Source organism: Anomaloglossus baeobatrachus, unplaced genomic scaffold (genome assembly GCF_048569485.1).
Source record: "Anomaloglossus baeobatrachus isolate aAnoBae1 unplaced genomic scaffold, aAnoBae1.hap1 Scaffold_2599, whole genome shotgun sequence".
Taxonomy (NCBI): domain Eukaryota; kingdom Metazoa; phylum Chordata; class Amphibia; order Anura; family Aromobatidae; genus Anomaloglossus; species Anomaloglossus baeobatrachus.
Window position 1 is genome coordinate 1 of NW_027442145.1, and position 110642 is coordinate 110642.

General features: G+C 48.9%; 2 protein-coding genes across 2 annotated transcripts; one reads left to right on the forward strand and one right to left on the reverse strand.

The window, feature by feature from the left end:
* Positions 1–2058: 2058 nt before the first annotated feature.
* ZDHHC13 (zDHHC palmitoyltransferase 13) lies at positions 2059–71804 on the forward strand (the record flags this gene model as incomplete). Its single annotated transcript, XM_075332234.1, is given in 16 exon segments — positions 2059–2181; positions 2284–2361; positions 29920–30064; positions 36159–36223; positions 36896–36911; positions 36913–37059; positions 39043–39168; positions 41540–41673; positions 42032–42132; positions 43529–43653; positions 49669–49731; positions 51007–51100; positions 51232–51315; positions 51394–51551; positions 60018–60115; positions 67314–71804. Coding segments are annotated over 16 exon segments (1696 nt in total), but the record flags the coding sequence as incomplete, so codon positions are not given.
* Positions 71805–79461: 7657 nt separating this feature from the next.
* CSRP3 (cysteine and glycine rich protein 3) lies at positions 79462–102819 on the reverse strand. The gene is made up of 6 exons (XM_075332233.1): positions 102642–102819; positions 92801–92929; positions 83352–83520; positions 82994–83126; positions 82583–82676; positions 79462–79633 (listed from the first exon to the last, which is right to left on the reverse strand). Exons 2-6 carry the CDS (start codon positions 92910–92912, stop codon positions 79557–79559), a joined length of 585 nt encoding a protein of 194 aa, XP_075188348.1. The 5' UTR covers positions 92913–92929; positions 102642–102819; the 3' UTR covers positions 79462–79556.
* Positions 102820–110642: the final 7823 nt, after the last annotated feature.

Below are 110642 nucleotides of genomic sequence, written 5' to 3' on the forward strand. Positions count from 1 at the left end.
TCATTGCCACCATGAGACAGGCTAGAAAACCAACGTCCGCCAAGATCTACCACAGGACGTGGAAAAATATTCCTGTCATGGTGCTCTGCTCAGGGTGTTTCTCCCTGGCCGTTTACCTTGCCCACTTTTCTGTCCTTCCTTCATTCCGGATTAGAAAAGGGTTTGTCACTAGGCTCCCTTAAGGGACAAGTCTCTGCGCTCTCTGTCTTTTTTCAGAAGCGCATAGCCAGACTTCCACAGGTACGCACGTTCCTGCAGGGGGTTTGTCACATCGTACCTCCTTACAAGCGTCCGTTAGAACCCTGGGATCTGAACAGGGTACTGATGGTTCTTCAGAAATCACCGTTCGAGCCAATGAGGGATATTTCTCTCTCACGCCTTTCGCAGAAGGTGGTTTTCCTAGTAGGAGTCACTTCGCTTCGGAGAGTGTCTGAGCTAGCAGCGCTGTCATGCAAAGCCCCCTTCCTGGTGTTTCACCAGGACAAGGTGGTTCTGCGTCCGGTTCCGGACTTTCTCCCTAATGTGGTATCCCCCTTTCATCTCAATCAGGATATCTCCTTACCCTCTTTTTGTCCTCATCCAGTTCACCAATGTGAAAAGGATTTGCACTTGTTAGATCTGGTGAGAGCACTCAGATTCTACATTTCTCGTACGGCGCCCCTGCGCTGCTCGGATGCACTCTTTGTCCTTGTCGCTGGCCAGCGTAAAGGGACACAAGCTTCCAAATCAACCTTGGCTCGGTGGATCAAGGAACCAATTCTCGAGGCTTATCGTTCCTCCGGGCTTCCAGTTTCCCTCAGGGCTGAAGGCCCATTCTACCAGGGCCGTGGGAGCGTCCTGGGCTTTGCGGCACCAGGCTACGGCTCAGCAGGTGTGTCAGGCTGGCTACCTGGTGCGAGCCTGCACACTTTCAACGAAACACTATCAGGTGCATACCTATGCTTCGGCAGATGCCAGCCTAGGTAGGCGAGTCCTTCAGGCGGCGGTTGCCCACCTGTAGGACGGAGCCGGTTGCGGCTCTATTATGAGGTATTATTTACCCCACCCAGGGACTGCTTTTGGACGTCCCATTTGTCTGGGTCTCCCAATGGAGCGACAAAGAAGAAAGGGAATTTTGTTTACTTACCGTAAATTCCTTTTCTTCTAGCTCCAATTGGGAGACCCAGCGCCCGCCCCCTGTTTTTTGTGTACACATGTTGTTCATGTTGAATGGTTTCAGTTCTCCGATATTCCTTCGGATTGAATTTACTTTAAACCGATTATAATTTTTTCCTCCTTCTTGCTTTTGCACCAAAACTGAGGAGCCCGTGAGCACGGGGGGTGTATAGGCAGAAGGGGGAGGGGCTTTAACACTTTTAGTGTAATACTTTGTGCGGCCTCCGGAGGCATAGCTATACACCCATTTGTCTGGGTCTCCCAATTGGAGCTAGAAGAAAAGGAATTTACGGTAAGTAAACAAAATTCCCTTCTTTTAAATACATTATTTGTACCCTAAAAGGGTGTTTTAGGCGTAAAAGTGTCTTTTTTTTAAAGTTATTTTTCTTGCTCTTGTTCACTTCTTGCCCACTGGCTCTTTCTCACTCACCCACCCCGCCAGCCAGCTCCTTCTCACTCGCCCTCCCGCCGCCGGCCGGCTCCCTCTCGCGTGCCCTCCCTCGCACCGGCCGGCTCCCTCTCGTGCGCCCTCCCTCGCACCGGCCGGCTCCCTCTCGCGCGCCCTCTCGCGCGCCCCTCCCTCGCACCGGCCGGCTCCCTCCTCGCCGCGCCTCCCTCGCACCGGCCGGCTCCCTCTCGCGCGCCGGGCTCCCTCTCGCGTGCCCTCCCTCTTGCGTGCCCTCCCTCCCCGCCAGCCGGCCCTTTCTCACCCTCCTTTTCCGCTCTTTTCATGTATGAAGTGGGTAGGATAAATAGTTGTCTCTACTCACAGCTATTTCTTGGGCCACCGCAGTGTTATAGTACATTGTACTCCACCTGTATTGTGTAATAAAGGAAGCTGTCTACTACTCTTCTCAAATGTCCGTTTCTGTGTGAGCATATTATTATTTGGTTTCGTTTCAGGCACGGCTTGTTAGATCGATGCAGAGAGCTGGTAGAGGCGGGTTATGATGTTCGACAACCAGATAGTGAGAATGTGACTCTCCTGCACTGGGCGGCAATTAACAATCGAGTGGATCTTGTAAAGTATGTAATTGTGTATACACACCCTGCTAATACTCAGAACTCACCTATAGAACTCCAATGATTGCTGATATTTCCTTGACACTATGATTCTTCCAAACCCAGGTACTTCATTTCCAAAGGAGCAATTGTGGATCAGCTCGGAGGAACGTTAAATTCCACTCCACTTCATTGGGCCGTCAGGTACTGGAGTCTTAACTTGCCAATATTCTAGATGTGCCATGTGATAGCATTCAACTCAAAAAGACCGAATACTATCATAGCATTATCCTACTATCCATTGTCCATTGTTGTAGTAGTCCTATTTTGGCATGTTGGGGCAGTATTGTAGGTCTTATACTCTTGTAGGTAAGAGTAGGGATAATGACCCCACCCCCCCCTCTAAAATTTCATGTACTCATATCCTGGTCCCTGGAGGGCTGCACTACTGCCCAGTCTGTTTCTTCCTGAATGCGGGGGTCTTCCCCGGACGCTGCAATTACAAGTAAATACAAGCTTTTTTTTTATGATTTCTACGTGGACACTTCGGGTTAAAACAAAACAAAAAACACTTACAGGCCATACTTTTTACAGATTAATACAAAAGGAAATGAGGTAGTAGACCAGTAAAGCGAACCAGTAGAGCATGCATGTTCTGATTACTAAACCCATATCCTGTGTGGTAAATGGGAGCCTCACCCCTGTGTAGCTGTCGTTATACGATTACCAATGCTGGAATTGTGAAAATGCATGCATTTCCTCATTGAGTCACATTCCAGGTAAACCGGCCGGTCTGCCATGTGTTATCTGGATAACCATCTCTGCAGGGAGACGCTGGATCTCCCAAAGTGTGAGATAATGTGCACTGGTTATAATTGCTACCCGGATACTTAGCTTTTAAGGCCGGGGGTCAGGTGTCAGGGCTCCAACTATTTACATACATAAAGCTTATTTCCTGTGTTAATTAAATGTTCCTCAACTTTGTAATACATCTTCAATTCCTGATTGCAATCTAAATATCTGCTTGTTGTTATTGGCTTGAACCTCATTTGCTTGTATCTAAAGCTGGGATCCTTATTGTTGGCTGTTGGGTTCACCTAAAACTGGCCATTTTTGTGTGCTAAGTATCTCAATTTTTCCATGTTTTTCATAGCGGTAATGCATGTCTATAGTCTCATAATTCATTGTTACACATCTTGGCACTACAGAGCGCAGCTGTCTCCTTTTTGTTACTATGTGCCATGATCAGTTTGCATCTGTTCACATTAGAAAGGTAGAATGTGGCATCAGTCTTTTTCTTAAAACTGGGATCCAACGGAGCTGCTGCACTGGGGTGTATCTTGTAAACATATGCATCTATTCACCCCTTTAGGTGGGCATAGCATTCGGGGGCACTTGAGCCCATCTTTATCACGTCCATTTCTCATGTACAGCTCCATGGAATCAATGGTGCTCATAAATGCATAATAATCCAGTCGACACAGGAGCTTGATTCATTACGGCATATTAGAGCGCTATAAAACCGCACGTAACAATTAGATACATTCAGAGCAGGTTTTTGGTCTCTAGATGGAAGCAAAAAGGCTTTAACTTTAGACAGCAAGCAGAGATCTTGAAAATGGTAAAGAATTGAGTCGCAAAGTATGTTTGGAAGTTGCGGAACCTTTCGTTGAGCGCTGATAAAACTTTATTTTTGAGTTAAGCTATGTGCGCACTGAGTGTTTTTCGCAGCGTTTTTTGCACATTTTTGTCGGGTGCATTGTTGTGCGTTTTTGGGTTACCCCAGCAAAGTCTATAACTTTTCATTTATGTTCTCCGCACACAGCTTTTTTCTTTGTCGCTCCATTGGGAGACCCAGACAATTGGGTGTATAGCTTCTGCCTCCGGAGGCCACACAAAGTATTACACTTTAAAAGTGTAACCCCTCCCCTCTGCCTATACACCCTCCCGTGCATCACGGGCTCCTCAGTTTTATGCTTTGTGTGGAAGGAGGCACACATCCACTCATGCATTCTCAGATTAGTTATATCGGTTGGAAGAAAAGAGGACCCCCACGGGGTCCCCGGCATGTTCCCTTCTCACCCCACTATGTCGGCGGTGCTGTTAAGGTTGAGGTACCCATTGTGGGTACAAAGGCCGGAGCCTCATGCCGTTTTCCTTCACCATCCCTTAGTGGCTCTTGGAGAAGTGGGATCTTGACCCGGTCATCCATTCACTGGGACCGGGCTCCCTCCGCAGCCCCTGTGGGAATCTGCCGGACAGGAGTCTATTCATCCTCAGGGACCGGGCCCCTGCATCTATAAGGTACTCTGTGTCCCCATGGGGACTGTGCATGGAGCGCCTTCTTCCCGGACGCTGCAGTAGCTGCTGATTTGTGAAGACCGGCGGACTTCCGTGCCGACCGCGCCTGCTTGTCGGCCGCGGTCTTAAATTTAGTCCCCGGCTTCATCGCGGCCTAGTAGCAAAAATCCCGCCCCCGGGCCTGCCTGTCAGGGGTAAGGGCGGGACTGCCGACCTGACGTCGGATGTGAGGGCCGGAGCATCCTGTATGTTTCCTCCCCACTCACTGATCACTGTGGGGACCCCAGATTCTCGCACTTTTTCTAGCACCGCCCACGGCTCCACTCCTCCCCTGAGAGCTCCGGCAGCCATGTTTTTGGCATTCTGCCGGTGGAGGATTATCAGGGAAGAGCTCTGCAGCTCTGGGAGACCTAAGGCAGGGAATCTGGAGGACACACACTCCGCTTTTTAGCGGTCGGTAAGCCACACCGGTCACCCGGTGCTGGTCCCCCCCTAGGGTGCCGGAATAGATACGTATTTATATACATATTTCTGTTTCGGTCGGGCTGTATACCCCTTCCCATATACCCTCAGTGATCACTCTCCTAGGAGACAACAGCATGTCGTCCACAAGGAGCAAAGGTGCTAAGGCACAGGGTTTTTTTGCGACTTGTACCTCTTGTGGGGGCTATGTTACCTGCGGGTTCCACCTACCCTCAACTGTGAGCAATGCTCGACCCCTGTTTCGCTTGCTCAGCCGGAGCCTCAGTCACTAGTGGGCCCCTCGGCTCAGGTAGACCCCCCTGCTCCCCCTGTCCAGGCGGCAGGGACAGAGTTTGCTGCTTTTGCTGAGAAACTCTCTGAGTCACTTTCACAATCCATGGCTCAGTCTATGGACAAATGGTCTGCCAAGCTGCTAGAAGCTTTGCAGTCCAGACCGGTCCTTACACAGGCCCCGGTCCCTGTTGGATCGTCGCCTCCAGGCCCCTCTCGGTCCGCGCCGCAGCGCGCTCCCCAGGTTGGGCCCTAGGTCCCACGCGGAGGACTCCTGCCCGGACCACAGTCCCAGACCGGCTAAGCGGGCTCGCTGGGAATCTTCCCCGACTTCTTCACGCTGCTCGGGTTCCCAGCTTGATCACTCTCTGGAGGACGAGGCGGACGTCGCAGCTCAGGGCTCTGAACCTGACGTTGCCCTCAATCTTGATACACCTGAAGGGGACGCCTTAGTAAATGATCTTATCTCGTCCATCAACCAGGTGTTAGATCTGTCTCCCCCGCCTCCACCTGTAGAGGAGTCGGCTTCTCAGCAGGAGAAACACCAGTTTCGGTTCCCCAAACGTACACGGAGTGCGTTTTTCGATCACTCTAACTTCAGAGATGCTGTCCAGAAGCCCAGAGCGGTTCCGGACAAGCGCTTTACTAAGCACCTTACTGACACACGTTACCCCTTCCCCTCTGACGTAGTTAAGGGTTGGGCTCAGTGTCCCAAGGTGGATCCTCCAGTCTCTAGATTGGCGGCTAGATCTGTGGTATCGGTTGCAGATGGTTCATTGCTAAAAGATGCCACTGACAGGCAGATAGAGCTCCTGGTGAAATCCATCTATGAAGCCACGGGTGCGTCTTTTGCCCTGGCCTTTGCAGCCGTGTGGGCACTCCAAGCTATCTCAGCTTGTCTGGCTCAGATTAATGCAGTCACACGTAATTCTGCTCCGCAGGTTGCGTCTCTGACTTCTCAAGCGACAGCTTTTTCTTCCTACGCCATGAACGCAGTCCTAGACTCTGCTAGCCGTACAGCGGTGGCATCCGCTAATTCTGTGGCAGTCCGCAGGGCCATGTGGCTGCGCGAATGGAAGGCAGACTCGGCCTCCAAGAGGTTCTTAACCGGTTTGCCGTTTTCTGGCGACCGATTGTTTGGCGAACGATTGGATGAGATTATTAAGGAATCCAAGGGAAAGGACTCCTCCTTACCCCAGTCCAGACCTAAGAGACCTCAGCAACGGAAAATTCAATCGAGGTTTCGGTCCTTTCGTCCCTCCGCCAAGTCCCAATCCTCTTCGTCCAGCAGGCCGGAGAAAGGCCAGAGGAACTCCTATGCGTGGCGGTCTAAGTCACGCCCCCAAAAGGCCGCCGGAGGCACTGCTTCCAAGGCGGCCTCCTCATGACTCTCTGCATCCCCGAACCGCATCCTCGGTCGGTGGCAGGCTCTCCCGCTTTTGCGACGCCTGGTGGCCACATGTTCAAGACCGATGGGTGAGAGACATTCTGTCTCACGGTTACAGGATAGAGTTCAGCTCTCGTCCTCCGACTCGTTTCTTCAGAACCTCTCCGCCCCCCGCTCGGGCCGACGGACTTTTTCAGGCAGTGGACGCTCTGAAGACAGAAGGAGTTGTGATCCCTGTTCCCCCTCAGGAACATGGTTGCGGCTTTTACTCCAACTTGTTCGTGGTGCTAAAGAAGGACGGATCATTCCGTCCCGTTCTGGACCTCAAACTACTCAACAGACATGTGAGCACCAGACGGTTTCGGATGGAATCTCTCTGCTCGGTCATCGCCTCGATGTCACAAGGAGACTTCCTAGCATCGATCGACATCAAAGATGCTTATCTCCATGTGCCGATCGCACCCGAACATCAACGCTTCTTGCGTTTCACCATCGGGGACGAACACCTTCAGTTCGTGGCATTGCCTTTCGGCCTGGCGACAGCCCCACGGGTGTTCACCAAAGTCATGGCATCCGTTGTGGCGGTCCTACACTCTCAGGGCCACTCGGTGATTCCCTACTTAGACGATCTCCTAGTCAGGGCACCTTCTCGGGTGGCGTGGCAACACAGCCTTACCGTCGCTCTGGCGACTCTCCAGCAGTTCGGGTGGATAATCAACTTCCCAAAATCCAAGTTGACACCGACCCAATCACTGACTTACCTCGGGATGGAGTTTCATACACAGTCAGCGGTAGTCAAGCTACCGCTGGACAAACAGCTTTCTCTGCAGGCAGGGGTGCAATCTCTTCTTCGGGGTCAGTCACACCCCTTGAGGCGCCTCATGCACTTCCTGGGGAAGATGGTGGCAGCGATGGAGGCAGTGCCGTTCGCGCAATTCCATCTGCGGCCACTCCAATGGGACATTCTCCGCAAATGGGACAGGAGGTCGACTTCCCTCGACAGGAACGTCTCTCTGTCCCTTGCAACCAAGACATCTGTTCAGTGGTGGCTCCTTCCCAATTCTCTATCGCAAGGAAAATCCTTCCTACCCCCAACCTGGGCTGTGGTCACCACGGACGCGAGCCTGTCAGGGTGGGGAGCGGTTTTCCTCCACCACAGGGCTCAGGGAACCTGGACTCCGGTAGAGTCCTCCCTTCAGATCAATGTTCTGGAGATAAGGGCAGTGTATCTATCCCTATTGGCTTTCCATCGGTGGCTGGAGGGCAGACAGATCCGTATACAGTCGGACAACGCCACTGCCGTCGCATACATCAACCACCAGGGCGGCACGCGCAGTCGTCAGGCCTTCCAGGAAGTCAGGCGGATTCTGCAGTGGGTGGAAGCCACAGCCTCCACGATCTCCGCAGTTTACATCCCGGGCGTAGAAAACTAGGAAGCAGATTTTCTCAGTCGTCAGGGCATGGACGCGGGGGAATGGTCTCTGCACCCAGACGTGTTTCGAGAGATCTGTCGCCGCTGGGGAACGCCGGACGTCGATCTCATGGCGTCACGACACAACAACAAAGTCCCGGCATTCATGGCCCGGTCCCAAGATCACAGAGCTCTGGCAGCGGACACATTAGTTCAGGATTGGTCGCAGTTTCGACTGCCTTATGTATTTCCTCCTCTGGCGATGCTGCCCAGAGTGTTACGCAAGATCAGGTCCAACTGTCGTCGCGCCATTCTCGTCGCTCCAGATTGGCCGAGGCGATCGTGGTACCCGGATCTGTGGCATCTCACGGTGGGTCAACCGTGGGTGCTTCCAGACCGCCCAGACTTGCTGTCACAAGGGCCGTTTTTCCATCTGAATTCTGTGGCCCTCAACCTGACTGTGTGGCCATTGAGTCCTGGCTCCTAGCGTCTTCAGGATTATCTCAGGATGTCATTGCCACTATGAGACAGGCCAGGAAACCAACGTCCGCCAAGATCTATTACAGATCTTGGCAGATCTTCTTATCCTGGTGCTCTGATAATGGTTTTACTCCCTGGCCGTTTGCCTTACCCACTTTTCTTTCATTCCTTCAATCCGGAATGGACAAGGGTTTGTCACTCGGCTCTCTCAAGGGACAAGTATCGGCGCTCTCCGTATTTTTTCAAAAGCGCCTGGCCAGGCTTCCGCAGGTCCGCACGTTCCTGCAGGGAGTTTGCCACATAGTCCCACCTTACAAGCATCCGCTGGAACCCTGGGACCTTAACAGGGTGCTAACGGCTCTTCAGAAACCACCTTTCGAGCCGCTGCGGGATGTCTCTTTATCACGTCTTTCGCAGAAGGTGGCATTTCTAGTGGCAGTTACATCACTCCGAAGAGTCTCTGAGCTTGCAGCGCTGTCATGCAAAGCCCCCTTCCTGGTTTTTCACCAGGATAAGGTGGTTCTGCGTCCTGTCCCGGAATTTCTCCCTAAGGTGGTATCTCTTTTTCATCTCAATCAGGATATCCCCTTACCTTCATTTTGCCCTAATCCAATTCACCAATGCGAAAAGGATTTGCACTCATTAGATCTAGTGAGGGCACTCCGGTTCTACGTGTCTCGCACGGCGCCCCTGCACCGTTCAGATGCGCTCTTTGTCCTTGTCGCTGGCCAGCGTAAGGGTTCGCAGGCTTCCAAGTCAACCTTGGCTCGGTGGATCAAGGAACCGATTCTTGAAGCCTACCGTTCTTCTGGGCTTCCGCTTCCTTCAGGGCTGAAAGCCCATTCTACCAGAGCCGTGGGTGCGTCCTGGGCATTGCGGCACCGGGCTACGGCTCAGCAGGTGTGTCAGGCGGCTACCTGGTCTAGTCTGCACACTTTCACGAAACACTATCAGGTGCATACCTATGCTTCGGCAGACGCCAGTCTAGGTAGGCGAGTCCTTCAGGCGGCTGTTGCCCACCTGTAAGAGGGGGTCGTTTTTCGGCTCTTTTTATCGAGGTATTCTTTTACCCACCCAGGGACTGCTTTTGGACGTCCCAATTGTCTGGGTCTCCCAATGGAGCGACAAAGAAGAAGGGAATTTTGTTTACTTACCGTAAATTCCTTTTCTTCTAGCTCCTATTGGGAGACCCAGCACCCGCCCCTGTTCCCTTCGGGCTGTTGTTCTTTTGTGTACACATGTTGTTCATGTTGAATTGTTCTTTTGGTTCATGGTTTAGTTCTCCGAACATCCTTCTGATTGAATTAACCTTAGACCAATTTATAAGTTTCCTCCTTCCTGCTTTTGCACCAAAACTGAGGAGCCCGTGATGCACGGGAGGGTGTATAGGCAGAGGGGAGGGGTTACACTTTTTAAAGTGTAATACTTTGTGTGGCCTCCGGAGGCAGAAGCTATACACCCAATTGTCTGGGTCTCCCAATAGGAGCTAGAAGAAAAGGAATTTACGGTAAGTAAACAAAATTCCCTTCTTTTCTAGCTGCGTTTTTGAGCTTAAAAAAAAATAAAAAAATAAAAAATGGACATGTCAATTCTTTCCTGAGTTTTACTGCGTTTTTCACACATGTAATGCATTGGAAAAATGCAGCAAAATGCAGTGATCAAAAACGCACCGAAATGCTGTAAAAACGCATGCGTTTTTTACCGGTGCGTTTTTGCTGCAGGTGCCGTTTTTTTGCATTTTTGTACATTTTTTGCTGTCAAAAACGCACAAACGCAGCGTAAAAAAAAAACACCAAAAAATGCTGTGTACGCACATAGCCTAATTCCTTGTTCATCAGCTCATTTCTTACCATTATTGAGTGTAAAGCTGCGATCACACCTTGCGACCACTGCAGTAATTTTTTTTTAAGTAAAAAAATGCATTCCTATACAATGCCATTTTATTAACTCTTTTACTACTGTTTTTCAATGCCAATCTGCCCCCCCCCCCCCCCATACAGCAACAGTGGACGCACCATTAATATGGTTGCAATCATCCAACTAGAGAGCAAATGTCAATTGTCAGCTTTGTTGTGTGGCAAAAAAATGTATTGCTTGCACATCTTATCTAAATGGGGATGTGCCTCTGTCAGTATGGTGGGGGGGGTTCCTGATCTATTATATATCAAACGTTCACACCCCTTAAGGTCGCGTCAGCCTGTATACATTTACACTAACATATTGTGACTGTGATATGGTTTTTCAGTGCAGTTTTCCAAAATTGTTGCAAAAGATGCATTACAATAGTTAAAATTGCTTTAAAATCATATGATTTTTACTGTGAATTTTGATGAACATTTGAATAAGACCCGATGCAGCTGCAACATGTGATTGCAGGATTAAGGTCCTTTGAAGAAGCAGGAATTGACTAGTAATATCATTGATTGGTCTTTAGTGAGGAGCTTATGTTGTCTGCAATGATTTCTAATATTTCATCCGATTAACATTGCTTCATGTATAGGGTCATTCCGTGTCAAGTGGACCAGTGGTCCCCACTCGACGTTCTCCGATTTTGCTGAAAATTTATAAGGATGTACATGTATGTTTGAAAAGAGGTTCTGTAAATTTTTAGGGCCAGATCTCAAATATATTGGGCACTGTTGACCTTTCACTGGAGGCCCCCCCCAAGCCTGCGCTTCAGCTAAGAGGATTTTGCAAACTTTGGCACATAGCCATTAGAGTTCTATACTGGCTATGATGCTGAAATTTGGCATACTAGCTCAACTTTTGCTGCTAAACGCGATAAAATTATTACCGGCTATGACAAAACAATATTTCTTTGTCGCTCCATTGGGAGACCCAGACAATTGGGTGTATAGCTTCTGCCTCCGGAGGCCACACAAAGTATTACACTTTAAAAAGTGTAACCCCTCCCCTCTGCCTATACACCCTCCCGTGCATCACGGGCTCCCCAGTTTTTATGCTTTGTGTTGAAGGAGGCACACATTCACGCAAGCTCCACATTTTAGTCAGCAGCAGCTGCTGATTGTATCGGATGGAAGAAAAGAGGGCCCCAGGGCCCCCGGCATGCTCCCTTCTCACCCCACTAAGTCGGCGGTGCTGTTAAGGTTGAGGTACCCATTGTGGGTACAGAGGCTGGAGCCACATGCCGTTTTCCTTCCCCATCCCTTATAGGCTCTGGGAGAAGTGGGATCCTAACCGGTCATCCATGCACTGGGACCGGGCTCCCTGCGCAGCCCCTGTGGGAATCTGCCGGACAGGAGACTTGATATCATCAGGGACAGGCCCTGCATCCAAAAGGTACTCTGTGTCCCCTTGGGGACGGTGCATGGAGCGCTCGTGTCACAGACGCTGCAGCGGCTGCTGTATTTTTATGACGACCGGGACTACCGCGCCGACTGCGCCTGTTTGCCGGCCGCGGTATTAAATTTAGTCCCCGGCTTCATGCGGCCTAGTACCATAACTCCCGCCCCCGGGCCTGCCAGTCAGGGGTAAGGGCGGGACGGTCGACCTGACGTCGACAGTGAGGGCTGGAGCATACTTTAGGTGTCCTCCTCCCCCCTCACTGATCACTGTGGGGCACCAGATTCCCGCACTTTATTAGCGCCGCCCACGGCTCCCTCCTCCCCTGAGAGCTCCGGCAGCCATTTTTACAATCATTCTGCCGGTGGAGGATTTCAGGAACGAGCTCTGCAGCTCTGGGAGGCCCAAGGCAGGGAATCTGGTGGACACACAACTGCTTTGGGCGGTCGGTAAGCCACACCGGTCACCCGATGCTGGTCCCCCTAGGGTGCCGAAGTGTGTATATATATTTGTATACATTTTCTCTGTTCGGCCGCATTGTTTGGCTTTTGGCTATATACCCTCAGTGATCACGCTCCTAGGAGACAGCAGCATGTCGTTCACAAGGAGCAAGGGTGCCAAGGCACAGGGTTATTTTGCAACCTGTACCTCTTGTGCGGCTATGTTACCTGCAGGTTCCACCTACCCTCACTGTGAGCAATGCTCGGCCCCTGTAGCACTCGCTCAGCCGGAGCCTCGGGCGCTGGGGGGACCCTCAGCGCAGGCAGAACCGCCGGCTCCCCCTGTCCAGGTGGCAGGGACAGAGTTTGCAGTTTTGGCTGAGAAACTCTCTGAGTCGCTCTCACAATCCATGGCTCAGTCTATGGATAAATGGTCTGCTAAGATACTAGAAGCCTTGCAGTCCAGATCGGTCCTTACACAGGCCCCGGGCACTGTGGGATCATCGCCCCCAGGCCCCTCTCGGTCTGCGCCGCAGCGCGCTCCTGGGGTGGCACCTAGGTCCCACAGGGAGGACTCCGGCACGGACCGTAGTCCCAGACCGGCTAAGCGGGCTCGCTGGGAATCTTCCCCGACTTCATCACGCTGTTCGGGATCTCAGCTTGAGGACTCTCTGGAGGATGAAGCGGATGTCGCAGCTCAGGGCTCTGACCCTGACGTTGCTCTCAATCTTGATACACCTGAAGGGGACGCCATAGTAAATGACCTTATAGCGTCCATCAACCAGGTGCTAGATCTTTCTCCCCCAACTCCACCTATAGAGGAGTCGGATTCGCAGCAGGAGAAACACCAGTTTAGGTTTCCAAAACGTACACGGAGTGCGTTTTTCGATCACTCTAACTTCAGAGATGCTGTCCAGAAGCACAGAGCATTTCCGGACAAGCGCTTTACTAAGCGACTTATTGACACACGTTACCCCTTCCCCTCTGACGTTGTTAAGGGTTGGGCTCAATGTCCCAAGGTGGATCCACCAGTCTCTAGACTGGCGGCTAGATCTGTAGTATCAGTGGCAGATGGCTCATCGCTCAAGGATGCCACTGACAGGCAGATAGAGCTCCTGATGAATCCATCTATGAAGCCACAGGCGCGTCTTTTGCCCCGGCCTTTGCAGCAGTATGGGCTCTCCAAGCTATCTCAGCTTGTCTGTCTGAGATTAATGCGGTCACACGTACCTCTGCTCCGCAAGTTGCGTCCTTGACTTCTCAGGCGTCGGTATTTTCATCCTACGCCATGAATGCCGTCCTGGACTCTGCTAGCCGTACAGCGGTAGCGTCCGCCAATTCGGTTGCAGTCCACAGGGCCATGTGGCTACGCGAATGGAAGGCAGACTCTGCTTCCAAGAAGTTCTTAACCGGTTTGCCGTTTTCTGGCGACCGATTGTTTGGCGAGCGATTGGATGAAATTATTAAGCAATCCAAGGGAAAGGACTCGTCCTTACCCCAGTCCAAACCAAACAAACCTCAGCAACGGAAAATTCAATCGAGGTTTCGGTCCTTTCGGCCCGCAGCCAGAGCCCAATCCTCCTCGTCCAACAGGCCACAGAAGGGCCAGAGGAACTCTTATGCATGGCGGTCTAAGTCACGTCCGCCAAAGACCGCCGGAGGCACTGTCTCCAAGGCGGCCTCCTCATGACTTTCGGCCTCCCCAAACCGCATCCTCGGTCGGTGGCAGGCTCTCCCGCTTTTGCGACGCCTGGTGGCCACATGTCCAAGACCGATGGGTGAGAGACATTCTGTCTCACGGTTACAGGATAGAGTTCAGCTCTCGTCCTCCGACTCGTTTTTTCAGAACATCTCCGCCCCCCGGGCGAGCCGAGGCACTTTTTCAGGCGGTGAACACTCTGAAGATAGAAGGAGTCGTGATCCCCGTCCCCCTTCAGGAACGTGGTCGCGGGTTTTACTCCAATTTGTTCGTGGTGCCAAAAAAGGACGGATCATTCCGTCCCGTTCTGGACCTCAAACTGCTCAACAGACACGTGAGGACCAGACGGTTTCGGATGGAATCTCTCCGCTCAGTCATCGCTTCGATGTCCCAAGGAGACTTCCTAGCATCAATCGACATCAGGGATGCTTATCTCCATGTGCCGATCGCACCAGAGCATCAACGCTTCCTGCGTTTCGCCATCGGGGAAGAACACCTTCAGTTTGTGGAACTGCCTTTCGGCCTGGCGACAGCCCCACGGGTCTTCACCAAGGTCATGGTATCCGTTGTGGCGGTACTACACTCTCAGGGCCACTCGGTGATTCCTTACTTAGACGATCTCCTAGTCAAGGCACCCTCCCGGGTGGCATGTCAACACAGCCTGACCGTCGCTCTGGAGACTCTCCAGAGGTTCGGGTGGATCATCAATTTCTCAAAGTCAAAATTGACACCGACCCAATCACTGACTTACCTCGGGATGGAGTTTCATACTCTCTCAGCGATAGTCAAGCTACCGCTGGACAAACAGCGTTCGCTGCAGACAGGGGTGCACTCTCTTCTTCGGGGCCAGTCTCACCCCTTGAGGCGCCTCATGCACTTCCTGGGGAAGATGGTGGCAGCAATGGAAGCAGTCCCCTTTGCGCAGTTTCATCTGCGCCCACTCCAATGGGACATTCTCCGCAAATGGGACAGGAGGTCGACGTCCCTAGACAGGAACGTCTCTTTCCCTGGCAGCCAAAACCTCTCTTCAGTGGTGGCTTCTTCCCACTTCTCTGTCGAAGGGAAAATCCTTCCTGCCCCCATCCTGGGCTGTGGTCACGACGGACGCGAGTCTGTCAGGGTGGGGAGCGGATTTTCTCCACCACACGGCTCAGGGAACCTGGACTCCGATAGAGTCCTCCCTTCAGATCAATGTTCTGGAGATAAGGGCAGTGTATCTAGCCCTAAAGGCGTTCCATCGGTGGCTGGAGGGCAGGCAGATCCGCATACAGTCGGACAATGCCACGGCGGTCGCGTACATCAACCACCAGGGCGGCACGCGCAGCCGTCAAGCCTTCCAGGAAGTTTGGCGGATTCTGCTGTGGGCGGAGGCCACAGCCTCCACCATCTCCGCAGTTCACATCCCGGGCGTAGAAAACTGGGAAGCAGACTTCCTCAGTCGCCAGGGCATGGACGCAGGGGAATGGTCTCTTCACCCGTACGTGTTTCGAGAGATCTGTTGCCGCTGGGGAACGCCGGACGTCGATCTCATGGCGTCTTGGCACAACAACAAAGTCCCGGCATTCATGGCACGGTCTCAAGATCACAGAGCTCTGGCGGCGGACGCATTAGTTCAGGATTGGTCGCAGTTTCGACTTCCCTATGTGTTTCCTCCTCTGGCGATGCTGCCCAGAGTGTTACGCAAGATCAGGTCCAACTGCCGCCACGCCATCCTCGTCGCTCCAGACTGGCCAAGGAGGTCGTGGTACCCGGATCTGTGGCACCTCACGGTGGGTCAACCGTGGGCAATCCCAGACCGTCCAGACTTGCTGTCTCAAGGGCCATTTTTCCATCTGAATTCTGCGGCCCTCAACCTGACTGTGTGGCCATTGAGTCCTGGCTCCTAACGTCCTCAGGGTTATCTCAAGATGTCATTGCCACCATGAGACAGGCCAGGAAACCAACGTCCGCCAAGATCTATCACAGGGCTTGGAGGATCTTCTTATCCTGGTGCTCTGATAAGGGTTTTACTCCCTGGCCGTTTGCCTTACCCACGTTTCTTTCCTTCCTTCAATCCGGAATGGACAAGGGTTTGTCTCTCGGCTCTCTCAAGGGACAAGTATCGGCGCTTTCCGTGTTCTTTCAAAAGCGTCTAGCCAGGCTTCCGCAGGTCCGCACGTTCCTGCAGGGAGTTTGCCACATAGTCCCACCTTACAAGCGGCCGCTGGAACCCTGGGATCTTAACAGGGTCCTAAGGGCTCTTCAGAAACCACCTTTCAAACCGCTGCGGGATGTTTCTTTATCACGTCTTTCGCAGAAGGTGGCTTTTCTAGTGGCAGTTACATCGCTCCGTAGAGTGTCGGAGCTAGCAGCGTTGTCATGCAAAGCCCCCTTCCTGGTTTTTCACCAGGATAAGGTGGTTCTGCGTCCAGTCCCGGAATTTCTCCCTAAGGTGGTATCCCCTTTTCATCTCAATCAGGATATCTCCTTACCTTCATTTTGCCCTCATCCAGTTCACCAATGTGAAAAGGATTTGCACTTGTTAGATCTAGTGAGAGCACTCCGGCTCTACGTGTCTCGCACGGCGCCCCTGCGCCGTTCTGATGCGCTCTTTGTCCTTGTCGCTGGCCAGCGTAAGGGGTCGCAGGCGTCCAGGTCAACCTTGGCTCGGTGGATCAAGGAACCGATTCTGGAAGCCTACCGTTCTTCTGAGCTTCCGATTCCTTCAGGGCTGAAAGCCCATTCTACCAGAGCCGTGGGTGCGTCCTGGGCACTGCGGCACCGGGCTACGGCTCAGCAGGTGTGTCAGGCAGCTACCTGGTCTAGTCTGCACACTTTCACGAAACACTATCAGGTGCATACCTATGCTTCGGCAGACGCCAGTCTAGGTAGGCGAGTCCTTCAGGCGGCTGTTGCCCACCTGTAAGAGGGGGTCGTTTTTCGGCTCTTTTTATCGAGGTATTCTTTTACCCACCCAGGGACTGCTTTTGGACGTCCCAATTGTCTGGGTCTCCCAATGGAGCGACAAAGAAGAAGGGAATTTTGTTTACTTACCGTAAATTCCTTTTCTTCTAGCTCCTATTGGGAGACCCAGCACCCGCCCCTGTTCTTTTCGGGCTGTTGTTCTTTTGTGTACACATGTTGTTCATGTTGAATTGTTCTTTGGTTCATGGTTTAGTTCTCCGAACATCCTTCGGATTGAATTTACCTTAGACCAATTTATAAGTTTCCTCCTTCCTGCTTTTGCACCAAAACTGAGGAGCCCGTGATGCACGGGAGGGTGTATAGGCAGAGGGGAGGGGTTACACTTTTTAAAGTGTAATTCTTTGTGTGGCCTCCGGAGGCAGAAGCTATACACCCAATTGTCTGGGTCTCCCAATAGGAGCTAGAAGAAAAGGAATTTACGGTAAGTAAACAAAATTCCCTTCTTCGGCCGCAATTTTGTGTCAAAGTAGCTTGCAAAACGCCTCACATAAAATTTATGCCAAACTTTGCCCATATATAACTCAAGACCAAAAAGCAATAGGAACTGGTGCTTTACCCTGTACAACAAACATCTTCATGACTTTGCATTGCTGCAATATCACGGTCAAAGTATATGTATTTGTGGAAATATTCACACCCACATATGATGAAAAACTTAAAAAAAACGAATTTTACCTATTTTTAGGTCAAATTTCCCAAAAAGGGTACCCCTAAAATATATTAATTCTGTTATCATTTGAAAGAGCACATTTTTCTCTACAAGGATCATTGGGGTTTTTTTGGAGTCTCTCCATTTAAGAAAAGAAAAATGCCACTGAACATGGTGTTATGTATGCACGCAATGCATTGATTTTGTGTTTGATTTTCAGACTCTTATCACATGTTACAGAGTTGTATTGTTGCTAGCAATGTCTATTATAATCAAAAACCTATAAACCTATTGACTATTGTTACATTTTGTTTGTTTTAATGTTTTGTTTATTGAAGCAAAAAATAAAAGTACATATTCAACAGAAATCACAGTCTTAAACAATATTAATGCAACTGTATTCTAATCTTCCCACCACATTTTTAAAACTCAGATTCCTTGTGTATTATCTGAGCTCATCCAGATAATAAAATTAGCCGTCCGGCTTTTGGGAAAGACCACTCCAGATTGTCAGCCTGGATTCTGGATTAACCTGAAATAATTTTTAACAGTAAATACCATAAGAATTCGGTATAAGCAAGAATATAGAAGAACAAAGTTTTATCCCTTGGAATTCCATTAAGGGATTAGAGGTAATAGGTTCAAGAGACGAAAAGGAAGGGAAAGAGATAGGAAAGAAAGGAGAGAGGAGAAAATGTTGGTCCTAGGTCCACTCTTCTCGTGGTTGGTATAGTCTGACTTTTGTCCTTCATCTCAATGGGGGGGGAGGGTAGGTAGGGTGACTCACATGTCTCTATGTTGTCGTCTGTGATGTAACTACTAAAAATTGGGGCTTTGCCTTATAGGCCTGCCAAGCCTTCCAGATCTGGTGGAAAGAGAGCGCATTCTGACGTGAAAGGGCTGAAAGTTCTTCTACATGATATAATTGATCTAACTTCAGCAAGAGCTGCGTGAGGGTGGGAATTTTCGTTGTGCGCCACATTTGGGCAATAAGAAGCTTACAAGCTGAGCCTACAAATAGCGCTAGATTCGAGGTGGCTTTGTCTTTAGACCACATTGGGAAGTTCAGAAGCATTTGTCTAGGGTCCAATACCCCTTTTTTGCCTGTGAGGTCATATATTAACTGTGATGCCGTCCGCCAGAAGGTCTGGATAATCGGACATTCCCACCACACATGTAAATATGTTCCCTTGTCCCTCTCGCATCGCCAGCATTGGTCCGAGGTGGAAGAGCTCCACGTACTAGACGAGGTAGGGACAATGTACCATCTCGTAATCACTTTAAAAGAATTCTCTTGAACTCTCACACAACACGACGGGCCGTGTGAAGCATTATAAATTTGGTTCGTCTGAAGATCGGTGAATGTGGTTTTCAGGTCCCTTTCCCATCTTAGTAAATACGCTCTCTTCACCACCAGTTTTTTGGTAAGCAGGGTATGGTACAGATTAGAAAGAACTTTCCTGGGGGCCCGGGTTTGCATGCAGAAAGATTCAAACGTGGTTAAAGGTCTATCGAGATGGGCGTGGGGTAATAGAGGGTGAATCACATGTTTTAATTTCGTGTGATGTAGAAATGTGAGCCTAGCGAGGAGAGGGTTCTCACCCATCTCCTGTTTAGATATCAAAGAGCCATCCACCAAAAGATCAGCCAACGGAACCTTCACCTTGGTCAGGAATGTGGCCTTCGTGGACGCAGGTTGATTGACATCAGCGTCTAATATGTCTGCAACTTGGGTTAGAGGGGAAAGAGGTGGGGCCAATAGCTCTCTATTTTCCCTCCATTTATGCATAAGGGTTCTCGTTAGTTCATTCGTAATGGTTCTTTTATCTTTCTGATTAGTAGGGGAGAGTAACATAGCTCGAAGCGGGGCGGGGGCTAAGTATTCTTCCAATGATATCCATAATTTACTCGGTGGGCGTCTGATCCAGTCTACTGTTTTGGAGAGGACTGCGGCTTGGTAATATAACGACACATTAGGTAAGCCCATGCCCCCTTTGTCCTTTGGCAGGTTCAATGTTTGAAAATTGATTCTTGGTTTATGTTTATTCCAGACGTAATTGGAGATTAAAGAGTTGCATTGAAAAAGAAAAGCTGTGGGGATTGGTATGGGTAACATTTGAAAGAGGTAGATAAACTTTGGGAGTATAACGCTCTTAATTAAGTTTTTCCGGCCCATCCACGAAAGGAAAGGGGTCTTCCACGAGGCTAAGTGTGCGGTAAGATTAGGAAGAAGGGGTTTGTAGTTGAGCTCAAACAGGGACTTGAAGGTTTTCCCTAATTTAACGCCTAGGTATGTTATGTGGCTAGTTGGCCACCGAAAAGGAAACGCGTTTTGGAGAGACTTTATAACTTTACTGGCGATATTGATGCTTAATGCTTCTGATTTAGATAGGTTAATTTTGAAGTTAGACCAGTGGCCGTATTCCTCCAGTACTTTCATGAAGGCAGGGAAGCCCCTTTCCGGCCTGGACATTACCACCAACAAGTCGTCGGTAAAGGCGGCCGACTTGTGGTGAACACCCTGCAGGCTGAACCCCTCAATCTCTCTATCCTGCTGGATGGAAGCCAGCAATGGCTCCATGGCCATGACAAAGAGTAGGGGGGATAAGGGGCATCCCTGCCTTGTGCCATTTTTAATGTCTAGGGGGTCGGTGAGAGTATTATTTATCTTAATCCTGGCCGTGGGAAATGTGTACATCTGCAGGATTGCTCGCAGGATATCTGGGGGGAAATTGAAGGCCTCTAGTGTCCCCTGCAAAAAGGTCCAGTCCACCCTATCAAACGCTTTCTCAGCGTCCGTTCCCAGTAGCACCAGAGGCAGCTTATGGGTCCTGGCATATTGCATTAAGTTTATGACTCTTAACGCGTTATCCTTCCCCTCTCTACCCCTGATAAACCCCGTTTGCTCAGGGGAAATGAGTTCTGGAAGGACATCCGCCACCCGGTTAGCAATTAAGCTAGCATAAATCTTTAGGTCCACATTCAGGAGTGAGATGGGTCTATAATTTCCACAGCACTCCGGATCTTTCCCATCTTTGTGAATTAATGTGATATGTGCCTCCAGTGCTTGCTTGGGAATGGGGTCGCCGTGTAGTAAAGCGTTGCATGATGCTAAGAGATGTTCCCCCAGAATGTAAAAAAAATTTTTATAATAGATAATGGGAAGGCCATCTGGACCTGGAGCCTTCCCCACGGGACTCCTGGATAGGATGGACTGAATCTCCGCTCGAGAAAACGGTTTTCCCAAGGACGCCTGCTGCATTTTAGAAAGTTTCGGGAGGTTTAACTTGGCCAGGTAGTTTTGTATACCACATTTCCTCCTGTCCCTTTCCGTAGCCGACTCTTCTGGTCTAATTTGATATAAATTTTTATAAAAACGCAGGAATTCGTCCGAGATTTAGGAATAGTCTTGTGTACGATGACCCTGAGGAGTTTTAATGTTATGTATAAAAGTGCGGGCCTGTCTTTTTTTTTTATCAAGGACATCATTAGTTTAGAGGCTTTATCCCCATGAAGGAACATACAATTCCTCCAACCGAGATAAAATTTAGCCGACTGTTTATTGAGCATATCCCTAAGTTCCACACGTTTTGCAGTCAATTGTTCTAGCGTCTGTTGGGAGAGGGACTTTTTATGCTGGGCCTCTAGCGAGGCAATCTCAGTGTACAGATTCTGCAAGAACGATTTCCTCTTTTTGTTGAGATATGAGGAAATGGAGATCAACTCTCCCCTAATGACCGTCTTATGGGCTTCCCACAACATTGGGGCCGCCATATCCTGAGTCTTGTTCTCTGCAAAATAATTACGGAGACAATCGGATATGCGTTTCTTATTTTCTTCCGAGGAGAGAATTGATTCATTCATTCTCCACGTACGATGAAGCCAGTACGGCCTCAGGAGTGAGAAGCTGACTGAGACATAAGCATGATCGGAGTAAGGGGATGATTGTATCTCTGAGTCCTTGACATTTGGTAGTAGATGCCGGGGTAGAAAAATGTAGTCTAGTCTGTGGTATGATTTATGAGGATTAGAGAAGAATGTATAATCTTTAGTTGTGGGGTGTTGGTAGCGCCATACATCAATCAAAGAAAGGGCAATGAGAGAGCATTTAATCCGAGATAGGTCCTTTAAAGAGAGGTGACTCTTTTTTGCAGTGGAGTCCAGTTTAGGTTCCAAAGCCACATTAAAATCACCGCACAATATTGGAGTACCTTCTGAAAAAATGCGAAATTTTTTGAGTGTGGACATCAACCAACGAATCTGTTTGACGTTTGGGGCATACACATTCCCTAGGGTTACCATAGATCCGGCTAGAATACCCTTGACGAAAATGAACCGGCCCTCAGGGTCGATAGCGACATCTTGAGCTAGGAAGGGTATATCTTTAGCCAGAGCTATGGAGACCCCTCTAGAACCTTTACGTGGGGATGGGGCATGAAACCAGGTGTTATAGTATGCTTTGTTAAAACTTGGGATTTTGCCTTCGCAGAAATGCGTTTCTTGGAAAAATAGCACATCTGCGTGTTTTTTTTTTTTAGGCTATGTAGAGTCTGTGACCTCTGTATGGGGGAATTTAACCCATGTGCATTGAGGCTTATCGCCGTAAATACCTTATGATGTAATGCCATGGTAGTTTAGGCAGGAGGACAATCTGTTCTTTTCCCACCGGGATGAGTGGACCGGACCTATGACCAAAAGAGGAGAGAAAGAGAAAGAAAGAGCAAGGGGTAGAGAGAAGTTCAAAAGAGGGCAGGGTATTAGTATCAACATTTTCATCTATTTTCAACTATTTGCAATTCAAACGAGTAAAAGTGTGCATCAAGAGGGAGCAATAGGTGCAAAACCCCTGTAATAACTTCATGTTGTAACCAGCATTATCAGTTGTGAGCAACAACAGGCCCATTCAAAGGCCCCTTCAGGGGGGCTCGCCCTCAAAGTTCATTTGGAGTTTCTTCGCCACTTTGCGTCTGGATCTGTGAGACTTTGGGGTGAGACTATGCCATGGTGCCGGGTCCGGAAGCATCTGGAGTGCAGAAGCCGATCTATGGATTTCCAGCTCCGGGTATTTCTCCAACGTGATCCCCAAATCTTCACAAATCCGCCTTATCTCCGCAGAAGTTTTGGCTTGGAAGTGTTTTCCATTAGCAGATATAGCAATGCCAAATGGATATAACCAGCGGTACGGAAACTGGCGTTGGCGTAGCACTGTTGTGAAGGGTTGTAACAATCTTTGTTTGGTCAGAGTGGTGGAAGCAAGGTCCTGAAAAATCAAAATTTTTGAGCCTTCATGGCTGATAGACTCCGCTTCTGTGGCTCTTTTGAGAATAAGTTCCTTAATTCTGTAATCCATGAAGCGGCATATGACATCCCTTGGTGGTTCCCCTAGTCTGGGTCGGGGTCTCAGAGATCTGTGGGCTCGTATCAGTTCCATTGTCGGAGCAGGGTCAGAGTCCACCAGGTCAGAGAAAATGCCCTGTAGGGTCGATATCAAAGCTTCATTTGCTACCGATTCTGGAAGTCCCTTTATTCTGAGATTGTTTCGCCTTTCTCTGTTTTCATGGTCTTCCAGAATGGCATGGATTTGATTGATATTGTCCTCCTGTTGGCGAAGGCAGGAGATGACAGTGTTGGAAGTGGAGGTTATTGTTGCTTGGGCTGCTTCCAGCGTTTCCACTCTGTGTCCAATTTGGCCAATTTCTTGCTTGATATCTGATAACTCCCTTGCCACCGGTTCCAGCGCATTTTTGAGGATCCGCTTTATAAAGGATCTTGAAATGGGGAGACTCTTGCTATTTTCAACTCCTTCAGTGTCACTGTCATCGTCATCCATATCTTGCATATCATTAGTGGACATGCTTTGGGGGCTGTCTGTTTTAGCGTCAGCTGCATGCAGGTGCTTTTTGAGAAACTTATCCACATCAGCCTGGGTGGTGGACTTAACTGGCCTGGGCAGAGAACTGGCACGTGCGTTGCCGATTTTGACCATGTTGAATTCAGGCATACGTGTTTTTATGCTTAATTGAGTGGATGGTAGGGGTTAGGCCACTCCGCTCCCTCCAGGTAGCACAGACCTTAGTACATTACCCTCCCTCCAGGAGGGGTAAGGAGGCAAGAAGAAAATGTCTCTATGCTTGAGATATTTCAGTAAGGCCCCTCTCTAAATCATCTCCGTCTCCGGGCCGCACTTGCTGCCTTGGTGCTTGCGATAATGTATGGAGCTGTGGCTATAGGAGGTTTTCCTGCCGCTGGCCAGGTTGCTATGCAGTGTAGTGTGGGCCCCAAACCCGAGCCAGCAGGGCACCCTATAGTATGAAGGTGCACAGAGCAGCTCCCCACGGCTCCCTCTGTCTCTGGGTACCTTGAGAGGGGATCCCCCCGGACCGAGTCCGTTCACCTTCCACCTGGCAAAGTCCCGGTGTAGGGGGGGGCTGTATCTGGCCTCTTCCCCTCAGCACTGGTCCCTATTCCCCCTGCGACTCTACGCTCAGCAACGATGGCGGCCGCTGAGCCACACGGGGGGGGTCAATGAAGGGGGCGCAGCTGGGCCCGACCGTCGCAACAGTCACCGACTATTGTTACATTTTAATGCATATATTATTTATTTTTTAGTGATGGAGAATAAAATTGATGACAAAAAGATTCACATTTCAAGGGTGTGAAATGACCCTTCATCTGTCATTGCCCGTGTAGATGGATCTGTCAGATCAGAAATGCCTTTTGTGCCAATTGCAAACCTCCAGCCAGGGCAATACATTGCCTGTATTTACCATAGGAACTGGTGGATTGGAAATATTTCTGAAATTTCAGTCGACGACCATGATGCATTAATACATTTTATGCATCCTCATGGAGCAGCTAGCTTCGTTCACCGGCCTGTGAGAAATGATACATGCTGGATTCCCGAGCAGTCGATCATTGCAATAATTCCAGCACCAGCTGCAACAGCAATGGGCCGACAATACAGCTTCTCTGAACCGATTATGTTGCAAATTCAGCAACAATTCCAGACCACTTACTTAGACTGAACATTATGGCTTGGGAACCAACAAAAGATACCCAATATTAGGCTTGGGATCCTAGGCAAAGACACCCACCCTCAGGGTTTGGAACCTGCGATAAAGAGACCACCCGCGACTTGCCTTGCACGGCTATCGGCCATGGCTCCTAGGCGATGGGGCTGCCAATTCTCGAAAGACAGCATTATTACAATTCTTAATAGGATTATAATACCAATTCTTAGGGAATTGGTTGTGGTATAACCACCATGGACCAACGCAAGGGTTTGAATAGTGCAGTTACCATTCATTGCGTATTAATAAATAACACCATGTTCAGTGGCATTTTTCTTTTCTTAAATGGAGAGACTCCAAAAAAAACCCCAATGATCCTTGTAGAGAAAAATGTGCTCTTTCAAATGATAACAGAATTAATATATTTTAGGGGTACCCTTTTTGGGAAATTTGACCTAAAAATAGGTAAAATTTGGTTTTTTTAAGTTTGTCATCATATGTGTGTGTGAATATTTCCACAAATACATATGCTTTGACCGTGATATTGCAGCAATGCAAAGTCATGAAGATGTTTGTTGTACAGGGTAAAGCACCAGTTCCTATTGGTTTTTGGTCTTGAGTTATATATGGGCAAAGTTTGGCATAAATTTTATGCGAGGCGTTTTGCAACCTACTTTGACACAAAATTGCGGCCGAAATATTATTTTGTCATAGCCGGTAATAATTTTATCGCGTTTAGCAGCAAAAGTTGAGCTAGTATGCCAAATTTCAGCATCATAGCCAGTATAGAACTCTAATGGCTATGTGCCAAAGTTTGCAAAATCCTCTTAGCTGAAGCCGCAGGCTTGGGGGGGCCTCCAGTGAAAGGTCAACAGTGCCCAATATATTTGAGATCTGGCCCTAAAAATTTACAGAACCTCTTTTCAAACATACATGTACATCCTTATAAATTTTAAGCAAAATCGGAGAACGTCGAGTGGGGACGATTTTTAAAACTGGTCCACTTGACACGGAATGACCCTATAGTGACAAGCAAATGGGTAACAATGTTTTGACCTTTTGACTTTCAAGCATCTCTCACCATCCACTAACAGCTTTGAGCGTGAGACGACCTTCATTTCATAGACGATCATCTTGGCTACCTCATACATAAATGTGACTTGCAGCTATTTAGTATATAATTAGTTATGCAGATTCTTTTCATGTCACTGCATTGTTACTATTTTGCTCTTGGTGTTAAGAAATTGTTTTTCTTCCTGTATACTACAAATCACAACCTGTTCTCACATTCCATAATAGCTCGGCGTGTTATTCGATGGATTCCCAAGTGAAAGGTCACTGGTTTGAATCGAGGAGCTGCCATGAAGAAAATTTCCCAAGAAAAGAGAAAAGGCATCATCCAGCTCATCGATAGCGGTGTCTCAGCCAAGAAAATTGCCAAACTGCATCATGTGAGGCCGTGACCGTGTGAAGAAGGCATTCCTTTTGTATTTGTCCTGATGATGAAGACAGAGATGTCGTTCAAACGCATTGACCTGTGAAAATAAAGAAAAAGAAATTCACTATATGTCCTGGATTTGTGGTTAACCCGTTTCCTAAACCATTTTATATTTTACCAAACTGCATCATGTGAGGCCATGACCGTGTGAAGAAGAGGAGATGAAGTCCATCCGTCCATTCAAAAGCCAAGAGGGGACGTCCAAGCAGAATATCCGAGACAACAAGTCGCTCATCACAGGGTCTATCAATTCCGGAGCGACAAACCCGGCAGTGGAGGTAACTCGTCTGCTCCATAATAATGAGATCTCAGACGTCCATACAAGCACCGAGCGACGCGCGTTACTGAAGTCTGGAATGGTGGCCCGAAAAAAGGTGAAGCCTCAACAGCAATATCAACATAAGAAGCGTCGGCTCGAGTTTGCAAACAACTAAGAAATGGGGAAGATTGGAAACAGGAGAATTGGTGCGCTGAGACAAAAGTCTATAGACTGCTCCGATGGGGGAAATTGGGTCTGGAAGATACAAGAGAAAAAGGGGCGAACGAATCGAGAAATTGAAGGAACCTTCTAGTTCGGTGGAGGAAGCCTGATGATATGGGGGGGTTTCACAGCCAGAGGTGTTGGATACTTCACCAGCATCGATGGTGGTCTCAGTGCTGAGCTATATGTGAGTATCTTACAATATGAGTTACATACAATGGGTATGAAAAGGATGACATAGTGTTCTAGCCGGACAACAAGCCAAAGCATTCGTCAAGATTGGAGAAGAAATGGGTCAATGACAATGACATAGAGGAGCTGGATTGTCCCCACAGTCCCCAAACCTCAACCCAATACAACACTTGTGGGTAGAGTTGAATATAAAGCTGTATACATCCCCAAGTGAGCCGACCAGTATACACCAACACTGGGAATGTGTAGAAGACACCTGACCAGTATACACCAACACTGGGAACATGTAGAAGAGACCTGACCAGTATACACCAACACTGGGAACGTGTAGAAGAGACCTGACCAGTATACACCAACACTGGGAACATGGAGAAGAGACCTGACCAGTATACACCAACACTGGGAATGTGTAGAAGAGACCTGACCAGTATACACCAACACTGGGAACGTGTAGAAGAGACCTGACCAGTATACACCAACACTGGGAATGTGTAGAATAGACCCGACCAGTATACACCAACACTGGGAATATGTAGAAGAGACCTGACCAGTATACACCAACACTGGGAATGTGTAGAAGAGACCCGACCAGTATACACCAACACTGGGAACATGGAGAAGAGACCTGACCAGTATACACCAACACTGGGAATGTGTAGAAGAGACCTGACCAGTATACACCAACACTGGGAATATGTAGAAGAGACCTGACCAGTATACACCAACACTGGGAACGTGGAGAAGAGACCTGACCAGTATACACCAACACTGGGAATATGGAGAAGAGACCTGACCAGTATACACCAACACTGGGAATGTGGAGAAGAGACCTGACCAGTATACACCAACACTGGGAACATGGAGAAGAGACCTGACCAGTATACACCAACACTGGGAATATGTAGAAGAGACCTGACCAGTATACACCAACACTGGGAATGTGGAGAAGAGACCTGACCAGTATACACCAACACTGGGAACGTGGAGAAGAGACCTGACCAGTATACACCAACACTGGGAACATGGAGAAGAGACCTGACCAGTATACACCAACACTGGGAATGTGTAGAAGAGACCTGACCAGTATACACCAACACTGGGAATGTGTAGAAGAGACCTGACCAGTATACACCAACACTGGGAACATGTTGACCTGGGATTAGATTTCATTTGAGACATATCTGATTGAGAGCCCAGAAGGATTCAGCAGAGGTGAAAGCCAAATGAGATGTACAAAATATTAAAATCTAAAATGTAGATTTATTTATTTATTTTTTTATTTTTTATTTTTTAGGAGCAAAACCGTAACACTGCAGAGACATGACAAGAATCTGCATAACTAATCATTTTCTAAATAGCTGCAAGTCACATTTATGTATGAGATAGCCAAGATGATTATCTATAAAATGAAGGTCGTCTCATGCTCAAAACTGTAGTAGATGGTGAGATATGGAGCCTGAAAGTCAAACATGCTAAACATTGTTACCCTTTTGCTTGTCAGTGTATATCTAGTTTTTGTATTTTTGCACCCTTTCCTGTTCTTCACTCTTCTCTTCCTGGTTATGTGTTGCACAGAGTAGAATGTGGGATTGCGGCCCTTGGAAAGGAAGCGGTGCATCCCTGCCATTAATTTCTGTTCTGTTCAGTAGGAAAAACAGTGGCATATGGGCTGAGGATACAGCGCTCTTAGTGTGTCAATTGCATAATTGTTGTTGTTATTACGTGACTTCAGTAATCTAATATATAAAAGTGTGTGTGTGTGTGTGTGTGCGGGATTGGCATCTGCACTGTCGCAGCTACAGCCACAAAATTTTGCACACTCACACGTCTGGACCCTGAGAGCGTCATAGGTTATGTTGTGAGGCGAAATTTTATCCCTGCGTGTTCCAATTTACCAATCAATTTTGTCCCTATCTACATAATGGGGAAAAAGTGAAACGAAAAGTGTATCCGCACCGTCGCATTTACAATCACAAAAATTTGCACAGACACCTCATGTGACCCAGGGAACGTCGTAGACTATGTTTGGACAGGAAAATTTAACTCCGCGCTTTACAGTTACTCTCCAAAAAACATGCCTCCATTAAAGTAAATGGAGCCTGGAACTACAGGTTATTAGTAGGAGCTGTGATTGGTTGCTATAGGAAAGACATTCATAGTATAAGAAGCTTATATGTGAGGTAATAAGATGTCGGTGGCGAGACGAATAGAGAGAGACAGACAGGGAAAGAGACAGACAGGGAAAGAGACAGACCGACATGCAGACAGGGACAGAGACAGGCAGACAGGGAAGGAGGAGACAGCCAGAGACACAGACAAAGATAGATGGGGAAAGACACAGACCTTGATAGAGACAGACAAAGAGACGGGGAGACAGACATGGAAAGAAACAAAGAGACAGGCAGACGAGGAAAGAGCCAGACGAGGAAAGAGGCAGACGAGGAAAGAGGCAGACGGAGCACATTACTTGGCCAATTTAGTTAAATCTGTGTGGAATATCTGTGGTGTTGAAATATATGTTGTGATATGCTTCTATTAGCTTAGTTTTTGCCTTTTAATTAATTTCTATTTGTTTTGTGTGCACAATACATTTTTGTTAATACATTCTATTTTGTTAACAGCAGTTATTAACCCGGGGGAAGCCGGGTAGTACAGCTAGTTTACATATAAATGGAAAATAGCACAAAAACCGTGCCAGGAATCGTGCACCGGTTACACGTTATGCCACTTTCCACGCTTAATGTTACATTGACTGTATATAGCTTTGGTCTTGAAAGCTCATCTTCATATACGCTCTTAGTTTATCCTGAGGATTTTTGAGAATAACTCCCATCCCCCTGTTCAGGACCCCCATCTCATCTATGTGCCAAAGCAGCTGCAATACATGTCTCTCACTGGAGGACCTAGCACATCTTTGTATTGCAGGAATCCCTATTAACTTCATTGGGAACTATGTAATACTTCATTTCACCTGGTGGGGTGCTGTAGGAAAACTAAAAACTTACAGCTAGATTTCCCCACAAATTAAAGCCGATTGATGGGTCTTTTTACTGCAATGATTAACTTATCACCAGGGACCCGTCCCAAAAAAAAAGTGGTCAAATAATGCTAACATTGAGAGACTCCAATTTTAATAAGTTTCTTTGGTTGATGTGATTATATTTCTATATTTTCTGTCCCTTCTCATTGCCCAGACAAGGACACCTCCAGACTATTATACTCCTGTTGAAATGCGGTGCTGATCCGAGTCTGATAGATGGGGAAGGATATAACAGCGTTCACCTGGCCGTCTTGTACCAGCACCTGCCCATCATAGCTTATCTGACCGCAAAAGGACAGGTACGTGCGACTGAACAATTGATGATTTATATCGCCTTCCTGTTTTATATAATTGTAAGTTAAAACGTGATTAAAATCTCTGCAACTTTTTTTTTTTTTTCATAAAGCACAGTATGAGCTATTGTTAATATATAGGCTAAAGGGGGCTTTACACGCTACGACATCGCTAATGCGAACTCGTTGGGGTCACGGAATTGGTGACGCACATCCGGCCGCATTAGCGATGCCGTTGCGTGTGACACCTATGAGCGATTTTGTATCGTTGCAAAAACATGCAAAATCGCTCATCGGTGACATGGGGGTCCATTCTCAAAAATCGTTACTGCAGCAGTAACAAGGTTGTTCCTCGTTCCTGCGGCAGCACACATCGCTCCGTGTGACACCGCAGGAACGAGGAACCTCCCCTTACCTGCCTCCCACCCGCAATGCGGAAGGAAGGAGGTGGGCGGGATGTTACGTCCCGCTCATCTCCGCCCCTCCGCTTCTATTGGGTGGCGGTTCAGTGACGTTGCTGTGACGCTGAACGAACCGCCCCCCTTAGAAAGGAGGCGGTTCGCCGGTCACAGCGACGTCGCCGGGCAGGTAAGTAGTGTGGCGGGTCTGGGCGATGTTGTGCGGCACGGGCAGCGATTTGCAAGAGTGCAATGCTAACCACTGAGCCACCGTGCCTCCCGACAATCGGGATGTGTAATGTTTTATTAGGCAGGATCATTTGGTGCCATTGCAACTGGTATCATTGATCTCTCCAGCGTAGCTGAGCTGTGCTACAACCGGGCCATCAAATGTTTTATTAGACAGGGTCATTAGGTGCCAATGCAACTGATATCAGTGGGCTGAAGAAAGAGGGAAACTGAGCTTTTTATGGCCACACATAATAAGTAAATAGAGGGTGCAACTATAATGTATATAAATTATTTTATTGATAATTACAAAGTTAAAATAAGAAGCACTATCTTATTACATATATAAAGATGGTAAAACACACATAAGATGAATGGAGATATAGGAATCAGAGTATTCCCTACTTAGGACCTCAGCAGCATATAGAAATATATGGGTATGCATAGTGGCCCCATGTATTATTAATTGGCCAAAAAACATGCACAGGGAAATCTATTAGAGAGGCCCAGAGGGGCATACATAAGGAAAAGATCCTAGCCCTATGAATCACAAGGGACAACGCTTACCCATGAATAAGGTGCATGTGCAGTTGCTGGATTGAGAGTCCTGTGGAGAGAGAGGGGGAAGCCATCTTTATATATGTAATACGATAGTGCTTCTTATTGTAACTTTGTAATTATCAATAAAATAATTTATGTACATTATAGTTGCACCCTCTATTTACTTATTATGTGTGGCCATAAAAAGCTCAGTTTCCTCCTTTCTTCATGTAATATTATTCTGAGTAGCCCTTTACATGCTATTGAATATCCATCCTTTATCCTTTTTTTCTGCCTGATATCAGTGGGCTCTTCATCATAGCATTTAATCACCAAAGTCCACTTCCTTATAATCACTTCTATACCATTAGACTAAACACACACTTGACATCGAATTATCGGCCAAGAATGAAGTGAGTTCACACAATATTATCTATGAAAATTATTTTATTATTAATAAACTTAAAATTACACTTTCAAACAAGAGAGCCACCAGGGGGGCGCAAGATTCCAGATTGTCTACATGTCATATCAATCCTATGTATACATATATAACATATCAGATTGAATCCAAAAACACCGGATAATTGTACTCAATATTTATACATAAATGCTTATTTAAGTCATGAAATTATATCCAATGTCTGTTTATATCAACTGACAGAGTATAACAAGGAATAATTGTAAACAGTACTAAGTGTGTAATAAGAAATAATTGAAAGCAGTCCTCAATTTATCATTATGACATATATGGCTGCTTTCAGTGCTTATATAAATATTGCTGCCCAATACATAAACACCTAGACCTTATTTGCCTTCATCAGCGTGAAAATGAGGTAAATTATAAAGACAAACCCCCTAACATTAAATTTGGGGCTGTCACACATACAGCTGAGCTGTCCATCAATACATTAAATCAGCATCCACTGACTTGTATGGACTGCCATTCAGCTGCTGTGTCTCCGTCTTCGATTAACACTGAGCTCCCACAGAGTCACGCTGATGATGCACAGGCATCAATGCCAAATAGGTAGTAAAATGTATACCAGGGCAACCAGAGATAACAACCGTTACACAACAAGGTACTTGCATTACATATTCAACAGGTAGAGTTGTAGAATAGATACTTACATTGACTGATTCGTCTGGTCATGCACCCCGCCACCCCTGACGTACGTTTCGCCGCTGCTTTCTCAAAAGGGGGCGTGTCAGGGTGGGGAACGTCCGTGCTTATATAGTGCAAACCAGCCGGGTAATTACCGCGTCTCATACAAATGACGTCCATACACGTGCGAGCTATTTCCGGTTTGTGTCGGCGCATGGTACTGATTCTGCTTCCCTCATTACAAGGGACTTCCGGACTGCGCGCGCTGACCCGCAAGCGTCATCACGCTCTAGGTCACATGATGCGCGCACGTCATGAAGTCCGAGGGGCAGAAAACAGTACATGCGCACTGCCGGATTAGTATAATCTATCTATCGCTGTGCATTTACCGCCACGTATAGAGGCACATATATAGATTTAAAGTATAACACTGCATTAGAGATCTACATTATACGGAGGGTGGCCGATGCAGTATCGAAAATTATCACTGTATATCAAACCCTGTTATAACGAAACATTAAGTTTATTTAATTCTAAGGGCTGCATCCTCGATCCTTCTGTACAATACAGATCTCAACCAAAACAGGACAATCTACAGATTACCACCACTGAACCTTATCATATATAAATATATTATCAACAATCCTCAAAATAAGCATTAAATATAGTCTCATGGATTTAATCCGGAAAAAATTATCCACCTTACATCAGACATTTTACAAGCATTATTTCTGGTGTAACTTTCAATTCTCTTATGGTAACTACAATATCATTTATTCGAATACAGCTACACTCATATAACAAATATTAAATATTACAGCAATATCTCACATGTATGAAACATTATATTATTGTATTTCGACAGTTCTCTCCTCGTCGCTTATTTCTTAGTTAGTCCTTGTTATTGTTGTTCCTCAAGGTCTCAACATCACCTCCGATCTTATAGATTCATCCTATTATGCATCAACCTATTCTCGTCAGTTATATGCAGTGTATAGCATCAGTTCCTTGGCTGGAAAAATAAATAAGGTGAATTAAAACCAATTACAAAAGACACTTAAAAACATAACCCACACCTTAAAAACAACCACAGAGTCTTGCAGGTATACACAATCTTATTCCTGCCTATTAATGAGCCAACATATCCATCAATCTCTATATCAGGATTTATAAATTTTCATTCGGAGATATTACCCTTCCACTACATACGTTACTCACATAACAAACCATGGAGGGAGAGAGAGGAAAGAAGGGGAGGGGGGGGGGAAAGAGAGGAAGGAAAAGGAAGATGGGGGGAGGACATGGATGAGGGAAAGGGGGGGGGGGGAAACGGGAGAAAAGGAAAAAGGAAAGGAATTAAGGGGGAGATGGAATCACAAAAAGGAGCCAAACCCCCTTAATTCCTTTCCTTTTTCCTTTTCTCCCGTTTCCCCCCCCCCCTTTCCCTCATCCATGTCCTCCCCCCATCTTCCTTTTCCTTCCTCTCTTTCCCCCCCCCCTCCCCCTCCCCTTCTTTCCTCTCTCTCCCTCCATGGTTTGTTATGTGAGTAACGTATGTAGTGGAAGGGTAATATCTCCGAATGAAAATTTATAAATCCTGATATAGAGATTGATGGATATGTTGGCTCATTAATAGGCAGGAATAAGATTGTGTATACCTGCAAGACTCTGTGGTTGTTTTTAAGGTGTGGGTTATGTTTTTAAGTGTCTTTTGTAATTGGTTTTAATTCACCTTATTTATTTTTCCAGCCAAGGAACTGATGCTATACACTGCATATAACTGACGAGAATAGGTTGATGCATAATAGGATGAATCTATAAGATCGGAGGTGATGTTGAGACCTTGAGGAACAACAATAACAAGGACTAACTAAGAAATAAGCGACGAGGATGAGAACTGTCGAAATTACAATAATATAATGTTTCATACATGTGAGATATTGCTGTAATATTTAATATTTGTTATATGAGTGTAGCTGTATTCGAATAAATGATATTGTAGTTACCATAAGAGAATTGAAAGTTACACCAGAAATAATGCTTGTAAAATGTCTGATGTAAGGTGGATAATTTTTTCCGGATTAAATCCATGAGACTATATTTAATGCTTATTTTGAGGATTGTTGATAATATATTTATATATGATAAGGTTCAGTGGTGGTAATCTGTAGATTGTCCTGTTTTGGTTGAGATCTGTATTGTACAGAAGGATCGAGGATGCAGCCCTTAGAATTAAATAAACTTAATGTTTCGTTATAACAGGGTTTGATATACAGTGATAATTTTCGATACTGCATCGGCCACCCTCCGTATAATGTAGATCTCTAATGCAGTGTTATACTTTAAATCTATATATGTGCCTCTATACGTGGCGGTAAATGCACAGCGATAGATAGATTATACTAATCCGGCAGTGCGCATGTACTGTTTTCTGCCCCTCGGACTTCATGACGTGCGCGCATCATGTGACCTAGAGCGTGATGACGCTTGCGGGTCAGCGCGCGCAGTCCGGAAGTCCCTTGTAATGAGGGAAGCAGAATCAGTACCATGCGCCGACACAAACCGAAATAGCTCGCACGTGTATGGACGTCATTTGTATGAGACGCGGTAATTACCCGGCTGGTTTGCACTATATAAGCACGGACGTTCCCCACCCTGACACGCCCCCTTTTGAGAAAGCAGCGGCGAAACGTACGTCAGGGGTGGCGGGGTGCATGACCAGACGAATCAGTCAATGTAAGTATCTATTCTACAACTCTACCTGTTGAATATGTAATGCAAGTACCTTGTTGTGTAACGGTTGTTATCTCTGGTTGCCCTGGTATACATTTTACTACCTATTTGGCATTGATGCCTGTGCATCATCAGCGTGACTCTGTGGGAGCTCAGTGTTAATCGAAGACGGAGACACAGCAGCTGAATGGCAGTCCATACAAGTCAGTGGATGCTGATTTAATGTATTGATGGACAGCTCAGCTGTATGTGTGACAGCCCCAAATTTAATGTTAGGGGGTTTGTCTTTATAATTTACCTCATTTTCACGCTGATGAAGGCAAATAAGGTCTAGGTGTTTATGTATTGGGCAGCAATATTTATATAAGCACTGAAAGCAGCCATATATGTCATAATGATAAATTGAGGACTGCTTTCAATTATTTCTTATTACACACTTAGTACTGTTTACAATTATTCCTTGTTATACTCTGTCAGTTGATATAAACAGACATTGGATATAATTTCATGACTTAAATAAGCATTTATGTATAAATATTGAGTACAATTATCCGGTGTTTTTGGATTCAATCTGATATGTTATATATGTATACATAGGATTGATATGACATGTAGACAATCTGGAATCTTGCGCCCCCCTGGTGGCTCTCTTGTTTGAAAGTGTAATTTTAAGTTTATTAATAATAAAATAATTTTCATAGATAATATTGTGTGAACTCACTTCATTCTTGGCCGATAATTCGATGTCAAGTGTGTGTTTAGTCTTCATCATAGCATAGCTGAGCTGTGCTACAACCGGGCTGTCAGATGTTTTATTAGACAGGGTCATTAGGTGCAGCTGAGCATCCGACCGACCACATCAGAACTACTGGAGGACGGATACAGTGGCAACGGAGGGGACGAGAACAGAGATCTCCGGTGGAGGGGGTGTCATAATTTCCATAACTCCCATAGAGAATCCCTTTACACAAAGCAAACCTCAGAATTTTGCCGAAATGTTATTTTATTTTCAGCATGATTTATCCAGTGACATGTTATTTAACCCATTCTCCTCCCACAATATGACTTCATCTGCGGGTATTTCTCCTACTTACAGAACATCGATGGGCCGGATGTGAATGGGATGACACCGCTCATGCTTTCTGCACAGAAAATTATTGGGTAACGGAAAAAGACTGAGTATAAATTTACAGAGAATGGAAATAATGTATGAGCCCCTGAATAAACCACTCCCAGGATCCTTTTTTTCTGTGGTCCAAAGAGGTGTTCAGCTTTTTTGATAGGTTTTTTTTTTTTTTTTTTACACCATGGTCACAGAATACAAACAAACCCATGTAGACCAATTCTGTAGTCATATTGCTAAACAGAACGAGTATGACTGCAACATCAGACTACGTATAGTTTGTTTGTGGTCTGTAACCATGGAGACACAAGTCTGTATAGGAGCAGCATATCAGAAACGGTGGGAGGTTTTTTTGTTTTTTTTTTTTTCTTTTTTATAAGGAAGTCTAGTTGTGAAGTTGCTTTATTTTCATTTTAGGTGCATCCAAACACAAATGTCCACAGATTTAATGTCTTTGTCACCCTCCCTAATTTTTTTTTTTTTTGCTTGTTTTTGTCTTTATTCACCCAAATATTTATAATCGTTTTAGTGACCCACTAGCAATATTTGGGGCTGTTTGTTCTCCAGCTGCACTGGGGTCTATAAGAGCGATGGATACCACAATATGGATCGGAAGCCTTTGGCTCATTAATGTTTACAAATTTTAAATTGTCTCTCCAGTAAAGGAGACAAACTTTAAAAAATCATTGAAATAAGATCTCTCCTTTCAGTCTGGAACCCACTAGTTTTTCTTCTAAAATTGAACCCATCTGTGAACCTCGCTGACAAGATCCACAGGAACACGGCGCTTCACTGGGCGGTCTCCTCCGGCAATGTGAATGCCGTGGATTTGCTCTTAGAGGCCGGCTCAAGTTTGGATGTGCAGAACGCCAAGGTAAGAAATGATCCAACTACCGTATTTTTCAGACACTTTTTAACAAAAAATCCTAAAAAGTGTGTGTCTCATAGCCCAGAGGCAACTTCATGTGATGGAGGAGAACGCTGACACCATGTCCTCTCCGATCACAACGACCCTCTCTCCTCCTGCTCTACACTGATCTGTGTGATTGGTAGTGAGCAGGAGAGGAAACTTACCGGGATCTGAATGGAGGCTGCACATCCTGAGCAGATGAAGGACCTTCTGACAGTGAAATGTATTCTTCAGCTGGAACAGGGAGTGTATGAAAGAAGGGGGGATGTTAAAATGTTTGAGAAGCTATGGTCTCCTTGGCTGCAATGTGAATAGGACGAGTGATGGACCAGTAAACTGATTTGGGACCGGGATAGCCATCGGAGACCTCTGATGTGTGTGTTTTGTTTTATTTGTGTTACTAGTAGTTCCTCCTGCACAGCGGGATGAACGGGATGGTTGCTATACTGCAGTTGGAGGGTATTCTAAGTGTGTACTAAATGGGATGTAGTACTGGGGAGGAGGGTTGCTACCGGGGGAGGAGGGTTGCTACCGGGGGAGGAGGGTTGCTACCGGGGGAGGAGGGTTGCTACCGGGGGAGGAGGGTTGCTACCGGGGAAGGAGGGTTGCTACCGGGGGAGGAGGGTTGCTACCGGGGGAGGAGGGTTGCTACCCGGGGGAGGAGGGTTGCTGCCGGGGAAGGGGGCGGGAGGGGGAGAGAAAGGGGTAATAGATATGATAAACTTAATTTGAATGCCGATTTGTTATACTGTTGTATGTATTCTGTTTTAATAAAAAAGTATTTGATTTAAAAAAAGGACCTTCTGACTGTTTAACTCTATTTAACTTTCGGACCTTTTAGGTCATGTGATCAATCACATGACCTGAAAGGTCCTAAAGTAAACTATGTAAAAGGTCCTTCAACTGCTCAGCTGGTGCAGCCTTCATTCAGATCCTGATCAGGAACTGCAAGATGTGTGTGTGACTGCAAGGTGTGTGTGTGTGTGTGTGTGTGTGTGTACTTATTTATGTTAGTGTAACTGCAAGATGTGGTAATGCAAGGTAGCAGAGCTGAGTTTGTCTATGTGCATGTAGGAGAGCTGTTTGTGTGTTTATATGTGCATGTAGTTTGCATGTAGCGGAGTTGTGTGTTTATATGTGCATATAACAGAGCTGTGTGTCTATGTCCATGTAGTTTGCAATGTAGCTGATCTGTGTATGTATAATACACACTGCAAAGAGACACTAACAATAGATTTATTACCTCCCTTTTCTAACCTAGTACATTAAAATCAGTGCAATGACCCCCTCAACTTTACACCACCAGGGAAGTTTTAATTAATTGGTAAATTGTTTTTCCTATTTTGTGCTGTCTAAACCCAAGGTGCAACTTATTGTAAGGAGCATCTTATAGTCAAAAAAATCCGACATGTATTTATATTTCTTTTTGGGAGGTCAGTTATTATGTGTTTTACCAAGTATTCATTACTCGCTGCGTTCGTTCCAGTGGACACGCTTTTTCAGTTTATCACCTCCACAACTGACTTTTTTTTTTTAATTTATATATATATATATATATATATATATATATATATATATATATATATATATATATATATATATATATATATATATATATATATATATATACACATACATATACACATATATATATATATATATATATATATATACACACATACATACATATATATTATATATATATATATATATATATATATATATATATATATATATATATAATATATATGTATGTATGTGTGTATATATATATATATATATATGTGTATATGTATGTATGTGTGTGTATATATATATATATATATATGTGTATATGTGTATATGTATGTGTGTATATATATATATATATATATATATATATATATATATATAAAATATAATATATAAATATATAATTTTTTATTATTTTTTTTTATTTGTTTACAGGACGAAACGCCTCTTGACCTTGCCAAACAAACCAGAAATCGCCTAATTATCCATATTTTGACAAGTGAAGCCAACTCAAGATCAGGACGGAGTTCTAGAGCCCTAAAGACCCTACAGAAATACGAGGTGGGGTTCTAGTATCGACAGTCCTCTGATTCTAAACTAACACCAGGGGTCTTATAAATGTCTGTTTCTACAGCCCCATGTGTTACATTCTGGATGGTCTGATTCCAGGGCTGGAAGTGATGGGGCTAGGAGTTGGGCTTATTACTCAGCTACCAGCTCATACTTTATCTTTACAGTCGCAGATTCAGGACTGTGTCTGGTTCTAGCCTATGATGCAATATTACCATGTACCATCTGTCTATTGTAACTTGTATATGTATTCTGTATGTAACCCCCTCATGTACAGCACCATGGAATCAATGGTGCTCTATAAATAAACAATAATAATAATAATAATAATAATAATAGTTAGGCAACCTATCATTGTTTGCAATGTTTATACAGGTCCGGTTTCTTTTTGGCGTATTCTAGGGTTTTGCTAATACAAGTCTTCCTTAACACTTGCACTATGCATTCATTCTGGGTGAGAACACAGCAAGGTTTTAGGCTTTTTTTTTTTTTATTATTATTATTTTTATTCCTGTGTTATCAATCAACTTGTGTTTTGTGGGACAACTTGTAATTTGTATAGCCCCATTTGGGGGTAGATATGTTTTATGAATAATTTTATTGTACAGCAGAGTAGGATTAAGGTGATTTTTTTTTTTTTTTTTTATTATTTTGCAATTAAAAAAAACCCAACACATTTATTTGTGTCACCATATTCTGTAAGCCATTGTCAAATGTTTTTTTGCTAAATTGATTAATGTTCTATTGGTAGCATTTTGGGTTACACTTCATTTTTATTTATTCTTTCATTTGCTTTGAAGAGTAGATTGATGAATGAAAAATAGCAATTATTTTTTTTCTTATATATAGTTGGGGTTTATCAGTCTGGAGGTATTTGCTTCTGTATATATGAGGGACTGCTGATAAGTCTTTGGCTTTACTCAGAAACGAGATAGGATGATGAAACGTTACATTTTTTCCACATACTCTCCACTGATGACAACACACTTCTTACATCGGTATTCCAAGTTCTGTAAGCCTAGCAAAAAGAAGGATTTCAGTTGTGCCTCAAACCTTGCATCCGTAGCAGCCATAGCATCAGCAATGGTGTGAAATTTGTTACCCTTGAAGTGTTTCTTCAGGTTTTGGAAACAGATGATAGTCGGAGGGCGCTAGATCTGGTGAATAAGGTGGTGGTCACCAGCTGGAAGCCCAGCTCTGCCAGTTTTGCCGTGGTCGCTTGTGCATTGTGAGCGGAGGCGTTGTCTTGCAGGAACAAGATTCCTTTGGACAGCTAGCCGCGTCTTTTGGCCTTCAGAGCTGTCTTCAATTGGTCCAAATTTTCAATGTAATACCTTGCATTGATGGTGGAACCCTTTTGAAGGTAGTCCTCTAGCAGCACGCCCTCCTTATCCCAGAACACAGACACCACCACCTTAGTGGCTGATTTTTGCACCCTGAACTTCTTTGGACGAGGAGAACCACTGCGCCACCACTCTTGTGACTACTCCTTGTTTTCAGAGTCATACAAATAAAACCAGGTCTCATCCATAGTGATCAGTCACTCCAGGAAGTTCTTATTAGTCCAGAAATGTTGAGAAATGGACCGTGAAGTTTTCACTCGCTGCTTCTCTGATCTGTTGTCAGACATTTGGGGACCCACTTTGCAGAAGCTCCCTCATGTCCAAATGTTCATGGATAATAACACAAACACGTTCACGGGAAATCCCCATGATGTCTGCTATTGCTTTAGCTGAAATTCTTCGATTCTCCAGTACGAGGTTGTGCACCGCATCGACGATCTCCGGAACAACCACTCTCGGTCATCCAGGACGTTCCTCATCATTGGGGCTGAAGTGGCCCATTTTAAATTTGGCATCCCAGTTCTTATCTGTGGAATTTGAAGGGCATTGATCCCCCAATGTCTGCGACATATCACCATGAATATCCCTCGCCGACTTTCCTTGGAGAAACAAGAATTTTATCCCTCCTCTGCTCTCAGTTGCTGTGAATTTCGCATTAGACTCTGTTTTCCCGCGTGCGTAGAACACTGTTGCCATAAGCAACAAACTTCAAAAATTTGAAGACCTATATTAGACACATACGGCTTTTATGTGATGTAACATTCGTTACCATAGAAACAAAAAAAATTATCACACAGCCAAAGACTTATCAGCAGCCCCTCGTATATCTAATAACTGCTGATGACTTATAGATTTAATGATCTCTCTGATTAATTCCTTTTTCCCTAGATTGGGGATTACTCATTAAGTTTTTTATTATTATTATTATTATTATTATTATTATTATTATTATGATGATGATTATAAAGTGCTAGTGCTCACCTACCCTTTCTTCCCCCCCCCCCCCATCTCGTCTTTAGATCTCGTTGGTGACGTTGGTCTTCTTGTCTCTGGTGGGGGGCGTCGGATACATTCTGAACATGCATACAGACTCCTGGCTCTTAAAAGGGACGCTCCTTGCTCTGGTCACTGCTGGGTCTCAGCTCTTAACCAGGTTTGTTGAATGACTTTATTTATTGCTGTATGTTCTATAGAAGAACAAGTAGGTCTAGCTCATGACGTTTTTAACAGCTTTTGCATATGGTAGAGAAGAGGTGACCACTAGTGATGAGTGAATAGTAGCTATTCGTGTTCGGCTAATGCTTACCGAATGCAGAGTACTGCTCGGGTTACCCATTGACTCGCATTACGTTCGTTATTCGTAACAAATACCGGAATAGCACTTTAGGGATTCGTTATGAATAATCCCAACTGGTAAACATGCAGCCCTGATGAGACAGCCGTACATGTCCGAAGGCAGGAGACATCGAGATGCAAATAGCTGATGCACTTTTGTTCTTTTTCTTTTGCAGGCGATTTGTTGGTCCATCCAGTCACAAGCACATGCCTGCCATCTTCTTCATCAGTTCAATATTCTGGATGTTTATGACATGGTTTATCTGCTTCCTTCCTGATATCCTTCTATTTTTGTTTTTACTCTAAAGCTGGGTATACACGCTGCAACATCGCAAAGGACATCGCTGTAACGTCACCGGTTTGGTGACGCAATAGCGATCTCCATAAGTCTCTGCTAAGTCTCTGGTGAGCGTTCAACCCGGCAAACCTGGCCAACAACTTACCAGCGATCCGGACCTGCAGAGCGACCTAGCTGGTTGTTGGGGACGTTGATAAGCAGCCTTTTGAAAGGGAAGTTGCTAACAAAGTCGCTGAAAAGGATTCACACACTGAAACTTCATGCTGCACAGCTGGAAACAAAGGACCTAGGAATGGTCCTGAACGACGTGTAGTGATCAGCAACTTCCAGCAACTTCACAGCAGGGGCCAGGTCGCTGATAGGATTCACACACTGCAACATCGCAAACAACATCGCTATTGCGTCACAAAACCGGTGACGTTACAGCGATGTCGTTTGAGATGTTGCAGTGTGTAAACCCAGCTTAAGGGTAAGTGTCCATGATCAGGACCTGCTGCGTCCTGGACGTAGCGGCAGGTCCTGACCTGTGGGGCTGCAAGTTTCCTCCGCAGGAGACCGTAGCTGCTTGTGCCCATGATCAGGACGTGCTCCGTCATGACCTGTGGGGCTGCGAGTCTCCTCTGCAGGAGACCGTATCTGCTTGTGCCCATGATCAGGACCTGCTCCGTCCTGACCTGTGGGGCTGCGAGTCTCCTCCGCAGGAGACCGTATCTGCTTGTGCCCATGATCAGGACATGCTCCGTCCTGACCTGTGGGGCTGCGAGTCTCCTCCACAGGAGACCGTAGCTGCTTGTGCCCATGATCCAGGGTTTGGGACGCTGCGGTATCTCGCTTGTGTTCTCCCAACAGAGGATACTCGCGACTCCGCAGCAAAGAATTGACATGCTGCGGCTCAGGAAAGCTGCACTGCAGGTCAGTTTTTGCTGCGGGCCGTACACGCACAGTGGGCATGGGATTTCTATACATCCCATCCACTATGCTTTTACTGTACAGCGCAGCATTTTATACACAGTGAAAACATACTACTTGCAAAATGCTGCAAACACTAATCGTGGGCCCGTACCCTAATACCTGAGGTGCTATCATTATATTGCAGTCTGCATAATGCAGTCTGATATTAGAGCAAATTAGCAAGTAAAGTCTCCTATCGAAGCAGATAACGGTTAAACCTGATGTGCAATTAATTAAGGCGAATTTGCTAATGTGCCTGAATTTCTGAATGAAAAATATAAATTGATGCGCAGGACTCCTGGGTTCCAGTACATCACATGGAAAAAAAAGAGGGTTTCCTTTAAATAAATTCAGTAATTAATTAAATCAGTTTCTAAGGGGGAAAATATTTGTCATATTCCTTAATGAAGCTGCTATCCTTCACATTTGGCTCAAGCAACTGTCCAGGTGCCATTTGTGATCAGCGTCTTTTTACTTACATATTATTTCTACAAGACACGGAGAACGGATCCCGGATACATCAAGTGTTCAGAAGAGGAGAAGAAGCAGGTTCGGCGTGTATTTTTGGGCTTTCGATTGAAGTGTCATTGCTTTAATACATGAGGCCGTGCAATAAATTGGGCTATGTTCATATCGCGTTTTTCCTTGGAAAATCTCCAATTGTATACCCCAAATCAATATGCAAGGCTCCCTTCACCCACCAGTTGGATTGTCACAGCCTTTTTTTCAGGGGTATAGATTGGGAGAAAACCTTTGTCAGTGTCGCTTCTGATTACTGTCATCTAATAAAGTTAATTATTTCTTTATCGTTCCTTATGGGAGACCCAAACCATGGGTGTATAGCTTCTGCCTCCGGAGGACACACAAAGTACTACACTAAAAGTGTAGCTCCTCCCTCCGAGCATATACACTCCCCGGATGACAAATCCAACCAGTTCAATGCTTTGTGTTCAGGAGGTCACACACACATGCATCCTCTGATTTTGATTTTTGATTTCAAAGATTTGGAAGAAAAGCGGGTCCAATCTGGACTCCCGGCATGTCCCTTCTCACCCCACTGTGTCGGCGGTGCTGTTAAGGTTGATTTCAGGGCTGGGGCCTTCACATGCCGCGCTCCTTCGCCATTCCTTGGGGCTCTGGTTTGAAGTGGGAGCCATCACGGTTCTCACTGCTTTGCAGGAGACCGGTCTCCATCCGCAGCCCTGTTCAGGATTCTGCCGGACGGAGCGATGACCCCCCAGGGACCTGGCACCTGCGTCTCAAGCTAAGTACTGAGACGTTATTACCACAGAAAGTGGTCTTTCTAGGGGTCCCTTGTACTTTATTTGTGGGGGAGAATGTGTTATATGTATGTTTTAACATTTCCGGCCGGTTCTCCAGTTTTCACTGGAGAACCGCGCCGATGGTGCCTGCACGCTGGCCGCATGTTTAAATCTAGGCCCCGGCTTCGCCTGAGGCCTAGTTTCGATTCTATGTCAGTCAGTGCAGTGAGACAGGGTGGCTCCGCCCACCGGCTGCTCAGCACAGGGAAGGGACACTCCTCACTGAGGAAAGATTCCCCTCCCCTGTATGCCTCATTTGCCCTCCGTCCTGCTCTCAGAGTAGGCCCCGCCCCCTCTCCTTGCTGCACAGCGTTCTAGGGCACAGAGATCAATGTCTGCAAACACATTGTGACAAATGGGGGCCTGGGACAGAGCCCCCAGTTCTGGGGGATCTGGAGGGCACAGAGATGCCCCTATGTTAAACAGTCTGGCAAGCCACAACCTCCGGTTGTGCAGCTGCTTATACACTCTGTTTATATACTCTGCTGGGGTTTTTTTTCCGAAAAGCCCCCACTTCTGGGGAATCTGGAGCAGAGATGTTATGTTAAACGGTCTGGCAAGCCACAACCTCTGGTTGTGCTGCTGCTTATATACTCTGTTTATATACTCTGCTGGGGGTCTTTCTGGACAGAGCCCCCACTTCTGCAGCATGTCTCATATCAGTGCAGGGCTGCAAGGCTGTTTTTTTTTTTTTTTTTATTATGCACCGCATGTTGACTCGTACTGTCTGTACCGAGCACATAACCACATTGTGATGCCTGCTCTGACATAGTGGTGCCTCAGCCTGGAGGCTTATCCCCAGTGGTCCCTCCGGCTGCTCCGGCTCCGGGGTAGAATCCCTCTCTCCAGGAGACAGCTGTCCCGGACACTGCTGAGCATGCATCAGCCCCCTTCTCAGGGCGCTTCTGCTGCTACGGCTCGCTCAGCAAAGCTCACAGAGGATTCTTCATCTGGGAGCCCGTCCTCCTAAAATGGAGACGCAGGGTCCCCTTTCCCTCCTCGCCCCGCGGCTCTGGTTCACGAGCTGACTCGCAGGACAAGGAGGATGCCTTACTGGGGGCTCGGACGCTCTCCATGTACCCCATTGATCTGTCCGAAAGTGACGCAGATGCTAATGATTTGATTGCGTCCATTATATTTGTACTGGACCTCAATCCGCCTGTATCAGGGGAGCACCCCTCTTTGGCAGAAAAGCATCAGTATACCTTGCCTAAGAGAACAAGGAGTGTGTTCCTTATCCACTCCAGCATTCAGGTCACTGTGACCAAGCCCAGAGCCTGTCCTGACAGACGCTTCCCAGAGCGTGGTTCTGATGACTGTTTCCCCCTTCCACCAGTGGTGGTCAAGGAGTGGGCTCATTCACCAAGGGTGGACCCTCCGGTGTCTAGACTTTCAGCCCGGACAGTTGTACCTCTGACGGCACCTCTCTGAGGATCTCACTGTCCGCCAGGTTGTCCTTCTGGCCAAATCTATATATGAGGCGGCAGGGGCCTCGTTCTCCCCATCTTTTGCAGCAGTGCGGGCTCTCAAAGCCATCTCTGCTTCTCGGGAGGAGATGCATTCCCTCACCAGGGCCTTTATGCCCTAATTGGTTGCCTTAACTTCCAGGCTTCAGTCTTTTCATCCTATAGCTGGAGACTGTCACCGCACTGCGGTGGCCTCGGCTACTTCCCTTGCTATCCGCAGGTTCCTGTGGCTTCGAGAGTGGAAGGCAGATGCTTCTTAAGAAGTTCCTTGCTGGACTCCCTTTTGCTGGGACCAGTCTATTCGGTGAACAACTGGATGAAATTATTAAGGAAGCTTTTGGCAGGAAGAGTACTTCCATGCCACAACCCAGGAAACCTTCCAGGGCAGGAACCAGTCGAGGTTTCGTTCCTTTCGTTTCCTCTAACTGGTCGTCCTCTAAGCCCTCGGCCTCGTCCACTAACTCAGCCAAGGTCCGTAAACCAACTGGCGCATGAAGCCGCGTCCTAAGTCGGCAGGAGCTGCTGCCACCAAGGCAGCCTCCTCTTGATTATCTGGCCGCGCCAGTAACGTCCTTGGTCGGTGGCAGGCTCTCCCTCTTGGGCGACGTGTGGTTTCAACACGTCTTCGATCAGTGGGTGTGGGTTACCATCTCCCACGGCTACAGAATAGAATTCTATTCAGCCGCCAAACAGATTTTTTCTGACAACTCCCCCCTGCTCCAAGGCCGCCGCCTTCTCACAGGCCGTGGCATTCTTGCAGGCCAATGGAGTAATTGTACCAGTTCCCGACTGGGAACGGTTCTGAGATTTCTACTCAAATCTCTTCCTAGTCCCCGAAAAGGACGGTGCTTTCCGACCTGGATCTCAAGCTTCTCAACAAGCATGTTCAGGTGCGGCAATTTTGCATGGAATCTCTGCGATCAGTCAATGACCCAAGGAGATTTCTTAGCATCCATCGACATCAGAGATGTCTCTCTGCATGTGCCATTCGCAGTTTCACACCAGCGTTGGCTACGTTTTGTAATCGGAGAGGAACATTTCCAATTCGTGGCTCTCCCCTTTGGGTTAGCCACAGCCCCTCGTGTATTCACCAGTTGCGGTTCTGCTCCTCCAGGGGTTGGTAGTGATTCCTTACCTGGACGCCCTTCTAGTCAGGGCTTCATCCAGTGCAGACTGTCAGCGGAGTGTCTCGCTCACTCTCGCCACGCTTGCAAGTCCACTCTGACCCCGACCCAGGAACTTACGTACCTAGGGATGCAATTCGAGACTCGGCTGGCACTTGTGAAGCTGCCCTTAGTCAAACAGCAGTCTCTTCATCTGGCGGTTCGCTCTCTGCTGAGGCTCCGCCGTCATTCCATCAGGCACCTCATGCAGGTGCTGGGTCAGATGGTGGCGTCAATAGAAGCGGTTCCCCTTGCCAGTTCCATCTGCGTCCCCTGCAGCTGGACATTTTCCGCTGTTGGGACAAGGGACTTCTTCCTTGCACAGGCTGGTGGCTCTGTCGCCACAGACCAGGAGCTCTCTTTAAGTGGTGGCTTCGGTCCCTCTCTCTGTACCAGGGACGCTCCTTTCTGGCCCCGTCATGGGTGATTCTCACCACGGATGCCAGTCTATCCGGCTGGGGAGCAGTGTTTCTCCACCACCGAGCACAGGGCACTTGGACTCCGTCCGAATCAGCCCTCTCGATCAATGTGCTGGAAATCAGGGCTGTAGTCCTAGGACTCGCAGCCGCCTAGCAATGTTGGAAGTTCAACATATCCTTCAGTGGACGGAGGACTCCAAGTCCACCATATCCGCAGTCCACATCCCAGGCGCAGAGAACTGGGAGGCAGATTATCTCAGCCGTCAAACCGTGGACAGCGGCGAGTGAGCCCTGCATCCGGCAGTGTTCCGGTCAATTTAGCAGGCAGGGCACTCCGGGAGTGGATCTAATGGCATCCCGGCACAACAACAAGGTCCCGGTTTACGTGGCTCGCTCCCACGATCCTCAGGCCTTGGCAGCGGACGCGCTGGTTCCAGACTGGTCCCAGTTCCGTCTGGCCTACGTGTTTCCCCCTCTAGCTCTCTTGCCCAGAGTCCTGCGCAAGATCAAAATGGAGGGCCGTCGGGTCGTACTCATCGCCCCAGGCCCAGGCGAGCTTGGTTCCCAGACCTGCTCCGTCTGTTCGTAGAGGTGCTGTGGCATCTCCCGGACCGGCCAGACGTTCTCTCAGAGGGTCCGTTTTCCACAACAATTCTGCGGCTCTCAGATTGACGGCGTGGCTCTTGAGCCCTGAATCCTTACGTCTTCAGGCATTCCTTCCGAGGTCATCTTCACTATGACTCAGGCTCGGAAGTCTTCCTCGGCCAGGTTTTACCTCAGGACTTGGAGAATTTTCCTGTCCTGGTGTCGTTCTTCCGGCCATGCTCCTTGGCCGTTTTTTCCTTGCCGACCATCCTGTCCTTTCTACAGTCCGGCCTGCAGCTATGTCTGTCCCTCATTCCCTCAAGGGACAGGTCTCGGCTCTGTCAGCGGCGTATCGCCCGACTGGCCCAGGTGCGCACCTTCATGCAGGGCGCATCTCACATCATTCCGCCTTACCGGCGGTCTCTGGATCCCTGAGACCTTTCTTGGTCCTCATGGCCTTACAGAAACCCCCCTTTGAGCCTCTTAGGGAGGTTTCGTTGTTTAGTCTTTCACAGAAAGTGGTTTTTCTGGTGGCCATAATTTCTCTCAGGAGAGTCTCTTATTTGACTGTGCTCTCTTCGGAGTCACCCTTTTTGGTTTTTTTCACCAAGACAAGGTGGTTCTCCATCCAACTCCGGGCCTTCTCCCTAAGGTGGTGTCTCCGTTCCACCTTAACCAGGACATTTCATTGTCTTCCCTTTGTTCGGCCCCTGTGCATCGCTTTGAGAAAGCGTTGCATGCTTTAGATTTGGTGCGGACGCTCCGGATCTATGTGTCACGCACCGCTGTTTTTTTTAGGCGGTGCACCTCTCTTTTTGTGCTGACCACAGGTCAGCGCAAGGGTCTCTCGGCTTCTAAACCGACCCTAGCTCATTGGATTAGGTCGGCCATATCCGATGCCTACCTATGTTCTCAGATGCCTCCCCCGCCAGGGATTAAGGCGCACTCGACCAGAGCTGTCGGTGCCTCTTGGGCTACGGCTCAGCAGGTCTGTCAGGCTGCCACTTGGTCTAGTCTGCACACCCTTTCGAAGCACTACCAAGTGCATGCTCATGCTTCGGCAGATGCGAGCTTGGGCAGACGCATCCTTCAGACGGCTGTCGCCCATTTGTGAAGTTAGGTTTCGCCTACTTCTCAGTTTCTGTTTATTTCCCACCCATGGACTGCTTTGAGACGTCCCATGGTTTGGGTCTCCCATAAGGAACGATAAAGAAAAAGAGAATTTTGTTTACTTACCGTAAATTCTTTTTCTTATAGTTCCGACATGGGAGACCCAGCACCCTCCCTGTTGCCTGTTGGCAGCTTTCTTGTTCCGTGTGTTTTCACCGGCTGTTATTGTAGACAGAAGTTCCGGTTATTCCGGGTTTTACTCTATCTCTACTTATGGGTGGATGTCCTCCTTCAGCTTTGGCACTAAACTGGTTGGATTTGTCATCCGGGGAGTGTATATGCTCGGAGGGAGGAGCTACACTTTTAGTGTAGTACTTTGTGTGTCCTCCGGAGGCAGAAGCTATACACCCATGGTTTGGGTCTCCCATGTCGGAACTATAAGAAAAAGAATTTACGGTAAGTAAACAAAATTCTCTTTTTTTAATTTTTGTGTTTGCAGACCATTATCACTCTCGCTGAAGCCGGATGTTTGGACGTTAGACTGTTTTGTACTTCATGCCTGGTACGTGTCTTTTTACATTATATTTTGTAAACCAATTATTGTAAATTGTCATATTGGGTGGTCACACTACAGGCCGAGTGGTAGTGTCAGGTCACTGATGATCCGACCACTGGGACCCCTTGTGATAAAGAAAAAGGGGTCTCCTGTTACCTTTTCAATGAACTGACGGTCTTGGGCTCTGTTCACACTAGAAAAAAATTTTTTCTCAAGAAATTTCTTGAGTCTGAAAGATTAGCGCACTTGCAGTCAAAAAAACGCACCAATACCGCATCGAAAACCACATGCGTTTTTGGTGCAGTTTTTCCGCAGGTTGGGCCCTGCGTTTTTTTTTACCATTATCTATGGCAAAAAATGCAAACAAACTGTGGGTAAAACCGCAGTGTGTGAACAAGGCCTAACTTGCACTCTATCAAAGACTGTGCAGCTGGCGGAGATGGCCGAATCCAGGGCTAGAACCCAAAAGACGCCAATAAGTCATTCAGGACCTTTTATTAATTGGGTTGCAAAGAAAGTATGAACATTGCTCTTAGGATAGAAATTTTAACCCTATTAAAGGGAACCAGCCAGCAGGATTTTCAGGATTTAAAAAAAAAAAAAAAAAGTAACGAGTCATCTCCAATCTAGGGTAAAGGGATTAATCAGAGAGATCACTAAAAGATCCATGACTAATCTATAAGTCATCAGCACTTATTAGATACTCAAAGTATATAAATTAAAGTAAAGCCAATGCTATACTGGCACTAGGATGCTGAATCTAAGCATACCTTATGTTCTGAGATTGGATGTTTTATTTCAGAAATATCTGCAAGTAAAGTTCCAGCAATGCACTGATATTTGATTGACAGGTGCAACAGGAAGGGAATATGTGGGTCGAGTATTGCTATCTATTCTCGTCCCTGTCTGCTGCCTTGTTTTCTTCCCCCTAGTTGTTAATTCCGGTGCAGGCAGACAGACGGGCGGGAATAGGTAGCAAGACCCGAGCAATATATTCCCTTCCTGTTGCACCTGTCAATCAAATAGCAGTGCATTGCTGGAACTTTATTTGCACATATTTCTGAAATAAAACCTCCAATTTCAGAACAAAAGCTCTGCTTACATTCTGCATCCCAGCGCCAGTATAGCACTGGCTTTACTTTATATATGAAAATCCTGCTGGTTGGTTCCTTTTAATATGGAAATTCCTACATAGTACAAACCACCGGAGTTCCTCTTTATCTAGTACTATAATCATTAATTATGTCTTCTCCTTTTTTAACCCTTTGTATTCTCCTGCAGGTGAAGAAGCCGCTGAGGTCCATGCACTGTCACGCATGCAATGCCTGTGTGGCTAAATTTGATCAGCATTGTATATGGACTGGACATTGTATTGGTGAGCGGCTGTAACATCCTTAGGGGGAAAACATCTAATATAATCCTAGGAGTGTCTCCCAACTTTCCTAGAAACCTGAGTGGCAATGGAAACATAGATAACCATTCCTCTGCATCCTTCTGTTCCTCCAGGCGCTGGGAACCATCATTACTTTGTGCTCTTCCTCTTTGCCCTGACAGCCATGGGTCACTGGATGATCTATGCCTCCTCTATATGTAAGTACCAATCGTCACGTTTGACCATCATGTTATGTGCATGTTATATAATCGCGGCTATTTCTTCCTTTCCTGCAGTCTGGGTCAGTCAGTGCTCCACTAACTTACAGAAAGACGGCTTTGGAGGCTTCTTATTGGAGATTATATCGTGTTCCCCGTGGGTTCTGTACATCTTCATCCTTGTGTGCTTTCTGACGGTGTGGTCTACACTGATGCTTATACTGCAGCTATACCAGGTGACACAATGTAGTCAATGTACAGACATATTTCTCTAATCCGCCATCAAAGTGGCCTGATGAGTGTATGATAAGGGCTACTTTGCACATTTCCCATTTCCAGCTGTTTCTATCTTATCCTCTTTTTTCCTAACCCCCTCCTGTCTGATTGTGCAATAGCACGAAAGGAAAATTGGTTGGGGGTGCTAGCATTTAGTTGGGTCAACAAGATGCTACGTCAGCCATGACTAATTGTGGTCATGTATCTTTTTGCCGCTCGGAACTTATTTTGTGCATCACATATAACCTTCCCCCGCATCTACGACTGACTAAACACAGAGGCTTGAATTCTTCACTTTGCCAATGTAATTCTGTAGTTTTGCAATCTCATACTTTTCTTTAGCCCCTACTTTGTTCTAACTCTCCAGACGTAGAAGACAGACGGAAGTGAGTATATCTGCAGGATTACACTACAGTATGTGTTTCATCTCTTACCATAGTCACATTGTCTGCTTAGAACAGGGGTCTCAAACCCGGCTGGGTGTATGGGCCGCACATAGAAAAAAAATAATTTGGGGGGCGGTATTGATTGCAGGACAAAGTGACATTTATATTGGTATCATATTTCTTTTTCTCTACACCTTTGGATCACTGGTTTTGAACATTTTTTGCTTGTTTATTATAAAAAAAGTGTACTTTTTTGGTGTATATGTGTGTGCATAATTAGAAAAAAAAAAATAAAATTATATATATATATATCTGTCTGTCTGTCTGTCTTGCTCCAAAATTCTGTCCTTACCGCGACAAGCGTCTCATTGGCAGATCGCCTCGGCTCCGCCCCCCACATGGATTGGCCGCTCGCCTCGGCTCCGCCCCCCACACGGATTGGCCTCTCGCCCCGGCCCCCTGCACGCATTGGCAACTCGGCCACGCCCCGCCCCCTCACGCATTGCACGCTCGCCCTGGCCCCGCCCCCCGCACGCATTCCCCGAACTGATAGGAGCCCCGACTCCCAGGTCAGTGCTGTACCCCCGGGAGCCCACATCAGCGTACGCCGCCAACCCAGCCGACACGTACCCTCGCATTGCTGGGGTTGCCGGCGTACGCTGGTGTGGGCTCCCGTGCGAGAGGGGGGCGGGGTACGCTGGTAACCATGGTACACCGAGTAATATTGTGTAGCATGGTTACCAGCGTACACCGGCTCCCAGGTGAGCGCATCAAGGTCCTGCAGCGGCGGAACACACACACACGCACACACATAAGAACAGACACACACACACACACACATCAGATCATACCTCACACACACATCAGATCGCATCCACACACTCACAACATCCCGTGATATCGCTTGCTTCTCGGCGGCGATACTGTGCAGTGACCTTCCAGGACCTGCCGGTGGATCACATGGCCAGAAGCATGTGGTATTTCCGGATGTTGTGATTGTGTGAGCGCGTATGTGCAATATCGTCAGTGTGTGTGTGTGTGTATGCGATCGGATGTGTGTGAGTGTGTTCTGATGTGTGAGTGTGTGTGTGTGTGTGTGTGTGAGTGTATGCGATCGGATCCGTGAGTGTCGGCAGAGGAGTACGGCGTGCAGCACAGCTGCTGGGACCGCCCACTGGTGGGCACAGGGAGAAGTGGGGTGTGTGTGTGAGTGTATGCGATCAGATGTGTGCGTGTATACTGTCTGATGTGTGACTGTGGAGCACGATGGGGAGTGCGCAGCATGGGGGATGGAGCACAATGGGGAGTGCGCAGCATGGGGGATGGAGCACGATGGGGAGTGCGCAGCATGGGGGATGGAGCACAATGGGGAGTGCGCAGCATGGGGGATGGAGCACGATGGGGGGTGCACACCTCCCCCCCCAAAACACACACACGCCGCCACACACGCACTGCACAACACACCACACACACACACACTGGGAACCACAAACACTGCCCTACACAGACACCCACACACAAACAACGCCGCACACACCCAACACACAAACACCGCGGTACACAGAAATATACGCACATACCGCACAACACACACATTGCACAAAACATACCTGCCCCCAAAACACACCACACCCACACAAACCGCGCAACACACACACAACACGCTACAGACACACAGCGCTCCACAAACAACGCAACACACAAACAACACCGCTCTCACCCCCCGCCACACGTAGACAACACCCAGAACATGTACAGCCCCTACAAAAGCACTTGGTAACTACACACAACATCTATATGTAACAAAAATCATAACTACACAATACGTAAATTCTAGAATACCCGATGCGTAGAATAGGGCCACCTTCTAATATATATATATATATATATATATATTTCTTTAACGTTCCTATGGGAGACCCAGACATTGGGTGTATAGCTTCTGCCTCCGGAGGAAACACAAAGTACTACACTAAAAAGTGTAGCTCCTCCCTCTGAGCATATACACCCCCTGGATAACCAAATATAGCCAGTTCAATGCTTTGTGTTCAGGAGGCATACATCCACACATGCATTCTCATCTGATTTTTGATTTTTGGAAAGAGTTTGAAGAAAAGCAGGTCCAAGCCTGGACTCCCGGCATGTCCCTTCTCACCCCACTGTGTCGGCGGTGTTGTTAAGGTTGATTTCAGGGCTGGAGCCTTACATGCCGCGCTCCTTCACCATCCCTCGGGCTCTGGCTTGAAGTGGGAGCCAGCACGGTTCTCCCTGCCTTGCAGGAGACCGGTCTCCATCCGCAGCCCTTCAGGATCCTGCCGGACGGAGCACTCTCATCCCCAGGGACTTGAAACCCTGCGTCTCACAAGCTAAGTATCTGAGACGTTATTTTCGGGGGGTCCCTTGTACTTTATTGTTGGGGAGAGTGGGCTGTGTATCTGTTCTGACATTTCCGGCCGGTTCTCTGGTTTTCACCTGAGAACCGCGCCGATGGTGCCTGCGCGCCGGCCACATCGTTAAATTTAGGCCCCGGCTTCGCCTGAGGTCTAGTTTCGATTTCACTGCCCCTGCATGTCAATCATGCAGAGGGACAGTGCGGCTCCGCCCAGCGACCGTTCGGCACAGGGGAGGGACACTCCTCCCTGAGGAAATGTCCCCTCCCCTGTAAATCTCCTTGGGGCTCCAGATCCCGCTCTCAGAGTAGGCCCCGCCCCCTCTCCTCGCTCCGGCGCCATTTTATCAGCGTTCTCACAGCGATCGGCGCTGGCTGCAGCATCTCTCTGGGGGTCCGGGCTGTGGGATCTGGAGGGCACACAAACGGTCTGGTAAGCCACAACCTCCGGTTGTGGACCTGCTTATATACTCTCTGGGGGTCATTCTGGCTCAGAGCCCCCACTTCAGCAGCATGTCTCACACGAGGAGCAAGGCTGCAAGGCTGTACGCAATATGCACTGCATGTAAGCTCGTGCTGCCTGAACCGAGCACATATCCACATTCTGATGCCTGCTCTAACCTGGCAATGCCTCAGCCTGGTATCGCTCCCACAGTGGTCCCTCCGGCTGCTCCGGCTCCGGTGGCTGAACCCCCGGCTTGGGTAGAATCATTCTCTAGGTCAATCTCCCAGTCTTTTGCCGACTCCATGGGACAGCTGTCCCGGACTTTGCTGACCATGCATCAGCCCCCTTCTCAGGGCGCCTCTGCTGCTAGGGCTCTCTCAGCGGAGCTCACAGAGGATTCTTCTTCTGGTCCCAGACCCCGTCCTCCTAAAAGGAGACGCAGGGCTCCCTCTCCTTCCTCGTCCCGTGACTCTGATTCACGAGCTGACTCGCAGGACGAGGAGGATGCCTTTACTGGAGGCTCGGACGCTACCTCCATGTGCCCCATTAATCTGTCCGAAAGTGACGCAGATGTTAGTGATTTGATTGCGTCCATTAATTCTGTACTGGACCTCAATCCACCAGTATCAGAGGAGCAACCCTCTCTGGCAGAAAAGCACCAGTTTACCTTGCCTAAGAGGACAAGGAGTGTGTTCTTTAACCACTCCAGTTTTCAGGCCACTGTGACCAAGCCTAGGGCCTGTCCTGACAAACGCTTCCCAAAGCGTGGTTCTGATGACCATTTTCCCTTTCCACCAGAGGTGGTCAAGGAGTGGGATCATTCACCAAAGGTAGACCCTCCGGTGTCTAGACTCTCAGCCCGGACAGTTGTATCAGTGGCTGATGGCACCTCACTTAAGGATTCCACTGACCGCCAGGTTGACCTTCTGGCCAAATCTGTATATGAGGCGGCAGGGGCCTCGTTCTCCCCATCTTTTGCAGCAGTGTGGGCTCTCAAAGCCATCTCTGCTTCTCTAGAGGAGATGCATTCCCTCACCAGGGACTCTATGCCCGAAATGGTTGCCTTATCTTCCCAGGCTTCAGCCTTTTCATACTATGCCATGTCTGCCATGCTGGAGGCTTCTCACTGCACGGCGGTGGCTTCGGCTAATTCCCTCGCTATCCGCAGGATCTTGTGGCTTCGAGAGTGGAAGGCAGACGCTTCTTCAAAGAAGTACCTTGCTGGGCTCCCATTTGCTGGGCCCAGGCTGTTCGGTGAACAACTGGATGAAATTATTAAGGAAGCTACTGGCGGGAAGAGTACTTCCATGCCACAAACTAAAACCAGGAAACCTGTCCAGGGCAGGAACCAGTCGAGGTTTCGTTCCTTTCGTTCCTCCAACTGGTCGTCCTCTAAGCCCTCGGCCTCGTCCACTTACAGCCAAGGACCAAAAACCCAACTGGCGCACGAAGCCGCGTCAGAAGACCGCAGGACCTGCTGCCACTAAGGCAGCCTCCTCTTGACTATCTGGCCGCGCCAGCAACGTCCTTGGTCGGTGGCAGGCTCTCCCACTTTGGCGACGTGTGGTTTCAACACGTCTCCGATCAGTGGGTGCGGGATATCATCTCCCACGGCTACAGGATAGAATTCTCTTCCAGCCCGCCAAACAGATTTTTTTTCTGTCAACTCCCCCCTGCTCCAAGGCCGCCGCCTTCTCACAGGCCGTGGCATCCTTGCATGCCAACGGAGTAATTGTACCGGTTCCCGCCCGGGAACGGTTCAGAGGTTTCTACTCAAATCTCTTCCTAGTCCCCAAAAAGGACGGTTCCTTCCGGCCCATCCTGGATCTCAAGCTTCTCAACAAGCATGTTCAGGTGCGGCATTTTCGCATGGAGTCTCTGCGATCAGTCATTGCCTCAATGACCCAAGGAGATTTCCTGGCATCCATCGACATCAGAGATGCCTATCTGCATGTGCCAATTGCAGTTTCACACCAGCGTTGGCTACGTTTTGCAATCGGAGAGGAACATTTCCAATTCGTGGCTCTCCCCTTCGGGTTAGCCACGGCCCCTCGAGTATTCACCAAGGTCATGGCAACAGTGGTTGCGGTTCTGCACCTCCAGGGGTTGGCAGTGATTCCTTACCTGGACGACCTTCTAGTCAAGGCTTCATCCAGTGCAGACTGTCAGCGGAGTGTCTCGCTCACTCTCGCCACTCTAGTCCAATTCGGGTGGCTTGTCAATCTGCCCAAATCCACTCTGACTCCGACCCAGAAGCTCACGTACCTAGGGATGCAATTCGAGACTTTGCCGGCACTTGTGAAGCTGCCCTTAGTCAAACAACAGTCCTTCCATCTGGCAGTGCGCTCTTTGCTGAGGCCCCGCCGTCATTCCATCAGGCACCTAATGCAGGTGCTGGGTCAGATGGTGGCGTCAATGGAAGCGGTTCCCTTTGCCCAGTTCCATCTGCGTCCTCTGCAGCTGGACATTCTCCGCTGTTAGGACAAGCGGACTTCCTCCTTGCACAGGTTAGTGGCTCTGTCGCCACAGACCAGGGGCTCCCTTCAGTGGTGGCTTCGGCCCCTCTCTCTGTCTCAGGGACGCTCCTTCCTGGCCCCGTCCTCGGTGATCGTCACCACGGATGCCAGTCTATCCGGCTGGGGAGCAGTATATATCCACCACAGAGCGCAGGGCACTTGGACTCCGTCCGAATCAGCCCTCTCGATCAATGTGCTGGAAATCAGAGCTGTGCTTCTAGCTCTCTTAGCCTTTCACCAACTGTTGGCGGGCAAGCACATTCGAGTCCAGTCAGACAACGCGACAGCGGTTGCCTACATCAATCACCAAGGCGGGACACGCAGCCGCCTGGCAATGTTGGAGGTTCAACGCATCCTTCAGTGGACGGAGGACTCCAAGTCCACCATATCCGCAGTCCACATCCCAGGCGTGGAAAACTGGGAGGCAGATTATCTCAGTCGTCAAACTGTGGACAGCGGCGAGTGGGCTCTGCATCCAGCAGTGTTTCGGTCAATCTGCCGCAAGTGGGGCACTCCGGAAGTGGATCTAATGGCATCCCGGCACAACAACAAGATTCCGGTTTACGTGGCTCGCTCCCACGATCCTCAGGCCTTTGCAGCGGACGCGCTGGTTCAAGATTGGTCCCAGTTTTGTCTGTCTTACGTGTTTCCCCCTCTAGCTCTCTTGCCCAGAGTCCTGTGCAAGATCAGAATGGAGGGCCGTCGGGTCATACTCATTGCTCCAGACTGGCCCAGGCGAGCTTGGTACCCAGACCTGCTCCATCTGTCCGTAGAGGTGCCGTGGCATCTCCCGGACCGTCCAGACCTTCTCTCACAAGGTCCGTTTTTCCGCCAGAATTCTGCGGCTCTCAGATTGACGGCGTGGCTCTTGAGTCCTGCATCTTGACGACTTCTGGTATCCCTTCTGAAGTCATCTCCACTATGACTCGGGCTCGGAAGTCTTCCTCGGCCAAAATCTATCACAGGACCTGGAGAATTTTCCTGTCCTGGTGTCGCTCTTCCGGCCATGCTCCTTGGCCTTTTTCCTTGCCGACCCTCCTGTCCTTTCTACAGTCCGGTCTGCAGCTAGGACTATCCCTCAATTCCCTCAAGGGACAGGTCTCGGCTCTGTCAGTGTTGTTCCAGCGGCGTATCGTCCGGCTGGCTCAGGTGCGCACCTTCATGCAGGGCGCATCTCACATCATTCCGCCTTACCGGCGGCCTTTGGATCCCTGGGACCTCAATCTGGTCCTCACGGCTTTGCAGAAACCCCCCTTTGAGCCTCTTAGGAAGGTTTCTTTGTCTCGTCTTTCACAGAAAGTGGTCTTTCTAGTGGCCATAACTTCCCTCAGGAGAGTCTCTGATTTGGCTGCGCTCTCTTCGGAGTCACCTTTTTTGGTTTTTCATCAAGACAAGGTGGTTCTCTGTCCGACTCCGGACTTTCTCCCTAAGGTGGTTTCTCCTTTCCACCTTAACCAGGACATTTCCCTGCCTTCCATTTGTCCGGCTCCTGTTCATCGCTTTGAAAAAGCGTTGCATACTCCGGATCTATGTGTCTCGCACCGCTGTTCTTAGGCGGTGCACCTCTCTTTTTGTGCTGACCACAGGTCGGCGTAAGGGCCTCTCGGCTTCTAAGCCGACCTTAGCTCGTTGGATTAGGTCGGCCATTTCCGATGTGTGTACTCAGGTGCCTCCCCCGCCGGGGATCAAGGCACACTCGACCAGAGCTGTCGGTGCCTCTTGGGCTCTCAGGCACCAGGCTACGGCTCAGCAGGTCTGTCAGGCTTCCACTTGGACTAGTCTGCATACCTTTTCGAAGCACTACCAAGTGCATGCTCATGCTTCGGCAGATGCGAGCTTGGGCAGACGCATCCTTCAGGCGGCTGTCGCCCATTTGTGAAGTTAGGTTTCGCCTACTTCTCAGTTTCTGTTTATTTCCCACCCATGGACTGCTTTGAGACGTCCCAATGTCTGGGTCTCCCATAGGAACGATAAAGAAAAAGAGAATTTTGTTTACTTACCGTAAATTCTTTTTCTTATAGTTCCGTATTGGGAGACCCAGCACCCTCCCTGTTGCCTGTTGGCACTTTCTTGTTCCGCGTGTTATCACCGGCTGTTGTTGTAGACAGAGGCTCCGGTTGTTCCGGTTCTTGCTCTATCTCTACTTGTGGGTGGCTATTCTCCTTCAGCTTTTGCACTAAACTGGCTATATTTGGTTATCCAGGGGGTGTATATGCTCAGAGGGAGGAGCTACACTTTTTAGTGTAGTACTTTGTGTGTCCTCCGGAGGCAGAAGCTATACACCCATGGTCTGGGTCTCCCAATACGGAACTATAAGAAAAAGAATTTACGGTAAGTAAACAAAATTCTCTTTATTGATATATATAGATATAGATATAGATATTGATATAGATATTGATATATATATATATAGATATTGATATAGATATTGATATATATTGATATATTACACATATACGCACACACACTAGCAATGTCCCATTTTTAGATGCAATGAGAAATATTAGTTTGTAATGGTGAGAAAAGTTTCTACAAATGTCAAACTCATCTGCAGAAGTTTACACGTCTGGCTTAGTGACGAGTATGGCGTAAGGAGAGGAGGGCGGTTCTTGACCCCAGGGGATAGAACCTGTCATTTTAATGCATCGTGCAATTGATGTACTCAACTATTTTTTTGTTTGTTCATGTAGATCACATTTTTGGGTCTGACAAGTCAAGAAAGATTCAATCTCCAAGTGCAGAACAGATACAGTAAGCACCAAGTGCCGCTGCGGAAATCTCCTTTCAAGTAAGTGTTGGATGTGCGCCAAAAGTTGCACCCATTTCAGATGTGTCTATTCATTGAAGACACAAGGCAATATGGCTGCATTTAACCTGTCCGATTGCAAGTATTAGACTGCCGGTTGGTTACATGCAAACTGATTGCTTAACACTAGAACTACTGAGGTAGTCATTTTGACTACTTTGCACCATGTATTTTTATATAGGTGTCACGAGTCCAGTAGTTCTAGTGTTAAAGGGAATCTTTCAACAGGTTTTTGCTATGTAAGCTGAAGTTAGCATGCTTCAAGGGTTAATACAGAAAGTTCAATTATGCCTATTTTGTCACAGTCCGATCTTTTTTTTTTTTTTGCCTAGGTCTGTTTAACCCCTTCAGCCCTGGGGCACTTTCCGTTTTTGGTTTTTGTTCCCCTTCTTCCGAGAGCCATAACTTTTTTATTATTCCATCAATCTTGCCATATGAGGGCTTGTTTTTTGTGGGACAAGTTGTACTTTTAAATGAAACCATAAGTTTTACCATATGGTGTACTAGAAAAAAGCAAAAAAATTCCAAGTGTGGAAAAACTGCAAAAAAAGTGTGATGGCACAATAGTTTTTGGGATGTTTTATTCACGGTGTTCACTATATGGTAAAACTGATGTGTGGAATGATGCCTGAGGTCGGTGCGAGTTTGTAGACACCAAACATGTATAGGTTTACTTGTATCTAAGGGGTTAAAAAAAACATTCACAAGCTTGTCCAATAAAAGTGGCGTACGTTTTGCGCCATTTTCCGAAACCCGTAGCGTTTTCATTTTTTGGGATCTATGGCTCAGTGATGGCTTATTTTTTGCGTCTCGAGTTGACGTTTCTAATGGTATTTTTGCGCAGATGCTACGTTTTAATTGCCTGTTATTGCATTTTGCGTAAAACTTGCGGCGACCAAAAAACGTAATTTTGGCATTTGGAATTTTTTTGCCACTACGCCGTTTACCAATCAGATTAATTGATTTTATATTTTGATCGGGCATTTCTGAGCGCGGCGATACCAAATATGTGTATATTTATTTATTTTTTAACCCTTTAATTTTCCATGGAGGGAAAGGGGGGTAATTTGAACTTTTAGGTTTTTTTTGTTTTTTTATTTATTTTTTAAAACTTTTTTTTTTACTACTTTTTTTTTTGTTTTACTAGTCCCCCTAGGGGGCTATAGCGATCAGCAATCCGATCGCTCTTATCTATCTGCTGATCACAGCTATACAGCTGTAAACAGCAGATACAGTCACTTCCTGTTTCACTCTGCTCTCGGCCGAGGGAAAACGAAAGTGAAACATCATAGCTGCAGGCGTCATCACATGACCCTGTGCTACGATGGCAACCACCGAAAGTCACGTGATCACTCACGTGACTTCCGGTGGGGCGGTGGTAAGTGAAAATCTTCACCGCGCGTATATACATCTTGCTGCCAGACTTTGACAGCGAGATGTAAGGGGTTAATGTTACGGGTGGTATGCGATTCCACTCATAACATGCAGGCACACATATCAGCTGTTGAAAACAGCTGATATGTGTGCCGATCAACGCCGCCTGTCCGCGGCAGGGGGCGGGGCTTAACGGGACACAGTCCATGACGGATATATCGTCCATGGTCGTGAAGGGGTTAAGCAGCAGGATCTTTATCATTACACTAGAAGGTGGCCCGATTCTACGCATCGGGTATTCTAGAATTTACGTATTGTGTAGTTCATGTATGATTTTTGTTATATATATATATATAGATGTTGTTGTGTGTAGTTGCCAGTGTTTGTGTAGGGCGCTGTACATGTTCTGGGTGTGACGGGGGGTGAGAGCGGTGTTGTTTGTGGAGCGCTGTGTGTCTGTAGCGTTGTGTGTGTGTTGCGCGGTTTGTGTGTGTGTGGTGTGTTTTGGGGGGAGGTATGTTTTGTGCAATGTGTGTGTTGTGCGGTATGTGCGTATATTTGTGTGTGCCGCGGTGTTTGTGTGTTGGGTGTTGTGTGTGTGCAGCGTTGTCTGTGTGTGTGGGTGTCTGTGTAAGGCAGTTGTTTGTGGTTCCCAGTGTGGTGTGTTGTGCAGTGTGCGCGTGTGTGTGTGTGTTGGGGGGAGGTGCGCACTCCCAAACGTGCTCCATCCCCCATGCTGCGCACCCCCCATCGTGCTCCATCTCCCATGCTGCGCACTCCAAAACGTGCTCCATCCTCCATGCTGCGCACTCCCAAACGTGCTCCATCCGCCATGCTGCGCACTCCCAAACGTGGTCCATCCGCCATGCTGCGCACTCCCAAACGTGCTCCATCCGCCATGCTCCGCACTCCCCATCGTGCTGCATCCCCCATGCTGCGCACTCCCAAACGTGCTCCATCCGCCATGCTGCGCACTCCCAAACGTGCTCCATCCGCCATGCTGCGCACTCCCAAACGTGCTCCATCCGCCATGCTGCGCACTCCCAAACGTGCTCCATCCGCCATGCTGCGCACTCCCAAACGTGCTCCATCCGCCATGCTGCACCAGCATCAGCCTCCCTACCCGCAGCATCAGCCTCCCTACCCGCAGCATCAGCCTCCCTACCCGCAGCATCAGCCTCTCTGCCCGCAGCATCAGCCTCTCTGCCCGCAGCATCAGCCTCTCTCCTCCCAGCATCAGCCTCTCTGTCCCCAGCATCAGCCTCTCTGTCCCCAGCATCAGCCTCTCTGTCCCCAGCATCAGCCTCTCTGTCCCCAGCATCAGCCTCTCTGTCCCCAGCATCAGCCTCTCTGTCCCCAGCATCAGCCTCTCTGTCCCCAGCATCAGCCTCTCTGTCCCCAGCATCAGCCTCTCTGTCCCCAGCATCAGCCTCTCTGTCCCCAGCATCAGCCTCTCTGTCCCCAGCATCAGCCTCTCTGTCCCCAGCATCAGCCTCTCTGTCCCCAGCATCAGCCTCTCTGTCCCCAGCATCAGCCTCTCTGTCCCCAGCATCAGCCTCTCTGTCCCCAGCATCAGCCTCTCTGTCCCCAGCATCAGCCTCTCTGTCCCCAGCATCAGCCTCTCTGTCCCCAGCATCAGCCTCTCTGTCCCCAGCATCAGCCTCTCTCCTCCCAGCATCAGCCTCTGTCCCCAGCATCAGCCTCTCTGTCCCCAGCATCAGCCTCTCTGTCCCCAGCATCAGCCTCTCTGTCCCCAGCATCAGCCTCTCTGTCCCCAGCATCAGCCTCTCTGTCCCCAGCATCAGCCTCTCTGTCCCCAGCATCAGCCTCTCTGTCCCCAGCATCAGCCTCTCTGTCCCCAGCATCAGCCTCTCTGTCCCCAGCATCAGCCTCTCTGTCCCCAGCATCAGCCTCTCTGTCCCCAGCATCAGCCTCTCTGTCCCCAGCATCAGCCTCTCTGTCCCCAGCATCAGCCTCTCTGTCCCCAGCATCAGCCTCTCTGTCCCCAGCATCAGCCTCTCTGTCCCCAGCATCAGCCTCTCTGTCCCCAGCATCAGCCTCTCTCATCCCAGCATCAGCCTCTCTCTTCCAGCATCAGCCTTTTCTGTCCCCAGCATCAGCCTCTCTCCTCCCAGCCTCCCCCAGCCTCAGCCTCCCCCAGCCTCAGCCTCCCCCAGCATCAGCCTCTCTCCTCCCAGCATCAGCCTCTCTCCTCCCAGCATCAGCCTCTCTCCTCCCAGCATCAGCCTCTCTCCTCCCAGCATCAGCCTCTCTCCTCCCAGCATCAGCCTCTCTCCTCCCAGCATCAGCCTCTCTCTTCCCAGGATCAGCCTCTCTCCTCCCAGCCTACCCCAGCCTCAGCCTCCCTCAGCATCAGCCTCTCTCCTCCCAGCATCAGCCTCTCTCCTCCCAGCATCAGCCTCTCTCCTCCCAGCCTACCCCAGCCTCAGCCTCCCCCAGCATCAGCCTCTCTCCTCCCAGCATCAGCCTTTTCGGTCCCCAGCATCAGCCTCTCTCCTCCCAGCCTACCCCAGCCTCAGCCTCCCCCAGCATCAGCCTCCCCATCCCAGCCTTCCCCAGGATCAGCCTCTCTCCTCCCAGCCTCCTCCAGCACGCCGTGCTCCTCTGCCGACACTCACAGATCCGATCGCATATACACACACACACACACACACACACACACCCGATCGCATACACTCACACACACCCGATCGCATACACTCACACACACCCGATCGCATACACTCACACATTGACGATATTGCACATACGCGCTCATACTCACAACATCCGGAGATACCACATGCTTCTGGCCATGTGATCCTCCGGCAGGTCCTGGAAGCTCACAGCACAGTATCGCCGCCGAGAAGCAAGCGATATCCCAGGATGTTGTGAGTATGTGGATGCGATGTGAGAGTGAGTGTGATCTGATGTGTGTGTGTGTGTGCTGTTATGTGTGTGCGTGTGTGTATGTTCCGCCGCTGCAGGACCTTGATGTGTGGATGCGATGTGATGTGTGTGTGAGGTGTGTGTGTGAGAGTGAGTGTGATCTGATGTGTGTGTGTGTGTATATGTGTGTGTGTGCTGTTATGTGTGTGAGGTGTGTGTATTATTTTACGCCGCTGCAGGACCTTGATGCGCTGGTATCTCGTCCCCCGCTCGCACGGGAGCCCACACCAGCATACGCCGGCCAGCCCCAGCAATGCGAGGGTATGTGTCGGCTGGTTTGGCGGCGTACGCTGATGTGGGCTCCCAGGGGTACAGTACTCACCTGGTAGTCGTGGCTCCGTGACAGTGTCGGTTCGGGGAATGCGTGGGGGGGGCGGGGCCAGAGCTAGCGTGCATTGCGTGAGGGGGGCGGGCCGTGGCAGAGTTGCCAATGCCTGCAGGGTGCCGGGGCGAGAGGCCAATCTGTGGGGGGGGGGGGCGGAGCCTGGGCGAGCGACCGGCCAATCCGTGTGGGGGTGCAGCCTGGGCGAGCGGCCAATCCGTGCGGGGGGGGCGGGGCCATGGCGAGCCCAGCGGCCAATCAGCTTTGTGTCACCGTAAGGACACAATTTTGGAGCAAGACAGACCGACAGACAGAATAAGGCAATTATATATATAGATATGTATGCAGTCTGCCACACCCACTGCTGTGTTGACACATCACTGTCAATGTACAATTTCTATACAGTGTAACTCGGGATCAGTACAGGATCAGTAATGTAATGTATGTACACAGTGACTGCACCAGCAGAATAGTGAGTGCAGCTCTGGAGTATAATACAAGATATAATTCCGGATCAGTACAGGATCAGTAATGTATGTACACAGTGACTCCAACAGCAGCAGCTTTCAATAGGATAAGGTATACAGTGTGTCCACCGCCATTAATTTGAGAACGGCGGCAGCAAGGTGTCGATTCGTATTGAATTGATGATGCCCTACAATTTTTTAATTCACTTTTTTTTTCTCTCTCGTTCTGTTTTCAAGATAAAAATGCTAACTCCGTTGTTTTCCACCAGGTGGCGCTATCGGTGGTTTCATTGCGTAGCGCATGGATACTTTACTATACCTAGACACCACTTCTATGCCTATAGCTGCCGCCGTTCTCAAGTTAATGGCGGTAGACAGGATATGGGTGGACACACTGTATAGAGCCTGGTGTGGGCAGGGACAGCCCTCTACTCTGCTACATGCCTAAATTTAAAAATTCACATTGACTGCAGCCAGTAATCCAAGTGATACATCGTTGGATTCAGGGGCTCCTTCCCTACATTATTCTGCTCTCAGATGAGATAGCAAAAACCTGCTGACTGATTCCCTTTAACGGCTTCTTTAGACACGCCGACCACACTTCCATGCACATAGAACGATCGTTAATATGATCATTTCGTGCACTTAGGACAGGGGTGGGGAACCTTTCTACTCCCGGGGGCAATTTGTACATTTCTAACTTCGGGTGCCGTACAAAATTTTCAATGTGAAAATTATACCCGCCTATATGGTCCTCAGCTGGATCTTCAAACTACTGTATGTTTTTTTTAAATATTGGACATATACAAGCAGATGTCTTGCAGCTTAAGGGGCACTTTGCACACTACGACATCGCAGCTGTGATGTCGGTGGGGTCAAATCGAAAGTGACGCACATCTGGCGTCGCAGTCGATATCGTAGTGTGTAAATCCTTTTTGATACGATTAACGAGCGCAAAAGCGTCATTATTGTACCATCGGTGTAGGGTCCGGCATTTCCATGAATTGGGAAATACCGATGTTACGATGTTGTTCCTCGTTCCTGCGGCAGCACACATCGCTGGGTATGAAGCTGCAGGAGCGAGGAACATCTCCTACCTGCATCCTGCGGCTCACGCCGGCTATGCGGAAGGAAGGAGGTGGGCGGGATGTTTAATTCCCGCTCAGCTCCGCCTCTCTGCTTCTATTGGCCGCCTGCTGTGTGATGTCGCTATGACGCCGCACAACCCACCCCCTTAATAAGGAGGCAGTTCGCCGGCCAGAGCGACGTCACAGGGCAGGTGAGTGCATGTGAAGCTGCCGTAGCGATAATGTTCGCTGCGATGGGGGGCGGGGACTATCGCAAGCATCGGCTAGCGATGTCGTAGTGTGCAAAGTGCCCCTTTTAATCTTTTTTGTGTTGCTTGTTCTTTGCTTCCTAGATTGACTATTTCTGATCTTGATTTCATCTGTCAAAGTAGAAATAATAAATTTTAGCATCTATGGCGTTATCATTTAGCAAACCAGCTCCATAGAAATACACAACCCCTGACATCCTATGGCTCTTTTTGATCAGTATTACCTGGAATTTAATGTTAGAGACTGATCTATGGAAACCTGGAAATTAAAAGACAGACAATCTGGTTATTACTCTTAAGGCCGCTTTACACGCTACGATTTATCTGACTATATGTCATCGGGGTCACGGTTTTCGTGACGCACTAACGTCATCGTTAGCGTCGTCGTTGCGTGTCACGCCTATGTGCGACTCCGAACAATCGCAAATAGGGTGAAAATCGTTGATCGTTGACACGTCGTTCAGTTTCAAAATATTGTTCATATTGTTACATTTGACACCCTGCCAACGACGAACAACATCCACACGGCCGCCGTAGTCAAACAATATATCGCTGAACGATGTAGCGTCGATTGTGAGATGGGTACATGTGACCGCTACAAAACGACCTATGTGCGATCTCGGCAAATCGTAACAACGATCTGGGCGTGTCACATCGCTATCGATATCGTTGTGTGTAAAGCAGCCTTTAGAAAGAAAAATGTATTAATGACCTGAATTTTCTCTCTTCCAGCCGTGGCTGTATCCAGAATCTGGCAGACTTCTTTCATTGTCAGTGCTTCGGATTGATCAAAACCAATCCCGTAGACTGGACGCAACAATACCACAACATCTTGCAGGCCTCCATGATGAGGGGCACCCAGTCTGTCTAGAGGGACCCTACGTGACCTAGAAGCCATCGAGTGCCTACTAGTTACCACCATCCTCGGATGACACACTAGGGCAGTAACATCCCCCGGGGACCCTTGTATAGCCCACCCTACGGAGGGGTCTGCAGGAACTCTTACCTGTTTATGGACTGGATGAAAAAAGAAAGTTTCCAATAAAAGTTGCCTATTGACCGGATCACATGAATAGTCCAGAACACTCCTAGGGTTTTATCCTCTCTATATGTATATACAGTATATATATATATATATATATATATTAGTACCTTGCTCATGTTCACCTTTCACCGATTTTGTATAAAAAAAAAAAAACCAAAACATAAAAAAAATATAAAATAGAGAGCACTTCATTTCCAGACTCCGGCACTGATGCTATATCTTGTCTTTCGATTGACTTAAGGGTGCTTTACATGAGACGATCTATCGTGCGATAGATCGTTGGGGTCACGGTTTTTGTGACGCACATCCGGCATCGCTTGCAACGTCGGGCTGTGTGACACCTCCGAGCGACGCAGTATCGCTCACAAATCGTGAGTCGTGTACTCGTCGCTCGGTTTCATAATCTCGTTTAATTAAAATGGCGCCGGTTGCTCATTGTACCCGGGGTAGCACACGCCGCTCCGTGTGACACCCCGGGAACGATGAACAGCAGCTTACCTGTGGCACCCGCGCCGGCTATGAAGAAGGTGGGTGGGATGTTTACGTCCTGCTCATCTCCGCCCCTCCGCTTCTATTGGCCGGCCGCTGTGTGACGTCGCTGTGATGCCGAATGTCCCTCCCCCTTCAGGAAGAGGATGTTCGCCGCCCACAGCGAGATCGCTCAGCAGGTAAGTGCGTGTGACGGGGGATAACGACTTTGTGCGCCACAGGCAACTAATTGCTTGTGACGCACAAACGACGGGGGCGGGTACGATCGATCGTGAAATTGCACGATAGATCGTACCGTGTAAAGCAGGCTTTATTAAAGAAGAGGTGATTGTAAGAAAGCAGACAGGACCGAGAGGAGGCAGTTTAATGATTCACTATCTCAATAGCGTTCTGACAACTCTAAAGGGGGCTTTACACGCTGTGATATCGCTAGCGATGTCGAGCGCGATAGTACCCGCCCCCGTCGTACGTGCGATATGTGGTGATCGCTGCCGTAGCGAACATTATCGCTACGGCAGCGTCACACGCACATACCTTGTCAGCGACGTCGCTGTGACCGCCAAACAATCCCTCCCTCAAGGGGGAGGTGCATTCGGCGTCGGAGCGATGTCACTAAGCGGCCGGCCAATAGAAGCGAAGGGGCGGAGATAAGAGGGACATAACATGCCGCCCACCTCCTTCCTTCCGTATTGCCAGCGGGACGCTATGTGCGGTGTCACACGTAGCGATGTGTGATGCCGCAGAAACGAGGAACAACATCGCTAGTGCCCAAACAACGATATTTTGTTTTAGAACGACCTCTCCAAAACCAACGATTTTTTTGCCACTTTTGGGATCGTTGAAGTTCGCTCGGACGTGTCACACGCTGCGATGTCGCTAACGGCGCCGGATGTGCGTCACAAACACCGTGACCCCAACGATATATTAGCGATGTCGCAGCGTGTAAAGTCCCCTTAAGGACCAACCAGGTAGGGAAACCTGGAGAAAAGTGATAGGGGTTTTCTTCAGTTATGTACAGGGTTTTTTTTTTTATTTGCTGTAAGAATGTGTTTTACAAGATGTTAAAAAAATAAGCTCTGGTGCTCCCAGAGGTCTCTGTTTAATTTGCTGCTGCGAGCATGGTCAGTCACATACAGCCATCGCCGTTGAGGCCAGTGAGCAGTTGCAGCGGTCCCATGGATGGACATCGAAATAAACAGAGATCGTCGGGGACCACTGGTGTCAATGCTGAAGTGGCTAGGGAAATGACCGGTGAGGGATTGGTTTTTCACAGGCAGCTGGATAAAGTGAATTACTACTAGTGTATTGACTTACACTAGGTCAAAGATAAAAAAAAAAACCAAAACACAAAAAAACCTTCACCAACCCTTTTTGCCATAAGGAAAGTGCATCCATCTTTTTTTTTATAGTTTAAAAAAAAAAAGAAAAACTTCCTTTAGCATACACTTAAGTGCCCGGTTTCAGCTGGAAAAAAAAAAGGACCAATATATTTTAGAATTGGTTTAGCAGATTACCTCCCAGTTTTTCTGCCTTGGGCACATTTCATTCTTTTACACCATATACCGTATTTTTCGGATTATAAGACGCACTTTTTCTCCCAATATTTTGGGTGGAAGACGAGGGGTGCATCTTATCGGAATGTAGCTTACTGGGGCTGGTAGAGAGGGGTCACAGGAGGCAGGGGAGATGCTGCGGGCATTGTGCTGTGAGTTTACTGTGAGCCGCGGGCGCTGTGCTGCGGGCTTACTGTGGGCCGTGGGCGCTGTGGGCTTACTGTGGGCCGTGGGCGCTGTGCTGCGGGCTTACTGTGGGCGCTGTGCTGTGGGCTTACTGTGGGCCGCGGGTGCTGTGGGCTTACTGTGGGCCATGGGCGCTGTGCTGCAAGCTTACTGTGGTCCGCGGGCGCTGTGCTGCGGGTGCTGTGGGCTTAATGTGGGCCGCGGGCGCTGTGGGTTTATTGTGGGCCGCGGGCACTGTGCTGCAAGCTTACTGTGGGCCGCTGGCGCTGTGCTGCGGGTTTACTGTGGGCCGCGGGCGCTGTGGGTTTATTGTGGGCCGCGGGCGCTGTGCTGCAAGCTTACTGTGGGCCGCTGGCGCTGTGCTGCGGGCGCTGTGGATTTATTGTGGGCCACGGGTGCTGTGCTGCGGGCTTACTGTGGGCCGCGGGCGCTGTGCTGCGGGCTTACTGTGGGCCGCGGGCGCTGTGCTGCGGGCTTACTGTGGGCCGTAGGCACTGTGCTGCAAGCTTACTGTGGGCCGCGGGCGCTGTGCTGCGGGCATACTGTGGGCCGCGGGCGCTGTGCTGCGGGCTTACTGTTGTCCGCGGGCGCTGTGGGTTTATTGGTGGTGCGGGGTTCAAATAATGATACCTGGAGTCGGCGCATGCGCAGATAGAGCTCTCATCTGCGCACGCACCGCCTCCGGCTCATTGATTCCCCACAGCGGACTTAAGGAAAATAGCACCCGGAGGTGGCGCGTGCACAGATGAGATCTTGACTTGTCATTGAGCTGAGAGCTCCATTTGCACATGCCCCATTTCTTTGAAACACGCACCGCCGACAGCTTCCGGATGTTCCTGCCTCACAGCAAGCATCTGGGATACCCGCTGCACCACCCGCAGAATCGCCCTACTCCACCACTGCCCCTGCCTCCTGTGACCCCCGCTCCAACACCGCTGTTGCCCCCCCGTCCCCTCCGGTAAGACAGCATTGGATTATAAGACTGACCCCATATTTTCTTTTTTCTCTAAATTTGGGGTGCGTCTTATGATCCTGTGCGTCTCCTAAAACAAAAAGTACGGTAGCTGTAAATGAATAATTCAGCAAAAATTTTACTTTAGCTTCCAGTTTTTTTTTGAGGGGTTCTTGCTGTTTGTTTTTTTTCTTTTTAAATATCTCTGTTTGCTGGCATGAAATTAAATGTCAGAGCTCACTTAACCCAGCTGGGTCAATATAGCATACAAATATAAATGGGAATATTTCCATTCACTGACAACAAGCGTAGATTTTAAAATTGGTGAAGTATTGAGACAATGGCCTCAAGCAGTATTTTTCAGATAGTGCTGCACCTCTCATCAGACTTGTGCGTTACCACCCATTGCCCGGCAGCAGTAAACGACCACCTATCCGCTGTTTGTTTGCTGGTCAGGGGTCGTTTTATATCCGCTATACTCAGGCAGATGCACAACTTATGATCCGTAGCAGATTGGTCACCGCCATTGTTCTCGGCAGCGCAGGTCCTGTTTACACAAGATGATCTGCTGCCGAGAACAATGTTTTTTTTGCAAATCAAAAGATCATTTCACCCGACGATCGAGCTTATGGCTCATTAGTCAGGTGATAGTCACTCAGTTTACACTGCAGGGATATTGTGAGACATGCAATCCTAGGAATCAGTGACAATCGTGCGATGTAAATGGGCTTTGTTACGTGGCTTCAATGTGACTGGGGGGGACTACGGAGAGAACTCCATTCACTAATCCGGCATCGTGACAATCCGTAACTGGTGATGTGTTCTCCTAGAACTGGCCAATAATCCAGAATATTTGCTAATCCAGCGTCTCTCCAGTCTCCTTATTTTGGTGGGGGGACAACATCAGGCGAGGAGGTAGAGCGGTGAAGTGTTCTGTCATTACATGCTGTGCACTATGTATATTACATGTGGAGTGTTAATTAAATCATTTATTACAATTGTTGTTTCTGCTTTCTTTTAAACAAAAAAAAATATAAAACATTTTTTTTTGCTAATTATTTCATGACCCCACTGAGCAATGCACTCGTTTTTGGACACTAATCCCAAAAAGGCCCAAGAGTTACCAAATGTTGCCCTTATGGTCAGGGCCGTATTTGGGGTTTTTGCTGCCCTAGGCACTGTCAGTGGTGGCGCCCCCTTCTGATCAGTCAGATTACGGTTATATGCACACAGCTTTTTTTTTTTTTTCCCAGACAGATCCGCCCTATAACCCGCCCAAAAAACCCAAACTCTAAATATTAAAGAAATGAACTCATACACTGCAATGTAAAACGACTTGCTGTCCATATGTTCAGTCTTTGGAGTTTTTTTAAGCGCGTCAGGTTTCCTCAGACATGAAGCGGCTGACAGTGACCGGTCCATTATATGGCGCCTGCTGCTTGGATGCCGCTTACTAGTTGTGACCGGTCCATTATATGGCGCCTGCTGCTTGGATGCCGCTTACTAGTTGTGACCGGCCATTATATAGCGGCTTCTGCTTGGATGCCGCTTACTAGTTGTGACCGGTCCATTATATGGCGCCTGCTGCTTGGATGCCGCTTACTAGGTGTGACCGGCCATTATATGGCGGCTGCTGCTTGGATGCCGCTTACTAGTTGTGACCGGCCATTATATGGCGGCTTCTGCTTGGATGCCGCTTACTAGTTGTGACCGGTCCATTATATGGCGCCTGCTGCTTGGATGCTGGTTACTAGTTGTGACCGGCCATTATATGGCGGCTTCTGCTTGGATGCCGCTTACTAGTTGTGACCGGTCCATTATATGGCGCCTGCTGCTTGGATGCCGCTTACTACTTCATTTAAAAAAATAAGTAAAATCCAGTAGCTAAAAGATGTTGGAAAAAACAACCAAGAAGCCACAGCAAAAAAAAATAAATATTTGCTTCAGGATAAAATGATGACTGTCCTGAAGTGTTTTCTGTCTGAATAATTCCGGGGGTTCACAGACCACTACAAGACGTGTGCACATGCCCTGATAGAGCCCAGAGCCTTCAGATAGTAGTTAAGACCTCCATACACATTAACCTAAAGTTGTCTAAACCCGCCAATATTGACAGGTTCTGCTGATAGCCCAATGTGAACAGGGGCTCTCAATTCTGATTGTCAGGGGAATAAGGATCCAGAATGTCCAATTACGGAGTGTAGATCCTATTATCCTCTAAATGATAAGCTGCTGTCGGAGATGTCCAGCAGCGGCTCTAATAAAGAACACAGAAACACTTGGCAGAATGAGTGCTCCTGTATATTGGAGAGCCGAGCAAGATAGCTGCCGGCCTAAAAATCAGACTATAGTGTATGGGGGCTTTAGTCTATTACTTATTCGGCTGACAGACATGCAGATAGCTGTATTTTTAGTCCAGCACGCTGACCCTATGTTTTAGGATCAAGACTGATAAGGTAAAGATTACAACAGCCACATGACTATCACCAGAACCACCATCAGTACAGTAATACATAACTAAAACCACACTACATACTATAATACGTAACCAAAACCACAGTTAGTACAGTAATACATCAACAGAACTACTGTCAATACAGTAATATCACCAAAACCACCCTAAACACAATAACATCACCAAACACACCCTGAAGACAATACATCGCCAAAACCACCATCAGTACATGAATACAATGCCAACTTCACACAGCAATCAAGTGCAGTGTCAGGTTAGACCCATATACATCTATGTATTGCATTAACGTACAACTCTCAGTATGTCCTTAACAATGGTAAGGAGATGCTGGTAGTTGTTACCAGACATCATTAGACTGTGGACCATATAAGAACCACAATACTGATTAGTCCCAGGCAGTAGACTTAACTTTTGGACGAGATCTTATAGGTTTAGGTCCATTAATTCTGAGGAGATTAGTAGGGCAGAGGTGGGCTCAGTAGGGAGAAGGGGCATCATGGGGTGGGACTTTAGACCCCCACCAATTGCTCAAAAGACCTTTTAAGTGCACAGCTCAGGAGACAGGACTATGAAATTTTACTCCCGGAATCCATTCTGTCTGCATGTTCTGGTTCTGGGAAACACTCGGGGCCACGGTAGTCGGACCCCCAGCGATTGGAAAGTTATTCCCCATCCCAAGGATAGGGGGTAAGATCCCAATGTGAGAAAACCCCTTTAAAAGCAGCATTCACACTGCAGCCAAAGATGGGAAACTGATTTATCTAAACAGTGTCCATCACCCGATGCACGGGCAAAACTTTCATTCGTCAGGTGAGATGATTTTTAAGCTGACTTAAAGGGAATCTGTCACCCCAAAATGACACCTAGACTGCAGAAATATTTATATGGGGGACATGATCTGTGGAGAAATAAACCCACCCATAGAGTTCAGCTTAAAAGGAACTGGTCACGACCTTTAATATTAAACTGCTCCATTGTCTTGTTAGTCAGAAAATGTGCATCACTTACATTGCGTCACTAACAAGAGGGGGGGCAGTTTAAAATTGAAAAAGGGTGTAACAGGTTCCCTTTAATGTTCACTGAAAAAGCCACATTTATTTGATATGAAAATGAGGACATTTCTGCGCGGCCTAAGCCTGGTGCACCGATACCACCTAATATAGGAAAATACTAGCCAGGCCTGTGTCTTAATAGTGATCCATTGGTGAGAGTGAGCACCGTAACACCAGATCTCCTGCTGCACCGCACCCAACACTGCGGCACCCTCCAAGCGTCAGTGCGGGTGTGCACACAACACAGGAGGAGCACAGCGGCACACTCCAAGCGTCAGTGTGGGTGTGCACACAACACAGGAGGAGCACAGCGGCACACTCCAAGCGTCAGTGTGGGTGTGCACACAACACAGGAGGAGCACAGCGGCACACTCCAAGCGTCAGTGCATGTGTGCATCCAACACAGGAGGAGCACAGTGAGGAGGGGGACACGGCGCTGTGATGTGCTGTCTGCTCACTTCAACAACCTTCCTCATTGAATCAGCAGTCAAATACAGGCAGCAACCAGGTGTCAGAACGTGCCTGCATCACACTGCATGCACACCCACGCGGACACTGCAGTCACATTGCAGGCACACCCACGCGGACACTGCAGTCACATTGCGTGCACACCCACGCGGACACTGCAGTCACATTGCAGGCACACCCACGCGGACACTGCAGTCACATTGCGTGCACACCCACGCGGACACTGCAGTCACATTGCAGGCACACCCACGCGGACACTGCAGTCACATTGCAGGCGCACCCACGCGGACACTGCAGTCACATTGCAGGCGCACCCACGCGGACACTGCAGTCACATTGCAGGCGCACCCACGCGGACACTGCAGTCACATTGCAGGCGCACCCACACTGACACTTGGAGTGCTACTCTGCTCCTCCAGTGTCAGGACACGTGCAGAAATGCTAAGTGATTTTAGACAGCACTGACTCACCTAAGGACGAGGGACTGTCTTTAATATGCAAATAGGACAGTGCACATCTGCACCAAGACATCGGCCGCACCAGGGGGGACAGAACAGTTTGCATATATATAATATTAAGGTAAAACTGTACATGCCAGAGCGACGTCCCCTGTATAAATGTGTCTGCAGATTAATTGCCATTTTGGGAGTAAAAGTAAAATGTCATCGCTCTTAGCAACACATTGTCCTGCGTCTCCCAAGACTTCCCTCTTGTCTGGTCTGCTGCAGCACATACTGCAATGGTGCCCGTATAGGGAATTTGTCACCAGGTTTTGCTCCCCCATCTGAGAGCAGCATAATGTAGAGACAGAGCCCCTGATTCCAGCGATGTGTCACTTACTGAGCTGTTTGCTGTCGTTTTCTCTGCTGCAGATCTCGCAGTTATACAGAGCTCATGAATATGCTGGACTACCTGCAGCACACCAAGTAGTCCTGTAATGATAACTACTGCTGATTAAACAGTGATGTTATCAAAACTACATTAAGCAGCCCAGTAAGTGACAACACTGGAATCAGGATCTCTGCCCCTACATTATGCTGCTCTCAAATTAGGTGGCAAAAACCTGGTGACAGACTCATAATTCTCACTAAAGAGTAACCACCCGAAGTAAACCCAAGGCTGTGCCCAAGAATGAATAATTGCCCATCACTGATCTCACAGCACAAAGAATGACCCCAAACCGTGTCACTTATAGTATACAGCCTCCACATTCTCTCCTATAACATTTCCACTACACTGCCCCCTCACATGAAACCCCCACTGTCCTCCCCACTGAATTATATCCTCCAGACCTTCCTCACTTATGAACTATGACCTCCACTGTCCCCACCTCTCCATGCAGCCCCCACTTCACTGTCCCCCTCATGATGTCCCCACTCTATAATAAACCTTATGCTTCGCATTCTGTATACCCAGCCCTTCCAGGCTCCTAACTGAGCGCTCCCCATGCTGCCCCTTCTCCATATCAAGCCCCCTCCATACCAAGCCCACCATGGTTCCCCTTCCATACAGAGTACCCCCCATGCTTTCCCATTCTCCATACCATGCCTCCCCCCGTGCTACCCCATTCTCCATACCATGCCTCTCATTCTCCATACTGTAACTCCCATTTGCTATACTGTCCACCACCCTCCCTCATTTTCCCATTCTGCTCCATCCCCCATGCTGCACCCCCACATCATGCTCCATCCCCATGTTGCGCCCCCACATCCTCCATGTTGCGCCCCCACATCATGCTTCATCCCCCCCATCCTCCATGTTGCGCCCCCACATCATGCTTCATCCCCCCCATCCTCCATGCTGCGCCCCCACATCATGCTTCATCCCCCCCATCCTCCATGCTGCGCCCCCACATCATGCTTCATCCCCCCCATCCTCCATGCTGCGCCCCCACATCATGCTTCATCCCCCCCATCCTCCATGTTGCGCCCCACATCATGCTTCATCCTCCATGTTGCGCCCCCACATCATGCTTCATCCCCCCCATCCTCCATGTTGCGCCCCCACATCCTCCATGTTGCGCCCCCACATCATGCGGCATCCCCCCCATCCTCCACGCTGCGCCCCCACATCATGTTCCATCCCCCATGTTGCGCCCCCATATCATGCGGCATCCCCCCCAGCCTCCATGTTGCACCCCCACATCATGCGGCATCCCCCCCATCCTCCATGTTGCGCCCCCACATCATGCGGCATCCCCCCCATCCTCCATGTTGCACCCCCACATCATGCTGCATCCCCCCCATCCTCCATGTTGCGCCCCCACATCATGCTGCATCCCCCCCATCCTCCATGTTGCGCCCCCACATCATGCTGCATCCCCCCCATCCTCCATGTTGCGCCCCCACATCATGCTGCATCCCCCCATCCTCCATGTTGCGCCCCCACATCATGCTGCATCCCCCCCATCCTCCATGTTGCGCCCCCACATCATGCTGCATCCCCCCCCATCCTCCATGTTGCGCCCCCATATCATGTTCCATCCCCCCATCCTCCATGTTGCGCCCCCATATCATGTTCCATCCCCCCATCCTCCATGTTGCGCCCCCATATCATGTTCCATCCCCCCATCCTCCATGTTGCGCCCCCATATCATGTTCCATCCCCCCATCCTCCATGTTGCGCCCCCATATCATGTTCCATCCCCCCCATCCTCCATGTTGCGCCCCCATATCATGTTCCATCCCCCCCATCCTCCATGTTGCGCCCCCATATCATGTTCCATCCCCCCCATCCTCCATGTTGCACCCCCATATCATGTTCCATCCCCCCATCCTCCATGTTGCGCCCCCATATCATGTTCCATCCCCCCATCCTCCATGTTGCGCCCCCATATCATGTTCCATCCCCCCCATCCTCCATGTTGCGCCCCCATATCATGTTCCATCCCCCCATCCTCCATGTTGCGCCCCCATATCATGTTCCATCCCCCCATCCTTCATGTTGCGCCCCCATATCATGTTCCATCCCCCCATCCTCCATGTTGCGCCCCCATATCATGTTCCATCCCCCCATCCTCCATGTTGCGCCCCCATATCATGTTCCATCCCCCCATCCTTCATGTTGCGCCCCCATATCATGTTCCATCCCCCATCCTCCATGTTGCGCCCCCATATCATGTTCCATCCCCCCATCCTCCATGTTGCGTCCCCATATTATGTTCCATCCCCCATCCTTCATGTTGCGCCCCCATATCATGTTCCATCCCCCCATCCTCCATGTTGCGCCCCCATATCATGTTCCATCCCCCCCCAGCCTCCATGTTGCACCCCCACATCATGCTGCATCCCCCCCATCCTCCATGTTGCACCCCCACATCATGCTGCATCCCATCCTCCATGTTGCGCCCCCTTATCATGTTCCATCCCCTCATCCTCCATGTTGCGCCCCCATATCATGTTCCATCCCCCCATCCTCCATGTTGCGCCCCCATATCATGTTCCATCCCCCCCATCCTCCATGTTGCGCCCCCATATCATGTTCCATCCCCCCCATCCTCCATGTTGCACCCCCATATCATGTTCCATCCCCCCATCCTCCATGTTGCGCCCCCATATCATGTTCCATCCCCCCATCCTCCATGTTGCGCCCCCATATCATGTTCCATCCCCCCATCCTCCATGTTGCGCCCCCCCCCGGGTTGCTTGTTCGGCGCTGTCTTCGGCTGTAAAGCGCTTACCTGCTCCAGGCTGCATCTCCCGTTCTCCACGGTGGCGGTGGCATCTGACATCTTGCTCGGCGGCTCCATCTCTGGCGGCGGCGGCTCCATCTCTGGCGGCGGCGGCTCCATCTCCAGCGGCGGTTCCCGTCCTCCTCTGCGCGGCCTCACGCTCCTGTGACCTCTGCACAGTGAGCGCACGGCAGCACGTCGGGGCGGGGAGCTGATTACAGCTCCTCTGACCCCGGAAGTAAGTGCCGGCACGCTCACAGTGTCATTTATAGTCGCGTGTTATAGACGCGACTATAAATGACTGTGCGCTCCCTCCCTCCTCCAAAAAGGCCCCGGATTTAATAAAGAGTTTGGAGGAGGGAGGGAGGGAGGAAGATTAAAAAAAAAAAAAATTTTTTTTTTTTTTTTAAATTTTGGTTTGGGCGCCGCCCCCCTGGAAGGCGCCGCCCTAGGCACGTGCCCTCAAGTGCCTAATGGCAAATACGGCCCTGCTTATGGTGGAATTACTTGCAATGGATTTTGATTAGAAGGTCTCTTCGTTTTTTTTTTTTCTTCTTTTTTTTCATTGTTTTTACATTTCACCTGAACTCGAATCACAACATGAAAAATACAAGCTGCGGCTGCCGGAGATAATGGTCACATCTTTTAGGATTTTTTGGAGAGGGCAAGCACATGCTAATCCTTCCGGCTTTGTATAGAGTGATGCCGCCATATTGAGCAGTGTACATTTTTGGCTGCCCCTGGCGTTGGTGCAGCAGCACACCTTACAGAAACAAGGTAAAACAGCAGCCAAATTTCAACTATGAAACTTATATTTTCAATGTAACCAATAGTTGGAAACCAGTATATAGTGGGTTGGATATATTTGGACAGCACAATTTGTATGTTGCAGATATAAAAAAAAAATAATAAATAAAGTCGTCTCATCCATGCTTTCAAGGAAAAAACTTGTTCAAAGTTTCACAAAACTTTCTTTATTGTTTAACATTCCAGTATGTGTCCAGTCTACACTCCGCAATCACAGGGAGAATTTACAGAATATTAAGGAGTTCAAGTAATATGAATGTTTTCGTATTTTGCGCATTCAACCTTCTTTCTGATCCACCTGCGTCAGCCCGCCAAATCCTATCCCTTTTGGACCAAAGTTTTTGGCATAACAAACTGGAGAGAGAAAAGAAACAGTTATTACTGTGATTATCTATGACACCAAAGCTGGGTTCACACATAGCGACAACGACGTCGCTGTTACGTCACCATTTTCTGTGACCTTGTAAGTCGCTGTTATGATCGCTGTTTAGCTGTCAAACACAGCGACGCAGCAGCGATCATAACGACACGCATCGCTGTGCTACATGTGCAGAGAGCAGGGAGCCGCGCACACTGCTTAGCGCTGGCTCCCTGCACTCCTAGCTACAGTACACATCGGGTTAATTACCCGATGCGTACTGCAGCTACATGTGCAGGGAGCCGGCACTGACTAAGGTAAAAATCGGGTAACCAGGGAAAGGTCTTCCCTTGGTTTACCCGATGTTTACCGTGGTTACACCTTACCGCAGCTGCCAGACGCTGGCTCCTGCTCGCTGCTCGCTTCATTTCGACGCTCTCTCGCTGTCACACACAGTGATGTGTGCGTCACAGCAGGAGAGCGACGACCAAAAAAATGAAGCTGGACATTCAGCAACGACCGGCGACCTCACAGCAGGGGCCAGCTCGTTGCTGGATACCACACACAGTGACGGGACGTCGCTGCAACGTCACAGAAAATGGTGATGTAGCAGCAACGTTGTCGTGACACCACCCCAAGTGTGAGCGTCTTAAATAAATAAAATAAATCTTTATTTTTTATGTAGCGCTAACCTATTTGCAGAACTTTACATACATCAGGAACCCTGTCCCCATTGGGGCTCACAATCCAAATTCCTTATCTGTAGGTCTTATACTGAGCGGAGCTCTGGGACTGCATTCAGTCAGGGCATGCTGGGAGTTGTAGTTTTCACAACTCGAGCCATGGTTGCAGGCTGCTGCCCTTCAGGGTGAAGTATCCAGTGTGAAAACAGCAAGATTTCTTGCATTTTTCTTTAACATAGAAATTTGGGAAGAATAATAAAAAAAAAAAATTGGATTTTAGTTTAAAACAAATTCAGCTGTGATTTTACCATGGAGGCGTTCATTCATTGAGAAATCATTTTAAAAGGAATTATAATGGAACAGCCCTGCGAGGATGCTCCATCCATATAGACATCATCATGGAACTACATTCATGGCGACAAATTCCTGGTTCTCCCATTGTTTGTAAGGTTAGTGATCAGCAAGTACGACCATGCTCGGGTCTCATTAGGAGCAGCTGGACGCTTGGATGGGTGTAACTCGAGTACCCGAGTGTAATGGAAGTCAATGGAGAATTCGTACATTCTTCTGGGAAATCTTCCAGACAAATGCTCGAGTTTCCCATTGACTTCCATTATACCCTTGCTTTCGAGTCACGCCCATCCAAATATTAATTGCTTGTTAAGAGTACCGAGCATCCGAGCATGGTAGTGCCCGCTCATCACTAGTTACGAGTACAGAGCACCTGAGCATGGTAGTGCCCGCTCATCACTAGTTACGAGTACTGAGCACCCGAGCATGGTAGTGCCCGCTCATCACTAGTTACGAGTACAGAGCACCCGAGCATGGTAGTGCCCGCTCATCACTAGTTACGAGTACTGAGCACCCGAGCATGGTAGTGCCCGCTCATCACTAGTTACCAGTACTGAGCACCCGAGCATGGTAGTGTCCGCTCATCACTAGTTATGAGTACTGAGCACCTGAGCATGGTAGTGCCCGCTCATCACTAGTTACGAGTACTGAGCACCTGAGCATGGTAGTGTCCGCTCATCACTAGTTACGAGTACAGAGCACCTGAGCATGGTAGTGTCCGCTCATCACTAGTTACCAGTACAGAGCACCCGAGCATGGTAGTGCCCGCTCATCACTAGTTACCAGTACTGAGCACCCGAGCATGGTAGTGCCCGCTCATCACTAGTTACCAGTACTGAGCACCCGAGCATGGTAGTGTCCGCTCATCACTAGTTATGAGTACTGAGCACCTGAGCATGGTAGTGCCCGCTCATCACTAGTTACGAGTACTGAGCACCTGAGCATGGTAGTGCCCGCTCATCACTAGTTACAAGCACTGAGCACCTGAGCATGGTAGTGCCCGCTCATCACTAGTTACAAGCACTGAGCACCTGAGCATGGTAGTGCCCGCTCATCACTAGTTACAAGCACTGAGCACCCGAGCATGGTAGTGTCCGCTCATCACTAGTTACGAGTACAGAGCACCTGAGCATGGTAGTGTCCGCTCATCACTAGTTACGAGTACAGAGCACCTGAGCATGGTAGTGCCTGCTCATCACTAGTTACGAGTACAGAGCACCCGAGCATGGTAGTGTCCGCTCATCACTAGTTATGAGTACTGAGCACCTGAGCATGGTAGTGCCCGCTCATCACTAGTTACGAGTACTGAGCACCTGAGCATGGTAGTGTCCGCTCATCACTAGTTACGAGTACAGAGCACCTGAGCATGGTAGTGTCCGCTCATCACTAGTTACGAGTACAGAGCACCTGAGCATGGTAGTGTCCGCTCATCACTAGTTACGAGTACAGAGCACCTGAGCATGGTAGTGCCCGCTCATCACTAGTTACGAGTACTGAGCACCTGAGCATGGTAGTGTCCGCTCATCACTAGTTACGAGTACAGAGCACCTGAGCATGGTAGTGTCCGCTCATCACTAGTTACGAGTACAGAGCACCTGAGCATGGTAGTGCCTGCTCATCACTAGTTACGAGTACAGAGCACCCGAGCATGGTAGTGCCCGCTCATCACTAGTTACCAGTACCAAGCACCCGAGCATGGTAGTTACGAGTACAGACCACCCGAGCATGGTAGTGCCCGCTCATCACTAGTTACCAGTACCAAGCACCCGAGCATGGTAGTTACGAGTACAGACCACCCGAGCATGGTAGTGCCCGCTCATCACTATTGATGGTCCACCAAATGGACCCCACCTCCTCCTCCCTGTCGCTCATTAAAGAACTAGTAGTAAAACATCAGAAGTCCTTACTGACCTTTACAGTAAATGTCTCCGTCCTTCTCGGTGACGGTGGTGGAGTCCAGACTCTTCCCGCACAGTGCACACCGGAAACAGCTTTTATGCCAGGGCTGCAGAGAAAGAAGAGCTCAACATGTAGCCATTTTGGGACTTAAAAGGTCCTAAATTTATAGATATTTATGGCTACGCACTTGGAAGGTAAACTGACTTACGGTATCCATTTTGCTCTGCACCTCTGAGCAATAAGCATTTTGGGTCAGAATTAAAAATAGGCGTTTCCCCCATGGGTAAATAGTTATTTTAGGAATCCCCCCAACGCCCCCCCTCCCCCCAGGCCCAGGATTATTATTATTACTATTATTACACGGGCGTATGACAATAAAGGGGGTCCTGATTTTTCGCCCTATAACCCTCCCCCGACACTCACCATTCCACCACCCAATATTCTCTCGGCAGCATACACTGATTTTCCACATCTGGGACATTTTTCCGTGGCTCCAAATTTCTGTGCGAACTTGGAAGAGTGCGTGGTAGTGGGCGAGCCGCGGGATGGATGAGTCCTGTAAATGCACCTGGAATTAGCCGCAGGGTCATCATCTAACAAGTTATCCCATTTTTAGCTCCTAATCCTCATCTGTGAGAAATTTCCAGTTTAGACTCAGAGTTGGACGGATCAGTTTGCAGGAGCCCAGTCCAGCAGACTCGGCAGTACTCACAGCAAGCAGAGATTTTGAAAATTGCATACTATACATAACATGCTTTATTATTGGGGTCATTTTACTTACTCAGCAACTTCAATCCCAAATCTCTCTCCGGTGTCGGTGCTCAGACAGCCGGCACCCTGTCCGTAGCCGTATCCTTTGGGGCCATACTTTCTCCCGTAACAAGACTTGCAATAGATTTCAGATTCATGTGCAGCAACTGTGGTGCTGTCCAGAGCCTTCCTGCAGACCACTGCAACACAAAGCACGCGGATCGTGCACCGCGCAAAGATAAAGATTCAGGCACTTGTCATCCTCAATCCCTAACTGGCAAAACTGCTGGGAACAAGAGGATCTGCTGCCAATATATGAAAAATAATAGCCGGTCCAACTGTCCCAAATCTTAGGGCTTAAACACCAGGTTCGGCTGCTCTCTAGTGCTTCAACATCAATCTAATGTGGATCTCACACTTATGAATCTGGGAAAGAATTAAAGGAATTATCAATACATACATTACATTACTGATCCTGAGTTACCTCCTGTATTATACTCCAGAGCTGCACTCACTATTCTGCTGGGGCAGTCACTGTGTACATACATTACATTACTTAGGGTACTTTCACACTTGCATTCAGCAGAGTCCGTCACTATGGAGAATAGCGCAGTCCGTTAACGCACTGCGCTATTCTCCATAGACTTGTATGGACGACGCACTGTAACGCAAGTGTCAGCGTTGCATCCGCTGGACGACGCAGCATCGGACGGAAGGAACGCTGCATGTAACGTTTTTTTGAGCGACGGAAACCTTTATTTTTCACTGCGCATGCGCGCTTTTTTTTTTTTTAATCACAGAAACTTTATTTTGTTTCTTGGTGGCCGAACGTTCAGCTGATCGCCCGGCCGCCGGCATGTGAGAGCGCTCAGCTGAGCGCCCGGCCGCCGGCATGTGAGAGCGATCAGCTGAGCGCCCGGCCGCCGGCATGTGAGAGCGCTCAGCTGAGCGCCCGGCCGCCGGCATGTGAGAGCGCTCAGCTGAGCGCCCGGCCGCCGGCATGTGAGAGCGCTCAGCTGAGCGCCCGGCCGCCGGCATGTGAGAGCGCTCAGCTGAGCACCCGGCCACCGGCTATTGAGAGCGATCAGCTGAGCACCCGGCCGCCGGCATGTGAGAGCGATCAGCTGAGCGCCCAGCCGCCGGCTATTGAGAGCGATCAGCTGAGCGCCCGGCCGCCGGCTATTGAGAGCGATCAGTTGAGCGCCCGGCCGCTGGGTGATAAGCTGATCGTTCACTATAGTCTTCTGCCGGTAAAACTGAAAAGAAAAAAAAAAAATTTAAAAAAAGCTTTCCATTGTTTTGTACGATCCGTAGCATCCGTTGCGTCACACAACGCAATGCTACGGAAGCCGTCCAACGCAAGTGTGAAAGTAGCCTTATCCTGTACTGATCCTGAGTTACCTTCAGTATTATAGTCCAGAGCTGCACTCACTATTCTGCTGGTGGAGTCACTGTGTACATACATTGCATTACTTATCCTGTACTGATTCTGAGTTACATCCTGTATTACACTCCAGAGCTGCACTCACTATTCTGTTTCTTACTATATAAAATAGTGAACAAGCTTCTTTTCAGGCACTCCTAATAGCTTAGCTTCTATAATTGCAGGGGCTATATAGTTTTCATGTACAATAAGGAGAACATTTTTCAAAATTAAAATCACTATAGCAAGCTCTATGCAGATACTGAACAATCAGTGAGTGCACAGAGATTTTAGCTCTGAAGCCTAGAAATGCAGCTCTGTAGTGTTGTACTTGTTTGTTATTTGTACCCCATTCACTTGTAAAGCGCCAGGGAAGAAATGAGGCAATAATAATAACAGAACTGGACATTTACAGTAAATTTACCAGATCTAAAAAACAAATAACTATTATTTACATTGATATTTGGGGGATGATCCTTGATGACCTAGGGTGGCTCAGTGGTTAGCACTGCAGCCTTGCAATGCTGGGGTCCTGGGTTCAAATCCCACCAAGGACACCATCTGCAAGGAGTTTGTATGTTCTCCCCGTGTTTGCGTGGGCTTCTGCCGGGTTCTCTGGTTTCCTCCCACACTCCAAAGACATACAGATAGGGACTTTAGATTGTGAGCCCCAATGGGGACAGTGTTGCCAATGTATGTAAAGCGCTGCAGAATATGTTAGCGCTATATAAAAATAATGATTTGATTTTTTCTTTTATGTAAAAGGACCTTTCCTCACTCGAACTATTGGCCACTAAACATGACTTTGCGCTGTCTGTTATGAGCTTTCCCTGCAGTGACTTTGACCTTCTATTGTCCTTGCACTGAGCAGTGAACGCTACATGAGACCCAATATAAAAATGACAATAAGCTCTGGGTCTCGCAGTCCGGCCTCAGCTGATAATCTCACAATCCAGAAACAAAGCGCTCCGGAGATAATGTCCAGAGTCCGCTGTTATTTCTGTCCTCACAACCACTGTCACATATCTGGTGACAAACATATCAAAGCTCAGCCAGATTTGCAAATCCTGGGGCAGGAGGTATAAAGTTCTGACAGATAATCCCTGGGAATTCTTGGAAAAGTCTGGAAGAATTATATTTGATAGATGGGGAGAAATCTGATTGTAGTCATATTGTCAGAACTGCTCTGGGAATTGTTACATTGCACCCACGACCCCCACAAGAGACACTCAATTGATGGAGGAAGCCAAAAGCGCAGGACCTTATAAACCATGGAAAAGTGTTAAAGGGACTCTGCCAGCACAAAATGACTGTTCAAACCAAGCACAGGCGCTCGGTGCATTAGGGCGGAGCCAAACATTGAAGTGCACCTTCCCAGCTGCTTGTATTCCCTCTACCTATTTTGGTTCTGTGTAATGGGTTAAAAGGACTCTGCCAGCACAAAATGACTGTTCAAACCAAGCACAAGCGCTCGGGGCATTAGGGCGGAGCCAGGGCTGTATTTTGCCTTCGTGCTGCCCTAGGCACTTTAAGTGGTCGCGCCCCTTAGTGACAACGTTTCGCACTCGACATCTGTTTAAGGCAGATCTACTCTGTAAAACACTTTAAAAAGTATCAATGAGAAATGAAGAGCACTAACCCCCCCCCCCCCCCATGGGGATCACCACGGGCACATCAAAACATAGCATGAGTATAAAATATTCCCACCACACCGTCCCCACTTATATACTGTGACTGTCACACTGCCCCTAATAAACTACACACTGCCCTCCCTTATAAATTATACCCACCACACCTTCCTCAATTATGAAATATGATCTGCACATTGTCCTCACATCATGCTGCCCCCTCCTCACAATGTTCCATGCATGCTGCCCCCTCCTCACAGTGTCCCATGCATGCGGCCCCCTCCTCACAGTGTCCCATGCATGCTGCCCCCTCCTCACAGTGTCCCATGCATGCTGCCCCCTCCTCACAGTGTCCCATGCATGCTGCCCCCTCCTCACAGTGTCCCATGCATGCTACCCCCTCCTCACAGGGTCCCATGCATGCTGCCCCCTCCTCACAGGGTCCCATGCATGCTGCCCCCTCCTCACAGGGTCCCATGCATGCTGCCCCCTCCTCACAGTGTCCCATGCATGCTGCCCCCTCCTCACAGGGTCCCATGCATGCTGCCCCCTCCTCACAGTGTCCCATGCATGCTGCTCCCTCCTCACAGTGTCCCATGCATGCTGCTCCCTCCTCACAGTGTCCCATGCATGCTGCTCCATCCTCACAGTGTCCCATGCATGCTGCTCCCTCCTCACAATGTCCCATGCATGCTGCTCCATCCTCACAATGTCCCATGCATGCTGCCCCCTCCTCACAGGGTCCCATGCATGCTGCCCCCTCCTCACAGGGTCCCATGCATGCTGCCCCCTCCTCACAGTGTCCCATGCATGCTGCCCCCTCCTCACAGGGTCCCATGCATGCTGCCCCCTCCTCACAGTGTCCCATGCATGCTGCTCCCTCCTCACAGTGTCCCATGCATGCTGCTCCCTCCTCACAGTGTCCCATGCATGCTGCTCCATCCTCACAGTGTCCCATGCATGCTGCTCCCTCCTCACAATGTCCCATGCATGCTGCTCCATCCTCACAATGTCCCATGCATGCTGCCCCCTCCTCACAGGGTCCCATGCATGCTGCCCCCTCCTCACAGGGTCCCATGCATGCTGCCCCCTCCTCACAGTGTCCCATGCATGCTGCTCCCTCCTCACAGTGTCCCATGCATGCTGCTCCCTCCTGACAATGTCCCATGCATGCTGCCCACTCCTCACAATGTCCCATGCATGCTGCTCCATCCTCACAATGTCCCATGCATGCTGCCCCCTCCTCACAGTGTCCCATGCATGCTGCCCCCTCCTCACAGTGTCCCATGCATGCTGCCCCCTCCTCACAGTGTCCCATGCATGCTGCCCCCTCCTCACAGGGTCCCATGCATGCTGCCCCCTCCTCACAGTGTCCCATGCATGCTGCCCCCTCCTCACAGTGTCCCATGCATGCTGATCCCTCCTCACAATGTCCCATGCATACTGCTCCCTCCTCACAGTGTCCCATGCATGCTGCCCCCTCCTCACAGTGTCCCATGCATGCTGCCCCCTCCTCACAGGGTCCCATGCATGCTGCCCCCTCCTCACAGGGTCCCATGCATGCTGCCCCCTCCTCACAGTGTCCCATGCATGCTGATCCCTCCTCACAATGTCCCATGCATACTGTCCCCTCCTCACAGTGTCCCATGCATGCTGCCCCCTCCTCACAGTGTCCCATGCATGCTGCCCCCTCCTCACAGGGTCCCATGCATGCTGCCCCCTCCTCACAGTGTCCCATGCATGCTGCCCCCTCCTCACAGTGTCCCATGCATGCTGCCCCCTCCTCACAGTGTCCCATGCATGCTGCCCCCTCCTCACAGGGTCCCATGCATACTGCCCCCTCCTCACAGGGTCCCATGCATACTGCCCCCTCCTCACAGGGTCCCATGCATACTGCCCCCTCCTCACAGTGTCCCATGCATGCTGCCCCCTCCTCACAGTGTCCCATGCATGCTGCCCCCTCCTCACAGTGTCCCATGCATGCTGCTCCCTCCTCACAGTGTCCCATGCATGCTGCTCCATCCTCACAATGTCCCATGCATGCTGCTCCATCCTCACAGTGTCCCATGCATGCTGCCCCCTCCTCACAGTGTCCCATGCATGCTGCCCCCTCCTCACAGGGTCCCATGCATGCTGCCCCCTCCTCACAGGGTCCCATGCATGCTGCCCCCTCCTCACAGTGTCCCATGCATGCTGCTCCCTCCTCACAGTGTCCCATGCATGCTGCTCCCTCCTCACAGTGTCCCATGCATGCTGCTCCATCCTCACAGTGTCCCATGCATGCTGCTCCCTCCTCACAGGGTCCCATGCATGCTGCTCCATCCTCACAATGTCCCATGCATGCTGCTCCATCCTCACAATGTCCCATGCATGCTGCCCCCTCCTCACAGGGTCCCATGCATGCTGCCCCCTCCTCACAGGGTCCCATGCATGCTGCCCCCTCCTCACAGTGTCCCATGCATGCTGCTCCCTCCTCACAGTGTCCCATGCATGCTGCTCCCTCCTGACAATGTCCCATGCATGCTGCCCACTCCTCACAATGTCCCATGCATGCTGCTCCATCCTCACAATGTCCCATGCATGCTGCCCCCTCCTCACAGTGTCCCATGCATGCTGCCCCCTCCTCACAGTGTCCCATGCATGCTGCCCCCTCCTCACAGTGTCCCATGCATGCTGCCCCCTCCTCACAGGGTCCCATGCATGCTGCCCCCTCCTCACAGTGTCCCATGCATGCTGCCCCCTCCTCACAGTGTCCCATGCATGCTGATCCCTCCTCACAATGTCCCATGCATACTGCCCCCTCCTCACAGTGTCCCATGCATGCTGCCCCCTCCTCACAGTGTCCCATGCATGCTGCCCCCTCCTCACAGGGTCCCATGCATGCTGCCCCCTCCTCACAGGGTCCCATGCATGCTGCCCCCTCCTCACAGTGTCCCATGCATGCTGATCCCTCCTCACAATGTCCCATGCATACTGTCCCCTCCTCACAGTGTCCCATGCATGCTGCCCCCTCCTCAGTGTCCCATGCATGCTGCCCCCTCCTCACAGGGTCCCATGCATGCTGCCCCCTCCTCACAGTGTCCCATGCATGCTGCCCCCTCCTCACAGTGTCCCATGCATGCTGCCCCCTCCTCACAGTGTCCCATGCATGCTGCCCCCTCCTCACAGGGTCCCATGCATACTGCCCCCTCCTCACAGGGTCCCATGCATACTGCCCCCTCCTCACAGTGTCCCATGCATGCTGCCCCCTCCTCACAGTGTCCCATGCATGCTGCCCCCTCCTCACAGTGTCCCATGCATGCTGCCCCTCCTCACAGTGTCCCATGCATGCAGCCCCCTCCTCACAGTGTCCCATGCATGCTGATTCCTCCTCACAATGTCCCATGCATGCTGCCCACTCCTCACAATGTCCCATGCATGCTGCCCACTCCTCACAATGTCCCATGCATGCTGCCCCCTCCTCACAGTGTCCCATGCATGCTGCCCCCTCCTCACAGGGTCCCATGCATGCTGCCCCCTCCTCACAGTGTCCCATGCATGCTGCCCACTCCTCAGAATGTCCCATGCATGCTGCCCCCTCCTCACAGGGTCCCATGCATGCTGCCCCCTCCTCACAGTGTCCCATGCATGCTGCCCACTCCTCACAATGTCCCATGCATGCTGCCCCCTCCTCACAGTGTCCCATGCATGCTGCCCCCTCCTCACAGTGTCCCATGCATGCTGCCCCCTCCTCACAGGGTCCCATGCATGCTGCCCCCTCCTCACAGTGTCCCATGCATGCTGCCCCCTCCTCACAGGGTCCCATGCATGCTGCCCCTCCTCACAGTGTCCCATGCATGCTGCCTCCTCCTCACAGTGTCACATGCATGCTGCCCCCTCCTCACAGTGTCACATGCATGCTGCCCCTCCTCACAATGTCCCATGCATGCTGCCCCCTCCTCACAGTGTCCCATGCATGCTGCCCCCTCCTCACAGTGTCACATGCATGCTGCCCCCTCCTCACAGTGTCACATGCATGCTGCCCCTCCTCACAATGTCCCATGCATGCTGCCCCCTCCTCACAATGTCCCATGCATGCTGCCCCCTCCTCACAGTGTCCCATGCATGCTGCCCCTCTCCATGAGCTCCTAATGCTGCCTTCCTCTTTTCCATAATGACACCTCCATGCTGCCCCATTCATCATACTAAGACCACCACACTAGCGCTTATGCTGAGACCCCCCCACACACACTACCCCACTCTTGATATTGACTCCCCTACATTGCTCCACTCCATACTGATCCCACACATGCTGCCCCTTTTCCATAATGAGCTCCCAATGCTGCCCCCCTCTCATTCTGAGTCCTTACACTCCCCCCATCGATTTAGTCATTGCACTATCCCTCAACCCTTGTCCTCTGTCTCTAGCATTGTCCCCTCTCTCCCATTCCCCCAGCAGCAGCCTCACTCCCCCGCCTTCAGCAGCAGCCTCTCCCCCAGCATCAGCCTCTCTTCCCCAGCCCCCCCAGCATCAACCTCTCTCCCCCCAGCATCCCCCAGCATCAGCCTCTCTCACCCCAGCCTCCCCCAGCATCAGCCTCTCTCTCCCCCAGCATCAGCCTCTCTCTCCCCCAGCCTCCCCCAGCATGAGCCTCTCTCCCCCCAGCATCAGCCTCTCTCTCCCCCAGCATCAGCCTCTCTCTTCCCCAGCATCAGCCTCTCTCTCCCCCAGCATCAGCCTCTCTCTCCCCCCAGCCTCCCCCCTCAGCCTCAGCCTCTCTCTCCCCCCAGCCTCCCCCCCCAGCCTCAGCCTCTCTCTCCCCCCCCCAGCCTCAGCCTCACTCTCCCCCCAGCCTCAGCCTCACTCTCCCCCCAGCCTCAGCCTCACTCTCCCCCCAGCCTCCCCCCCCAGCCTCAGCCTCACTCTCCCCCCAGCATCCCCCCCAGCCTCACCCCCACTCTCCCCCCAGCCTCCCCCCCCAGCCTCAGCCTCACTCTCCCCCAGCCTGCCCCCCAGCCTCAGCCTCACTCTCCCCCCAGCCTCCCCCCCCAGCCTCAGCCTCTCTCCTCCCCAGCCTCCCTCCAGCCTCAGCCTCTCTCTCCCCCCAGCCTCCCCCCCAGCCTCAGCCTCTCTCTCCCCCCAGCCTCCCCCCCAGCCTCAGCCTCTCTCTCCCCCCAGCCTCCCCCCCAGCCTCAGCCTCTCTCTCCCCCCAGCCTCAGCCTCTCTCTCCCCCCAGCCTCAGCCTCTCTCTCCCCCCAGCCTCCCCCCCAGCCTCAGCCTCTCTCTCCCCCCAGCCTCAGCCTCTCTCTCCCCCTAGCCTCCCCCCCAGCCTCAGCCTCTCTCTCCCCCCAGCCTCAGCCTCTCTCTCCCCCCCAGCCTCAGCCTCTCTCTCCCCCCAGCCTCAGCCTCTCTCTCTTCCCAGCCTCCCCCCCAGCCTCAGCCTCTCTTTTCCCAGCCTCCCCCCCAGCCTCAGCTTCTCTTTTCCCAGCCTCCCCCCAGCCTCTCTCTTTTCCCAGCCTCCCCCCAGCCTCTCTCTTTTCCCAGCCTCCCCCCAGCCAAAAAGAGGCATCGCAACGATCATCAACTAACCTGTAAGGTGCCCATACATTCTAGGCTCTGCCTTACGCATACCTGCTCTGGTGCCTGCTGCCCTTCTCTGCTGATTATCCTCTTCTGGCTGGCTCCAGCTCCAGTCGCGTCCTCCTCCGCGGCGTGTGTCGTCTGCAGCATTGGACGCTGCAGCACGGGGCAGTGAGCTGACTGGCGCGCCCGCGCGCCTCTGACCCGGAAGTGCAGGCGTTGGAACTTCTGGGGTTAATCAGCTCACTATGCCTGGCGCCCTCCGTGTACTACAGCGAAGTGCAACGGAGGGAGGGGCGGGGGGCGGGGATGTAAAAAAAAAAAAATATATATATATATTTTTTTTTTTTTTTCTGCCAGAAAGTGCCACCCCCCCGCAACGTGCCGCCCTAGGCACGGGACCACGGGTGCCTAGTGGCAAATACGGCCCTGGGCGGAGCCAAACATTGAAGTGCACCTTCCCAGCTTCTTGTATTCCTTCTACCAATTTCGTTTCTGTTTGTGTAATGGGTTAAAAGGACTCTGCCAGCTCAAAATGACTGTTCAAACCAAGCACAGGCACTCAATGCATTAGGGCGGAGCCAAACATTTAAGTGCACTTTCCCAGCTGCTTGTATTCCCTCTACCAATTTCGTTTCTGTTTGTGTAATGGGTTAAAAGTACTCTGCCAGCACAAAATGACTGTTCAAACCAAGCATAGGCGCTCGGTGCATTAGGGCGGAGCCAAACATTGAAGTGCAAGTTCCCAACTGCTTGTATTCCCTCTACCTATGTCATTCATGCACGTGTAATTTTATGAGGGATGCATACCCTGGGGTCACTAATTTTGTGCTAGCACCCATTCAATTGGCTTCTTGTTATATACTTACTGCATATGAAGCATGGTTTGTGGAAGCTGCGCCCATTGCACTGGATCTCCTCTGCATGGTAAACCGTCTTCCCACACGCTCCACACTTGGCACCTCCACCCAGATTTGGCATTGTCCAAGAATACAAGTCTGGAATGATTACACAACATTGTCATATTTAATAAATAGTACGATTATGTGATCCATATCTAGACAAATCTATATCTGAGAAACAATCAGCAAGCAGGCTGGTTAGTGCTGATGGATGTTTATCGTTCAGTCAGTGTAACAATAAATAGAAATAATCTGATAAAAGTTTATAATAGTAATAAAACTATTGTTCAGATTTATTTTTGCTTCAGCCGTGAAAATTTGCGGATATGTAAAAGATATTATTAAAATCAAGGCTTATTGAAAATTAAAAAAAATAAATAAAAAACAATGAGTCAGGAATACTAATAATGTGGATACTTAAAGGAGTTTTCCAGTTTTATATTAAGAAAATACAATCAGTATATGAATGAAAACTTCTACAACGTTCTTAGGCTAAGACCCCACTTTGCGTCCTACTTGCAGTTCTAAACGCACGTTTTGGGCTTAATTGATTTGACCAAAGTTGCCTTTTTCAGAAATTTAGCGCTGAAAACTCATGCGTATTTACTGCGTTTAAGATGCGTTTTTAGCGCTTTTTACCTGCTTTTTCACCTGCGTTTTGACAGATGCGTTTTGAACATCAAGACACTGCTAAATAAAGATTAGTCAAACAATGAAAAAAGACAAAAAGCAAAAAATATATAATTTTTGAATTAATAAAGAAAATAGTTACCGTATATTTCTTGAAATTATAGCAGTTTTATAATATTTAATGCTAAAATACCAAGAAAATCATAATTTTTTTAATTTAATTTTCGGACTATGTGTGTGTGTAAAAGGGACATATGATTCCATTAATTTAATGTTAGAAAAGCATGCGTTTTGTTGGTCCAAAACACATGTTTTCTACACATAAAAAGCAGGTAAAACGCAGGAATTTGAAGAATGCAAGTAAAAATGCAGTTTTTCCTGCCAATACACTTTTTGGGGAGGGGCATTACAGAAAAATCTGCTGCAAATATACACAAAGTGTGCACAAGCCCTAAATTATAATGAGGTACGTCAGGTTTCCATTTGAGTGGAAAAATTAGTGCAGCCTGCTGGACTTTTTATTGCTGGAACCTGTAATGGAACCTTAAGGCTATGTGCGCACATTGCGTAAATTCATGCAGTTACGCTGCGCTTTGCAGCGCAGCGTAACTGCATGCGTCCTGCGCCCCCTGCACAGTGTATGGAGATTGTGCAGGGGCCGTGCGCACATGGCGTCTCAGAGCGCAGCGCTTCGGCTACTGCCGAAGCGCTGCGCAAAAAGAAGTGACATGTCACTTCTTCCGTGCGCTTTGCCGGCAGCTCCTGCTCTGTCTATGGCAGGAGCTGCAGGCAGAGCGCACGTTCTCGCCGGCACCATGCGCTTCAGAACGGAGATTTTCAGCTGCGCTCTGAAGCGCACCTTTTACGGTGCTGGGCTAGTACGCAACGTGCGCACATACCCTTAGGCTGTGTGCCCACGCTGCGTTTTTTTTTGTTGCAGATTTTATTGAATACAACAAGGAAAAATGCATCCCAGCAAAGTCTATGAGAATCCTGAAGTGCTGTGCACACACGTTGCAGATTTTGTTGCAGAAAAAAACCCACCAAATAATTGACTTGTTAATTGTTTCTGCATTTTTCCAAGTGTTTCCCTATCTCAATGCATAAAAAAAAACCATGAAAAAAAATGAATAAACGTGGCAAAAAAAATCTCATTTTTCCTACCAAGAGATAGTTTTATGTGCAAAAAAAAACCTGCAGCTTGGGCAGATTCCCTATATGCAAGTGTGAACAGAGCCTTAAACCAGATTGTTCACGGACAGAAAACAAATGTTTTATAAAGAAGCATAAACAGAAACATAACTTTCTATGTACACAGTGATTCATCTGCTTTCTATAAAACCTTTTCCATCATGAGATTGCAGTGAGTTTTATATACTGGTGCCATGCAAGTATGACCTTTATTATGGGGCAGAGTCAGGGATAATAAAGTGATAACTGGACAAAATCTGTAGCCTGGAAATATGCATCAATGGTACAAAAACAAAGAAATCTGCACCAAGTGTACAATTAATCAGCACAATTACTGGATGAAGGTGTCTAGTCTGTGCTAAACTTTTTATCAGAGCAACATTTGGTACAAATAGTGTCCAAATCCTTCGCAACATGCGCCTCTTCCAACGCCATTGAGAAATGAGCCTCTTTGTATCGTTACAGTTAGACACAATCATTATTTTAAGTCCCTAAAACAATACAACAATCTGATTAAAAAGAAAATATTTTAAGTCATAGATACTTTTGCAATATTTTATTACAGCAATGAGTTATATATTATATATATACACATATATATATATATATATATATATATATATATACATACATACATATATATATACATACATACACACTGCTCAAAAAAAATAATAAAGGGAACACTAAATTACCATCTTGTTGTTTAAGTGCTCCCTTTATTTTTTTGAGCAGTATATAAAATTTATATATATATATATATATATATATATATATATATATATATATATATATATATAATTGCCTTATTCTGTATGTCTGTCTTGTTCCAAAATGACGTCACGTCATTACAGTGACAACCGTCGCATTGGCCGCTCGGCTCGGGCCAGCCCCCCGCACGCATTGGCCGCTCGGGCACGCCCCCCGCACACATTGGGCACCTATACACCTCCCCCCCGGACTACTCCACCTATTATACTCCTCACCTCCAGGACTATGCCTCCTATTAGGCTCCTCTCCCCCCTGGACTACTCCTCCTATTAGGCTCCTCTCCCCCCAGGATTACTCCTCCTATTATACTCCTCTCTCCCCAGGACTACTCCTCCTATTAGGCTCCTCTCCCCCCAGGATTACTCCTCCTATTATACTCCTCTCTCCCCAGGACTACTCCTCCTATTAGGCTCCTCTCCCCCCAGGATTACTCCTCCTATTATACTCCTCTCCCCCCAGGACTACTCCTCCTATTAGGCTCCTCTCCCCCCAGGATTACTCCTCCTATTATACTCCTCTCTCCCCAAGACTACTCCTCCTATTATCCTCCTCTCTCCCCAGGACTACTCCTCCTATTATACTCCTCTCTCCCCAAGACTACTCCTCCTATTATCCTCCTCTCTCCCCAGGATTACTCCTCCTATTATACTCCTCTCTCCCCCCAGGACTACTCCTCCTATTATCCTCCTCTCCCCCCAGGACTACTCCTCCTATTATACTCCTCTCTCCACAGGACTACTCCTCCTATTATACTCCTCTCTTCACAGGACTACTCCTCCTATTATACTCCTCTCCCCCCAGGACTACTCCTCCTATTATACTCCTCTCTCCACAGGACTACTCCTCCTATTATACTCCTCTCTCCACAGGACTACTCCTCCTATTATACTCCTCTCTCCACAGGACTACTCCTCCTATTATACTCCTCTCTCCCCAGGACTACTCCTCCTATTAGGCTCCTCTCCCCCCAGGATTACTCCTCCTATTATACTCCTCTCCCCCCAGGACTACTCCTCCTATTAGGCTCCTCTCCCCCCAGGATTACTCCTCCTATTATACTCCTCTCTCCCCAAGACTACTCCTCCTATTATCCTCCTCTCCCCCCAGGACTACTCCTCCTATTATACTCCTCTCTCCACAGGACTACTCCTCCTATTATACTCCTCTCTCCACAGGTCTACTCCTCCTATTATCCTCCTCTCCCCCCAGGACTACTCCTCCTATTATACTCCTCTCTCCACAGGACTACTCCTCCTATTATACTCCTCTCCCCCCAGGACTACTCCTCCTATTATACTCCTCTCTCCACAGGACTACTCCTCCTATTATACTCCTCTCTCCACAGGACTACTCCTCCTATTATACTCCTCTCTCCACAGGACTACTTCTCCTATTATACTCTTCTCTCCCCAGGACTACTCCTCCTATTATACTCCTCTCTCCACAGGACTACTCCTCCTATTATCCTCCTCTCCCCCCAGGACTACTCCTCCTATTATACTCCTGTCCCCAGGACTACTCCTCCTATTATACTCTTCTCTCCCCAGGACTACTCCTCCTATTATACTCCTCTCTCCACAGGACTACTCCTCCTATTATACTCCTCTCTTCACAGGACTACTCCTCCTATTATACTCCTCTCTCCACAGGACTACTCCTCCTATTATACTCCTCTCTCCACAGGACTACTCCTCCTATTATACTCCTCTCCCCCCAGGACTACTCCTCCTATTATACTCCTGTCCCCAGGACTACTCCTCCTATTATACTCTTCTCTCCCCAGGACTACTCCTCCTATTATACTCCTCTCCCCCCAGGACTACTCCTCCTATTATACTCCTCTCTTCACAGGACTACTCCTCCTATTATCCTCCTCTCCCCCCAGGACTACTCCTCCTATTATACTCCTCTCTTCACAGGACTACTCCTCCTATTATACTCCTCTCCCCCCAGGACTACTCCTCCTATTATACTCCTCTCTCCACAGGACTACTCCTCCTATTATACTCCTCTCTCCACAGGACTACTCCTCCTATTATACTCCTCTCTCCACAGGACTACTTCTCCTATTATACTCTTCTCTCCCCAGGACTACTCCTCCTATTATACTCCTCTCTCCACAGGACTACTCCTCCTATTATCCTCCTCTCCCCCCAGGACTACTCCTCCTATTATACTCCTGTCCCCAGGACTACTCCTCCTATTATACTCTTCTCTCCCCAGGACTACTCCTCCTATTATACTCCTCTCTCCACAGGACTACTCCTCCTATTATACTCCTCTCTTCACAGGACTACTCCTCCTATTATACTCCTCTCTTCACAGGACTACTCCTCCTATTATACTCCTCTCCCCCCAGGACTACTCCTCCTATTATACTCCTCTCTCCACAGGACTACTCCTCCTATTATACTCCTCTCTCCACAGGACTACTCCTCCTATTATACTCCTCTCTCCACAGGACTACTCCTCCTATTATACTCCTCACCTCCAGGACTACTCCTCCTATTATACTCCTCTCTCCACAGGACTACTCCTCCTATTATACTCCTCTCCCCTTAGGACTACTCCTCCTATTATACTCCTCTCTCCCCAGGACTACTCCTCCTATTATACTCCTCTCTCCACAGGACTACTCCTCCTATTATACTCCTCTCTCCACAGGACTACTCCTCCTATTATACTCCTCTCCCCCCAGGACTACTCCTCCTATTATACTCCTCTCCCCCCAGGACTACTCCTCCTATTATACTCCTCTCCCCCCAGGACTACTCCTCCTATTATACTCCTCTCCCCCCAGGACTACTCCTCCTATTATCCTCCTCTCTCCCCAGGACTACTTCTCCTATTATACTCCTCTCTCCACAGGACTACTCCTCCTATTATACTCCTCTCTCCACAGGACTACTCCTCCTATTATACTCCTCTCTCCACAGGACTACTCCTCCTATTATACTCCTCACCTCCAGGACTACTCCTCCTATTATACTCCTCTCTCCACAGGACTACTCCTCCTATTATACTCCTCTCCCCTTAGGACTACTCCTCCTATTATACTCCTCTCTCCCCAGGACTACTCCTCCTATTATACTCCTCTCCCCTTAGGACTACTCCTCCTATTATACTCCTCTCTCCCCAGGACTACTTCTCCTATTATACTCCTCTCTCCACAGGACTACTCCTCCTATTATACTCCTCTCTCCACAGGACTACTTCTCCTATTATCCTCCTCTCTCCACAGGACTACTCCTCCTATTATACTCCTCACCTCCAGGACTACTCCTCCTATTATCCTCCTCTCTCCACAGGACTACTCCTCCTATTATACTCCTCACCTCCAGGACTACTCCTCCCATTATACTCCTCTCTCCCCAGGACTACTCCTCCTATTATACTCCTCTCCCCTTAGGACTACGCCTCCTATTATACTCCTCTCTCCCCAGGACTACTCCTCCTATTATACTCCTCTCTCCCCAGGACTATTACTCCTCCTATTATACTCCTCTCTCCCCAAGACTACTCCTCCTATTATCCTCCTCTCCCCCCAGGACTACTCCTCCTATTATACTCCTCTCTCCACAGGACTACTCCTCCTATTATACTCCTCTCTCCACAGGTCTACTCCTCCTATTATCCTCCTCTCCCCCCAGGACTACTCCTCCTATTATACTCCTCTCTCCACAGGACTACTCCTCCTATTATACTCCTCTCCCCCCAGGACTACTCCTCCTATTATACTCCTCTCTCCACAGGACTACTCCTCCTATTATACTCCTCTCTCCACAGGACTACTCCTCCTATTATACTCCTCTCTCCACAGGACTACTTCTCCTATTATACTCTTCTCTCCCCAGGACTACTCCTCCTATTATACTCCTCTCTCCACAGGACTACTCCTCCTATTATCCTCCTCTCCCCCCAGGACTACTCCTCCTATTATACTCCTGTCCCCAGGACTACTCCTCCTATTATACTCTTCTCTCCCCAGGACTACTCCTCCTATTATACTCCTCTCTCCACAGGACTACTCCTCCTATTATACTCCTCTCTTCACAGGACTACTCCTCCTATTATACTCCTCTCTCCACAGGACTACTCCTCCTATTATACTCCTCTCTCCACAGGACTACTCCTCCTATTATACTCCTCTCCCCCCAGGACTACTCCTCCTATTATACTCCTGTCCCCAGGACTACTCCTCCTATTATACTCTTCTCTCCCCAGGACTACTCCTCCTATTATACTCCTCTCCCCCCAGGACTACTCCTCCTATTATACTCCTCTCTTCACAGGACTACTCCTCCTATTATCCTCCTCTCCCCCCAGGACTACTCCTCCTATTATACTCCTCTCTTCACAGGACTACTCCTCCTATTATACTCCTCTCCCCCCAGGACTACTCCTCCTATTATACTCCTCTCTCCACAGGACTACTCCTCCTATTATACTCCTCTCTCCACAGGACTACTCCTCCTATTATACTCCTCTCTCCACAGGACTACTTCTCCTATTATACTCTTCTCTCCCCAGGACTACTCCTCCTATTATACTCCTCTCTCCACAGGACTACTCCTCCTATTATCCTCCTCTCCCCCCAGGACTACTCCTCCTATTATACTCCTGTCCCCAGGACTACTCCTCCTATTATACTCTTCTCTCCCCAGGACTACTCCTCCTATTATACTCCTCTCTCCACAGGACTACTCCTCCTATTATACTCCTCTCTTCACAGGACTACTCCTCCTATTATACTCCTCTCTTCACAGGACTACTCCTCCTATTATACTCCTCTCCCCCCAGGACTACTCCTCCTATTATACTCCTCTCTCCACAGGACTACTCCTCCTATTATACTCCTCTCTCCACAGGACTACTCCTCCTATTATACTCCTCTCTCCACAGGACTACTCCTCCTATTATACTCCTCACCTCCAGGACTACTCCTCCTATTATACTCCTCTCTCCACAGGACTACTCCTCCTATTATACTCCTCTCCCCTTAGGACTACTCCTCCTATTATACTCCTCTCTCCCCAGGACTACTCCTCCTATTATACTCCTCTCTCCACAGGACTACTCCTCCTATTATACTCCTCTCTCCACAGGACTACTCCTCCTATTATACTCCTCTCCCCCCAGGACTACTCCTCCTATTATACTCCTCTCCCCCCAGGACTACTCCTCCTATTATACTCCTCTCCCCCCAGGACTACTCCTCCTATTATACTCCTCTCCCCCCAGGACTACTCCTCCTATTATCCTCCTCTCTCCCCAGGACTACTTCTCCTATTATACTCCTCTCTCCACAGGACTACTCCTCCTATTATACTCCTCTCTCCACAGGACTACTCCTCCTATTATACTCCTCTCTCCACAGGACTACTCCTCCTATTATACTCCTCACCTCCAGGACTACTCCTCCTATTATACTCCTCTCTCCACAGGACTACTCCTCCTATTATACTCCTCTCCCCTTAGGACTACTCCTCCTATTATACTCCTCTCTCCCCAGGACTACTCCTCCTATTATACTCCTCTCCCCTTAGGACTACTCCTCCTATTATACTCCTCTCTCCCCAGGACTACTTCTCCTATTATACTCCTCTCTCCACAGGACTACTCCTCCTATTATACTCCTCTCTCCACAGGACTACTTCTCCTATTATCCTCCTCTCTCCACAGGACTACTCCTCCTATTATACTCCTCACCTCCAGGACTACTCCTCCTATTATCCTCCTCTCTCCACAGGACTACTCCTCCTATTATACTCCTCACCTCCAGGACTACTCCTCCCATTATACTCCTCTCTCCCCAGGACTACTCCTCCTATTATACTCCTCTCCCCTTAGGACTACGCCTCCTATTATACTCCTCTCTCCCCAGGACTACTCCTCCTATTATACTCCTCTCTCCCCAGGACTATTACTCCTCCTATTATACTCCTCTCTCCGCAGGACTACTCCTCCTATTATACTCCTCTCCCCTTAGGACTACGCCTCCTATTATACTCCTCTCTCCCCAGGACTACTCCTCCTATTATACTCCTCTCTCCCCAGGACTACTCCTCCTATTATACTCCTCTCTCCCCAGGACTACTCCTCCTATTATACTCCTCTCTCCCCAGGACTACTCCTCCTATTATACTCCTCTCTCCCCAGGACTACTCCTCCTATTATACTCCTCTCTCCCCAGGACTACTCCTCCTATTATACTCCTCACCTCCAGGACTACTCCTCCTATTATACTCCTCTCCCCCCAGGACTACTCCTCCAACACAGACACTGCACAAAACATACCTCCCCCCAAAACACACACACACCCACACAAACCGCGCAACAAACACACACACACAGCGCTCCACAAACCACACAACACACACACAACGCAACACCGCTCACACACCCCCACACCCAGAACATTTACAGCGCCCTACACAGACACTTGGCAACGACACACAACATCTATATATAATATTATATATAACCAAAATCATACATTAACTACACAATAAATTCTAGAATACCCGATGCGTTAGAATCGGGCCACCTTCTAGTGTAATAAATACATTATATATATATATATATATATATATATATATATGTATGCACACACACACACACACACACACACACACACACACACATATATATATATATACACACACACATACACATATATACATACACACACACGTGTATATGTATGTGTATATATTGCTCAAAAAAAAAATAAATAAAAGGGGGCACTTAAACAACAAGATGGTAATGTAGTGTTCCCTTTTTTTGAGCAGTATAAAATATATTTTATATATATATATATATATATATATATATATATATATATATAGCCATTAAGCATTGTCAATAGTTAAGTCTATGCAGATCTGCGTTCTTCCATGCACATCTTGCAGTCATCGATTATCACCCTATGTATATATATTACCAAGTAGGAAGTAATTGGAGGGTTGTATGTCTGAAGAATCATAATAAAACTATAAAGATACATTGTAGCGCATAGGAGCTGCGTACTCAAAACGGTAGGAGGATTTTTGTTATTATTTTAGCTGTACACAAAAGAGATGATACAAGAAGGGAAAAGGGGCAAAACAAAAGGTAATAATGCAGGTTGCTATAAGTGGGTGAATAGTCCAGAAATAAGTGCAAGAACTCCGATCCAATGTGTACAAGACAGGAGCACCATCTTCATAACACTCACCCGCTCCGCACAGGCGTCCTATGGAGATTTCTCAGGCACTGTAAGGTCTGGACAGATTCCTGGACCCTTTAAATTCCCCAGGACGATCTTTCCTGGGGTGATGATTGATGAAGAAGAACATGTCTGAAATCAGGCTTCCCAAAATAGCTGCTGATCAGTCCCTGGATCATATCCTAACACTGCGAGAGAGGGAGCTGGATAACAATGGCTTCTGGAATTTCAGTCTGGGGCAAAGATTTCCAGGAAAGGGGGGGCGCTCCGCACTCGCCCCCCCCCCCCCCCCCAACCACCCTGGCCAAAAAATACAAAGCTTCATGGGAATCCTTACAGTAGGGAAGGGGGGGGGGGACGACACACAGAACGTCAACTAGCAGGGAGACCCCGCCAAATACTTTGTAATGGTGCAGGACAAAAGTGAAGAGGGTGAAAGCTCATAACGATGGGGATTTAGAAAACGTTTAATAAAATTATTAATCAGTGTGTAATAGTGCGCCCCTCCGTGCCTCCACATGGTAACGATGTCCCCCTCCGTGCCTCCACATGGTAACGATGTCCCCCTCCGTGCCTCCACATGGTAACGATGTCCCCCTCCGTGCCTCCACATGGTAACGATGTCCCCCTCCGTGCCTCCACATGGTAACGATGTCCCCCTCCGTGCCTCCACATGGTAACGATGTCCCCCTCCTTGCCTCCACATGGTAACGATGTCCCCCTCCGTGCCTCCACATGGTAACGATGTCCCCCTCCGTGCCTCCACATGGTAACGATGTCCCCCTCCGTGCCTCCACATGGTAACGATGTCCCCCTCCGTGCCTCCACATGGTAACGATGTCCCCCTCCTTGCCTCCACATGGTAACGATGTCCCCCTCCTTGCCACCACATGGTAACGATGTCCCCCTCCTTGCCACCACATGGTAACGATGTCCCCCTCCTTGCCTCCACATGGTAACGATGTCCCCCTCCTTGCCACCACATGGTAACGATGTCCCCCTCCGTGCCTCCACATGGTAACGATGTCCCCCTCCTTGCCTCCACATGGTAACGATGTCCCCCTCCTTGCCTCCACATGGTAACGATGTCCCCCTCCTTGCCTCCACATGGTAACGATGTCCCCCTCCTTGCCTCCACATGGTAACGATGTCCCCCTCCTTGCCTCCACATGGTAACGATGTCCCCCTCCGTGCCTCCACATGGTAACGATGTCCCCCTCCTTGCCTCCACATGGTAACGATGTCCCCCTCCTTGCCTCCACATGGTAACGATGTCCCCCTCCGTGCCTCCACATGGTAACGATGTCCCCCTCCGTGCCTCCACATGGTAACGATGTCCCCCTCCGTGCCTCCACATGGTAACGATGTCCCCCTCCTTGCCTCCACATGGTAACGATGTCCCCCTCCTTGCCACCACATGGTAACGATGTCCCCCTCCTTGCCACCACATGGTAACGATGTCCCCCTCCTTGCCTCCACATGGTAACGATGTCCCCCTCCTTGCCACCACATGGTAACGATGTCCCCCTCCGTGCCTCCACATGGTAACGATGTCCCCCTCCTTGCCTCCACATGGTAACGATGTCCCCCTCCTTGCCTCCACATGGTAACGATGTCCCCCTCCTTGCCTCCACATGGTAACGATGTCCCCCTCCTTGCCTCCACATGGTAACGATGTCCCCCTCCGTGCCTCCACATGGTAACGATGTCCCCCTCCTTGCCACCACATGGTAACGATGTCCCCCTCCTTGCCTCCACATGGTAACGATGTCCCCCTCCTTGCCTCCACATGGTAACGATGTCCCCCTCCGTGCCTCCACATGGTAACGGTGCACCCCTCCGTGCCTCCACATGGTAACGGTGTCCCCCTCCTTGCCTCCACATAATAACGGTGTCCCCCGCTGTGTCTCCACATGGTAACGGTGTCCCCCGCTGTGTCTCCACATGGTAACGGTGCACCCCTCCTTGCCTCCACATAATAACGGTGTCCCCCTCCTTGCCTCCACATGGTAACGGTGTCCCCCGCTGTGTCTCCACATAGTAACGGTGCACCCCTCCGTGCCTCCACATAGTAACGGTGCACCCCTCCGTGCCTCCACATGGTAACGGTGCACCCCTCCGTGCCTCCACATGGTAACGGTGCACCCCTCCGTGCCTCCACATGGTAACGATGTCCCCCTCCGTGCCTCCACATGGTAACGATGTCCCCCTCCTTGCCACCACATGGTAACGATGTCCCCCTCCTTGCCACCACATGGTAACGATGTCCCCCTCCTTGCCTCCACATGGTAACGATGTCCCCCTCCTTGCCACCACATGGTAACGATGTCCCCCTCCTTGCCTCCACATGGTAACGATGTCCCCCTCCTTGCCTCCACATGGTAACGATGTCCCCCTCCTTGCCTCCACATGGTAACGATGTCCCCCTCCTTGCCTCCACATGGTAACGATGTCCCCCCTCCTTGCCTCCACATGGTAACGATGTCCCCCTCCGTGCCTCCACATGGTAACGATGTCCCCCTCCTTGCCTCCACATGGTAACGATGTCCCCCTCCTTGCCTCCACATGGTAACGATGTCCCCCCTCCTTGCCTCCACATGGTAACGATGTCCCCCTCCGTGCCTCCACATGGTAACGATGTCCCCCTCCTTGCCTCCACATGGTAACGGTGTCCCCCTCCTTGCCTCCACTTAATAACGGTGTCCCCCGCTGTGTCTCCACATGGTAACGGTGTCCCCCGCTGTGTCTCCACATGGTAACGGTGCACCCCTCCTTGCCTCCACATAATAACGGTGTCCCCCTCCTTGCCTCCACATGGTAACGATGTCCCCCTCCTTGCCTCCACATGGTAACGATGTCCCCCTCCTTGCCTCCACATGGTAACGATGTCCCCCCTCCTTGCCTCCACATGGTAACGATGTCCCCCTCCTTGCCTCCACATGGTAACGATGTCCCCCTCCGTGCCTCCACATGGTAACGGTGCACCCCTCCGTGCCTCCACATGGTAACGGTGTCCCCCTCCTTGCCTCCACATAATAACGGTGTCCCCCGCTGTGTCTCCACATGGTAACGGTGTCCCCCGCTGTGTCTCCACATGGTAACGGTGCACCCCTCCTTGCCTCCACATAATAACGGTGTCCCCCTCCTTGCCTCCACATGGTAACGGTGTCCCCCGCTGTGTCTCCACATGGTAACGGTGTCCCCCTCCTTGCCTCCACATAATAACGGTGTCCCCCGCTGTGTCTCCACATGGTAACGGTGTCCCCCGCTGTGTCTCCACATGGTAACGGTGCACCCCTCCTTGCCTCCACATAATAACGGTGTCCCCCTCCTTGCCTCCACATGGTAACGGTGTCCCCCGCTGTGTCTCCACATGGTAACGGTGCACCCCTCCTTGCCTCCACATAGTAACGGTGCACCCCTCCGTGCCTCCACATAGTAACGGTGCACCCCTCCGTGCCTCCACATAGTAACGGTGCACCCCTCCGTGCCTCCACATAGTAACGGTGCACCCCTCCGTGCCTCCACATAGTAACGGTGCACCCCTCCGTGCCTCCACATAGTAACGGTGCACCCCTCCGTGCCTCCACATAGTAACGGTGCACCCCTCCGTGCCTCCACATAGTAACGGTGCACCCCTCCGTGCCTCCACATAGTAACGGTGCACCCCTCCGTGCCTCCACATGGTAACGGTGCACCCCTCCGTGCCTCCACATAATAACAGTGTCCCCCGCTGTGTCTCCACATGGTAACGGTGTCCCCCGCTGTGTCTCCACATGGTAACTGTGCACCCCTCCGTGCCTCCACATAGTAACGGTGTCCCCCTCCGTGCCTCCACACAGCAACGGTGTCCCCCTCCATGCCTCCACATAGCAACGGTGTTGCATAGCCCAACTGTGTAACCCTCCGTCTCCAAAGTGTCCCCATTTTGCCTATATTTAGTAACAGCACCCCCTCTTTGGCTTCAGATAATACATTAGATGTTACCTGCAGTCCTATGTAACACCACAGATAACACAGTGATATCTCTGAGTACAGATAACGTAGTAGAAGTAACCTGCAGTCCTATGCAACACCACAGATAATAGTGATATCTGAGTAGATAATGCAGTAGAGGTCACCTTCAGTCCTATGTAACACCAGAGATAACCGTGATATTTCTCAGCGTACAGATGATAATGTAGTAGATGTCACCTGCAGTCCTATGTAACACCACAGATTTGCTAGAATTTTGAATGGTTGCCCCCTCACATTGCGCCAATGCTGGACGATGATGTTTTCTGGCATGGGGGTCCGGGGGTCCCATTCAGAGCTTGTCCTTTGTCACTATACATGACTTTTCAACCCTATGTGCTACATTTCTAGCTATAGACCGGTTGGACTACTGCGGTTTTCTCATGGCTTTCTTCTTTTTACTGACGGCTGGTACATTTACTGACACTTGACCCCTCCCGCTCCCCTATGAGCTCAGGGCTGCACGCTTCACTGGCGAGGACAATGTGGATCCAGCATTCGGAGACGTCGCGCGCTCGATTTTCCACTTGTAATCTTTATTGATATTCCAGAGTCTACATTTCGGCCAAGGAAAAACTGAGGCTTCGTCCACATCATCGGAGGTTTCGCCTTACTCGGTAACTTCAAGGATTTTAGGAACAGGAGTTCATTGGAGCTGCGCAGTAAATCCTCACAAATTGGAGAATATCAGTGAGATCAAATGATCATTGCCAGGGTATAAGGAAAAAAGCCACATGAGAGGAGACCTAGCACTGTTCATCCAGAGCTACCTGGTTCCTGAATAGGATATTGCATCCACAAAACTGCCTGACAATGTGCGTTTTCTTGCACTTGGAACAAATGTAACAAACTCTCCTAAAATCTTAATCACAAGCCCTCTACAAAAAGACTGGAATCAGGGTCTCCGTCCCTACATGACGCTGTTAGCAGATTTCATATAAAAAAAAATCTGCAGACAGAATCCATTCTAGTAAAGAATAAGAGCAAAGAGCGGAGAAGCTCAAGTGTCATAAAAAGGTCATATCTGACATTACAAAGTGTGATACTGAGTAACGCACTAAGATTGTCAGCGGACTCATTATCTTCAGAGGACTGAGCCGCCATCTCCCAGCTCTATTTATAGGTGGGTCGGGGGTGAGCTCATTGCTAAATACTTCCCGGCCCATTGTCTGCACCTATCGGACCTTTGTCCCAATTTCTTCCAAGTTATAGACGTGATCTAGGATTTCAAACTATTTTTCTTAAAAAGCAAAGAATGTGATAAAGTAAATAATAAACAAAAAAATAAACTTATTTTCCTGCTCCTTTAGCACCTGTTTTGGCGGTCTCAACGCTTTCTTCTAGCAGCACATCTATGTGAGCGCTGCAACCAATCACTGGTGTCCCTTATGCCGTACATGTGGCCATCCCTGCTGCAGCACAGCCACGTGAGTGCTGCTGCCAATCACTGGTCTCTCGTGCTGTACATGTGGCCTTCACTGCACTGGCACATCGACGTGAGCGCTGCTGCCAATCACTATTCTCCCTTGTGCCGTACCTGTGACCATCACTGCCCCAGCACAGCCACATCAGCACTGCTGCCAATCACTGCTCTCCCTTGTGCTGTACATGAGGTAATCGCTGCTGCAGCACAGGCACGTGAGCGCTGCAGCCAATCACTGCTCTCCCTTGTGCTGTACATGAGGTCATCGCTGCTGCAGCACAGCCATGTGAGCGCTGCAGCCAATCACTGTTCTCCCTTGTGCTGTACATGAGGTCATCGCTGCTGCAGCCAATCACTGGTCGCCATTGTGCCATACAGGTGGATGTACTGCATGTGCTCACTGCAGCAAAATACACAGACTAGTGGAGACCACGGGGGGGGGGGGCAGCAGGGAATTTTTTTTTTTTTTAGAAAGAAAACAAAAAAACAAACAAAAAACACCAAAAACACATTTTATGCTATTTTCTGTTAGAAAAATTAATTAAAAATTTTTTTATGGCTAATCTCTTGAACACGCATTGTCTGATGAAAACTTCTACATGTTTCCAATATATTGTGATCACTGCTTATGGTCAGTGAATAGAAACATGCTACATTTAGACGCTAAACACCCAATATTGGCAGGCCGTTCTGGGATTTGTAGTTCTTCTGCAGTCTGAGAGCTACTGCTGTTCTGTAATCCGATTTATAGCTACCAGTTCCTGCATTTAGTCATTACATCATGTTTTTTCTTCCTTTCTGGAAGAGTCGCTGTTTTGGTCAAAACACCAGCCGATTGCTGCTTCGCCGTGATATAGACCAGTAAGCAGACAACGGAGGATGGTGAGACACGGCGAAATCAGCTCATGGCAGCCGCCGCTGAACAGTCCCTCCGATGGGTCACCTCCCTCCATCACATTGTCCGCACCTACAGCAAACTCCTATCACTTATAAAACTAAAGGATGGAAAGGATCTATAAAATCAGAACACGATATTATGTATTTGTATGACCCTAGGACAGATCAGTGCTGTGAAGGCAAAGAAGACGGCGAATTGCTGAAATTATATTGTAGATATGGGCTTTATGTGTGGAATAAATGTGCATCCACCAATGATGGGGGAAGGGGGGGGGGGGAATTATGCATGCAAATTGTGTGAATTTTAGTATATACATCGTCAAGGTTAAAATCCACAAAAAAAAAAAAACCTGACATGTTGCAGTGGAATTTACAAATTGCATGTGAATTAGGTTTTTGCATTCACTTTGCATACTCAATTACATTACTGATCCTGAGTTATATCCTGTATTATACTCCAGAGCTGCACTCACTATTCTGCTGGTGCAGTCACTGTGTACATACATTACATTACTGATCCTGAGTTACATCCAGTATTATCCTCCAGAGCTGCACTCACTATTCTGCTGGTGCAGTCACTGTGTACATACATTACTGATCCTGAGTTACATCCAGTATTATCCTCCAGAGCTGCACTCACTATTCTGCTGGGGCAGTCCCTGTGTACATACATTACTGATCCTGAGTTACATCCAGTATTATCCTCCAGAGCTGCACTCACTATTCTGCTGGGGCAGTCACTGTGTACATACATTACTGATCCTGAGTTATATTCTGTATTATACTCCAGAGCTGCACTCACTATTCTGCTGGTGCAGTCACTGTGTACATACATTACATTACTGATCCTGAGTTACATCCAGTATTATCCTCCAGAGCTGCACTCACTATTCTGCTGGGGCAGTCACTGTGTACATACATTACTGATCCTGAGTTATATTCTGTATTATACTCCAGAGCTGCACTCACTATTCTGCTGGTGCAGTCACTGTGTACATACATTACATTACTGATCCTGAGTTACATCCAGTATTATCCTCCAGAGCTGCACTCACTATTCTGCTGGGGCAGTCACTGTGTACATACATTACTGATCCTGAGTTATATTCTGTATTATACTCCAGAGCTGCACTCACTATTCTGCTGGTGCAGTCACTGTGTACATACATTACATTACTGATCCTGAGTTACATCCAGTATTATCCTCCAGAGCTGCACTCACTATTCTGCTGGTGCAGTCCCTGTGTACATACATTACTGATCCTGAGTTACATCCAGTATTATCCTCCAGAGCTGCACTCACTATTCTGCTGGGGCAGTCACTGTGTACATACATTACTGATCCTGAGTTATATTCTGTATTATACTCCAGAACTGCACTCACTATTCTGCTGGTGCAGTCACTGTGTACATACATTACATTAGTGATCCCGAGTTACATCCAGTATTATCCTCCAGAGCTGCACTCACTATTCTGCTGGGGCAGTCACTGTGTACATACATTACTGATCCTGAGTTATATTCTGTATTATACTCCAGAGCTGCACTCACTATTCTGCTGGTGCAGTCCCTGTGTACATACATTACTGATCCTGAGTTACATCCAGTATTATCCTCCAGAGCTGCACTCACTATTCTGCTGGTGCAGTCACTATGTACATACATTACTGATCCTG

What these genes read in the sequence shown, in the direction of transcription:
- CSRP3 (XM_075332233.1), bottom strand. Translation starts at nt 92,912, where the DNA reads ATGCCAAATCTGGGTGGAGGTGCCAAGTGTGGAGCGTGTGGGAAGACG. An exon ending in TTTGGGATTGAAGTTGCTGA is followed by an intron (nt 83,127 to 83,351) that starts GTAAGTAAAATG and finishes GTGCATTTACAG; the next exon opens with GACTCATCCATCCCGCGGCT. An exon ending in CGGAGACATTTACTGTAAAG is followed by an intron (nt 79,634 to 82,582) that starts GTCAGTAAGGAC and finishes TTCTCTCTCCAG; the next exon opens with TTTGTTATGCCAAAAACTTT.